This window comes from Rhinopithecus bieti, unplaced genomic scaffold (assembly GCF_001698545.2).
Source record: "Rhinopithecus bieti isolate Rb0 unplaced genomic scaffold, ASM169854v2 scaffold_1673, whole genome shotgun sequence".
NCBI lineage: Eukaryota > Metazoa > Chordata > Mammalia > Primates > Cercopithecidae > Rhinopithecus > Rhinopithecus bieti.
The window spans coordinates 6357369-6469442 of NW_016804690.1; the positions used below are offsets into that span (position 1 = coordinate 6357369).

The 112074-nt window shown below is 41.1% G+C and overlaps 1 protein-coding gene across 3 annotated transcripts; it reads right to left on the bottom strand.

Annotated features, from left to right (window-relative positions):
• Positions 1–5121: 5121 nt before the first annotated feature.
• Positions 5122–102843, bottom strand: TGFB2 (transforming growth factor beta 2). Of its 3 annotated transcripts, none has more exons than XR_001885089.1 (8): positions 100997–102843; positions 85015–85098; positions 43122–43285; positions 15887–16019; positions 15653–15763; positions 13951–14013; positions 12286–12439; positions 5122–8549 (listed from the first exon to the last, which is right to left on the bottom strand). XR_001885089.1 is itself a non-coding variant. In XM_017870017.1 (8 exons), exons 1-8 carry the CDS (start codon positions 101340–101342, stop codon positions 8391–8393), a joined length of 1329 nt encoding a protein of 442 aa, XP_017725506.1. In that variant the 5' UTR covers positions 101343–102843; the 3' UTR covers positions 5122–8390. The 3 variants fall into 3 exon arrangements, 2 of the variants coding, with proteins under 2 accessions (XP_017725506.1, XP_017725507.1); XM_017870017.1 differs by having other exon boundaries at positions 13951–14128; XM_017870018.1 differs by lacking the exon at positions 85015–85098 and having other exon boundaries at positions 13951–14128.
• Between the last annotated feature and the right edge of the window lie 9231 nt (positions 102844–112074).

Genomic DNA, 112074 nt, shown 5'->3' on the forward strand with positions numbered 1-112074 from the left:
AGATGCAGTGAAAAGATGACCATCCATGAACCGGAAAGCAGGGTCTTATCAGATACTGAACCTGCTGGTTCCTTAATCTTAGACTTCATAGTCTTCAGAACTGTGAGAAATAAGTTTATATTGTTTATAAGCCACCCAGTCTATATGATAGCAGCCTGAATGTACCAAGACATCCCTCTATTCCTACAACAGTCAATTGGATTTCCTCTTTTCTGCCTCTAGTCCCTCCAGGGCTTCCTTGATCTCTGCTAATCCCCAAGTCTGTTTTCCCTGTGTCCTATTCATTCTGTGAACTTCATGTGAAATAATCAAGTCGGTTTTTTATTTTTTCAGTTTTGGCCCACCAAAGAAAACCCCCAAAACCCCAGTTCATATGGTTTAGCCAGAGTCATTTTTTTTTGTTACTAGTAACCTCAATATTTCCAATGAACCTCACACATATGTTACAACCTAATAGTATAATTTACATGTGTCTGTCTTCCCAGAATGACTGTATTCTCAATACCTGTAAAGTCATTTGTAATTTTTGTTTCTGATTCTTTGGTTGCCCTGGTGTGTTTTTCTGTGATTGTACCAATGAACAGGAAGCAAGCATCTATTCATTAATTCAACAAATAATTATTGAACATATTCTATATGTCAGATTTTGTTTTAGATTTTAGGTTCTAGGTTTACCAAATAAACAAAACAGGACTTTACAGGTCAACCAATCCAATGCTTTTGTCTTATTGACAAAGAAAGCACTGAGAAAGTTAGGTGATTTTAATGAGTTCCACAGTATGTTAGTAGCAGAGTTGGAGCTATAGTCCCATCCATGCCCTTTTTCAATTTAGCAAACATTTGTCAAATTGCCATAAGCTCAATTGTGTACTAGAGGCTGGAAATAGGATAAATAAGGAGTTGTATTAGTTTGTTCTCACACTGCTATGAAGAAATACCTGAGACTTGGTAATTTATAAAGGAAAAAAAGTTTAATTGGCACAGTTTCATATCGCTGGGGAGGCCTCAGAAAACGTACAATCATAGTGGAAGGCACCTCTTCACAGGGCAGCAGGAGAGAAAATGAGTGCCAGTAGGGGAAATGCCAGACGCTTATAAACAACTGGATCTCGTGAGAACTCTCACTCTCATGAGAACAACATGGGGAATATCGCCCACATGATTTAGTTACCTCACATGGTGTCCTTCCAACAACACATGGGGATTATGGGATTATAATTCAAGATGAGATTTGGATGGGAACACAGAGCCAAATCGTATCAGGAATGGTCTCAAATAAGAAGCATAGGACTGGGAACACTCAGTGATTTTAGGGAGGCCCCTGGGAGTGGGGTCCGACAATTTCAGAAATCCAGCACAACAGGGCAGATACTGAGAACAAGGAGAGACTTTTTCCCGCCACATCACTTCTGCAAATAGCACTTTGGCTTTTAAAGACTCCTATTGAAAGACAACGGCACAATGAGAGTCCTTGACTGAATCTTTTGCTTGAAGTTAAGCCCAGTTGACCAATTTGTTCTGTTTTTATCTCTACATTTGTTTATTGCTGTGATGGTATACACAGGACATCAAACTTGACTAAATGTGTGGCACACATAATGTCAGTGCTCAGGGTCCCCAACTCCCTTTCTGGCTCAACTCCATTTGTCCCTCCGGCCTTTCCACTTCTATCTTGCCTTGAGTTATTCAATGGTGGTCTCACTATTCCGGGTCCCAGATGGAGATTAAATCAAAATCTATTCTAGCATGTTTCGGTTGAAATTGTTTCCTGTGCTGCCCCATTGAGGATATTCATATTTAAAACTGTATATATGAATGTATGTATATTCTTGTGGAAAAATCCTACAAGAATAATTCCTCATGGAAAACTCTCAGAGCTTGTAACAAAGGGGTAATATTCAGGGGGTTGCTGGACTTCCTTGGAACTCCTTGGTGCCTCTCCCACCAGTTTCTTCTGAAATTTCAACTTTCAGAAATTTGAGTGGAGCCAGTGATTTCTTGGAAGGCCAGGTTATGGACAAGGGGAAGATGTGCACACACGGTGATGTGAAATTTGATACTTTACTAAATGAACAACTGCCACTTGATTTAACATTCTCCCAGTTTTCTGTAGAGTTTAATTTGGTTCAAATGAAGAAATTAGTGTTACACCCATGCTTGAGGACAAGCCAAACTGCATGACTTCACATCGCTTTTAGAGCAGTATTGAATTACATAACTTCTTAGCTTGTTTGCTCCCAGCAGCCTGAGATTCAGGATTTTCAGAATTGAGATTTGGGCCTGAGGAGAGGGTTTCCAACTCCAGGGCTGGCCAGACCTTGGTGATGTCACCTGAGGAACACATCTGTGTTCTTTCAGTTGGGTTGGCATCTATAGGAGAGAAAATCCCATGTTGGAGGGAAAGCCTAAGAGATTATATTGGGCCTCTTTCCTTACCACTAATTTTTTGTGTTTCTGTTTAATTATGTCTGTTCTCTTAGGCTGAATGATTTTCCTAGTTCTGATCACACAGCACAAAGTCTCTCTCAGTACATTCTGTTCCTTTTACAAGGTCTCTGCCCAATTACAGGAACACACTCATCTCTTCTCCAAACAACCATTACTTGCTGAAATAAAGAAACTAACTACAAAGTATTTCAGGGAAATAAAGACTCAATCAGAGAAAAACCTAAAGCAACACTTTCATTTAGAAAAGCCAATTAAAAAGCATGACATTTGCAATGTTAAGTAAAATTATTTGTATATATTGATATAATTACCTAATATTTATATTATTTCTCTAATCTCATCAGATCTAGTTATTATGCTCCAAAAGAGGCATAAAAATAACATTTCCTCTACTATCTCTGACCTGACCTGGCATGTTAGTAAAATCAGGGTCCTAGTTTTCTTTGTTCAGCACAGAGGATGTGGTTGCAGAGACAAAGGAAGGACTAGAGAATAGAGTGATGATTTAGTAGATTAGCAAAAAGAGATGCAATCTAGTTTTTGCTAGAATTACAAGGTAATAGTCTTTGATAGAACAAAGGCATGTATTAGCTAAAGTTCAGAGACAGGTTTGCCATGATGTGCTTGAATTCCTAGTCTTTTGCTTTTATGGGCCCTTTCTAAGACTTTGAATCTAATTTTGTATTTGAAATTTTGCTTCATATTTTTTAAAGCAATCCCTCTCCCACACACATTATATGTGTTTCAGGGAGTTTACAAAGCATAGGTCTATCCATAGTCTAAGGCTTAAGTCTAAGCAAAAGGAGCACAGCTCAGCTTATTCCCAGATAGAAAAGTAATGTCATCTCAAGACTAGTGACTACAAGGAACAGTGAGTTTTGGCTTTTCTTTTATTCTCCCCTAAAAATGGTAGAAAATGTTGTCACAGGTACATTAATGAAGATTTCTAAGGGCTGAAATCATTTCATACAACAGCCCATCTTGCTTAGGAGTAGGTTGTGCTGTTCCACTTAGTGGTGCTTTGCTTGTACATAACCATCAGTTTCATCAAGGACTTTGCCAGTGGGGCTTAGGTAATATTTGTACTTTCATTACCACATTTTTCAGTCAGCACCACCTTTTATGTTGAATTCTATAGAATGTGAATATTCAACAAATTTTGACCTACAAAAACTGCATTTTCATAAGGTATGACCTAATATAGTTCAATCATATGTAAATTACAAAAACAAAGACTGGTAATATTATAGATAATGGGAATCATGTAGTCATTGTTTGTAAACAGAGCTGCTTTCAAATTCTTCGCCAGAGGTGTCTACTAGAAACACAAGAATACAAGACGCAAATGTGAGCCACATATGTAATTTTAAATTTCTGGTAACTGTATCAAATAAGTGAAAAAAAAAAACAGGTAAAACTAATAATATACTTTATTTAATCCCACATATTCAAAACAGTATTATTTAGACATGTAATCAATATAGAAATCAATATAAAAATACAAAAAAATTACATTCTTTTTTGTACTAAGTCTTCAAAATGTGGTGTATATTTTACACATCTGTCATATCTCAATTCACATTAGCTATGTTTCAATTGCTCGATGGCCACATGTGGCTAGTGGCTAATATAACAGACAATGAAGTTCCGGACCCTTCACTAACAAACTGAGTGGTCTTGGACAAGTAATTTAAGCATTCTGAGTCTGCTCACTTCCCTTTAAAATGGAGTCATATTTTTTTAAAAAACTACATCCTAGGATTAAATATGAGATTAAATAAATTAAAAGAGAGCAGTGTCTGGTAGATACTTAGAATACTATAGCTATCAATACTGCATTATCATGTTAGGGAGTGGGTCATCAAACTAGCCACTGTTCTCTTTTACTTTGAATTTTAGTTGGTGGACTTCAGCAAAGCTTAAAATGAACATTTTCCCTGTAAATAACTTCTGTCAGTCCTGTAACCAAAAGGTTAACATATAGAGTTATAGAATATTCTCAGGAATTACTGATGTCCTGATCAATTTATGAGATAAGGGTCTGGAGATTTTACACATTTAGTATCAAGGTGGAGAAATATGAGCCCAGGTTATAGTCTGGAGGTTAAAAGTTCATTACAAGATTGCCAAGAAACCAAAAACAGAACAGGCTTGGAAATATTGTCAGCCTGCCTGCCATTTACTCAGCCAATTACAGAAAAAACACTAAGCAAGGAAGCTTTTCGCGTGTCCATTCACTTAACAACGACAAGGGCACTAAAACACACTGACAAAATGCTATAGATCAAGTATTCTCATCTTCATTTTAAAGCTAAATAGAGGCCCAGAGTTGCTGACAAATTTGCCAAAGTTTGTAAGGCTGTTAGGTGGCTCTTTTCATCTCTCTGATTCTATGATACCCTCTATTCTTACTCATCAATTAAATATAATGTTGCAGTGATAGGTCTGGGACTAGCCAGGCTGCACAGAAGCATGAATGAATGAGTTGGGTGACAAACTTCCTCTCTCTATGAGTTTACTATGAAAGATCAAACACAGATGAGATTGCAGACAAGGGAACCATTTTCTCTTCTCCCTCAATACTCGAATTGATGGTTTGTTTCTAGATGGTGTTTAGACAACATAACAGGCACACACTAGTTCTTTCACTAGACAAAAAGCAAGACAACCAGATTGAGTCACAATTACTATTTTTATTAGTCCTGTTTATTAAGAGATTGGCAACTCATTTGAGGAGTCTGGTCTTGTAGGTAACAGCCAAAAAACTTGGAGGAAATAGGGTGGGATTTTTTGTTTGTGGTGCAGTGGTACCAGTGAAACTGACAGGCGAGTAGCTGATCCCAAACAACCAACCCCAAAGAGCACGTGGCTCTTGTTATATCTGGCTGGCTCAGCAACTATCCAAGTTATGGGGCTACAGGGGATACTGTCTAGACCAGTTCTTTTGGCCCTGGCGTTGGCAGAACATAGAACCAGAAAGCCAAAGCATGGTGCAAACATCTCTCTGCATTTTTTCTGGTCAGCAGTCAAGCTGGATGGAAACTAAATCTCAAACAATTACCAAATACCAATAAATAAAGGAATAAAAAGACTGCACAGGGATTTCTTCCATCCTTGATGAATATGGCCATCTTGTGCTTTAAAGCATGACTTCTGAAGTGACTATCCTTAAGAGAGAAAGCAGAGGGCAATGTGAAAGGTGGTATGACTTTTCCAGCTTGAGATAGTCTTACTGCATCACAGGTGTTTTCTAGACTTGATGATGGTACTGATAGGAAAAAGACATCCATGTATCATTGAAATAATTTATTTACCACTAGAGCACCACAAAAACAGACATACATCGTGTTAAAATACAGCGTAATTGGTCATCAAAATACAAAACAGCTAATCTTATATTCCATTTTTTAACCATGCCAACGATCAAATTGTACTGCTGATTAACACAAAAATAATTGCTGCCCGCTTGCATACTAGCACTTCCCCCCTTCCTTCCCACCTCCACCCCCCTCCCATGGCAATATTTACTTATGGGAAATAAAGACCTTATAGAACCCCCAAAATTAAAAAAAAAAAAAGATTCAAGAGATCTTAAAATAGAGCATTTAAAATATTATCAGTGCATTCATGAGGAAAGACAAAATAATACAAAACAAAATGTCATCCTATCTGAGAGGAAAATACCTGCAGAAATAAAAGTGATTTACACCTAATTAATAGAAAAGTGGAAGACAAAAAAAATAATCAACACACACTCAAATCCGGGATTGGGCTACATCCAACACAAGGGCTGTTTACTATTATGGCATCTCATCTCTTGCTTTTCCAGTTTTCAAACTTGCAAATCCAATTCTTTACTTTAATTAATGGTCAGGAAATTCCAAAAAAGAAGTAGACCATATCAAACAATTTCACTTTGGGGAATCCAAAGCCTCCTTATGCTGTTCTTTAGGTGAAACTGCAAATATTCCATTGCTTTACCTATTCATTTTTATTGTAAAGCTAAATAAGTGACAAGTGACAAACTGACATATTCTATAAACCCCAACATGAGGATACCTCTTCTGCAATGGTGTGGCAAATTATTTATTAAAGCGAGGTAAACTTTAGCCTCAGATATAGATAAGTCTCACTCAGAGGAAAGAAAGAATTTTTTGATCATAGGAAAAATTGGCTTGTGCCTTTTCACCTTCAAAGAACATTTATAAAAACCTTAACTTCAGTGAAATACACAAAATGACTTATGCTAACCTGGACTTTTTTCCCCGTTTGAAAAGTCGACTAAAATGTGTATCTTTCCATTTCCCCCTGAATATTAAAAGCCTGACTAAAGAAAAAGAGGTTTCCTATGAAGTGTCCACTTTGTAATAACAATAGGATTTTATGAAAATATTGATTAAACCAAGGTAGAGAAACTTTTCTTAACGAAATCAAGATTCTGAATTTCAGTTAGAACCTTAAATCCTTGCTAAAACTAAAACATTTTACCTCAATTTTCTATGTATCTGTAACATTCCTCCTTTTCCTAACATAAAAGTTTGTTAATGTCTGACTTGGTTAGTAATGATGCTTGGAAGATGAAGGAAGACCACTGAACTTGAATCCATCTTTTTTGTAAAATAAAAAAAAAGGACAAGTAGATCCAGGTAGCTTATGTCATAATAATGAACAAAACACAAAGCACAAGTAGGGCAAATGTTATAAAAAATGCATCTGTAGTGCAAGTCAAAATATAGGGGCTTTACTCAAAAGTACTGGCCAGCTAAAAGAAACATACATTTGTGAGTGATCATTAAAAAGAGCCCAAATTTAAGTCAATCTAAATCGTAGTTGACATTATTACAGAATATAAAAAATATGGTAAAAATTTACACATTACACATAAAGTAGTTAATGTTTTGATTTAATAGTTTGCAAAAGAGATCCGCAGATGTGTTTTCAATTATGCTGGCTTCTATATCCATCTATTTTAATAATATAGGTATGGTTACATATACCAAAACAAAGGAAAAAACCTATAGCATAGCTATACAGCAATATTTTAAGGTCTGAAGTTTGACCAGTACATGTCAAAACATTTCAACATTTCACTGGTTTACTAAACTGACAAAGAACCATTTACAATTAAAAAGAAAAAAAAAAATCTTACAGACTTATTCTGACTGAAAGTTTCTTTTATTAACAGGCTTTTTAGTTTTTGGACCTTACAAGAAGCTTCCTTAGGCAGCTGGTACATAACATGTGTTTTCAGGGTCTTTATCTTAATGCAGACTTTCTCGGTCATATAATAACTCACTTGGGTTTTCATCCCATTAATATGACCTCTTTTTTTCTGGCTCGTTTGAGTTCAAGTTCCTTAAGCCATCCATGAGTTTCTGGCAAAGTATTTGGTCTCCACTTTATACACCTGTTTTATTTTCCAAGGGCAATGAAACGTTCATTATATAGTAACACACAATAAATAACTCACTGTTAACTCTAAGAGTAAGAATGGGAAGGGTGCCTATTGCATAGCAATACAGAAAAATCAAGTGAGGCGTGGGATAGGAACGGTACGTACAGCAACTCCACTTAATGGGATTTTCCTGTTTTTTTTTTTTTCTTTTTGTTGTTGTTGTTGTCGTTGTTCACATAATTAACACTAATAAATTCTTCCAGTGTTTATTTTTTCTTTAAAAAAAATTTGCTTCTTGTCTCTCTCACTTACAAAGTAGGTGAAATGTAGAATAAGGCCTTCAACTTTTTTTGTGTCAGATGCCAGTTTTAACAAACAGAACACAAAATTCCTAAGTGTCTGAACTAGTACCGCCTTTTCAAAACTTTTTTTAACACTGACGAACCAAGGCTCTCTTACGTTTTCTTGTTACAAGCATCATCATTGTCGTCGTCATCATCATTATCATCATCATTGTAATTTTGGTCTTGCCACTTTTCCAAGAAGTTTAGCTGCATTTGCAAGACTTTACAATCATATTAGAAAGCTGTTCAATCTTGGGTGTTTTGCCAATGTAGTAGAGAATGGTTAGAGGTTCTAAATCTTGGGACACGCAGCAAGGAGAAGCAGATGCTTCTGGATTTATGGTATTATATAAGCTCAGGACCTGAAAGGACACAGGAGAGGAGAGATATCATAGGGAAAGATGGAAAATGAACACAATTAGTTTTTAAAAAACAATTCTGCATTGTTATCAGTCACAGCACTGAGTAGGTAATTTGAATTATTTTCTGTCGTTAATTTCCTAAATTACAGTCAAACTGGTATGTGACCTTCGCAATCATCAAAGTAATTATTTTCCCACACAGAACTCGTTTTTTACACATCTTAAGCAAATGATTCTATAAGAGTCAGATTGGAAAAAACTGCTCATTCAACAGATTTTCCCAGTTTTTCCAATAAGTCTTTCCTCTGATCAGTGCTTGGCTGCACATACTTCCTAGGTCTCCACAAAACTTGATCCTTGTAGCATTTGGTCTTTATTCTACACTACTCTGTAAATGAAGTTGTTTCTTGAGTATACGTTTCAATTCCATCTAGATTAAGAGCTCACTTCAGGTCAGGAACTCTATAGACTCTGCTTTTATCTTATAGCCCCAGTAAGTCTTCTCTGGACAAAATGAGATTCATGTACTAAGTGAAGAAATGAATACATGAATAAGTAGAAGAATAAAAAGTTTTATCAAAGCTCTCATAAGAGCTTTAATCTACCCTTGGGTAGAGAAAAAGACACCTGTAAGCAACGTGAAATCTTTCTACAGACCGGGCACAGTGGCTCACACCTGTAATCCCAACACTTTGAAGAATCACTTGAGTCTAGGAGTTCAGGACTAGCTTGGACAACACACTTAGACCTTGTTTCTTTAAATAAGTAAATAAGGAAGGAAGGAAATGAAATCTTTCTATGTTAAGTGTCTCCTCAGGCCAATTTAAGGCATCCTCAATTTTCATTAAAAAAAAAAAGTCTCTTTATTTACCATTGCTTCATAGACACAAGGATGCTAGAAATGACATAAAAGCGATCTCTAAGATCTCCTATGAGAAAGAATTATTCACTTTCTTACATTTTGCTTAAAACGATCATAATCATAATCACAATCATAATCAACCCTCCATTAACTTTCTATGTGGTAAATAGTAGTTGCTGAGTTGGAGGAGTTAACGGCAAGTCCGAAAACAGGATGAAGAGACGGTTCTATAATTAGACTTATACCTTTAACTCCATTCTGTATCAGAGGGGTGTGCGACTTTTACTAATGGAAGTATGTAGGTTCCCCACTGATGATACAGAGACATTTCCAAGGATGCCATTAATGTGTTAGTCAAACAGCAAGTGACCTTTTCCTCGAGATTCACTGCAATTTTTTCAGCCTAAGACAGAAGATCTGTTCAGCACAGCAACACTGACTACTTTATTAAGCTACCTCTGGCTTCTTGGGTAACTGTCCAAACCACATATTTGTGACCATGACAGTTATTCTTCCTCTCTCCTTGAAAAACAAGCGTGGTCTCAGCCTTCACACACTCCCTCTGTGTATCAGAGAGGAGAATTATGTTTCTACTTGGCAACAGGGCCTTGCCCACATTACAGCTACTGCTGCCGCAGCCCAGAGGAGGCAGCCTGGCCAGAGAGCTCAGACAAAGGGACAGGCATGAGCAAGCTTCCCTCACATGGCCAAGCACACGGTCGCCCCCGAGTGCCAAAGTCTACAGGGGAGTTGGGAAAACAGCTGAAGGAAGGGGAGCCATATTTGTCAATTTAAATTCCAGCATATGCAGTCATTTATAAATAAATATACTTTATGCTCCATGAACACATGATTTTCATATGAACTAAAGAGGAATTTTATAATACAGATTGTCTAAAATAATTGATAACCCCCAAACTCATGAATTCAGCTGAATGTAGTATGTGATCTTTCTGGCAACTGATCCATTTTCCTACCCTGCAGTGAAGGCAATTTTTCTAATGCCTCTTTAATAGGGAGATTTACAGAGGCATAAAGAGGAGAATAGAAACCCTAACGTTTAACCATATTTTAGGAATTAAACCCAGTAAGACAGGGCAAATGGAAGCCTGGTTATAAAACAAGGAGGCCTATGTGCCAAGCCTTGGTTTGTCACTAATTTTCTCTTTGGTCTTGGGTATCATCTAGACTACATGATCTAGACCTCAATTTCTTTTCTTTTTTCTTTTCTTTCTTTTTTTTTTTTTTTGAGATGGGGTCTCACTCTGTCACCCAAGCTGGAGTGCAGTGGCACGATCTCGGCTCACTGCAACCTCTGCCTCCCGGGTTCAAGCAATTCTCTGCCTAAATCTCCCAAGTAGCTGGGATTGCAGGCGCCTGCCACCATGCCTGGCTAATTTTTTTGTATTTTTAGGAGAGATGGGGTTTCACCATCTTGACCAGGCTGGTCTTGAACTCCTGACCTCGTGATCCACCTGTCTCGGCCTCCCAAAGTGCTGGGATTGCAGGCATGAGTCACTGTGCCTGGCCCCTAATTTCTTTAAGAAAATGAAAGAGTTGGATAAGATGTCCTTTCTATCTCTAAAATCCTGATGAGCCATCAGGAGGAAGCATGTGAACAAATATCATTATTACATAGAAAAACTCTTCTCTAATCTTGCTGGAAACCCATACCATCCAATCTGGGAATTACCTTCTGAATTAACTCTATCTTCACTGAAACAACTTGATAAAATACTCAGATTCTCATTTACTTTGTGTTACATTTTAAAAAAGTAGAGAAACTAATTTCAAGTCATTTTTACATATATTATCTTTTGTACTTCATATCAACTCTTGCATTTGGCATTATTATTTTAAAGATGACTTTTAATACAGACATTCCTTCTTACTGACAAGAAACTGAGGTTTAGAGATGTTAAACTACATTCTGACTGTCATACATTAGTAAATTGCTAGTGTATTTACTAATAATCAACACTCACTGGCATTAACTGAAATGCCCAGTGTTCTTTCTAATATAACAGTCCCTGATGACAGCAGATTTTTTTTTAGACAGAGACCTGGGTCCTGTCACACTTTATCTATAAATGATACTATGTGACATATTGATTCTAAAAAGGGTGTGCTTTTTTTTGGCTATTTATGCTTATAGCTGTTAAAAATATAAAACTCATGGAGGCAGACAGTAGAATGATGGTTACCAGAGGCTGGGAACAGGGTAAGAGTGAAGAGAAGTTGATTAATAGATACCAAAATACAGTTAGATAGAAGGAACAAATTCTAATGTTTTGTAGCACAGTAGGGTTACTATAGTTAATGGTAATTTATTGTATATTTTTAAATAACTAGAAGAGATGATCTGGAATGTTCCCCAAATGAGGAAATGATAAATTTTTGAGGTGATGGATATCCTAATTATCCCGATTTCATCATTACACATTGTATACATGTATCAAAATATCACATGTACCTCATTAATATATGCAAATATGTATGAATAAAAATTACTTTTGAAAAAAGAATATAAAATAAAGAAAAAATTAAACAAAACTTCCCTCCAGTTGTTTATAACTGGGCAGGTGAGACCTGTGGTCTGAAACTGATCAGTGTCACTTTCTGATTTCATCTGCAGCCTACATTCTTCCTCCTCATCTATTAGGGGAGTGCGAAAGTAATCGCGGTTTTTGCCATTGAAAGTAATGGCAAAAACCGCGATTACTTTTGCACCAACCTAATAAAAGAATTTCTCCAGTACCCATACATGTGTGATGGTAAAAGGGCACCAAGTTAATTACAACTCATTTGGAAATACTATCAGTAGGTGCACATGGTAACCCAAGAACAGAGACAACAAGTAAGCTGAACACTCACCCTGCTGTGCTGAGTGTCTGAACTCCATAAATACGGGCATGCTCCAGCACAGAAGTTGGCATTGTACCCTTTGGGTTCGTGTATCCATTTCCACCCTAGATCCCTCTTGAAATCAATGTAAAGTGGACGTAGGCAGCAATTATCCTGCACATTTCTGTTAAAAAAAAAAAAAAAAAAAAGCAATGGAGATTTTAAAGCTGATTCACCACCCTCACTCTACCACCACCTCACCCCAAACCAGAAAAATGACTCATTCATTTATTCAACAAACATCTAATGAGCAAATACCATGGGCCAGGTGTTTTTTGTTTGTTTGTTTGTTTGAGACAGAGTCTCGCTCTGTCGCCCAGGCTAGACTGCAATGGCATGATCGCAGCTCATTGCAACCTCCGCCTCCCGGGTTCACGCCATTCTCCTGCCTCAGCCTCCCAAGTAGCTGGGACTACAGATGCCCGCCACCACGCCCGGCTGATTTTTCATATTTTTCGTAGAGACAGGGTTTCACTGTGTTAGTCAGGATGATCTCGATCTCCTGACCTCGTGATCCGCCCACCTCAGCCTCTCAAAGTGCTGGGATTACAGACGTGAGCCACCGTGCCCGGCCCATGGGCCAGGTTTAAATGGCTTTATTGTAATCTTAAGTGACTTTCATGATACGGTGTTGTGTGTGGTGATCTGCTGGACTACTTGCCCTTATGAGTTCTATACCCTGACTTCCTTGTCTGTGACCTGGAAAATCATACCTTTACCTTCAAGTGACCAGATATAATCAGGGAGTGGCTGGGCATGATGAAGCCCTTTCCAATCAACACTGGGCAGTTCTGCCATCCAGCCTCTATTGCCCTTTCAAATACAAAATGAAAGGAGTACAACAGCAATTTTCAAAGAACCGTCTAAGGCATTTTCCTTTGAGAATCGATCCTTTATTTCACCACATGTTCCCCAATCTAGGAATGAACCAGAGATCAAGAAACATGGAGTCTTGCTGAGGGCAACCACTGGATCTGGCAACCAAAAAGTGCCACTTTACTCCTGGCATCTGACATTTTGAGCCCTTCATCAGTGAGGACCCTTCCCTGTCCTGTACCTCTCAAAATAAGGAAAGAGCCCTCCTCTTATGGAGACCACATAAGAACATTCACATTCTCCCTCCATGCACTCATGTGGGAATGGGAAATAAATTCTTCTTGCTTCTCTCATATGCTGTTGCTAAAGGTGTGACACATGGCATTCTTCAGCTGTCTCATCTCTGTTACTATGACAGAAGTGTGACTATGAGCACTCGAACTTGGTGAGGGTGAAGGCATCATACAGATGGTGGGTTTTCCTTGATTAAGAAGTTGACATCACGCACCTCCAATAAGCTTTTATTTGTTCTGAGTGGCAGAGAGCTTTTTTTCTTCTTCAGTGCCAAAGAACTTCAGAGGAATGTTGGGGAAAAAATTCAGGGGGCTAGTTTTCTCCCTTCACATTTGGTTCACTGCTAAAGACCTGATGAATATAAGCCTCTGGGAAGAATGGTGGTATGAGATACAGGAGCTGTACTGCACTCTATCTGGCCTTAGCAATGAGTTCCACTCGGGTCAATACACGGTAGAAGAAAGGGCAAAGGCAGTGTAAGAGTTAACAGATGCAATTACTTGATTTTATTTTTATTTCCTTTACCTAAAGCAATAGGCCGCATCCAAAGCACGCTTCTTCCGCCGGTTGGTCTGTTGTGACTCAAGTCTGTAGGAGGGCAATAACATTAGCAGGAGATGTGGGGTCTTCCCACTGTTTTTTTTCCTAGTGGACTTTATAGTTTTCTGATCACCACTGGTATATGTGGAGGTGCCATCAATACCTTGAAAAAATGCATTTGGGTAATAAACATTTAGCTTCACCTTCATCAAATATAATCAGCCATATTTTTTTCCTTTGTATATTGTCACAAATAGCAGTGATGACCACCAAAGCAGCATCAGCTGGCAACAGTCATTCCCCATGGAAATAGATATGGCACAACAGGACTTCGACTAACCCACGTGACAATTAACACTTCTAAATGGAGCTCTTGTCAGAAGGCAGTTCAGTGTCAAAGCCAGGGCTGTTGGTTATGAAAGTCACTACAGAAGCAGTCTTTGACCTATAGTCCAAGGGCAATCTAGGCAGTTTATTTTAGTCAATCCTCAGTTTAGGCAGTGTTCAAGTCCTCAACAACTGAACACATGGCAATAGAACATGCCTTGTCACCCGCTGGTTAACACTCTTCCTAAGACTACTAAACTCAAAAGACTTTCCTAATGAACATAAACTGAGACTTAACTGAATTGGAGTGAATTAGGTTCAAGTGAAACAGAAGTCACCCTTACCTAATGCTATTTTGGGAAGCTGTGAAGAAAGGGCTTTTTCATTTATTTTATGGCATCCTCAACACTTTCCTGATTCCATCTAAGATTTAGAAACATGAGCTCCCCAAAGCATGCTCAAGAGACTGCCAGTTTAAGCATTTAATCTCCACACTCCAGAGAATCATGACTAGGTTAGAGACTGAAATAAATCTCTAGACCTCTGGGAGTATTTTTCCATGAGCGAGCACTGCTGTAGTCTTCTAAAAGTGGATGGAGGTCCTGGGTGATGTTAGGACGGCAGGGAAATCAATTCTCTGGCCTGGCATCGTGGGCAGACGCTGCATTGGCACATGGGCACAGATTTCCTCTCACCTCTCATCATCCAACAACTCATCATCTAATACATGAAGTGACTTGAACCCTTGGTATCTCCTCACTCTCCATGACTTTTGTCCAACTTACTTAAAGGTGAGCATGGGGAAAGCCAAAACCTTTTTATGTGTTTATAAACTAATATAAAATTCTAATAAGGAACCCATTTGAAATATTGGGTATGGGCTAGAAAAGGTGGAATATTCTTATACATGGAAGGTTAGTTATGGGAGCTGTAGCATGAGGAGACTCCTTTCTTCTGTGAAATATGGTTGTCAGTTCCTGACATTTGGCTTGGGGGATTATCATTGAATTTTCTTAAATACATTCTATCTTTCTCTATAATATCAGTAGAGATGGAAAGTTGATTTGCTACAATGAAGAACAAAGGTCTTAACTTACTACCAGAGGGTTAATGAGTTAATAATCAGTTATTATTGACCAAGTCATCACTGGGCATTCAGAATTATAAGCAGGGAACCTATCCCGTTCTTCCAATCCTTTTTCCCTTCACATAGGTATATCCAACCATATCGTTGTCCAAATGAATGAAATTCCCCAGGCCTCACCAGTCTCATTTTCACATGCAAACTGATTTTATCCCCCATGAGATTATCAATATAGACCCTTCCCTCCCCCACCTCATATGACCAAGTTTCGGTTACCTGCAAATCTTGCTTCTAGTTCTTCGCTTTTATTTGGGATGATGTAATTATTAGATGGTACAAAAGTGCAGCAGGGACAATGTAAGCTTATTTTAAATCCCAGGTTCCTGTCTGGAAAACATTAAGTCAAGGAGGTCATTTTTATGTGTGTCTATACCCTTAAATCTGCAATCAATTTAAAGTAACTTAGGGATACCAAACATCTTGGGAGGAAAAGAGAGAGTGGCCTGTAACCTTTATGGTGAAGCCATTCATGAACAGCATCAGTTACATCGAAGGAAAGCCATTCGCCTTCTGCTCTTGTTTTCACAACTTTGCTGTCAATGTAGCGCTGGGTTGGAGATGTTAAGTCTTTGGACTTGAGAATCTAGAGGGAAAAAGAGCAAGAGAAAAGGCTGAGTTGGCATTCTGACAGCATGACTAAACCAAAACTATTAACAGTGTTCTAATTCATTATCTAAATTTAGCTCTACTATAGTATAGCCATGTATTGTCATCTCAATAGCATGGTCACATGCATAAAAACATAACACCAGGCTATTTGCCATGAAAAATAGAGCTTCTAAATCAGCTGCATGTTATGATAAAGGTGACAGGAACCATAAAGCCAAGTGTCTTAAAGAAAGTGACAGTAATTATTTTACTTTGCTGACATAAGCTTTGCAAGGTTTCAGCCATAAATTCTATGCTATTAAGTTAATGGTTTTCTTGTTCTGCTTCCCTACTTATTTAATTTGGGGAGTTGGGGTACAGGAAGGGACAAGAGGAGAAGTCCAGTTCAGAGGACCCAGACTCACTCTCAAAGGCCCTGAATTATAAATCTCTTTCTAATAAAGAAAGAACGGTCTTAACCTTGGTTTCCGGATCCGTTGCCATTAAAATATGTGTCATGCCTCAGCTTTTGAGGTAAGTCCCTGGCTGGGATGTTTTACTCTTAATGTGACTTGTTATGATTTATAAAGATATTCCATCTCCTGTAGACTCAGAATGAATCTAAGCAGAAGTTGTTTAGTATTCTGCATAGATGAATGTCTAAAAGCAAATCAGCCTAAACACTGAGACTTTAGAAAAATGTATTTATCTCAGGCTGGGTGAGGTGGCTCACTGTAATCCCAGCACTTTAGGAGGCTGAGTTGGATGGATCAGTCGAGGTCAGGAGTTCAAGACCAGCCTGGCTAACATGATAAAACCCTGTCTCTACTAAACACAAAAATCAGCAAGGCATGGTGGTGGGTGCCTGTAATCCCAGCTACTCGGGAGGCTTAGGCAGAAGAATCACTTGAACCCAGGAGATGGAGGTTGCAGTGAGCTGATGAGCTGAGGTGGGCACCACTGTGCTCCAGCTGGGGAAAGTGATGATTCCCTCTCAAAAAAAAAAAAAAAAAAAAAAAAAAAAAAAAAAAGCAAGAAAAAGAAAAGAAAAAGTGGTTTTTTTTTTTTTTTTTTTTTTTTTTTTTTTTTTTTTTTTTTTTGAGACAGAGTCTCGCTCTGTCGCCCAGGCTAGAGTGCAGTGGTGCGATCTTGGGTGACTGCAAGCTCCGCCTCCCGGGTTCACACCATCCTCCTGCCTCAGCCTCCAGAGTAGCTGAGACTACAGGCACCCATCACCACTCCTGGCTAATTTTTTGTATTTTTAGTAGAGATGGGGTTTCACCGTGTTAGATAGGATGGTCTCGATCTCCTGACCTTGTGATCTGCCCGCCTAGGCCTCCCAAAGTGCTGGGATTATAGGTGTGAGCCACAGCACCTGGCCAAAGAAAAGAAAAAGTTAAAATTTTGAGAAAGGTGTATTTATCTCAAATGAGTAAAGCGCAACTGCAGTATGTTCCTAGGTTTCGACAGGAAGTGAATATTTTAGGTGGTTTTTTTTAAATTCTATTTTGAAATGATAGTGTTTTAGGAACTAAATCATGATTCTAAGTCTACTAGAGCTATAGTAAATCCCTACTGAAACCCTGTATCGTGCCTTTCCTCAGTACTTAGGGGTTCAAGCTCTCTCATTTTTGTACTACTCTTTCTGATTTTTGTACTACTCTAACTGTTTTGTGGTCATTCCATACCAACGGGCTTGGTCTCTCCAGTAAGCTCATAAAACTTCTCAGGTCAGGGATCATGTCTTCAATTTGATGTCATTTCAAACCATAATACTCAATTGAATCCATGTCTATTAAATGTTTATTTCAGTATCTAGAAGATTTATTAACTCTCCTTTAATCCTTATGAAACAAAAATGCATCATTTTCCCACTGATTTGAAAATGCACTTTCCTTCCATGTGTTTACATGATTTGTTTCAGGTACTTTGGCAACAAATGCTTCCTGAAATACTTGTCATAATGGTAGACTTTTTTTCTGGATTAAGTAAGTATAGTAAAGGAAGGAGATTCATACAATTAGACCCTTGGGTGCCCTCATGAATTTTACACAAGTCCTATTCTACAGACCTGCCCCTGTGGTCCAAAAATTCCACTAAAAGAAGAGAATGTGGAGGCAATAATGACTCTATGATAGGCAAGACATGCTCTTGGTGAATTAAAGAAAGCAGATAAACATGACTTGAGGGCTGAGCACACTACTCTCTGAGCTTGGCACACATTATTTTATTTTATTTAATTCTCAAAATATTCCTGTAGGGTAGATTAAGGAAACAAATTCAAGGACGTTAACTTGCCCAATGCCTCCCAGTGAACAAGTGTGAAGAGAGGATCCAACTCAATCCTGAGTCATTTTCCCACTTCAGTGCTGGATTTTTAAAGACCAAACAAGTTATCTAGTCAGGAAAACATTCAATGATAGAGGCAAAGATTTTTAAATAAGATTAAAATGAATGTTGGTACAAGATGAAAATATAAGATGGTGGAATGTATACACAATGAATGTTGGCAAAAAGCTATAGCTTTAAAGATACAGCTTAATAGCAATCCATCCCTTGGGAATCAAACCTTGCCTTGAGAATATTCCCAGTTGGGAAAATAAAACATCACTTATCTAATTCTGAATAAGTGGTATAATTAACCTACTATGGAATAGCAATGATAAAAACAATGGTTGAGAAGAAGTTTTCAGGCATTTTGATCTGCCTCACTGACTAAAACCTGGTAACATTCACAGAACTCATCGTTCTGTCTTTAAATTCTTCCTGTAGCTAATCTGCAACAATGCATTTTTACATAATGCTTTGCATATTTCTGTACTGCTAATTAGCACAGTGTATATCTTATTCCTATAGCTCACACTTAGACATACTACCTAGAACTGAACATTGTCACCATTGCTGAATTAATTACTTATGATATACATGTCAAATGTGTATGACATTGTATATATGTGTGTGTGTGTGTATATGTATCTATATATATGTCTAGTGTCACTAAAGACACAGAATTTTTTAAAATTATGACCATATCAACCAAATAAGCAGAAAAGACACATAATGCCAAATCTATAGAAATCTTTCACCTTACAGAAAAGGAGTACATTTAGATTATCTTGCCTGGAAAGAGTCCAAAGAGCAGCAAAGAGACTCTGAAGCTTTTTCTCTTTTAAATCTCACTAGGAGACTTATGATAAGGGCTTCCTCAACCACAGAGCACTGGTAGGCTCAGACAATGGACAACTTCATCCCCTCACTTGAGTGAAAGGTCCTCTGGATCTTTTTCACTAGCTCCAGATTCAAGAACAGGCCACATATGAAGCACCCATGAAATACAGTTAGTTAGCCACATAATTCTCAAACATAGTGGCGACTTTTGTCTGGTGGATTTGTTGTCTTGAATTTCATGGCCAAAGAGTTCTTAACCCACTTGTTGCATGTTAACTCCATTCTTCTTATCCAGTCCTTAGTGGAAACAGGAAACAGCTGCTTTCCATCACTCAGAGAATATCCCTCATATTCTTGGAGACTATGATTAAGTCCCCCTCAGCGTGCTTGCTTGCTCTCTCTAAACTAAATAAACCCAGTTCCTTTAGACTATATTTAGAGGGGTAACTTCCCAAACCTTTAATCATTTGGGTTGCTAACAAGGATGAATGATGCTATATAAAAGTATTCCTCCTACAGCTTCATGATTTTGCTTCAGAACTGTCTAGAAAACCCTCTAATCACATCGTAAAGTCTTGAATCTTAACTTGAAAGGTATCTTCTTCCTAAGAATAGGCACGACCTCACTGGCCTCTGTTTATCTCCCATTTATCACCCACACTAAATTGAACTGTAAGAGAAGAAGGCATGGAAAATCAACCTGCTGCTTACATTCAAAAGTTTATACAAGAAGTGACCGGCTCAGTCAACTTCCCATTCTATTTTAGCCTTTGCTGTCTGTCTTTCTCTGGTCTCTGAACAACAAGAGTATTGAATGTTAGCAGTTGTGGATATGTAGCTGTTAATTGTTTTTCTAGATTCGTGAGTCATTTGCTTCTAAATTTCTTCATACTTTTTTTTTTTTTTTTGAGACAAGGTCTCACTCTGTCACCCAGGTTGGAGTGCAGTGGCATGATCTGGGCTCACTGCAACCTCCGCCTCCCAGGTTCAAGTGATTCTCTTGCCTCAGACTCCAGAGTAGCTGGGACTACAGGTGTGTGCCACCCACCCCTGGCTAATTTTTGGTATTTTTAGTAGAGACAGGGTTTTGCCATGTTGCCCAGGCTGGTCTCGAGCCACCCGCCTTGGCCTCCCAAAGTGCTAGGATTACAGGCTTGAGCTACCACTCCTGGCCTCTTTATATAGCTTATCATGACTAAGATAATTTAGTTGAATAGTAGAAGCTCTCTTAACTGGCGTCCCCTTAACCGGCCAGAGTAACCAGCATTCTCCATTAATTTCATGTTTTACAATATGTATTGGCTGATGCCCAAAGCACACTGCTGATCATTGGGGAAAGTTACTCTCCAAGCACTTCCATTCTTACCAGTTGAGTTGTATGCTTAACAAATATCAATTATACACATTTCTTTTTTTCCCTAGAACGCATGAAATGATACACATTTCTAAACCTGTTTATGACACTTGGACTTGTTATTGTAATTATGCAAGTTAATTAAATGGTCTAGAAACTGATGAAATGCAGGACCAAAAGTAAAGAGAGCTGTTTCTTCTCTGAAAGTCAAGTTGACTGTCTTGGAAAGTCTTCATAAAGACAAGTTCCTGTAGGAAAGAAGTTTTTTGGAAAACAGTTTGGTAGTTCCTCAAAAAGGCAAACATTGAATTATCCCATGATCCAGAAATTCCACTCTTACATATATAGCCAAAAGAACTGAAAGCTGGCACTCAAGCAGTACTTATACATCAGTGTTCACAGTAGCATTACTCACAATAGTCAAAAGGTGAGAAAAAAAAATTGAAGTATTCATCAAGAGATGAATGCATAAACGAAACATAGTACACTCATCCACTAAGATATTTTTCAGCCATAAGAAAGAATGAAATTCAGACACATGCTACACGACATGGATTAACTTTGAGGATTATGCTAAGTGAAATAAGCTGACACAGAAGAACAAACACTGTGATTCCACTTACAAGAGGTACTATGAATAGGCAAATTCACACAGATAAAAAGCAGACTAGGCCAGGCATGGTGGCCCACGCCTGCAATCCCAGTACTTTGGGACGCCAAGGTGGGCGGATTACCTGAGGTCAGGAGTTTGAGACCAGCCTGGCCAACACGTGAAACCCCATCTCTACTAAAAAAAAAAACAAAAATTAGCTGGTTGTGGTGGCACACGCCTGTAATCCCAGATACTCAGGAGGCTGAAGCAGGAGAATTGCTTGAGCCCAGGAGGCGGAGGTTGCAGTGAGCCGAGATCGTGTCACTGCACTCCAGCCTGACCGAAAGAGCAAGACTCTGTCTCAAAATAAAAAAGAAAAACAAAAAAAAGAAGCAGAATAGAGGTTAGCAGGGGTGTAGAAGGTAATTAGAAGATATTGTTTATTGGGTACAGAGTTTCTGCTGGGGATGAAAAAAAGTTCTAGAAATGGATAGTGGTGATGGCTATACAATATTGTGAATGTACTTAATGCTGCCGACTTGTATACTTAAAAAATGGTTGAACTGTGATGTTTATATTATGTATATTTTATCACAATAATTTTTTTCAAATTTTAGGTGCAAGAGAGACAGCTATAAAAGAAATAATATGACAAAATTTAGAATAATCCTGCACTCAGGTTGCTCAGCAATTGTCCTTAAATATTTCTCTCTGCTTCAGAGAAACTAAAGATAGAAATTGTAGATGATACACTATGAATGTGATTTATACAAAAAAAAAAAAAAATGACATGGATTGGCACATCCATGTCAAAGAAAAGTCCTTGGCCTTTCATAAAAAAAAACTCAGCCTCAGCATGTGAATGTGTATGTATACATCCATATGTACACATATATATATTTGTTTTAAGTTTTAAAAAGTTAAGGTTTGCATCTCTCTCTTTCTGTTTCTCTCTCTTATGTTTTTCTAATCCCTTGCTTTAACTGATTTTTTAATCTTTAAGTGACCAACAACTGTTTCTGGCTGAATTAGAAAAGAGGGCTTCTTATGTATTGAAAATGAGATTTAGCTGTATCTGGCTTAGCTGCCACCCACAGTGATGTTTGAATGCCACCTTCATTGCATTACTGATATATACTCATTAGACATAATATGTGCGAAATACCCACATATCGCCTTCAGCAAGGCTCTAAGCTCTTCATTGAATTACCAAACTCCCTACACAAAAGCATCCATTCATTTCTCTGCCATTGGAAAGCAGCCAACCAGGGAGTGGATAAAGGTGAAACTTACTGATGTTACCCAATAGTTTCAGGGGGAAAAAACAAGTAGAAGTCTAGATGCAAAATTATAGCCAGAAGAAATTTTAACCTTAAAAAAAAAAAAAGCTGTAAAACAACTCAGGATTTGGGTTAGACACTAAGGGCAACATCTCTTACACATCTATGAGACATTGCAAAGAGTTATTAAGAAAGCATTGGGAATTCAATGTTACTTTCCATATTCATACATCAACAGACCCACAGGAGACCATGGGGCAATTCAATCAGACTTCTAATGCAAAGGGAATTTAACTATAGCGCTGTAGAGAAAAATTGACACCAGGTTCATTAGTGTGGGCCTATCTTGTTTTTAAATGCATTTAATGTTTTTAACGCTTTACATATGTTTAATCATTAAATATCTTTAAGTGTATTCAATGTTTAAATGTATTTAAATGTTTGAAATGTTTGCAGTGACTTGCAAGGAGTGATGAACAAATGATGAATCAAACATTCACTCTGCTGGCTATGAGCATGAGTCTCCCAGATCTGCCTGACCTCAAGTCATTCACTTCAGCGTTATGAAATACTAGCATTGGCAAGGCACTTGGAGGCCATCTGCTTCAATCCAATACAGTTCATTCTCTAACATCTCTTTGTCTAAAGGCCTCTCATGACCGTGAACTCACTATTTAACGAGAAAGGTCATCCCCGTTTTGGACAATCCATATTGTTGAGATTCTCCATTACCTTGGACTTAAAATTTCCATCAACTAGTCTTCCTTAACAATAGCGCCATTGCCTCATATTTGTACAACCATTGTAGTTTTTCAAATATTCGAACACTTTGCCATGTTTTTGGCCCTTCACAGAAACCCTGTGGGATGAATGTCATGGCCCTTATTATCTGCATTCTTAAAGAAACAGAAGCCCAGGCCCGGCGCCGTGGCTCACACCTGTAATCCCAGCACTTTGGGAGGCCGAGGCAGGCGGATCACGAGGTCAGGAGATCAAGACCATCCTGGCTAACACAGTGAAACCCCATCTCTACTAAAAATACAAAAAATTAGCTGGGCGTGGTGGCGGGTGTCTGTGATCCCAGCTACTCGGGAGGCTGAGGCAAGAGAATGGAGTGAACCTGGGAGGCGGAGGTTGCAGTGAGCTGAGATCGGGCCACTGCACTCCAGCCTGGGCGATAGAGCGAGACTCCGTCTCAAAAAAAAAAAAATCCTCTTAAAAACTCCAGATATAGTCTAACAGAATATGGAGATACACAGAACCTGTCAAATGTGAAGAGGGGAGTAGCTATTGCTTCCCTTGTTCTGGTCACTACTTTTAATGCAAACTATTTACTTTTGGCAGCAGCCACATCACACCATACAGTCAGAGAAATTTTTTGTAAAATAAAACCTTTGTTCTTATTCACAAACTGTTGTTAAGTCAGATTTTTCCACTCCAGATCCTTTCTGGAATGAGGTGGAACAAAGAGAAAGAAATAATGGAAAGCAAGAAGGGAGGGAGGACTGGTCTTTCTAGCCTAGTGGTCTCCAATGTTAGCCTGCTTCAGAAACATCTGGAGTGCTCATTAACACAGATTGCTAAGCCGCATCCCCAGAGCTTCTGATTTAATAGGATGAGGTGGAGGCCCAAGAATTTGCATTTCTAACAAGTTCCCAGGTGATGCAGAAGCTGCTAACCAGTGATTACTCTAAGAACCACTGCTGTAGCCTGTATTTATATAATTCATTTTTCAAACGTAAATGCAAATTACACATACATATCTGTTAATGCTGAACTCTATTATCTGACCCAAGTTTTAGCTTCTTGGAATCTCTCTGAATTTTCAGTTTGCTATTCAATGCATAAGCTACTCTTCCCAGCCACAGAGCATCAGCAACAGTGCAGCCAATGTCTTCATCACATTAGCGATAACAATGTCAAAATCATAAGGCCAAAACCAGAACCTGTTGCTGGCTTCTTAGTTACCTCCTTCCTGGTAGCCATTTCTGAAATCAACACTCTGTGGTATGTTGTATACAGCAGAAAAAAGTGGAATTTCGCTTATTGACTAAGAGTCCTGACCATCTGGGCCACCTGACAATCAATCCATTCCATTTACTCAGGGGTCCCTAAGAGTTCTCTGAAGAAGCCATGAGGGCTGTGCCAAGTGCCTTTGAAAATCATTAGCATAGTGAAAAGGTCCAGAGGCTTTGGAGTCAGACAAGCTAAACTATGGCTTACTGGATCTATAATTTTCTCATCAATGAAAAGGAATAATAAAATCCACTTTGGATGCTTGTTGAGAAAGTCAAGTGTCACAGAGTAGGAAGAGCATCAGTCACATTGTCTGGTATTCAACAGTGTGAGTTATTGTTATGATTATGCTCCTTACCTGGTCAGAAACTTTCAGAGGCTTCTAATGCCTAGTGAATAAACTCCAGATTCCTTAGTTTAGTATTGATAACACAACTGGCCACCAACTTATCATCCCAGACTTGCCTTTCATCCCTAGAAGCCTAATCTAAACAATATCTCTAAAACATGGATTATGTACTCCAAACTTTGGCTTCTGACTAGTAACCCTATCAGAATGCCTTTCTCTCCTCCAGTTTTCCCCTTAAAAAACCAAAACAAAACAAGCCTTTCCACTCTTCAAATCCAAACTTGAAGTCCAGTTTTTCAATGACATGCTTACTTTCACTCTAAACTAAAGTCAGGTCCCTTTTCCTAGTTCCCCATTCAGTGCTACAGGGTTTGCTGAGCATTTGGTCCCTTGTGCATAGTGGCTTCAAGGGTAACCCTGGATGTGTGGAAATGTCCATTTCCTCCAATAGAATATTAAGCCCATAAAAGATAGAGGGAAACATAAACTTATTTAAATCCCCACAAACCCTTATATTTTGGTTTGCTGACACTGGTAACTTAAAGAATACATATTCATTGATTAATTTTGGAGGAATCTGACTCTCTAGGTCAAAACCCTGTTATTAAAAACGAAGATTTTCTCTCAGGCAGACAGGCACAGAGAACACACTCCTGTGAGCATTTCTTGGCTTAACCACAGCAGGAACAAATGATTCTCCAACACATCATTCCCACATCCATACTCTGGAAAGATTTCATTGGCTTTGGAGGAGCCTTTTACCCTCATTCAAAGTAATGATAATAATAATAACTAATAATATTCAAATATTTAATATGATCAGTTAATTTGTTTGGTCAGTCATTCATTCATTGCCGAGCATCTTGTATGCACCTGAGTCCTCATTTATTCATTTGTTTGATTTTATTTTATACCTCACTTCCCCCAGTTTAGTTCAACGAATATTAAGCACTGGCTGTAAGCAAAGCATTGCATTATACGTACACCCTGAGACAATAAGATGGACCCTGTTCTCAAAGGAGTGCATTGAATAGTAAGAGAATATAGACATCTCAACAAAAACTTAAAACAACGTGTTCATAGGTTACCAGGAAATGTTACAGGCAGGGCATCTACCCTTGCCAGGTAGATGGGGTCAGGGAAGATTTCCTGGAGAGAGGAGAGTGTAAAAGGATGACTATGAACATCCAAAAACCAGCACTAAGAGAACACAGTCCAGGTAATAGGGACGTGATGGTTCATTAGAAAGGAGAACAAGGCCAGGCGTGGTACCTCACTCCTGTAATCTCAGCACTATGGGATGCTGAGATGGGAGGATCGTTTGAGCCCAGAAGTTTGAGACCAGTCTGAGCAACATAATGAGACCTCATCTCTATGAAAACATTTTTAAAAATTAGCTGGACATGGTGGTGCACATTTCTAGTCCAAGATACTCAAGAAGCTGGGACAGGAGGATCCGTTGAGCCTGGGAGGTCGAGGCTGCAGTGAGCCAAGATTCTACCATTGCACTCCAGCTTGGGTGACAGAGTGAGACTCTGTCTCAAAAAAAAAAAAAAAAAAGAAAAGAAAAAAGAAAAAAAGAAAGAAAGGAGAACAAATAAATGCATCCTCCACTTTTATCTTTTCTAACAATATATACTAGGATTTAGGGAGAGTTGGCTTGATAGGTGTATGAGTTTCCTAGAACTGTAGTAACAAAGTACCATAAACTGGGTCGCTAAAAACGACCAAACTTATCCTCTCACAGATCTGGGGGCTAAAAGTCTGAAATCAGGGTGTTGGCTGGGCCATGTTCTCTCTGAAGCCTCAAGGGAGGATCCTTCTTTGCCTCTTCTAGCATCTGGTGGTTTGCTGGCAATTTTTGGTGTTCCTTGGCTATAGTTGCATAGCTTCAATCTGTGCCTTCATCTTCACATGGCAGGCTCCCTGTGACTGTCTTCACATGGCTGTCTTTTTATAAGGACACCAGTCTTACTGGATTAGGGACCCACCCTCCTGCAAGATGACCTCATCTCAACTAATTATATCTGCAATGACCCTATTTTCAAATCAGATCACATTCCAAAGTACTGGGGATTAGGACTTCAACATATCTTTTTTAGGTGTAGGGGAGGGGACACAATCCCACTTCCAACAGTACGGATTCATAAATCATATTGTGGGGAGTATAATGCTAAATCTACGAGCTCCTTCAAAGCAAAAAATGTTCTTTCTCTCTCTTATTACCCCCACAGAGTCTTTTTCATGGCAGCTTACACAATCCCTGCTTGGTAAATTCTTATTAACTAACAGACTTCATTAGAAAGACACATTTGATCAAGTGACAAATAAGCCCCCAAAGAGTCTTTTCTAGTGATAAAAACAAACAAACACAAAACAACAACAACAGAAAACTGCTTCTTGGATTTTATACCCACCCAGAAACCCACCACAGAGATTATATATATCAAGGACAGAAAGCATCATCAGACAGAATAAGCAACTTAATACTGTATTTTACCCTTTCTGTTTATTTCATTATGAGAATGAAATGAGGGAGAGAAAGCAAGAAAGAAAATTTCCAACTAATAGCCAGTGGAGGCTTATAGAGAATCAGAACTGGGTAAAGTGGTTTTTATTTCACAGAGGCACAAACGGAGTTCTCTCTTTCTGTCTAACTGTAGCCTCCTTGATTACGCTGGGTCACTTTGGGGGTGCCTACCACACTGACACACTGCATGATTATCCTTCAGAAGTGGCTTAACCCGCCCAGTACTTATCTTGCTTCTGCCATCACCATGTCCTGTAATTGCCATGGCTCCTTTATAATTGCATCTGTCTAAGAGGTCGTAAGTAATGCATACCTGGTAAGAGCTTCATGAGGGCCTGCAGTCAGCTCCCATGGAATACACATCAGCCTCAGAAGACTGAGAATACAAGTCTCTTTGGAACTCGGATAGCTACACTTCTATGTCACAACGTGAACTCTTTCTCTTTACAGTACAGAGTATTGCACATTGATATATACCTCTATTATACATACCCACATGCAATTATGATAAAATATGGCATACGCAGACCTTTGATGACCTTTATGGAAATGTCAGTAGATGTGCTTTCAAGTTACACACGTATATACACATGCTCACACACACGCACACACACACAGGAAAGTCTCTCCTCTGTGATGAAAACACCTTATAATTCCCTATTGTTTCTTTCATTAAAAAAAAAAAATCTTTACAGATGAACCTCTGTGCTAAGTGCACATGTGCATAGCAAGTAAATACATTTCTCCAGGTCGAAGGGATGAAGGAGTCCTTTGTGTGAATAGAAAGTCTCTTGGATGCTGCAGCTCAGTAGCATTCATGAGACCATCAGGCACAAATCACACAAAAGAGAAAAGGATTCAACTGGACTAAAGCCACATCAGTATAGACCAGGAGAGAGAGGGGTGCAGTACAATATGTAATGGCAGAATTTGAAGGAGAATTAAATCAAGACCGTACTGACTTTTTCTTAGCTGAATTCCTACAGTCTTTGAGGCTGTACCACACAGCCCAGCACTATGACAATGATCTAGCTGTTTCCTGCCATTGAGGGAAAGACTGTCCACAAGACCTCAAGCTCTCTGGAGCCATATCTTCTAATTTTTATTTGACCTCCCCCTTCCAATTCCACTCTGACTTTAACACTAACATATGTGCACTTGGGGAACAGACTTCTAACACTCGATTTCTACCTCCTGGCACCTATAACACATGTGGTCTGTACTATAATTTAAGTGAGCACTTTAATTTAGGGCATGTGACTATAAATCAACAAGCCCAGATAAGTAAGTAAAGAGTCTGTTTTTTCTAAAAACATCAAGTTTATGGGGTACCCAAGAATATCAGTTTCATTAATTTGTTACATCACTTTATTTTATTTTTCACCTACATGGTTATTATCTATTCATATTAAATACTTTATCAGAATTAGCTCTGAATAAGTCATAGAAGAAGCATACTTATGTACATTTCTTTCTTCATCAATATTTAGATATCTTTAAAACAAATGGAGCAGAATTTCCAAATCCGAAAAAAAGAGTGATGCTTCTCAATAGAATCCCTGCATAAAGTTACAGACTTATTTGAAGGATGTTCCTTGTAGTTGAGTCTTATTTTGACATTTTAGTTAAATTCATTCAAAAACACTTATGAACACCCACTGTGGACCAGACACATCTCCAGGAGTTTATGGTTAGAGGTGGAGATAAGATTATAAACAACATAAAGATGGAATAGATCAAATATGGCAGACAATGAAGATTATCAAAGAGAAAAGCACAGTAGACACTGGGGCTAGGATGTGTTGGGAAAAGTGACTCTGACATCTTAGGTAATGGTGGCCAAAGAAGGTCTCCCTGAGCAGGTGATCTCTGAGGAAAGACCTGAAGGAATAAAGGGAACCAACCATATGGGTAGTTGGGAAAAGCACTGTGGGTGGAGGGAACAGTGGCCACAAGCCACAGGAAGGAGTGAGTGCAGTGTTTGAGGAAGAGCAAAGAGGTCATTGACACACAGGGGAGCCCTAGGAATGAGGGGAAAGTTATGGCTGAGGGGCAGGTGACTAAGGAACAGGTCAGAGCCAGCCTCCTAAGTCATGGTAAGGACTTGCCTTCTACTCAGGGTGAGATACGAAGTCACTGCAGGGCTTTAAAGAGAGGATTTTGATCTGACCAACATTTTATCTGGAATCACTTTGACTGCTATGCTGTAAACAGCTGCTGAGGGGGTGTATTAGTCCATTTTTATGCTGCTGATAAAGACATACCCGAGACTGAGCAATTTACAAAAGAAAGTTTATTGGACTTATGGTTCCACATGGCTGAGGAGGCCTCACAATCATGATGAAAGGCAAGGAGAAGAAAGTCACATCTTACATGGATGGCAGCAAAGAGAGAGAGCTTATATAGGGGAATGCCTCTTTCTAAAACCATCAGATATCATGAGACTTATTCACAATCACAAGAACAGCATGGGAAATACTTGTCCCCATGACTCAATTACCTCCCACTAGGTCCCTCCCACAACACATGGAAATTCAAGATGAGATCTGGGTGGTGACACAGCCAAACCATACCATTCTGCCCTGGCCCCTCCCAAATCTCATGTCCTCACATTTCAAAACCAATTACGCCTTCTCAACAGTCCTCCAAAATCTTAACTCATTTCAGCATTAACTCAAAAGTACACAGTCCAAAGTTTCATCTGAGACAAGGCAAGTCCCTTCTGCCTATGAGCCTGTAAAATCAAAAACAAGTTAGTTACTTCTTAGATACAATGGGGGTACAGGCACTGGATAAATATAGTCATTCCAAATGGGAGAAATTGGCCAAAACAAAGGGGCTATAGGCCCCATGAAAATCTGAAATCCAGCAGGGCAGTAAAATCTTAAAGCTCCAAAATTATCTCCTTTGACTCCATGTCTCACATCCAGGTCACGCTGATGCAAGAAGTGGGCTCCCACGGCCTTGGGCAGCTCCACCCCCATGACTTTTCAAGGAATAGCACCCCTCTTGGCTGCTTTTATGGGCTAGTGTTGAGTGTCTGTGATTTTCCCAGATATGTGGTGCAAGCTGTTGGTGGATCTACCATTCTGGGGTCTGGAGGATGGTGGCTCTCTTTTCACAGCTCTATTAGGTGGTGCCCCAGTAGAAACTCTGTGTGGGGGCTCCAACCCCATATTTCCCTTCTGCACTGCCCTAGCAGAGGTTCTCCATGAGGACCCTGCCCCTACAACAAACTTCTGCCTGGGCATCCAGGCATCTCCATACATCTTCTGAAATCTAGACATAGGTTTCCAAACCCCAGTTCTTTACTTCTGTGCACTCACAGGCTCAACACCATGTGGAAGCTGCCAAGGCTTGGGGCTTGCACCCTCTGAAGCCATGGCCCGAGCTCTGTGTTGGCCCTTTTCAGCCATAGCTGGAGTGGCTGGGATGCAGGGCACCAAGTCCCTAGGCTGCACACAGCACAGGGACCCTGGGTCGGGCCCACGAAGCCACATTTTCCTTCTAGGCCTCCAGACCTGTGATGGGAAGGGCTGCCGTGAAGACCCCTGGCATACCCTGGAGACATTTTTTCCCATTGTCTTGGTTGCCATTTGGCTCCTCATTCCTTAAGCAAATTTTTACAGCCAGCTTCAATTTCACCTCAGAAAACGAGATTTTCTTTTCTATTACATTGTCAGGCTGCAAATTTTCCAAACTTTTATTCTGTTTCCCTTTTAAAACTGAATGCCTTTAAAAGCACCCAAGTCACATCTTGAATGCTTTGCTGCTTAGAAGTTTCTTTCACCAGATACCCTAAATCATCTGTCTCAAGTTCAAAGTTCCACAAATCTCTGAGGCAGGGGCAAAATGCCATCAGTCTGCTAAAACATAGCATAGAGTCATCTTTGCTCCAGTTCCCAACAAGTTCCTCATCTCCATCTGAGACCACCTCAGCCTGGACCTTATTGTTCATATCACCATCAGCAATTCAACAGGTCTCTAGGAAGTTCCAAACTCTCCCACATTTTCCTGTCTTCTTCTGAGCCCTCAAAACTGTTCTAAACTCTGCTTGTTACCCAGTTCCAAAGTCAATTCCACATTTTGGGTATCTTTTCAGCAGCAACCCACTCTACTGATACCAGTTTATTGTATTAGTCCATTTTCGCACTGCTGCAAGACTGGGCAATTTACAAAAGAAAAAGGTTTATCGGACTTACAGTTCCATGTGGCTGGGGAGGCCTCACAGTCATGGCAGAAGGTGAAAGGCACATCTCACATGGTGGCAATCAAGAGAATAGAGCTTGTGCAGGGGAACGCCTCTATTTAAAGCCATCAGATCTCATGAAACCTATTTACTGTCACAAGAGCAGCATGGGAAAGACTTGCTCCCATGATTCAACTACCTTCCACCTGGTCCCTCCCACAACACATTGGAATTCAAGATGACATTTGAGTGGAGACACAGCCAAACCATATCAAGGGGCCAGGGTGGAAACAGGGGACCAGCCAGGAGGCCACTGCCATGGCCCAGGTGACAGACAAGAACTGCTTGGACAAGCATAGTAACAGCAGAGACATGGGAGGTGGTTGGCTTTCAGAGATATAAGAACCAGTAAAATCAGTTGAATGACTTATCATTTTCCTCTTCCATAGAACTTTGGCAGTCTTCAAAAATCAACACTACCTTTCGCAAATCTGGATTTGTCCCCTTTGAGGGAATTCTCAAGTATGTATGCTAGGCTCTGCCACAGTTCTAGAACAGGGGTTCCAAAAAATATCCTGGGTACTGTTGGCATTGAGAAATAAACATACATGCTCCCTTGAAACAGCTTTTGCCCTAAAGGAGGTTACAGAAGAGTTGGCATACTGAACATTTACAACATGAAAAAAAAAAAAGGAATCTTATTAAAAATCAATTGGGAAGCATATATCAAGCCTATTTGTGTGGTGGTGGAGCAGGAGAGGTAGTAACAGGACAGGAGATGAGATAAAAAGACACCCCTATTGGAGTTAGTCATTGTAATCATTCTTCAAAAAGAGAAGCAAGACAGAGCACAGCCCCCAGCTCAGCACTGCAGCTCTTAGCATCTTGATAAAGCGAATGTACACAGTGATAAAACAATGGCTGTTCCCCAAAACCCTGCTCTGTCCCACTGTTAACAGAAAACAGATCAGACCTTATCCAAGCAGAGATGACTGACACCACTGTGGTGGAGTGGTTTTAGATCACAAGCCAACCTTAGGGGGAAATATGAACCATGTTCAAGATGACAAAAAAAATCCTGACAGTAACCTACTCCTTCTGCATCTTATGTGCCAGACACTTAACCTAGGTGTTCTCCTCATAGGAACTCATTAGGCAAGAGCTGTTATCTCTGTTTTCAGATGAAAAACTGAGGTTCAGAGAAAGGGTTGACTGGCTACCAAGGTCTTCTCCTTTCCCAGCCTGAGATGCTCATCTGCACCCTTTTCTTTTTTCTTTTCTTTTCTTTCTTTTTTTTTTTTTTTGAGACACAGTCTTGCTCTATCGCCCAGGCTGGAGGACAGTGGTGCAATTTGGGCTCACTGCACCCTCCGCCTACTGGGTTCAAGCGATTCTCCTGCCTCAGCCTCCTGAGTAGCTGGGATTACAAGCACCCGCCACCCCACCTGGCTAATTTTTATATTTATAGTAGAAATGCGGTTTCGCCATGTTGGCCAGGCTGGTCTCAAACTCTTGACCTCAAGTGTTACACCCGCCTCGGCCCCCCAAAGTGCTGGAATTACAGGCGTGAGCCACTGAGCCCGGCCTGCTCATCTGCAACTTAATGAGATGACCACAAGCTGAGTGAGTGGAAAATATTCTTGAAGGAGACCCTGACAAAAACTCCTGGGACAGCAACCAAGAACTCAGACCCTACAGCAAGAAGGGCTAGGGGAAGTGGTTCATTTTTAGCAGATTCTGAGCAGATCATAAATTTCACACTGTTTCTTACAAAAGTTCAAACTCAATGCTCGGAAACTGTAATGATAATAATAGTAACCATTGAGGATACAGATACTGTGCTAGAAGTTTCCATGCATTATCTCTATGCCTTACAAAATCTTTGCCAAGTAGGTGCATTTATCTGCATTTTACTGGTGTGGAAATAATGTTAGTGACATGACTTCCTCAGACTCCCCAAAGGACCAAAGCTATGCCTTGAACCCACCCTGATCAACTTCAAAGTCTGTGTTCTTTCTGCTAGTATGGAATCATGGTCAAGAGCATGACCCCTGGGGTCAGACTGCCTGGGTTCAAATCCTGGCTCTGTTTCTTCCTACCTGCCTGGCCTGGGCAAGCTACTTAACGTCACTGTGTCCCAGTTTCCCCAGTTGTAAAATAAGGATGAGACCAGTACCTACCTTAGCACACAATAAGCACTGCATGTATTAGCGATAATGATCAATATTGTTACTGAGTCACATTATAATAAAAGAATAAGATTATTAGATAGTATTGGATATTCATTAACATTTATTTGAATACAGTGGAGAAGGGCTGCTGTTCATTCTACTTTTTGGGGGGTCTTGTCTGCTGACAAGGTTAACACACTTGTGCTAATGTTATAACCTAGTACAAATGATAACAATCCAGTTTCCTTATGAGGCATGCACGCCATTTGATCAGTTTGAAAAAAAACCGGAGATATTAATAGCCTTGTGCAAACAAAGTGTTTATTATACCTCATGTTTTTTTTTTTTTAGGTGGGTTACTATGCTATGTATGTCTCCAATGTGGCGCCGGGGACAATCTTCTTAATTGTAGATTATATGCTGTAAAATTATGTACAACAGGAGCACAGTATGGCTTTTTGTTTGTTTGGTTGGTATTCTTTTTTCAGTAGCACTTTTGCAAGTCTAATTTAACAGACAGTTTTTTTGGCTGACCTCTTTTTATTTTATACCCCCTTGGGCAATATGAGAAATGAAAGCTGAAGTGTGTGTGTGTGTGTGTGTGTGTGCGCGCGCACACACATGCACAACCACAAGCACATGCATGTGTTTAGGGTTAGGAGAAAGGGATAATTTTCATTAATCCCATTAGTGCTGTGCTCCCTGGTATGATAAAAACCCCACCTTTCAATTTTGCAGCATTAGGATCCCTTAAACGGTAGGCCTAGGCCATCTACCCTGAACTTTCACTATGAAGCCTTAAGAATGTGCATTTTAAAATCTGTTGCAGAGATGTTACATATGTAATGTCCATTAAAGGTAGCTGATGATTCACTCCCCCCACCACAATCTTTGCTTACTTATTTTGTTCCACAAACATCAATTCACCCTATCATCCTCAAGTCTGAAAAATCATTTAATATTTACTATACAACTTGAAGCCAAAACTAAATGGATGTAAATGACTTAGGATTTCACCACTGTTTTATATATCCTTGCAACTGATAGCCTCTAGAAATGACATTTCATCACATTTGACAAGCTGGTTACTGTTTAAATGCAGATTCAATGAGGCATTAAAATCCTAAGGAAAGAGGTCAGAGCAAATAGGAGAACAGATTTTATTTTACAGATGCTCCTCGACTTACAATGGGATTGTGTCCTGATATCATACATATGAACAAAAGTAAGTTGAGTCACTTTTACACCATCATAAAGTTGCAAAAATCAAAAGTAGGGGATCATCTGTACTTTTCACTTGCCAAAGTCTTGTGAGTTTTCTGTAGAGAGGGGGGTTCCTTTGCCATCCTAGGGGTGGCTTCAACTGAAGCTGGAGTTCAGTGGCGCAATCTTGGCTCACTGCAAGCTTCACCTCCTGGGTTCACGCCATTCTCCTGCCTCAGCCTCCTGAATATCTGGGACTACAGGTGCCCGCTACCATGCCCAGCTAATTTTTTGTATTTTTAGTAGAGATGGGGTTTCACTGTGTTAGCTAGGATGGTCTTGATCTCCTGACCTCGTGATCCACCCGCCTCAGCCTCCCAAAGTGCTGGGATTACAGGCGTGAGCCACCATGCCCAGCTGAGATGGGTTTTCACCATGTTGTCTAGGTTGGTCTTGAACTCCTGGGCTCAAGTGATCCACCTGCCTCAGCCTCCAAAAGTGCTGGGATTATAGGTGTGAGCCACCGTGCCCAGCCTCTGGATCTAGTTTTTAAGAGGACTTGCAGCTTCTGCCTTGGACATTTTCACACTTGAGTCTCCATCTAAGAAGTCAGACTACTCTTCTGGGAAGACCACATGGAGACAACTGAGACTATCAGCCCCATGGGAAAAGGCAACATTTTAGTGATTTTTTCTCCTGATACTGTAAGATGTAGGAACCCAATACATCACTCTTCTTCCCCCAGGGAGTTATTTTTGCATGATTTTATTCAGTGGTCTGAAGCTAATAAATCGGTCTTAAAAACAATCTGGCAACTGACTTTCACAGGTAACTCAGGAGAGAGCTCTTCCCACTGCACGAGTCAAAGACATAGAAGTCAAAATCTAAGCAGTGACAGCAAAGGAAGGGAACTAACACATGTGGAACATGCACTCCCCACCTGGCAGTCACAGACATTATTTCATTTCACCCTCACAATAAACCCCAAGCTAATTGGGAATTACTAAGAAAGTTAGGTCACAATGCCCATATCATTGCATACTATGCCATGCTGCCTCAATAAGGTAAACGGGGAGGCCAGACGTAGTCATCAAATCCTGGGACATGAGTGTGCACACTGAAACATGAGGAAGGTCGTTCTGACAAAATACTATGCATACCAATTAACCAAACCCACTCCTATTTCAATCTAGTCTATTCTGATATCTCTGCAACAAATATTGTTGGGTTCAAAGGAATCTCTTGATTCAGGCATATGGCTCAGTTCCTTGGAATTATGTGTCTGCCCACGAAAGGAGCCCAACCAAGATGGCAAGTTGCCCACAAATTCTCACAACTCCCTTTCTGGCAGGAATGAGTTCTGAGGCATTTCTCTGGATTCTCCAGCTTTTGCTCTAAAAGTACCTTGGGTATATCTTTATTCATATACAGATACCACTTCCATGTACATTTCTTCACAAGACCCTGAGCAACCAGAAGGTGGAGGCTAATTTATCTCTAGATGGCTGGCACGAGGTATGATGCTGATGCCAGGAGGTGTACACTCACAGTCTGCTGACTATTACTTTACTTTACACAGTGGGTTAGTGTTCGAAGATTAAAGATGGCTGCAATTTCTTTGACACATTTCCCATTGATATATGGGATCTATTTCCTTTCCCTTTGAATCTGGGCTGCCCTGCAGTTGATTTGATCAATAGATTAAGGCAAAAGTGATGCTGTGTCATTTCTGGGCCTACTATTTTTTTTTTTTTTTTTTTTTTTGAGACCAAGTTTGACTTTGTCGCCCAGGCTGGAGTGCAGTGGTGCAATCTCTGCTCACTGCAACCTCCACCTCTTGGGCTCAAGAGATTCTCCTGCCTGAGCCTCCTGAGTAGCTAGGATTACAGGTGTGCCACCATGCCTGGGTAATTTTTGTATTTTTAGTAGAGATGGGGTTTCACCATGTTGCCCAGGCTTGAACTCCTGGGCTCAAGCAATTCACCTGCCTCAGCCTCCCAAAGTGCTGGGATTACAGGCGTGAGCCACCACGCCCAGTCTATGGGCTTAGTTTTTAAGAGGACTTGCAGTTTCTACCTTAGACATTTGCACACTTGAGTCCCCATGTAAGAAACCAGACTACGCTTCTGGGAAGACTACATGGAGACATCTGAGACTATCTAGGGGGAGGAGCCCAGCTGAGCCCGGCCTTCCAGTCATCCTACTAAAGTTCCAAGCATAGGCACAACGCCATCATCAATCCTCCAGACCAACACAACTGTCATCTAAATGCCGGCAAGTGACCCCAGCCAAAGCCACATGGAGCAAAAGAACATCCAGTCAAGCTCTGATCAAATTTCTGACCCATAAAAACTTGTGAAGTACAACAAAATGATTATTATTTGAGGCCACAAAATTTTGAAGCTTGTTATGCAGCACATAGATAACCCAAACAGTGGTATGAATCTTACTATTCTGGAGGTGGTAAGGTTTTAAACGAGAAATGAGTATTGAAAGGATGTGAGTTGGTGAGAAGAAACTAGAAATACTGGAGAGCTCCAAGTCCTCTGAGGTTAGCAAATTTAAATATAAGTATTCTTTGGTGGTACCAAAGGATTATTTAGGGCCACGAAGTTATGGGTACCCTTAGATAAGTCATTAAGTTCCCCAGGCATTTCTTAATGTGTAAAATGGGGATTTATCCAACTCCAAGATAACAGGTGTTCTTGCCCATACAGGAGATGTTCAACTTGAAGGGAATTCTCCTTCCTATTTTCTCTCCCTCTACCTCATAATTCTGGTCATGATTTTAATCATACATAGAGGGGAAATGGAATCAAAGAAAAGTGTGTTCAAATTTATAAATGGGCTGAGAGCTATAACAGCTATCATAGGTTTGAAGGTATTCCTAGAGCACTGGAGTTTTGTCCGAACATATCACAATAAAGGCTGCCTTTGGCATAAAGCTTTAAAAATATGGCAAGGATCATTACTATCTAATAACAGTTGTTTTTCATCTTTGTTTCCTCCTCTTTCCCTTCATCTGTCAGACACTTTATCCCTCTCATATTCCCTCCATTATTGTTATACATGGGAAGCTTGTCTTGTCTTGATCACACCAGTAGATGCTATTTAGAGTTTGTTAACTTGAAAGAGGTTAGAGAAAGCAGGAAAGAAAGCTTTTATTTTACTATCATTCATTAATGTTCTGACAGACTGTTCTGTAAAGAGAGCAGGGTAATGAAAATCTTAAGTTCACAAGCTTTTAGGTTTAAACAAGCTCAGAGTGACTTCAACAGAAGCATGGGTTTCCTAACTATCCCAGGTGGAGAGAAATAAACCTTTACGGCTCTGGACAAGACAAATCCTGAATTCATGTACAGAATTGCTATCCTAGGTCCATCCAGCCTCATATTGTGACTCTAAAACAAATACCTGGAGGTATTTTTATGAGACAGAATGACCCAAAAATTTGGGCTATATTTTAAATCTGTGAATTCCAATTGGAAGATCCAAATCTGAACAATCACATGTGAATCACCAGGAGAGTTCTTTGAAACAAACATCTGTGCCGAGGCAATTCTCATTTTCCTTTCCAGAGAAAATCAGAATCTCCGTGAAAGAAACTGTGGTTAGTCTTTGTAAAATCTCCCCCAGGTATTCCAAACCTGGTGTAGTGCCTATGCTCACATGTAAGTTCACAGGCACGTGTGCACACATGTACACACATACATACTCTCCTCCCGCTGAATATCAGTGTCCTGAAGCATCCTAATAAATCATCCAAACAACCATGTAAATGACCTGAGAAACTTTTCATGGTCACCCTGTCTTCTTCTAGGGAGTAGGATGCCAACTGTGTGTCAAGTAATACAGTAATCAAAGGGTATTCAAGAACTTCAGAGGCTTTGTTCTTCTGAAGAGCTGAGCTTTCCAAATAGCTGAAGATCTGCCCACTTAAGTACCAGATCTTTTTTTTTCCAAAATAATATTTCAGCAATTTTGGATGTTAAACTCTGTAAAATCTATTGCATGTGTTCAGTTTCCTGACTATAATTTAACCTCGTCTTCATAATTCAAGGCTATTACCATAGGCATCAATTCCTATAATGGGACTAGAGATGGGAGTTTATTACCAAAGACTACAAAGACCTCCAAATGGCAGCTGAAGACAAAAGGAAACTTGGAGAACACCATGCTAAAAATGGGACTCCAAATAAAGAGGTCAGAAGCAAAAGTCAGAAGCCAGACAGGAAGCCAAGCAGATAAAGAGTGGGTTAACTATAAACAGGGTAAGATTTAGAAAACTTGTCCACAACAGGCATTGCTTCTGTGGTCTGATTATCTGAGATAGCATTACTGTGATACACTGGTAAAAATCTTTAGTCTAAAGCAGAGGTCCCCAACCTGGATGGTACCGGTCCATGGCCCATTAGGGGCCCGGGCCGCACAGCAGGAGGTGAGCAGCAGGCAAGCAAGCAAAGATTCATTTGTGTTTACAGCCACTCCCCATTGCTTGCAGTACTGCCTGAGCTCCATCTCCTGTCAGATCAGCGGAGGCATTAGATTTTCAAAGGAGCAAGAACCCTATTGTGAACTGCACATGCTAGGGATCTAGGTTGCACGCTCCTTATGATAATCAAATGCCTGATGATCTGACACTGCCTCCCATAACTGCCAGATGGAACCGTATAGTTGCAGGAAAACAAGCTCAGGGTTCCCACTGATTCTACATTATGATGAGTTGTATAACTATTTCATTGTATATTACAATGAAATAAACTGCACAAGTAATGCTCTGTGGAAAAATTGTATTCCATGAAACTGGTCCCTGGTGCCAAAAAGGTTGGGGACTGCTGGTCTAAAGGACCTGCTGCTGATGTCACAGTGTCCTCCTCTAGCTCTCCTCTTTTAATTTAGTGCTTCTAATTTCTTGTGTCCCTACAGATAGTCAACCCAGTTGAAGCAATAAAAGGTAAGAGGCTGCCTTTCTGATCCATCAAAAGTGTGTGTGTGTAGTCTTCTCTTCGGGTGTTCAAGGATCTCTGTGACTTGCTCTCTGGACCTTGTCTGTGTTTCAGGAGGTGTATAGCTGAGCCCCAGAAAGATAAAAAATTGCCATTATTTTATGTTTTTCTGCTAGAACTTTCTCCTTCCAGATGCCCATGTATAGTGACAGTGAACGTGCCCATGCTTCTCCAAACTAAAAGCTTCCATCTTGGGCCGTTCCTCTTTCAAGCATGGGACTCTAAGCCATGCAGATCATGTCGCTTGTGTCATGGAGCAGCCAGTGCTGCAGAAATCTCTGAGACACATCTACCAAGAACTCACTAAGGTCCTCTAAGTTGCCAGCCTCAAGAGAAACACCCTTTCCTGGAGAAGGGTTGGGCCCTGGGAGGAAAAAAGTCATTGGCAAGCCTGTTGGCAGAGGCTACTCCTCAGAGGACAGGGTCAAGCGGCCACAGAAAAATAGTGACTTAGCAGCTTCCATTACAGGTAACAGGACCTAGGTGACCCTGCCTTCAATTTACTGAAGCTAACTAAAGTAGGGCCAAAGAGAGCAACCTATAATGCTATCGTCAGCACAGAAGGAAGTTTAAGAGTGATTTAATTGGTAAAAAAAGAAAAGAAAAAGGAGATACAATCATATTTATTGTTTGTTTGCTTAAATCATCTTGTAATTTATCTGGCTACCCCTAATCTGGCTTTTTTTCATAGGAACCAATTTTTGCTTTCCCTCCAAATATTACTTCATCCTCTAGCCTCGTTTGTCTTATTATTCTTCTATTCTGGCTTATCCCAAGAGTCAGAGAAAGGGAAAAGTTTGCTAGGAATAGCATAGTATGTGGTGAGGAGACAGAAGGACTTGGGAGTCAGAGGTGGATTTGTATCCCAGCCCTGCCATTTCCTACCTGTGTGACCCTGGCCAAGTTACTTAATTTCTCTGGGATTTAGCATCATTCTCTGTGAATGGAAAAAGAATAGAATAGCAGAAAGAATATTTCATTTTACGAACTCCATAGTATAGCTGTGAGTATCACTGGAAACAATACTTCCAACTCTTTGCTCAGCATAGTGTCTGGTCACACAAGCATGCTCTCTGACCTTGGGGTGACGAGCAATGGCCGGCCCATTGGTGCTACCCAGAATGCGAGTTAGGATTTAAAAGTCTCCAAAAACAGGTTCTCAAGGGCCTATTTAAATAAGTAAGAATTATTCTTCATGAACACACATGTGAACTACTACTTTAAAACTGGGGCCAGGCACAGTGGCTCATGCCTATAATTCCAGCACACTGGGAAGCTGAGGTGGGATGATCGCTTCAGCTCAGGAGTTAGAGACCAGCCTGGGCAACAAAGCAAGACCTCATCTGTACTAAAAATTAAAAAAAAAAAAAAAATTAGCTAGGCATGGGGATGCACACCTGTAGGATCGCATGAGCCCTGGAAGTTGAGGGTGCAGTGAGCTATGATTGCACCACTGCATTGTAGCCTGGGCGACAGAGCATGATGCTGTCTCAAAAAACAGAAAAAGAAAACAAAACGACTGCTTTGAGTATTTTAAACTATTCTTCAAGTCTCATATTCATTTGTATGGTAGTTCTCCATTTTCATAACGAATACAAAGAAAATTTTGATCCTAATGATCACAAATTCCAAATGATTAGACTCCAGAAAAACCAGAGGTTTCTGCACATAGATGCCAATTTCTTTTTCTCAAGTAATCTCATGTTTTAATCATATTGTCATATATATATACCCCTTATCACGGGGATCCCAAGGGGTTTGTTCTTAATCCTCTGTAGTGTCACTCTACACACTATCTCTGGAGGGCCACCTTCTCCCCAGTCTCTCCTCACCTCCAGGCACTGAGCACTATGTACCAGGTACCCTCAGCAAGCCCATTCAAGACTGTCTTTGCAGTGACTGCCCTTCCTGCCAAGAATGATGATCCCCCGTCGCGTTTTAATAGATACTTCTCAAGGCCTCACCAAAATGTCGGCTCCCTGGTGAAATTTCCCCACCTATACCCTATATGCGAGTACCACTATTCATATGGCATCAGGATGTACTTAAATTGCCTGTTTATAAGGCTGCACCAGACTCAGGATTTTTCTAGTAGCTCTTTAATGTGCACAAGAAGCACCTGCGAATCTTGTTAGAATGGGGATTCTGACTGTGTAAAGTCTAGAGTGGGGCCTGAGATTCTACATTTCTCACAGCCCCTAGGTGATGCCGATGCAAATGCCCTGTAGACTACACTCCGGTAACAAGCTTTTAAGAACATCTCTGAAAATCTCAGCAAGTTGGCATTTCATCATCATCATCATCATTATATTTTGATGCTGCTGCCCACCAACTCCAACTCTACTAGAAAGATGAGAATAGGAGACTTCAGGACTGTGTGTGTGGGGGGCGGGGGGCATTGTATTGGGTAGGTGGATTGGAGACTGTGGGTAGAATTAGAAAGGAAAAGGAAACGGGATAAGGTTAATAAAGACACAGGAGGTTGCAAAGAGAGGAGGAAAAAAGTGAAAAAGACAGGAAGAGAGAAGACAATAAGAGAACAAAGAGAAAATCATAGAAAAGGAGAAAGAAACAGCCATAGGATGAGTAAAGGAAGGTCAGATGACTGCTTCCCAGGAAGGAATCAGACCTATATTATCTGACTTTACAGTTTAAGGGGTTGAATTCTGGAACCAAACCCTCTCAAGAGTACATACTCCAGCTGTTCATGCAACCGAGGAAGTGCACTCAGAACTTCAATACTGCATTCTAAAGGGTTCTTCCCTCCTGAGTGATTAGGAACAAGTTATTACTATAACAGTAATAGCAAATGAGGGCCTATATCATGATTGTGACTACATAGAATGGCTTATATCAGCTAAGAAAATCTAAGACACTAGAATTCTTTTGTGCTAAGACCTCAAACTGATTGCCCATTACAACAACCTAAATGAGCCAGGTATGGTGGCTCATGTCTGTAATCCCTAAACTTTTTGAAGCCAAGGTGGGAAGATTGCTTGAGGCCAGGAGTTCCAGATCAGCTAGGGCAACATGGTGAGACCCCATATCTACAAAAAGTTTTTTAAAAAGATAATCGGGTGTGATGGTGCACTACTGCAGTCCCAGTGACTTGGGAGGTTGAGGCAAGAGGATTGAACCCAGGAGTTCAAGGTTGCAGTGAGCTGTGACCATGCCACTGTGCTCCAGCCTGTGACAGAGAGAGAGAGATTCTGTCTTAAAAAAAAAAAAATGAACATTACCTGATACAGCTCAATCCGTTGTTCAGGCACTCTGGCTTTTGGATTCTGCAAACGAAAGACTCTGAACTCTGCTTTCACCAAATTGGAAGCATTCTTCTCCATTGCTGAGACGTCAAACCGAACAATTCTGAAGTAGGGTCTGTAGAAAGTGGGCGGGATGGCATCTGTAAAAAGTTAGGGCAATCATTGAAAATGATAAAATCCATTGTGCTTTCAGAAAAGACTGTAGCATGAGATAATCCCAAGAAGCCATAAGGAAAATATCTACAGAATAATTTAGTTTCCGACGGCCAATTTAATATCCTTAACAACTTAACCAGAAAAAAAAAGAAATAAAATAAACATGTGCATTTAGTTATAGGAGTAGCAAATTAATAGAGATTAACAAACCACTTCCAATTCCATTTGAAAGCATGCAGTTAACCCCATCCTTTGAAGGCTGACAGAGTGGTGGAAAATCATAGATGGTTTTGAATTGGGACAAGTTTATGACAGTTGATGCCTGGAGAGAGCTGACAGGCCTGCGTACACTTTAATCAGATATGCCAAGAAAACAGTTCCTAGTGGCCAGCAGTTTGCCCATGTATTTTCTTTTCCTTGAAAGTTTGGCATCCAAATAATTTTTTTTTAACCAGGCTCATATATCGAATCTCCTTTGACTTCAATATTTTAGTTTTTCACACACATATGACTTAACACATTCTCTAGTCAAGTTATGATGAGGAAATCTGAATAAACAAAAGTATAATCCACATACTAACTTATACCAGATCCAGTATTAGAATTCTTTATGCAGGATAATCTCTGTTGGCGGGAGGTCATCCTAGCTAATGAAGAAAAAGAATTGGCACAAATTCCTTCAGTTCTAAACCATGTAAAATACAGAGTTGCTGATGGCACATGACAATTTAAAGCTCCTGGGAAGACCGGACACAGTGGGTCATGTCTGTAATCCCAGCACTTTGGGAGGCTGAGGTGGGCAGACCACTTAAGGTCAGGAGTTTGAGACCAGCCCTGGCCAACATGGTGAAACCCTGTTTCTGCTAAAAATACAAAAATTAGCCAGGCGTGGTGGCATGCACCTGTAATCCCATTTACTCCAGAGGCTGAGGCTGGAGAATTGTTTGAACCCTGGGAGTGGAGGCTGCAGTGAGCCGAAATCGCAACACTACACTCTAGCCTGGGCAACAGGGTGAGGCTCCATCTCAAAAATCAGTCAATCAATCAGTTAAGCTCCTGGGTTGCTTTAGAGTTGTGCTGGTTTTTGTTTTGTTTTGTTTTGTTTTGTTTTGTTTTGTTTTGGAATCTGCCAATGTCTTTGAATGTGCAACTGAGGCTAAACCAAGACCAGAGCAGGTCCTATTCTAACTCCATGCTTTCAAATACAATATCCATTTATTAAGCACATACACTGTGCAGACCACTTGTTACAGGTATGTTTCTACTATCTTCTTCCAAAATCTCCTATACACTTTCTTTCCCCTTTCCAGGGTGTTTCATCCAACTCTAGTGGCTCCATTTATTTCTATCCACTCTTCAATTATCTGACTTCATTACAAATAATCATTCACAGTTGTTCATGTTTCTTTAAAAATGCTTTTATTACTTCTGCATTGTGTTTGTTTATTTTGTTTCCCCTGTGAAATTTTAAGAATCTTGAGGGCAGAGACTGGATTTTCCAGGTCTTTCTTCTTTCCCACGTATCTGGGGCAGGGTTCTGTAAACATGGAGTTCACCAAATACCCTGTTGGCATACTTGGTCATCAACAGGAGTCTCTTGAAAGACTCAGGCATCTGACTGTTGGCAACACTAACTTCTTTTTAAATAAATGAGCCATCTTGCCGATCTTAAAATAGACATAAATACCTTCCATGATTTATTGGGAAATCCATGCCCTGACGATTATGCTGAAGAAAAAAAGATGCTAGGAACACACCAACATTTTCTCATCTTAAGACCTCTGAATTTTTACCTTCATAGGAACGTTCTCCCAACCCATCTCCTTCCCCTGTATATATGTGTTTCTCAGCACACAGGCTCATGGAGAAGCAGGGAATTTCTACACTAGTCTGCTCCATACTGGTTCATAAAATGACTGTGTAAATTGAGGCTTTATAACCCATGAGTCAGAAGTCTCAGAAACAAACAAACAAACAAAAAACCCCCAAAAATCCAAAGTATCCAGGTTTCAAAGAAAAAAAGTATTCATGCAGACATGGTGATGATCCACTGCATCACCACTGCGAATTAGTTGATGGGTGGCTTCCAGGCCAGGGAGCACTGGTACACGCAGAAAGGCTTTTGGAGTCCCCTAGCACAGCATTTTGACAAGGTAATTGCTGAGAACAAATACTTTTTCTCCTCTGGAATATGCCCGCTCCCATGATTGGAACAGCTGGTCCTATGCTTGACCAGCTCAGCTGAAAACAGGCCAGACACCCAGAGAAGGCTAGGCCGGTATGGGGCCAGGCTTTCTGGCTTTGCCCACCCTCTTGGCCAAAACCTTCCACAGGCTGATGGCTGCATTCATCTTCGCATAGCCTCCGCATTAGACAGCAGAAGCTTCAAACATTCTTTGAAGGAGCATCCTGGAAGAGCGAAGCTAATTCAGCGTGTTTCCTGTCATTAGGAAGAGTAAACATCTCACTGAATTTGTGGCCCCCCCGCCCTCCGCCCTTTCAGTGGAATCCCTGCAGGCCTCTTCCACTTTCACAAGCACCCATCTTTCACACCCGCCCGCCTCAATCTTATCCTTCCATCAAGTTTGTAAATAAGTGCTCTTGAGATTTATTTTTATCTCTTTTGTGTTTATTAAACTTTGGACCATTTCCCCCTCCCCCTTTCCTGGTCCTCTGCCCATCCACACTCTTTCTTTTTATGGCTGCCTCAGACCATGAGGTCAATTTTGTTTCTTCTTCTTCTAAGCAAATCATCCAATGATCCTGTCCTAGGCTTTTGAGCTTTGAAGGGGCGTTTGCAAATATTTACAGGAGTAGCTTGCTAGTTAAGTACAGTTGTTCAGCTGGGCTTCCTATACATTGGCAAACAGCCCTCCTCCCCTCTGGCTCTTACAAGCATTTAGGCTGTTTATATTTCAACTGTCTAATAACACAAATCTGCATTTTTGGTCCTTGTTTTATAAGTAGAAGTAGCTAACATACACAGTGAAAGCACTGCTGAGCAGCCTCCATCAGCCACTCTGCTTTGGTCTTGTAACCACAGCGAAGCGACCAGGCCAGGAGGAGCCGGAAGCCTTCCCTGCCTATACTCCTGCTCCAGTGTGTGGGAGTGTGGTAAAAACTGTCAACTGAAGAACCGACTACCCCTTCCAGGGGTCGATGCCAGCTGTCCTGTGCTGTCATCTGCCCTGGGTCACAAGCCCCCTGGCTGGCTGAGGAACGTGAGCAACTGGCCAAATGTTTCCTCATTTGGAAAAAACAAAATTGCTGTAAATTGCACTAGCAGTCTTTGACCCTGCCTTTACTTCATAAACACCCTATACACGGGGCAGGGAGACCCAAAAAGGCCCCTCAATGCCCAGTCGGGATGCAGCAGGCTCCCACCCTCCACTGAGGGAGCTCGGGGTAGGGGCTTAATGGCTTGTGCAGCTCTGATCCACCCACTTAGTCTTGGAGGGATGGAGCTTTTTCCTCTGCTTCTTCCAAGAACTAATTTCCCCCTTTGGAATGGGAGTTCTTGCTAAAGTCCTCTGTAATACACATCCCAGTTCCTATTCCATTGCCAGGTGGTCAGGTACTTGTGCTTGACCTTTGCCAACTTATCCACACTCACATCCTGGCCCGCTCCCTTCTCTCAATTTCTGACCTACTTTTTCAGTTCAATCAAATCGATTTTCCTTCAACCCTTTGGATTTCACACCAGGAGGCTGATTCTGGTCCTCCTCCCAGGCTTTCTCATGGGCCTTCCTCCCAGGGAAAATTTTGCACATAGAAGATTCCAGTATGTCATCAAGTGGTGTCCCCCTCACCTCAGCCTTGGCCACACATGCCAAATCATATTTTGCGGAAGGAAGAGAGAGAAAAAAAACCTGAGAAAATCTAACTAGTCACTAATTTCCAAAGTAACAGTATACAAAAAACTTAAATATAGCACTTAATCACATACTACTGTATATACATTATATGTTGACTTATATCTGCTCCAAAAAATTTACCAACTTATTGTATGTAAGCACTTTGAACTCACAAATCTTTCCTTATAGTTTTTCTCCACAGTCCAGGGTGGACTTCATGAGAGTGTGGCCAAGCACAAGTGCACAGGGTCTCCATCCTCAGAAAGGTCTCATACCTGAATTTAGTGCTCTGTGGCCTCTCTAGTCATCATCTTGAAATCCTCAATCATTTCATCTTTGAATTGATGCTTTGTAAATGAGGTCTTATGGGATAGTGGAGCATGCACAGAGGGCTGGGGACCTCAGCCCCGGGCCATCCCACCTCCTGTCACCTGTCCACTTGCCCAGGACTCTCTGCCTCTTACCCCTTGCCCTCTGGTGTCCCCAGTCTCACCCTGCCTTCCCTGCCCCACCCAGTGGCCACCGTTTTCCTCCAGCCAGTGAGAGTTGGGGTCAGGCACACAACCCATGCCATTTCAGGGCAGGGCCTGGTGGCAGCTGTCCCCACCACAAGCTGGTAGTGCCACAATATGTTCAGGGAGCAACCCAGTAGAAGCATGTCTCTCACCCACTCCTTTTTAAAAATTTTTTTCAATACTTTTGGGGTACAGGTGCTTTTTGGTGACATGAAATAGTTCTTTAGTGGGTGATTTCTGAGATTTTTGTGCACGCTCTTAATTCAGGTACCAACCACATCCCAGTGCAGAGTTTGCAACCCTATGGGTTGAAGTGGCAGTCCCATGGGAAGGGAGATACCTGGCTCAATATGTCATCAATCTTGTGGGCTTGTGGCAGGGGGACCCCAGCAGCTGCTGGGCTACACGCTCCAAGTTTTAGGGCAAGGGTCTCAAGTCCCTGTGAGAGTCTCCTGTCACTCTAGGAGCATCCCCATGCCCAAGCGAGCACAATATCAAACAGCACATGAAAAAACACCGCGACAGTTGGAGAGAGAGAGAGAGAGACAGAGAGAGGGAGACCATGGAACAAAGGAAAAAGTTTTACATTTTAACATCTTCAATAGTACTCTTTTCCCTTTTTTTGAACAAGAGACCCCATATTTTAATATTGAAGAAGGATTCTGCAAGTTTTGTAGCTAGCCCTGCCAAAGCCTCATATAGTTACAGGATTCTTATGTACTGAAGGATCTTCAGGGCTACCTGAATTCTAATCCAGTTAAGAATGAACTGGTTGAACTGAACCAACCAGTTCCCAGCTCTGTGGCAACAGGGATATTATCTGGCTTTTCTGAGCCTGTTTCTTCATCTATATAATGAAGTAAATAATTTTCTACCTCATATGTAATGGATCATATTGTCAGGATTATATAAGTAAGCAGATGGAAAGTTGGAGCGCTGGGTCTAGCACAAATTTCCACACAGTTTCCTCCCTGCCTCCCTTCCCATCCTGCAACAAAGCTGCCAAGTGGTCAGTGGGCCTTTCGTGAATGCCCCCGAGAGAGGATGCTCTGACTAACTGACAGACTTAATTAGAAGAGGAGAGAAAGAACAGGAGGAGCTAAGTGTCCTGGGGCAGTTTATAAATGACACTATATACTCTAATTCCTTTCCACTGAATAGGGAGAAATTCTAGTCACCAAAGTTCTCACAGACTCCCCACGACTATCCTTTAACATTTCACCTGATTTACTATAAGCCTGACCATCAGAAAAGGTGACAAGAGAATCCTAACTTTCCACTAAACAGCTCTGCATCAAGCAATTTCACCTCTCACTACAATGTTCATATTAGGACTATTTTTATTAAAAAGGTTAATTGACATTGGTACAATACTATTAACTAGGCTTGGATTTCTTCAGTTTTAAATGTTCTACTTTTTTAATTTTAATTTTGTGCCTAGCTAGTAAGGGTGTATATATTTATGTGGTACATGAAATACTTCAATACAGGCATGCAATGCCTAATAATCACATCATGGTAAATGGGGTATCCATCCCCTTTGAAAACGTACTATAGTTGTGATTATCATTGGGAGAAGCTGTTGAAGGGTACACAGGAACTCTCTGCACTATTTTTGCAATTTCTTGTGAGTCTAAAATTGTTTCAGACCTGGCACAGTGGCTCATGCCTATAATCCCAGCACTCTGGGAGGCCGAAGTGAGAGGACTGGTTAAGGCTAGGAGTTTGAGACCAGCCTGGGCAACAAAGCAAGACAAGACCCCATCTATATTAAAAAATAAAAAATTAGTTCTGTAATGTGGCAAGTGCCTGTACTCCTACCTACTTGGGAGGCTGAGGTGGGGGAATCACTTGAGCCTGAGAGGGTGAGACTACAGTGAGCCATGATTGAGTCACTGCACTGAAGCCTGGGAAACAGAGTGAGATCTGTCTCTAAAAAAAATTAAAATAAGCCATGCACAGTGGCTCATGCCTGTAATCCCACCACTTTGGGAGGCAGAGGCAGACAGATCATGAGGTCAAGAGATCAAGACCATCCTGGCCACATAGTGAAACCCTGTGTCTACTAAAAATACAAAAATTAGCTGGGCATGGTGGCAGGCACCTGTAGTCCCAGCTACTCGGGAGGCTGAGGTAGGAGAATCCGTTGAACCCGAGAGGCAGAGGTTGCAGTGAGCCGAGACTGTACCACTGCACTCCAACCTGGTGACGGAGAAAGACTCCGTCTTAAAAACTAAAATAAAATAATTTCAAAATAAAGTTAAAGAAAAGGTTAATAAAAAACAAAACCGAATAAAGGTCTTACAACGTTACTCATACATGATGAGTTCTGAAACAGAATGTAGATTTGAGGCTTGCAAGAAGTCCCCCAATGATGTCTAGGGTTCAGCCCTTCAGGAGGGCAATGCTTCAGCTATCTATCTATTGTTTATTCCCTCTTAGATTGGTCACACCACAAAACTGGCAGAGAGAAAGTGTGTGTCTCTAAACTTGCTTGTAGGTGCTTGGGTCAAGAACCTACAGGTATTCGCTGTATTTGCTAAAGCAGTGGTTCTTAAAGTAAGATTCCCAACCCACGGCATCAGCCTTGACTAGGAATCCGTGATAAATGTGAATTATCCAGGAAAGTCTGATGCACCATCTCATCAAAGTTTGAGAACCAATGGGTGACTACATATTGGTTGACTCCTAGCTGGTGAAACCAGTCCTAGCTAACAATTAAAAGCAGATTGGAGGCCGGGCGCGGTGGCTCAAGCCTTTAATCCCAGCACTTTGGGAGGCCAAGACGGGGGGATCACAAGGTCGGAGATCGGGACTATCCTGGCTAACACGGTTAAACCCGTCTCCTACTTAAAAGAAGAGCAAAAAAGAACTATGCCGGGCTGTGGCCGGCGCCTGTAGTCACAGCTACTCGGAGCTGAGGCAGGGAACATGGCGTGAACCCGGGAGGCGGAGCTTGCAGTGAGCTGAAGTGAGCTGAAGATCCGGCCACTGCACTCCAGCCCGGGCGGCAGACGAGACTCCATCTCAAAAAAAAAAAAAAAAAAAAAAAAAAAAAGCAACTTGTAAATCAGGGAAAAGAAGGAGGCCTTAGTGGTTAACACCAGCTTTCCTGCAGTCAGCATGACCACAGCCTCAAGAAGATGAGCACTGGTCTCAGGTGTCCTTGTGGGAGATTTCCTCCAAGATAAGCCAGAAAGTCAGTAGTTCAAAGTGAAACACAGAAGGTGTGGGTATGAACGTAATTGGAGTGGCCTGGAGGTTTTGGTTATCCTCCTGCCTGAGGTACTCACCATTACTGAACATCAAGTCACAAGCTAGTCCCCCTCCTAGGGGAAAGCTAAACGAGGCTTACAAGCAGGCACAGGTTCCGCTGATTAACGGTATTTCAGCAGGTGGTCTGCGATTTAGCAAACTCCTTGAGCAATCCTAGTGTACCGCGTCACCATTGAGAACTGCTGGAATATAGGGACAGAAGGAAAAGAATCTACAAAGAAATACAGGAAAGACAAGGAGGCACCTAAACTTTTTTTTTTTTTTTTTTTTTTCTTTTTTTTTTTTTTTTTGAGATGGAGTCTTGCTGTGTCACCCAGGCTGGAGGGCAGTGGCACGATCTCGGTTCACTGAAAGTTCCACCTCCCAGTTTGCACCATTCTCCTGCCTCAGCCTCCTGAGTAGCTGGGACTACAGGCACCCACCACCACACCTGGCTAATTTTTTTATTTTTTAGTAGAGACAGGGTTTCACTGTGTTGGCCAGGATGGTCTCAATCTCCTGACCTTGTGATTCACCGGCCTCGGCCTCCCAAAGTGCTGGGATTACAGGCGTGAACCACCGCGTCCGATTTTTTTTTTTTTTTTTTTAAGATGGAGTCTCGCTCTGTCGCCCAGGCTGCAGTGGAATGGCGCAATCTCGGCTCACTGCAACCTCCCCTTCCTGGGTTCATGCAATTCATCTGTCTCAGCCTCCTGAGTAGCTGGGACTACAGGCGCCAACCACCATGCCTGGCTAATTTTTTGTATTTTTAGTAGAGACGGAGTTTCACCATGTTGGCCAGGCTGGTCTCAAACTCCTGACCTCAGGTGACCCACCGCCTCGGCCTCCCAAAGTTCTGGGATTACAGGCTTGAGCCACTACACCAGGCTCAAGCACCTAAACTTTTGATCAGGCTTTATACCTAGAAAAAAAGAGTAAGACAGATAAAAGAAGAAGAGTTCTAAAGCTCTTAAACTGGAAAAATAGGATTCCTCTATGATTTGCAGTAGTAGTCTGCCTTGACTGCACGTTTTAATCAACTGAGTAACTCTGAAAATCCTGATGCCTGGGTTGAAGTCCCTAAGAGTCTAGTTAATTGACTGGGGTGGACTTAGTTCTAAGTTCCTCAGATGATTTTAATGTACAGACAGGATCAGCACTCCTCACTGAAGGAAACTGGTAGTACTCAAATTGAAGAAGGGAAGACTTAGGGATATCAAACCTCAAGGGATTTCAAATATTTCAGGGACTTAACTTTCTATATAGCTAAGGAGCCACAGTTTGACTCAATATAAAAATAATTTTCTAATAATTTAGAAGATTTAAAAAAAAAAAGAAAAACCAACAACTCACTCTCTTTCAAGGTTGTGAGAGATCACACCTCACTGGTCTCACTGGAAGAATCTGTGTACTCACAAGACGCATTATGTCCCAAAAGATGCAGTGGAGCTTCCTGAATGTGGTGGCAGGGTGAGCTAGATGGCCTCACAGCCCACTTCCAGCTCTGCCATTACATCACGCTCTCCACTGATGGAGCCTCCAAAAATTGTTTTTCTCCCCTAAATCCCACTATGTTAGATATTTGTTCACTCACCCCCTGCATCAGAATCACCTGATGGGCTTATAAATATGCTTGTTACTTGGTTCCATCCTAGACCTACTGGGTGAATAGTAGGCTATTCTTTTTTATACTCAAGTTTGAGAACTTCTGCCCTAGACTATGATGGTCTAACCACAATGCACTTGACCAGGCTTCCCTTCTGGTTACTCAGTGTCATGAACTAGCTAGAGAGGAATAAAAAATATCCATCCTACCTTCCCTACTCCAAAAAGAATGACCTGATCTTACTGCAGACTCAGAATTCTATTTTATGTCCCCTTCTCATTTTATAATAGCTTTACTAACTTCATCACTGCAAAGGCCTTTTTTAACACCCATTTCACAGATAAAGAAATCAAGAGTGAGGAAAGTGAAACTTTGGGCCAAAGTCAAAGTGAGGCTGGCCTTTGAATCAAAAGCTTTTCAGCACAATATCCTGCCTTCTGTGCAAAGGAGCCCTGAGTTGAAGGCATGACTACCACGCCAGGCAGAAACACCAACACATGCAGTGGAGTGTGGTGGCAACAAAAATACAAATAAAATAACAAGGCAGCAGTTCCTCCTCCGCTAGAGATAAGTTTGACCTTGCAATACAGCTTGAAAAACTTTATTGCAAGCCCACAGTATTTTCATGGATACTCCCTAAGAGAATGAACCTGATGTGGAGACCTGGGGGCTCACCCAGCATGAAAGTTTCCCAGTGAGAGGCACCTTATTAATACCAGCATTGCCCAGGGTCTTTCAGATCCCCATACATTGGTGCCTAGTGCTGCTGTTCTCAGTGGTATCCCCTGGCTCTTATTCTCAAGCCCCTAGAATGAACAGAACAAACCCCCCATTTCCCTTTCCAGAAATGACTGTACTTTTCCTGCAGCTCAGCAGTGACTGGTGTGGACTTCTGACATACTTAATGAGTGTGTAGTGGCCCCTCATTCCTGACATCCCTAGCTTTGAAGGAAGTTGTTTGGGGTTCATTAGCCATTCCCCAGAATGTGACAAGACAAGCAACCCACCGAGTGGTTGGAGGGCAATAAACTAGCTACTATTTGTGTGTGCACAGACACAGCCAGCAAGAAACCAAGACAATTGTGTTTTGGGGTTTTCTGAAATTTGTCTTGGCATACTGGATATGGATTTTATTTCACTACCACATCCCAAACACTGCTGACATTCAAGTCACAGCAATTTAACATAAAATGACTGAGAAATAAACAGCACATCAGCGGTGGTTTCTGATTTTCTCTCCGGCCATCCCACCTATTAAATGTAACACAGCACCAGAGCATCTGCTTTGTAAAGACAGAGTCTCTGAGAGGGGGATGGTATCAGACTTGACGAGCTGTTGGCAATGGTGAGTCTTAATTGTGTCAGCATCAGCTTATGTGACTTGGCCTTCATCTAACTGCTATTTGAGACTGTGCGTACTGTCAGCATGAGTGTTTGGGCTCCTTCTTACACTGCAAAAAAAGTAAAATAACAGTGGTGCTGGCCCATGGTGTTTAGTTTTCTTGAACTGTGTCAGACATGGGGTTTCCAGTTTCTGTTCCAAAGTTTCCATCATCCTCATAAAACCCCACCTACACAGAGACACCTATTTCACTTCAGTTCCTCTACATTTCTCATCAGGCTCAGGGCTGTGCAGGCAGTTTGTGTAGGGTGTACTGGGTGTTAGCAGTAAAAGCATTGAGTGCTGAAAGGGCAGGCTGACTATTGCTATTAAGAGGCCAATGCCTAACCTAGGGGAGTCTCAGAGCCCATGAGCATGAAGAGTATGGCTGGATCCACGTTTTTGGGCAGGTAAAACGTGAATGTCATGTGTCCCTTCCCAATGGCCTGAATGGGGAAGGCAGTTCTCACACTTGGAACAGGCCACTGAAGCAGCTCTTCTCTGCCATAATCTCATCCCTTAAAGCACATAAATTTATCTTTTTCTTTTTCTTTCTCTCTTCCTGTCTTTTCTCCTTCCTTTGCTCCATTTTCTTTCTCTCCTCTTTTTCTCACTTCCCTTCAATCTGTGCTTTCATTTGCTGTGATATCCAGGGAGCAAAATGATCATCTTTTTGGTCCTTTCATGGCTTTTAATGAGGCCAATGACCCCATGACACAGATAACAATATACTATTCTAGAATGCAGCAAAGGCTTCAAACAAGATCAGTAGAAGGAAGCCAGCCTGTATTGATTCCTTTAATGAACAAAACTTGGAAATTTAGGATCTCATCCTTAACCTTTTAATACATTAGAAGCACATGTTATTTTGATCCCTTTTACAGATTAAGAAACTGAAGGTGAAATCTTTGCAGGATGACACCAAGCATTTGCAAAATAGGACTTAAACTCTACAGCTCTGGACATTCTTGCTCAACATTAGACATTCTTGCTAATCCCTGCAAAGAAAGCATTCTTATCCCACAACAAATAAACACCAACATTCCCCTTTCCAGAAACAAATGCACTTTCCCCTGCAGCTCTGCAATAACTAGTATGGACTTTTGACATGCTTAATGGTGTAGCGAGCGGGTCCTTATTAGCCCAAAAATCTTTCTCTAATCTTTTCAAAATTATAGCAGTGATGCATGTAATGGCCAATGCATGTCTTGTACTGTGAGATTTTCTTTGTGTTTTCTGTAAGCTTCTTGCTTGTGGCCTAATTTTTCTGTAAGGCAATTGCCTAATTACTTTGAGGCACTGTGCTGATTTGTTGCTCTGCCCTAAAGCTTAAGCTAATAAGTGGCAGGGCACACCCTGCTAGGATTACAAGCTGTTTACCAACTTAACCAAGTGGCATGGGCTGTTATTACTAGCATATTAAATTAATGGCTTGAGAGTGAATAAATATGAAGAGGAATACATGGTCTGGATTATCCAGTTTTAGAGAAGTGGAAAGCAAATACAGCTGATGTTCAGTCTCTCTGCAAGTCTTTATTGAAATTAGAAATGATAGCACACAAAGGGATTGCCTGGCACCTATTAGGTGCTCTCTTTTATAGGCATCTAACATTTCTTACTGCAATTTTCTTTATAAGACAAGACAAGACAGTTTCTCTTAGAACCCTTCAGTGACAGAGATCTTAGAACCCAGAGAGGTAGTCCACTTCAGCCTCTGACCATTGTTCCAATGGTACAAGAGTTCTTCCCTATCTTGGGCTGACAGCTGCTTTCTATAAGGGCTGCACCACAGTGGGTCTAATTCTACCACATAAGATGATCTATTCCCTTTCCACTCGGTCCTACTTATACCAAGCCAGTTTTTTGTTTGTTTGTTTGTTTGAGACAGAGTCTGTCATCCAGGCTGGAGTGCAGTGGCATGATCTCAGCTCATTGCAAGCTCTGCCTCCCAGGTTCACTCCATTCTCTTGCCTCAGCCTCCTGAGTAGCTTGGACGACAGGTGCCCACCATCATACCTGGCTAATTTTTTTTTTTTTTAATTTTTCTAGTAGAGACGGGGTTTCACTGTGTTAGCCAGGATGTTCTCGATCTGATCTTGTGATCCGCCTGCCTTGGCCTCCCAAAATGCTGGGATTACAGGTGTGAGCCACCGCACCTGGCCGGTCAAGCCAGCTTTTGAAGCCAGTTTTTGCATCTTCTCTTCTTCATCTCCTTTCTTCTGAAAGCAAACATCCCCTCTTTCCTTTCACGTTTTGTCATGAAAGCCATTCACTTATTCTAGTTGTTCTCTACTTCGCCCCAATCTTAAACCCGAACCATTACATCTGAACATAATTCTCAAGGCAGAATGAAGTAGAACTATCTATCACCTTCTTTAGTGTGGAACTTATGCTTTTCTGAATGCATCCCAACACTGAATGACTCTTTCTCTTTATTTTTTGACCTTTGCACTCACATCACATATTCTCTGTATTCTGAATGTCTAATAAATTACAAGTCTTTGGTCTTTTCCACACAAACAATTTTGCAGATGTCATCATCTTATGCTTACACCCTGTGCAATATTTACAATATACTCCTGTTCAGTGTATACTTATTTGATGTGAGTCCTCATTTTAAATATGCTGAGAAGGATTTGAAGTCTGATTTGGTGAACCTGTGAATTCACGTGTTAAATGACACTGCAGGGCACAGTGTTGTATAATAAAATGAAGGATCCTTGATGCTATTTCATTCGATCCCCAGAACTCACAGATAAGGAACAAAGGTCCTCAAGTCAAGTTTGTTTAGGTGGAAAAGGACCTGAATTCACACTAGAACTTATTCCTTCTGAGGTGCTTCCTCTGCACCAGGCACTTTCCACTGTGCTGCTCAACACCAGGGACACAGCCAAGTCTACGGGCAGGAGGCTCTGGACCTGAACAGGCACCCACCACCACCACAGTGAGTCTTCCAGTCTGCCCAGTGGCATATCTTCTTCAGGCGGGACCAGTAGGCCAGTTGTGTCCTACTGCAAATCATCAAGGAAAACAGCTAGTGGGACAGAACTCAGGAAGGTTCTGGAACCCATCTTGGCCCAGAATGCCCATCCTCTATTAATGAGCACTCTGAGGGATTTGTTTCAAAATATACTTCCTTGAAAAGCTGAATGGAAAGTCTGAATTTTTCTTTATGCCAAATGGTAGCCCTCTATGTAGAATATAAAGATAGTAGGGAGTAAGCATTGCTTGGAAGAAACGTTAAGTTACCAGATATCCCTATTAGCACTTCAGTAGATGGCCATTTAGTGCCAGAAAGAATATTAAGAGTTTCAAATGATGGTGCTTTCTTAGGGTTGGTAGATGTATTCATTAAGGGTGTGCACTCTTCCCTCATCCTGTTTGTACTGGCAACACAGCTATGGGCAATTAAGATATGGGAACATACAGGAATTATAGGAATCCAGATGAACTGTGGCATGAACGAGTTCTGGAATGGAGCCAGGGGTGTTATACTTGTTTTAAGGAATCATGTTCATTTGGGTGCTAAGCAGCTTTCTGTTCTTCAAGGTTGGGCCACTGTTTGTGAGAGGAAGAAAAACAGCCTTTAAGAATCTCCACTGCAGAAGTAGACCCTGGCTAAGTGCTTTAAAATGTTTAAGTGTGTGTTATTTCAATTCAATTGAACTAGCTGAGAGTAAGCCCCTATAGTTTACCTTCAATCTCATTATTTTTGTGCACAGAGGCTATGAAATGTCCGAATTTTAACCTGCTCTAGGGACACTGGGAGACAAAACTGATGGAAGAATGGCAGCTAGGGTCTCCAAAGAGTTAATCCAACCAGTCCCACTTTATTGGAAAGCACAGTAGTTTTGAGAATGGAAGGAGAATTCTTAAGATAAAAGTACTTTTTTTTTTTTTTTCTTTGGGGAAGCTTAAGATCTGTCATATAGCTCATTCTGTTTTCTTTAGGAACCTTCGAGAAGCCATTGCAATGGAGGTGCAAGAAAACTCAGATGGTTTTCAAAGCTTTCCTGCTTTCTTTTCTCACTGGTGGTTGTGTAGACCAGGGGGCAGGACAAATGCTTTTAGTTAGTCCCAAGTCAATGGCTGTCCTGTGCTTACTAAAAAGCATTTACTAAGTCCTCTTTAAAGAAGTGTTTCTTGATTAAAGTCAGTGGTTTATAAATATGTGAGGATGAAAGCAAATAGAACACCATAGTGGAGTGGTACATATATAACAAGAATTAAACAAATAGCAAATGAAGGTGTAGAGATGGGAATTTTACATAAAATCTGCATGAGGCTTACCTATGTGTACTCAAGTATATCCTAAAGTCAGTGGAATCACTTTTCGTATGTCAGGGTACCTCAGTGATGTCACTTAAGATATTTATTTCTCACATACTACATTGGTTTCACTAGACAACATATCTGAAAAATTAAAGGTTAGACAACATATCTGAAAAATTTCCTTGTGTCAGAAAAGTGAAAAAATAGTGAGTTCCACAATCGCATCTGAATAAACTAATTCAGCTTCTGTATGTAGTGCCTGAAAGGTTACCAAGAAAGAACGTATGTTCCTTGAATAGTTGATTAGCACCCATATGCACTGTACCACAGAGCACCTATGAGATACTATCTGAGTACATTCATTGGCCAGAGGGGTTTTGATCAGGGAAAATTGATAACTCCTCTCAATTCTTTTCAGTGCTCTTAAACACTCAAGAATGCTCTTTAGCCAGAAGCAAGCTGTGCTGCTGCCTGACTGTAGCACTGGATTAGAGATCACCGAAGGCCAGGAAGAGGTCTGCTTTACTTGTAAGCAGGTGCAAATGGGACTGGTACAGGAAGAACAGTCTCTGTGTTGGGCAAGGGTGCCTTTGTAAGTTTCAAGAGCACAGACACTGAATCTGTCATCTTCCCACTCCTGTGTCCTAGCTCCAGGCCCAGGACAAGGTCTCTTAGTACACAATAGGTGTTCAACACGTATCACAAAGCAAAAGGAAATTAATTGCTTTCAAACAGCTAAGTCACATAACAATGATGAATGTTAATCCCAATCCTTTAGGTCTTCATAGTGTTTCACCAAGCACCTCCACATACTATTTCTTGCTAGTATGATAACCCTGTAAGCCAGGTAGGATTATCCCCATTTTGCTGTTGAGAAAACCACAATTCAGAGGCCAAATGATTCGATGTAAGTGACTTCCCCAGACTTCTCAGTGCTAATTCAACGCTCATCTTCTGACATCAGGCTCAAGAATAGGCTCCCGTGTAGGATATCAAGTAGCCAGTAGAACAACCAACCCCATATAAAGTGCCTTCTAAAAGGGAAGCACAGTCAGCTGAGAAGGCCAATTCGGAGACTGCCACCATATTCCAATTTGAAGAGATACAGCAACATTAAAACAGCACCATAGTGGAGTGGTACATATATAACAAGCTGCCTTTTCAACTGGCACTGATACTCTGACAAGAGCGGTTTTTCTCTTCATTATGATTGTGAATAGTTATTACTAGTGCTGAGAGCAGAAGTATCTTCCTCTAAATGCACAGCAGCCTTAGAGGATACAATGTCTGGAAGGGACCAGGATGGAGAAAGTTATTAGTGTTCCGGCAGCCAACTCAGGGGTCAGCTATTCAGCGGCTCCCAACATACAGTGACCTTCTTTAGAAACGGTACTTTGGGAATGACCTAGGGATAAGATCCAGAGAGGGACAAACAGGGAGAGGACCAGGTCTCCCATATTTCAGCAGGAATAAAGACGTCTTCAGAACAGCCTGCTTTTTCTTTCATGGTGGGCGAGGGGGCCACTTATCCATCTCAGTGGGCACAGCAGAGACTCAGAGATGCTGTTTGATCATCAACCTCAAAGACCAAAACACTTTTTGGTGTTCCAAGCAATCCATAATTGCCCAGTAGTTTACTGAACTTTTAAAATTTCCCTCTGGATGTGGGGGCACCAACTGTGACCTCTCTTCCCTCAGGATGGCCTGACGCAGATCAGTCTGCCTTGGACAGGCAATAGGTGAAGTCTAAACGCAGACAGACTTTTAAGAACTCCAGCTGATCCCTTTGCTTCCTTTTATTGAAAGCAACTGACTGCACATTACCCCTTTTTATTGTCAGAAGGAAGCTGGGGAGCTCTAGGATCCAAAATGTGCCTTCTCCATAGCTCTACTCTAATTATATACTATGCCTAATTCCACGTCCATTCCTCTGTGGGTGCACAGGTCCTTTAACTATAGCTTCTATTCTTGCAGAGGATACAGATGTGTTCTTGCTGTCTATGGGCCTTCCAGATCACAGTCATTTCCATGTAGAATAATGCCAGTGGGGGTGGGGAGACATAGAAAAAGACATGATCTTCATGGTATGGTGAACCTTTAAAATATCTCAGAGAAGGATCCCAGAATCCTAAAATGATTTTGTAAGTCTAACAGCCAGGCAACATAGAGTCATCAATCCTAATTTCCCAGCCTTCAATCAGACCACCTTTTCTCACAAGTCTGGCTTGGGCAGAAGAAACAAAAAGGTCAGGTGGGAACAGGCCTTGTACAGTAACCACTTGAGCTGTGAAGGGATTTAAGATGGGCACCATGGGAGGGGTTTTTCAGAAGTGAGCATTAAGAGAAGGTAGTAGGAGTACAACTGATTTCTCTGTAGATCTCAAACAGGGTATTATCAACTTCCCAGGCCTCGGTTCCCTCGTGTCCAAAAGAATAATGGGCTTGGATGGGACTCTTCCATCCAAGGGTAGGAGAGACACTACCCGCCCTTGAGGTTACTGGGGTTCAAGGTAAGAAAGCACTACCCTCTGTGGCTGGACATGCCTTCTCCGGGAATATAGACAGCATGGTACCAAGGAAGCCTACTTCCATTCTTAACCATCCGTTCCTCTCTCTTAACCTCTACCAAGCGCACAGTCTTGATAAATTTCAAATATCCCAAAGAGACAACTTCATGGCATGTCAATTTTTGTATCTTCTGACCCCAAACTCCCTTTCCAGCTTAATGGGCACCCTGCTGTCTCCCCTCCACTCCCCTCCCACCCCTGCCATACTGGACTCTGCCCCAGACCCTAAGTGCACCACATCACTTCCAATCTCCAAATATGCCAAGCACCACCACACCCATACCGTGTCAGTCTTTCACCTAGAAACCTTCACATTTGGCAAATTCTATTCATCCTTGAAGGTCCAGCCTAGTGTCACCTCTTTTTAGAAGTGTCTCTGGGTCTTCCAGAGCACAATGAATTCTCTCTTCTTTGCATCCTGACACTTATCATACTGTGTATTATAGTGGCCTCTTTAGGTGTTTATCTTGATAGATGGGAACAGCAAAAGAGCAGGGACTCACTTTATTTCTGTATCTTTAAAATATGATAATACTAGCACTTGCCTGTAAGAATTGCCATAAGGATTAAATAAGGCAATAAATATGAACACAGTAAGTACTCAATAAACATAAGCTTATATTATTATTTATTTATTTATTTATTTATTTATTTATTTATTTATTTATTTTGAGACAGAGTCTCGCTCTGTCACCCAGGCTGGAGTACAGTGACCGGATCTTGGCTCACTGCAAGCTCCACCTCCCGGGTTTACGCCATTCTCCTGCCTCAGCCTCCTGAGTAGCTGGGACTACAGGCGCCCGCCACCTCGCCCGGATAGTTTTCTGTATTTTTTAGTAGAAACGGGGTTTCACCGGGATAGCCAGGATGGTCTCGATCTCCTGACCTCGTGATCCGCCCGTCTCGGCCTCCCAAAGTGTTGGGATTACAGGCTTGAGCCACCGCGCCCGGCCAGCTTATATTATTAACAGAACACTGGAAGCCAAAGAGGAAAGGGTGCATCTACTTTCAGAATCTGATGTCTATAAGACTTTTCTAGGCAGGAATATAGAAAAGGTCACAAATCTGAAGAGAGAAGCAGTATCAAAAAGCTTGTGGATGGAAGCCCTCCCTTTCTCTGCCATCCAGAATCCAACAAACGAGAGTGGCCCTGTGGTCTGCCTCTACTCCTCAGTTTGTAACTATTAGCATCAGGAACCTGTGGGCAGGCTTGAGCCTGATTCAGTAGGACACATCTTAGAAAGTCATTCTTGGAGTCATTAGTTTTGTTGTCCCATTAGATTACTTGATAAATCAGCTATACAAAGAGACTTCCAGTGATTTTCTAGGAGCAGTGCCTACATTTGAAAACAACTTACAAAGGGCTTTCTTGGACATAATATCATTTTTAATGATACCTGGCAATCTCATATAAATGCTATCTTATTGACAGTGCCTACTAGGTTGGCTAGATAATTTCCAATTCCCACCACTCTCACTGTATAAATGAAGAGACTGAGGTTTCCAGCAGACAAGTCACTTGTGTAACAGCATACAGCTGACACAGAAAGGTAGCTGCAAATTGCAAACCAAGTCTGTCTGATCCCAAGTCCACACTCTTTCCACTGTCCTATGTCCCCACCTCTCCTGATAAAGATTTGTTCTGTAGTACCTAAAGGATGAGGTGGGCAGTGATAAATCTCAGAACAGCCCAAGCTCAGTACAATGAAGAGCCTTCAGACAGAGTTACCTGCAAAAGGATCAAGCAACATCCCTGCGAGTAGCCAGGATCTTCTGACAAGATTCAAGGAGTAGTGACAGAACTAGATGACCTTTAAAATGCTACCATTAGAGTCTCTCTGAACTTATTCTGGTTTGGGGGAAAAGGTTGGGGGAGAGGCTGCCCAATTAAAAAAAATAAAAATAAAACAAAATAAAATGCAACCACTGTGACAACCTGTGACACTGAGGCTTATTAGAGAAGTCTAGTTCTAACAGTTTAAATCTTCAATTTTCCTCCAAGGGGAAAGATGGGGAAAGAGCCAGACGGAACTGAGTTCAGAGGCTGAGCTTCTGAAAAGCCTAATTTAGGTTTTGAAGGAGACACTAGGAGTCCCCTGCTACGCTCCTTCTCATGAGCCTCTCACCAGCCAAAGACACTCTCTGTGTGTGATCTTCTGTAGCTATGTGAGAAGACCTTGCTCTTAGTCTTGACATGGGGTCATGTTAAAACTCTTCAGCAAAAATATCCCGAATATCATGGTTAAAAGGATAAAGGGGATTATACACCAAGGATGGCCACTTCTTAGCAGGAATTCCCATTTTCCTCTGAAGTCGTGTTACTTTGGGGAAGGCCCAAAACCTTTGTGCTCTGGGAACTGGTGATCACAGGGCTCTCATCAAGCTCAAATACGATAATGCATGTCCACGTCCTTTTATTAAATACGAAATGATAAGTGCAAGGTGGCATCACTGTACTTCAACTTATTCTTAATTATCATTGAATAACAATATGCTGTCCACATATTCCCAGAGATCATTCAGAAATAACAAGAATTTGCTTACATTATCTTATCTAATTCTACTCTACCCTTCTACCCAACTTTTGAGGTACATCTCCCCTTTGCAGATAAGGAAACTGAGGCTCACAGCTACCAACCAGAGAGTACTAGTAAGAGAGGGGGAAAAAATAGAATCAATCCCAGATCCTACCTCCTAACAGGTGTTCCTCCCACTCACCACATCCATCCCAAACATGGGAAGGGTTCACTCTGGTTTCAATGCATATAATAATACGAGCCATCCTCTGGGTGGTTATGTGACATCACTGCGGCATCAGCCTTATGAATAATAACTGCACAGGCTGCAATGTGTCCTGGGGCAGCCTCTGAAGCATCTGCAGCCACTTTGTCCTCAACTGTCAGAGACATTCGGGCTTCACTGAACCTCCTCCCGCCATGAGTCATCCCCCACGTTTCATATTAACCATCCATTCTCAGCAGATTTGAGTTCTGCCTTCTGTCCTTTTCTGGTAAGACTCTAGGGGTGTGAATGGACTGTCCATAGCCCCTGAGTTTAAGGAAAAATGAGATGAAGCAAACGTATGTTAAATCCACTGCCTGGAAAGCCAGCCTCTCTCAATATGTACAGGGCCAAGAATAACAGCAGCTGGGTCGGACCTGGATTATCTCGTGTAAGCCTCACAAGAACTCTGTGAGGTAGATACTATTTTCATTTCCATTTTGCAGATGAGGAGACTAAGGCTTATGAGGATTAAATAATTTATCTAAGGTCACACAGCTAATAGGTGGTAGAGCCAGAGTGGAAGTGACTTGTAATGAACCACTTTTAGTACTTTATTTTAAAAGGTAAGATAGACTTTTATTATACATAATCTTTCTTATGACACCTAATAGTATAGGAAGCATTTAACATACTTGTTTTTCTAAGGCTTTCAAATATCCCACATACCTGCTAACGCTTTTTCCACCACAATATTCCAAATTATTCTAACTCCATTCCAACATACATAGCTACTTTAATTATCTATCTGAAAATGATTATAACTTTTAACCCAATAAAATAATGAGTGACAAGATATAGTTATTAAAAAGAAAACACACAACCAATGCATTCAAAATACTTATGCTATTTAATTCCTTTTTTCTTTTAATGAATCAAGATGTTCTAGAAACAGGGGGGAGGGGAATCTGTGACTTTTACTATTTAAATAAACCTTAAAAATACTTTCTCTGTATCTCATTTTCACAGAACTGTTACAACAACCACAAAATCGTCATAAATGACAAACTCGGTGACGTGGAAAGGAAGGAAAGGGAGGAGGAAAAGCATTCTTGTGTTGTTTCACAATTATTTTCGGGATCCCAAATGTGGTGCTTTTTTGTCAGTACATGTTTACTCTCTACCTTTCTAGATGGGGAAATCCAAAGCCAATATTTCTTAGTCTAAAACGTCTTTCATGAAAAGTTTTTCCAAAGCCTGTGGTTGATTTTGTTGCAATGTGTAACCCCTTGAAACTTGACTCATGGGATATATAATCAAATCTTGCAAGTCCTTCAACACATAGCTGTGTTAAAATCCTTTAGTAAAAAAACTCACAAACATTATGGAAGGGACAAAGGGCTTCTGCAAGGACCGCCACTTCTTGCTAATACTTTCTATCTGCCTGTGAAGCCACTTGAGGGCTGTGTGACACTGAAGGCCTGAGGAAACTCTCCCTCTCACCCACATCCCCCAGATACACACACTTCTCACGTACCTACTTTCCCAACAAAGAAAATGAAAAATGACTTCTGAAGGGCAAATTAGCAGCCCTGTTATTGCATTTTAAAATGGTCTTGTGTTTTTCTTAAGGCAGATTCATATTTGCAATAGAACTATACATTAAAAAGGACACATGCTTTCCAGACTTGAATTCTGAACCCTCCTAAAGGTCACTTGCAAATTCCTGTAGAATTATGCATTGACAAAACAGAGGTTTCAGATTCTGTCTAAATGTGGCTCCATTCGTGCTCACAGTCTTCTAATTAAACCCCTGGTTGCATCATCAATCCAGTCCTAGGGCCTTGCTGTAATATCCAAGGGCAGAATACAAAAGCTTAAGACTCCATCACATAGGTTTCTTTCCTCTTGGTTGGGAATTGCCTTTCTTTTTAACTTTATCCTCCCTTGAAACCTTTCCTTATCACCTAGTGTTTAATTTAAAACTCAAATATTTTCAAGAAGATTCCAAAAAGAATTTACAGTAGGCTTATGTCATAAAACAATCTTCTTACCCCCATGAACATTTATTTTCAAAATTTCAGATGAGTAGCCAAAAGAGAAACACCACCTCATACCTTCATAGACACTACCAGTGCTTAAAATTGAACACTCATGAAAGACTGGAACTCCTATGGAAAGTAGAGGTTGCATTTGAAGAAGATCTTAGTGATTGTGTTGGGAGCAGAAGTTGGTGACTTTAGTCCTTGTTTTCCTAGTCCTGACTTTTTTACCCAAAGACTGGCTGATTCATCACAAGCAAATTACTCCACCTGTCTTCTACTTTAAGATTTCCAAGTGATAGAAAATCATCCCTTGGATTCAATTCCTGTGCCCAAATGTCCAATGGGACATGGTGGTGCCGTGAAGTAAGCAGAGAAAAAGATCTCACTATCCACAAAACAAATTTATTATTTCTGAATAAACTATGAATACTTTAATTCAGAAGTATGATCAACTGCTTAAAACTAGTCACTTTATCAGTATCACATCAGCAAGCGCCTGGATGAATCGGTGGTCCTGCTCAAGCGTGTGTATGTGTCTTGGGGCACCAATTACTCCAACGGGGTGACTGTTCTTCCACTGACAACACTAACCAAAGAGCTTCACTTCACACCTTTGCTTTTATAATTTTCTGCCTTCAACTAAAACATTGATTTTGGGTGAGACTCAACCAAAGCATAGTCCCCAAGAGCAAAGGTACCAGTAGCTGAATAAGGGCTCTTGCCAGGGGCCTCTGGGCAAGACATCTTTTCTATTTATATTTCCAGCTTCCTTGGAAGACAGCTTTGAGCACTCCAGGAGGTGGGGAGGGGGACATAAAGGGTGGTTTCCAATGCTATAGCTTAATTTTCACAAAAATACTTCATAACTTTTTTTTTTCAGTTGAGTTGAGGGTTTTAATGGCAGCCTCCATCTGGTAAGGTCAGAAAAGAACTAGAGCTAGATTTCACCCTCTCTTTTTGCTGACCCGCAGGAATCCCCTTAAAATTTATTCGTCAGATGAGGTGACGATGAAAGTAAAACATAGGACATTGCACATGTGCTTCTCTGGCAACTGCTAATTTCTTCAATTTAAAAATAAACCTTCCCTGCTCCAGCCTGCAACTGCCCCACTGTGTGCATATGCGTGTGCGCACACACACACACACACACACACACACACACACACACCCCTGGTAGCACTATCTCATTTACTAGCTCTGTTTATTCACACACAGGATTCAGTACAAGCTATCTAGAGCTCTGCCTCAATTCCCTTCCCTTTTACGACCATCACAGAAAATTGAGCTTGTCCAGAGTTAGAGTTTTGTTTTGTTTGTGATCTTGTCACTGGTGCCTAATGAAGATGTCATGTTTGAACACAAAGATATTTAAGATGTGGGATTCAGCAGACCCATATTCTACTCCTGGATTTACCACTTAAAAATGTGGCCTTTCAGCTGGGCACAGTGGCTCACACCTGTAATCCCAGCACTTTGGGAAGCCACAGCAGGTGGATCATGAGGTTAGGAGATCAAGACCATCCTGGCTAACATGGTGAAACCCCACCTCTACTAAAAATACAAAAATTAGCCAGGTGTGGTGGTGCATGCCTGTAGTCCCAGCTACTTGAGAGGCTGAGGCAGGAGAATGGCGTGAACCTAGGAGGCAGAGCTTGCAGTGAGCCGAGATTGCGCCACTGCACTCCAGCCTGGGCGACAGAGCGAGACTCCGTCTCAAAAAAAAAAAAAAAGAATGTGGCCTTTGGCAAATGTCTTAAGCTCTAAGGCCTCAGTTTCCTCGTCTATAGAATGTTAACAACACCTAATCTTCAGGGCAGTTGTGAAGGTTAGAGAAAGTAAGAACCAAGGATACAGTAAGTGCCTTGACTTGTTGGGGTTTAGCTTGATGCACTGTCATTCCTTGCTCTGTACTAGTTTTAGTAAAGTAACAGAGACATTGGAACAGAATAGAATTGATCTTGGGTAATTAACTCTCTAAGCTGCATTTTTCCCATCTACAAAGTAGGGATAATAATAGCATCTGTCTCATAGAATTGTAAGGATGAGACAGGATGGTGAAAGCAGAACATTTGGCACTGTGCCTGGCACATGGTAAGCACCCCAGCATGTTAGCCTCTGTTATTTTTTCCTAGATTCCAAGTTGCCAGCAAAAGGGCTTTTTCTGGCAAATCTCTGCTGCCTTCCCAGCTACCTACTCATTCAGGGATTCCTCTCAACACTGAGCTCCCTTCCCAGCAGCCTGACCCACCCCCACTCTATTCATCTCTGCTCTTCATCTCCAGATGAAGCAAAAATCTGGTAAATATTACACTTACAAGGTAACAGGTCTGGAATGCTTGGCATCCCAGGCGGAGTGCAGTTTGCTTCTTGGCACCCGGACACATATACTCTGCAGCCTAGGGCCAAACTACATTTGGCTGCTTTGTGCAATTCAAATAAAGATATTAAAAATCTTCCAACTCTATAAACATTTGTACTATTTGCTAATCAAAGGAGTTAGCTGGGAAAAAAAAAAAAAAAGCCATCTAAAGAGAACTTTGCATGCTGATTACTCTTGCCAGTTTCAGACCGTAAGGAGCATAGCATGTGTGTGCACCATGTAAGTTTCTAACTTGGTGTGATAACACAATTATTTATATATTTCAGGCCAGGTGGAATCTACTTCTAGAGTGGAATGTCCTTCCCCAAACATACAAACCTAGGCCATTTTCATTCCAGAGTTTGTGCCCTTAATCATTACACTATACTGCTGCTTTAGGGACACGTGATTGGTAACTGACTTGAGCTTCCAATGAATGCGAGTGATGATGATGGTGGCAACTTTGATGGGTATAAATCTACCACTTCACGGCTTGGACAAGTTATTTAATCAATTTCTGCCTTGGTTTCCCCACATGCAAAATGAAGAGAGTAATAATACCTATTATTGCCAGGATCAAATGAATATCAATGTCTCTAAAAGTGTTTAGAAGAATGCCTGCAGTATATGAAGCACTACATCAGTATTATTATTGCTGTTATTGTTATTATTGACTAAATACCAACTGTGGATAAAAAGAACTAGACATAGGTACTTATCAAAGGGTAACTGGTTCCTTAAGTAAGTAAAAGAAGTTAAATGCAACTGGTTAAGACCCAGCTTCCTCCATTAACTAGAAGCATGTGAAAGAAAATGGTAAAATGAGATTGTATCACAGCCAGCTGACTTAAATTTTGGTCTTCCCCAAATCAAAAATAAGGACTGACTGAACTTCTCTCAGGCATGAGAACAGAAAAAGAACACTGTTTTCAACTGGCTTCATCTTATCTTCCAGGTATTTAACCTCAGAACTTTTAAATAAAACCTCCTGCCAAATTGGCAACCTTGAGAAAAAATACGAAAGCTAGATTTGAGCATTACAGAGGAACAAAGGTGCAACATTTTCATCATGTTAAAGAAAAGATGCTCCAGGCTCGCAGAAGAGAAGTAAATAAATAAATAAATAAATAAATAAATAATAAATAAATAAATAAAATTAAAAATAAAAGGTACTGGCCGGGCCATGGTGGCTCACGTCCTATAATCCCAGCACTTTGTGAGGCCGAAGTGGGGCGGATCATGAGGGTCAGGGGTCCAGGCCATCCTGGGCTAAACAGTGAAACCCCGTCTCTACTAAAATACAAAAAATTAGCCAGCCATGGTGGCAGGCGCTTAGTCCCAGACTGCTACTGCTTGGGAGGCTGAGGCAGGAGAATGGCGTGAACCCAGGAGGCAGGAGCTTGCCAGTGAGCCGAGATCACACCACTGCACTCCAGCCTGGGATTACAGAAGATCTCAAAAGAAAAAAAAAAAAAAAAAAAAAAAAATTAAAAAAATGGAACCATGTTTTCTTTTGGTCTGTTTTATAAGTAAAGGTACTAATGAGACCAGATTTCCCTTGCTGGTGGACAGAAGGTCCACGTTTTAAAAAGGACTGGCTGGATGACAACTAGGAAATCTTGCTGGCAAGACAGCTTTCCATAGGCCGGAGCTGGCCCTGAGAAAGGTGCTAGTAAGGAGGGTAAACAGCCACAGGAATCAGAGCCAAAGGAAAAAAAAGCAAAATGTTGTAAAAGCCCTGCTGCCCTGCCCACACTCTTCTTTCCATTACCCTCCCTTTCCTTGTCCTGCCCCTTTCTCCTCCCCTCTGGTGTGCACCCACCAATGCATACCTTGTTGCCTCAAGGTCCCTTCCTGTATAAGAGAAAAAAACAGGGCCAGGGTGTGGTGTAGCACCCCCTGTGATCCCAGCGCTCTGGGAGGCTGAGGCAGGAAGGATCCTTTGCTGCCATGAAGTTCCCAGGCTTCAGTGAGCTATGATCAACTGCCACTCCAGCCTGGGTGGCAAGAGTGGAGACTCTGTCTTCAAAAACAGCCAAAAAAAGGAACAGAGGCCTGGCAACCGTTGGCCCACAACCATAAATCACAGCACTTTGGTGAGGCCGAGGGGGAGGAGCACTTGGAGGTCAGGAGTTTGAGACCAGCCTGGCCAAACATGCTGAAACCTCCGTCTCTACTAAAAATACAAAAATTAGCTGGGCGTGGTGGCGCATGCCTATAATCCCAGCTACTCGGGAGGCTGAGGCAGGAGAATTGCTTGAACCCAGGAGGCGGAGGTTGAATGAGCCAAGATAATGCCACCACATACCAGCCTGGCCAACATGGCGAAACCCCGTCTCTACTAAAAATACAAAAATTACCTGGGCGCAGTGGTGGGCGCCTGTAATCCCAGCCACCATTGCACTCCGGCCCGGGCTACAGAGTGAGACTCCATCTCAAAATAATAATAATAATAATAATAATAATAATAATAATACAAAATTAGCCAGGCATGGTGGCGGGTGCCTATAATCCCAGCTACTCGAGAGACTGAGGCAGGAGAATTGCTTGAACCCAGGAGGCGGCGGTTGCAGAGAGTCAAGATGGCACCACCGCACTCCAGCCTGGGAAACAGAGCAAGACTCTGTCTCAAAAACAAACAAACAAACAAAAACACTATAACATATATAATGAATTAAAACGAAGGAGGTGGTGGCAAATGGGAAGCCTTATCTCAGGATTCATTTTAAGGAAAATACAGGAAGATGCCGGGGTTATATTAGTAAGAGAGAAGAAAAGACTTTTTTCTCGGTAAGGCATTCTGGGACCTCAGACTGCATCCTTTGGAAGCATCTGTCCTGCTTCCCCGTGAAACTGGGCTGAGTTTCCCCCCAGCCACAGCTACCCAGAGTATAGGCCATGACGGGGCTTCCTAGGGGTCGGGGATGCGACAAGGCGGCACAACAGAGGGGCAGGCGACCAGCAGAAGAGTAGGATTTCTGTTTTTTGTGCTTGAGGAAGCATAAGTATCTCCCAAAGTAAAGTATATTAGGGAGAGAAGGACTAAACTGAATGAATCATAGTGCTGATTTGGGGGTAGAGCTGGTGGGGAGGGATGCCCTTGTGGTTAACCACATTTTACTGGGGTTTTTATTGATTGCAGTTGTATTGAAAGAGACATGACTCACACATACCATATTCAAAGCCACGTAAAGCACTGGGTTCTAATGGAATTTCAGTGTCTGAGAATGTCATGTACTATACTACAAAATGTGAAAAGTTAGGCTATCAACATAGATATCTATGTTTTGCTTCTGTCCTGTACCAGCTGAAGAGGAGGCTAATTTTTCTCTTTCCCTTTCATGTTAAGGCTGTGGCTAAGCACTTAAGAAATACACATTGTTCTAGGCATGCTAGGGACTGCTTCTCCTAAAAATTGGTTTCAACTGGGCACAGTGGCTCACGCCTGCAATCCCAGCACTTTAGGAGGATCCCTTGAGCCCAGGAGTTTGAGACCAGCCCAGGCAACAAAGCAAGACCTCATCTCTATAAAAAATTTTTTTTTAAATTAGCCAGGTGTGGTGGCATCATCTGTAGTCCCAGCTAACCTCCTAGGCTGAGGTGGGAGAGTCACTTGAACCCAGGAGGTCAAGGCTACAGTGAGCTATAATTATACTACTGCACTCCAGCCTGGGCAACAGAGCAAGACCGTGTCTCAAAATAAACAAAGCTGGTTTCATTAAGCAACCATCTTCCTATGTGTTCAGATTGAACTTTGCTTGTAAATGCCATTCCGCAGTTTTTAAATTTTTTGCTTTGTGCAGGGTAGTGTATACAAATGGCTCTCCACAAATAGGCTATAAGCTACTTGAGGGCAGGGATAATATAGTAATAACAATAAAAAGAATAAGCATAACAGCAGAAACAATGTTGCTAGCTATTGGGAACACACCAGCTATCAGGTACACACCTGGATTTATCCCACTTAGGTGGGGGATAAGAAACTGAGGCTTAAAGAGGGAACTTGCCCGGTGCTATGGAACTAGAAACAGTAACGCCTCCACTTAAACCTAGGTTGTATGGTCCTAGTACTCTCTGAGCTGTTGGTGATGCCTCTTCCAAGAGGGACTTATCCCTACCTATCTCATTTTTTATTCATCTCCATGATTCAGGCAAATTCTTAAGGCAGTATATGCCTGGTGAACTATAACTGAATTAAATAGAATAAAACAAAATTTTGTAGGTCATTGTTTCAGGAACCATCCAGGCAGAGCTTAGTGAGATGACAAGGAAGTGAGGTGGCTGACGTTCCGCCTGGTTGTAGAAATAGTTACTAACACACATTGTCCTTTCATGCAAGGTCTGATGCTCCAGCCCTCCTAACAAGATAAAGAATGTCATTCTGCCTTATTCACTTCTAACAATATTTTTAATTCTATTGTGTAAGAACACTTAATGGCAGATATACGCACTTAACACATTTTTAAGTGTACAATCTATTATTGTTGACTGTGGGTACAACGTTGTGCAACAGCTCTCTAGATCTTATTCATCTTGCTCAACTGAAAGTTTACCCCATTTATTAGTAACTCCTCATTTCCCCCTTGCCGCAGCCCCTGGCAACCACCATTCCTCCCTTTGATTCTATACATTCAACTTACGAATATAAATTATTGATATCCCATATTTTTTCTTCAACTTCTTACGTTCAGGGGTACATGTGCAGGATGTGCAGATTTGTTACATAGGTAAACGTGTGCCATGGTGGTTTGTTGCACAGATCATCCCATCACCTAGGTATTAAGGCCAGTATCCATTAGCTATTCTTCCTGATGCTCTCCCTCCTCTCCTGATATCCCATATTTTAAAATACTATCTCTAATATTGTCTTCCTCTCACAGAAATTGGTACCACTTTTCTTCTTTTCTAGACTTTGAAAAAAAAGCACTGGCTGTTCTCAATGTATGCTGACATGAAATTTAAAATATGGGCTAGAATTTCTATTTTTTCTATGGTTTTCAGAATAAGAAAGCAAAAATGTTAAAAGCTTCAATGATCACCTTAAAATGACTGACTGAATGAATGAAAGAATGATCATTTACTCAGCCTCTACCATGTGAAAACATTTTATACGTTAGATAATTTCTTCTTTTGAAGAATCATTAAGAAGTAATGTTGAGTTTTTTGTCTTTTTTTTTAATTAACTCTCATTTTAGGAAAAAAAAAAAAAAAAAAAAAAAAAAAAAAATAAAGTTCAAAAAGGGTAACTGACTTTCCCGATGTTACAGTCAGGATTTTACCCAGGTCCCCTGTATGCAAAGCATATGTTTTATTTCTACTCGATTGTAAGACTAACTGTCACACTCAAGAGTCACTGTTGGCTCATGTGTGAGTCACTTTCTTGCCTTATCAACAGCAGGTTGGGATAAAAAGAACCAAAGGTTGACATCTTCACAAAGTTTAAAGGAAGGGACCACCGTCTGTTATACAAAGCGAAAGAAACAGAGAGGCCCATTATATGAACTCGTCTGTCTAGACAGATGACTAAACAGGGGTCCCTCCAGGGTTAGACTTGAATTTCCTCCGTTCAGCCTGTTGGATATTTAGCAATAAAAAAAAATTTTTTTTGAACTGTTTAAAGGCTGTAGTACTAATCCAACCCCTCCTACACTACCCAGAGAGTAGTTTAAAAGTATTTCAGTGAAGTCTGCGTGTGTTAAAGTTTCAAGCAGAAATCAAATTGAGACAAAAAGAGCCCTAAAAATACTTGTGCTGTCTGGCTACAGACCCAAGAACACAAGCCTAAATGTCCCTTTATAACTCCAGTGACAGCAGTTTGAACTCACAGAGGGAGCAGGGTCTCATCCAGGTGTCCCTGTAGCAGGGGACATGAATGCATCCAAGTTGGGCTTCTCATCTTTCACATGGGCTGGCAAGCAACTTCTCTCCTGTTCCTTATGTGCCCTGGGGACAACAGAACTTTTTCTAACTTGTAATATGAAGAATGCTACTTCGAGTAAAGCAAAAGTCAGCTTCCTTTCATCAAGGCTGAGAGATATAAACAGAAGCTTGTGATGATAAGATTTTTAAAAAGCCTACTAATATTGCTATGTTTAGTGTACAGAAAGCTGCTTCTGGTAGGCAATTAGGAGTTGGTTAGCAGAACACAGGGGCCCTGTGGAGAAACTGGGAGCATAGCAATTGACTAAAATCACTCTCATTTCCCAAGAAGTCCTTAGCTATACGCAGGATGCTATTTCTGTTATGGTACACATATGCAAAAATTCATTCACTCTCTCAGTTAATAAATATTTATTGGATGCCTCAACTGTAACATTCCTTCATAAGTATGGGACCTATCAGGAATTGGCTATGGAATTTCCAGGATCCTGCCTATTGATAGGTGCTGGTACTATTCTAATCTTTTAACAGGCATTAGAGAATTAACACAGTCATTTAAGTAAGATGTATGTACTCTGCCAACAACAAAAGCAACAGCAAAACAGTTGTCCTATTCAGGGAACAAAATGAAAACACTGGAGTTTATGTTGCCCACTCTAATTATCACCCAGCCTAGACAAGAAAATAAGTGTAAGGATACACTCATCCTTCATATAAATTCATATAAGCTATTTTCATTCTTCTAATGGGAAACATGAAGGGCATGCATGAACTAAGTTCAGAGACCACTGCTTAATTCCAATACCAGTATGCAAGCCCTTGGGTTCCACTGCCTGCCTTGAACTTTCACAGGTTCTTAGGAAAAAAATACTGTATTTAAGAGAAAAAAAGAAACACACCCAGACATATCTTTTTTTCCTTTCATCAGAAGAGAATGATTCCCTGACACATACAGATGCATATGGTTCTCACTCAGAGGATTCTCCTTTTTAGACTTCTCATTCTTTAATCCACATTTTCCATATTTAAATCTAAATTTATCATCTTGGAGGAGTAATGAATAAGATGAGCTTTGGAGTCAGACAGCTGTGTGATCATAAGGAAATTAAACATGGTGTGACTAAACCTCAGTTTCCTTATTTATAAAACTTAGAATAATAATAGTGTTTATATATAGTGCTAATATGGAGATTAGCCCGGAGCCTAATATAACTATTCCATAACTGAAAGGTATTATTATTACTAATCATATTGTTATAAAAGATAGGATCCACTGCCCCCATCCATCAACATCACCACCCAAATAGATGTCTTTTCTTCATGCAGAAATTCATTCAAAACATAACATGTATATCTAGACAGAGCCACACAGTTTTATTAAAAGCTTTGTAAGCTCCCAAAATACAGGTTCTCAACTCCAGTTGCACATTAGAATCTCCTTGGAAACTTTTTTTTGAGACAGTTTTGCTATTATGGCCCAGGGTGGAGGGCAGTGGCGCGATCTCGGCTCACTGCAACCTCCGCCTCCCACATTCAAGCGATTCTCCTACCTCAGCCTCCCAAGTAGCTGGGACTACAGGGATGTGCCATGAGGCCTAACTAATTTTTTGTATTTTTAGTAGAGACGGGGTTTCTCCATGGTGGTCAGGCTGGTCTTGAACTCCCGACCTCAGGTGATCCGCCCGCTTCATTCTCTCAAAGTGCTGGGATTATAGGCATGAGCCACTGTGCCCAGCCGGGAAACTTTTTAAAACTAAAGACACCAAGTCCCACTCCAGACCAACGGAATCAGAATTTCTAGAGGTGGACTCTGGCCTGAGTAATGTAAGTAATATGTTAAGTGCTCCCCAGGTGATTCTGATACATAGTGAAGTTGAGAATGTCTGCACTACAGCTACCAAACAGAAACATCAGCCTTGACTGTCGAAGGTCCCAACAAACAACCTAAGTGCTTGGATATCCCAAGTCCAAGTCTTTGCCATGGTACCAGTGCACCATGTAGTAGGTTAGCTATTCTTGGTGCTTCACCTGTTTCATTTCTGAAAAACAATCTGCTCTCTTCCTAACAATAACACTAGAGTTAATGATCCTTGAAGTCCTAGTGACCACAGTTCCACAGGGAGTTACCTTCCTGGTCTCCTGAGTATAGACAATGGACAAGGTATGCAGCAGTCTTGGGAAAACAAGCAACACAGACCAGGAAAACAGAGAAGCAACCCCTGCTGCCACTGTGAACACATAAGAAGTCAGCTCCACTTCAGAGCAAAGATACAATCCAGCTGAATATTAGAAAAATATGGTCTGACCATTTAGATTTCAGAGGGATCCAAAACCAATTTAGACTCCAGTCGGTCGACAAAGTTCACATTCAGCAAAACAGCTCCAGCAGTTGCATCATACACACAACAGGGCAATTCAGAAATACAGATGTCCAGCCATGTGCAAAACAATGCTTTCATTTTTTTTTTTTCTCTTTCCCACCACTGACCCCGAGAACAGGCTGGAAAAGCTCAGCATCTGTTGCTACTAATAATAGGCTGTGGGGATAATTATTTATGAACTTGCAAGCACTGAGCTACCTAGCATGCTCAGGGGCGGTCAGAGCAGATCACTGTCACTGTGCTGAGGGTTCCACAGCAGATGCCCCATGCCAGGCAGGGTTACTTTCCAGTTTGCTCACTGGAAACAACAGGTAGGAGCATGACTCTAAACAATCAACCTGGTGGGTCATTCTCAAGAGACTAAGGTTCAAGTTATAGATGGGGTTCTAGGGAACTACACGGTATACAATGTTTAAGATGGCATGGAACTCTCACAAGAGAGATAAGAAACAGGAAAGCCACGCTCCTTCTGGCAAACAGCTAAACATCTACAGACCCTCATGGAAACTCACCCTGAAATCTTATTGTGGACAACATCTACTAGACACTGTTAGACATACCAGGACCAGAGTGACAATCTAGGACCTAAGGCTAAAAGATATCCCTGCATGCTTTGGAGGTAAGCCTGAGTTTCCGAGTTTGTCGGACATACATAAACTCCATATAATGTATCAGGACTTGCTTTAGAAACCTGGTACTGCCAACAGGGCCTTTTAAAACAGATAAACTTATCCTGCTTGGAGGAGAATGGCATTAATGAAAATTGAGGGAAATAACATGCATGTCTTATAAAACCAACCAAGTATGCAGTACATATTCATATTTCAATAAAGTGCTCCATATTCCCACAGATACAGCAATAGTGTGGATCCAATCATGTCATATCCACAAAATAGAAAGTTTTTCTTTTCTGTTTTTAAATTAATTAATTAATTTATTTATCTATTTTTATTTTATTTTATTTTATTGAGACAGGGTCTCCCCTCTGTCACCCAGGCTGGAATGCAGTGGTGTGATCTTGGCTCACTGCAACTTCCACCTCCCGGGATCAAGTGACCCTCCCAACTCAGTCTCCTGAATAGCTGGGACCACAGGCACGTGCCACAGTAGGCCCGGCTATTTTTTATGATTTTGGTAAAGATGGGGTTTCATCATGTTGCCCAGGCTGGTTTCAAACTCCTGGGCTCAAGTATTCCTCCCACAGGGCCTCCCAAAGAGCTGGGATTACAGGCGTGAGCCACCACACCCAGTCAGAAAGTTTTTTAAAGTGGGTGAAACATCTCTCTGTTCCCCAACTCCTCCACCTCTACAGATACTGTGGTAGACTGTATCATTTGTTCAAAATGCTGGCTGTCCCTCTCCCCCAGGCCCATCCCCACAGCCTCTCTCCCTTGTACCCAATTCCTACTCTACTGAAATCATGTGTGGCCATGTGACCTGCTTTGGCCAATGGAATGTGGGTAAAGACAACTGCCACATCTCCTGGTTCTGCCATAAGGTCAGCATGCCCGGGTTAGGGGCTGCTCCCTAAGCCCTGGTCCTGGAATAAAGAGTTCATGGAACAGAGCCACAGCCATCCCACAAGGCCATCTATATGAACATGGGAGAAACCTGTGCTGTTTATCACTCACTGAGATTGAGAGAAAAGCTCTAGACAGTGACCCTGAGCTTATAAAACAATGCCAAATTCCAGAGTCCCAGTATACCACATCATCACATGGTTATTTACATACAATAGGTCCATTATGTCTTCTTAATATATCAACTTTGAATAACAAATACTTGATGTAACCATATTGTCCTATTCTCTAGTCTCAGTATTTCAAAGTTGTTTCCTTGTAAGAATACATCAATTTTTTCAAAGACCACACTAAGCATTTCTTGGTTTTCATGACTCATTAAGACAGTAGCCATGCAAACTCACAGAGAAAGAAATTACATGAAGGGGCAAATCTCCTTCCAGAAAACATAAACAGTTTTCTATTGCTGCTTGATTACTACCAAGCTACAATCTCAAAGGTCATCTTTCAAGAGGTAAATACCATCTCCCCCAATAAGGCTTCCTTCACCACTTGGCCAAGTTGCACAATTCTTTTTCTGGCCTCTAAGATGCTTTCCTTGTAATTAACCACAGGGTTGGCTTTTTGTTTCTGTTTGGTTGGTTTGGTCCGCCTGACTTCCTCACTAAATGCAGGCTCCCTGAGGACAGGATCTATGCAGTTTTCTTACATCTATCACCTGGCACACAGTAGGCTTAATTGATGCTTCTTGTACAGATGGATGAAGAAATAAAATCAGCAACCCAGTGTGAAGTCTTCCTGTTCAAAACTTAAGAATTAGAAAGCAAACTTTAGTCCAACAGAAATTCTTTTTGACTGATAAGAGACATAGTTTTACAAATTCTCTGGCTTATGACCTCAGTTCAAAGTTTAGGTAAAAGCCCTTCTATTACATGCACAGAGCACAGCTGGACAGATCCAAAGAAGGATCCTTCCAAGCTTGACTTTCTATTTCACACCGGAAAAGGTAGTTTGACATTCTCCTAGGCCAAAGTATGGTCAGCTATGGGTACAGTGTCACATGTCCCTGGCCATGATGTCAAAGAAGGCCATGACTAGGCCTCACTGCAAGTATGAACTCCAGTAGCTGCCATTCCACATGGGTGAGCACAAGTTGGGAGACCCAAGGGATTATTTTCACACACAGAAGGCTGCAGAACTGATTTCTCCTCAGAAAGGAAGGGGGTGAGTTGCCAATAACTAAGGACTATTAACTAAAAACCATCAAACAGAAACATATTTCCTAAATACAAAATCCACTATAGCCTGCCTATCAAACTATTTGGTAAAGAAAAAACTCAGCATAAGGCACGTCTGTTTGAGATTCTTGCTATAGAAGTACAGTTGCAAAGTGCCATCCTGATGTATCACAAAGACCTCCTCACTGAATTTCCTACTTCCACCTTGGCCATTCTACATACCATTCTTTTTCTTTCTTTTTTTTTCTGAGACGGAGTCTTGCTCTGTTGCCCAGGCTGGAGTGAAGTGGCATGATCTTGGCTTACTGCAACCTCCACCTCCGGAGTTCAAGTGATTCTCCTGTCTCAGCCTCCTGAGTAGCTGGGAATATAGACGCCCGCCACCACACCCAGCTAATTTTTGTATTTTTAGTAGAGACGGTTTCACCATGTTGGCCAGGATGGTCTCGATCTCTTGATCTCATGATCCTCCTGCCTCAGCCTCCCGAAGTGCTGGGATTGCAGGTGTGAGCCACCGCAACTGGCCTGACATAACATTCTTAACAGCCACATGGCCCTTTGGCTAAAACCATTCTTCTCTCCCTTTTAGTCAGAGGAAAAGCCACATACTTGATGATGGCCTACAAGGCCCCACATCACTTACCCCTCGTTATCTCTCTAATCTCTCCCTAGGATCCTTTTCACAATCCTTGAACATGCCACAACAGAACCAGCTATTCCGTCTGTCAGAATAGATCAGAATAGAAGGCCCTTCCCTAGCTAGTCCCAGATTACTCTTTAACCTCCTTCAAGTGTCTGCTTACACACACTGCCTTCCTAACAAATGCATCCATGCCCAGCTTATATAAAATTGCACCTCATCTCCTCATCCCCATGACCAACCTCTACTTCCCCTGCAAAACATTTATCCAATTCTAAATTCTTATTTCATCTTTATTATTAATTATCTATCTTATGCCACCAGAATGTAAGCTCCCCAAGGACAAGGATTTTTGCTATTCAGTTCACTAGCAGCTAGACTGCTGTCTGACACAAGTAAATACTCAATAAATACAGCTGAATAGGCTGGGCACGGTTGCTCATGACTGTAATCCCAGCATTTTGGGAGGCCAAAGAGGGTGGATCACCTGAGTTAGGAGTTTGAGACCAGTGGGGCCACAATGGTGAAACCCCCTCTCTACTAAAAATAGAAAAATTAGCCGGGTGTGGTGGTGTGTGCCTGTAATCCCAGCTACTCAGGAGGTTGAGGCAGGAGAATTGCTTGAACCCGGGTGGTGGAGGTCGCAGTGAGCCGAGATCACGCCACTGTACTCCAGCCTGGGCAACTAGAGTGAAACTCCATCTCAAAATAAAATAAAGTACAATAAATACAGTTGAATGAACTAATACATCATAAGAATGTCCTCTCTTCGGCCAGGCACGGTGGCTCATGCCTGTGATTCCAGCACTTTGGGAGGCAGAGGCAGGCGGATCACAAAGTCAAGAGATTGAGACCATCCTGGCCAAGATGATGAAACTCTGTCGCTACTAAAAATACAAAAATTAGCTGGGCGTGGTGGCATGCACCTGTAGTCCCAGCTACTCAGGAGGCTGAGGCAAGAGAATTGCTTGAACCCAGGAGGCGGAGGTTGCAGAAAGCTGACATGGGCCACTGACTTCTAGCCTGGTGACAGAGTAAGGAGCGAGACTCCATCTCAAAAAGAAGAAGAAAAAAATGAATGTCCTCTCTTCACTTTTCTCTTCCAATGGTCTCTATGCATTTGACATTTATCTTAAAATTATATCTATATTTGTAGTTAATGTACAGCTCTTTTAACTGAAGACTTATGCGGGAAGTAAAATGAATACTATCAAGTCATTCTTCTCACACTTCAATAGCGATGTGGGCTATTTAGTGATGCAGACCACATACGAGAACTGGATATTTCTGTAAATAGTTCAGTAGCCAAAAAATCTACAGTAGTTATAGAATATCCATACTGTACAGTTGGCTTCAAAGTATTAGGTGGTTCAAAAACATCAGAATACCAGGAGGTACAGGGTTGCACAAAGAAAATACCAGGTGATTTATCATTAACTTTGCTTCTTAATAGGTTGGTAAGATTCTTGCCTGCTGTAATGCCTCTGGTTGAACAAAACCATTTGGAAAGAGAACCCTGCAGTTACCCAAAGCTGAGTTTGGCTGAGATAGTAAAGTTTACATTCTATTGTTTGCTAGGTCCTTACCCCATGGAATGTCTCAGAACAGGATTCAGGCCATCAAGAGGTCAGCAGTGCTCTGGCCAAACGCTACCTCAGGGAATTACACATTACCTTATACATGATATGTGCCACTTATGCATTAAACACTAGCTTTGAAAGTCCCTTCCCCACTCCACAGTTGCCCAGTTGAAGGCATCTGAGTGCAGAAATTCACTCCCATACATAACTTCCAAACTAGGCATCCAACACCCACCCACATGATTAATTTACTTCTTTGCATACTTGTTCCTCTATGAAGAACAGTGAGCAGAGGGTATGTGTGATACTATTAATAACTACCTCAATATTTGCATTCATTTGGGAAAATGGAAAGCACATGGCAAAAACTCCACAGGGGCTGTAGGTTCAGGGTCACACTTGAAGGACCAGCTGATCAAACAGAGAGTCCACTGGATCTGAATCCGTCCATGTGGTAGGACTGAGTAAACAGATGTGCATAATCAGAGCATCCTTTGACTTGAGCAGCTGCAAACTTTAGTGAGGTCAGAAGCACCTGCAGTGCCTGTTTAAAATGTGCAGAGTCCTCAGCTCCACCCACCCCAGTGATTCTGACTCGGCAGCTCTGAAATGGGGCCAAGGAATCTAATGGATGTCCCAGGAGACAGAAATGCAGATCACACTTTAAGAAACACCACCTCGGGTCAGGCACAGTGGCTCCTATCTTATAATCCCTGCACTTCAGAAGGCTGAGGCAGGAGGATTGTGTGAGGTCAGAAGTTTGAGCCCAGCCTAGGTAATATAGTAAAACCCCGTCTCTGAAAAAAAAAAAAAAAAAAAATTTTTTTAAATTAGCCAGTGCGGTGGTGCACACTTGTAGTCCTAGCTACTCAGGAGACTGGGGTGGGAGGATTGCTTGAGCTCAGGAGTTAGAGGTTACAGTGAGCTATAATCATGCTATCACACTCCAGCCTGGACTACAGAGAGAAAGACCTTGTCTCTGTCTCTAAAAAAGAGAGAGAGAGAGAAACACTTTAAATCTTAATCAAGTTACTTAAAAGCCTCTTAGTAAATACGTTTTTTAAAAAAATTATATTTGCCTTCATGACTATTAATCCATTCCTTCATAGAGAAACTTATCTCTACTGTTATGTCTTAATAGGAAAAAACCTTTAGGCAAGCTAACCGTATCTTAACCAATATTATTGGGGATAATAAGCTTGAAAAGAGAAAACTGATTTCGCAGTCACATGGGCTGTGAGGAGCATAGACTATTTTCTCCTTCAGGATATTTAATTTAAAGCTGATGCAGCACCAGAACTGCCAGTCCAATTGTCAGTGTCAGAACACGTCGTTATCAACAACACCCAGGTTAGAGAGTGAGAAAAGCAAGAGGCGCCACAGGCCTCACGCTCCCTTCAGCCGCTCCCAACATCTCCTTGGAATGGAGAGGCGGTTCACTCAAGGTGACAGGGATGGCCCTGGAGCTGCTTGGCACCGGCCAACTTCACTTAACGAGTGTTCAGAATCACACTCAGCATGGAGAAATTCACCCTGACCCTGGATGCCTGCCCCCTGGCATACGCTCACTTACATTTTTACTCAATTACTATTTCTAAGAACAGAGACAAAAAAAAATGCAGAGCCCCACAGCTCAGCAGCCTTGCATGAAGGTCTGAAAGGGGTCTGCAGGGTTTTTCCAGAGCCTGCGAGCTGCGCAAGGTGGAAAAGCCTCCCACTGTATGGGAATCTATGTGGAGCTTGCGCCCCGTCTCCCCTTCCACACCCTCAGACACTCCTGATTTTCCCTGACTCGCTGAGGAGCAGGGTGGGTTTCCAATGTTTTTTTCACCAAAGGAAGAGAGAAGCTCGCAGAAATTAAGTGACCGAAAATAACCCCAAGTGAGGAGTGTCTGAGAAGAAAAACTGCCCAAAAAACCAGGGTAGGCCTCTCACTTTGTTTACTATGGGAGGAAAAGATGAAAAGGAAATTAATCCCAAGTAGTAGGCAAGAAAGTTACAAAATTAACAGGACAGGATTCCAAAGGAAAAGCCAAAGAAATGGGGAAAAGTTTGGGGTCTCTGTGTATGGTGGCATCCAGGCCAGACCTGAATTCAGATTTTGGCTCTGTCACTAGCCAGCTCTGCGACCAAAGACAAGCTGTTTACCTCTCCAAACCACAATTTCCTAAAAAATGGGGATCGTCATTCTGGCCCTCCCTGACCAACCAATGTGGGGAAAATTAGGATGATGTGCTTTAAGTACCAGGGACATAGTGGGTATTCAACAAATGTTTTCCTTCTCTCATTCCCTCCCGTTTTCCTTTCCAAATCCAAATAGCCAGTTAGCCTGGGGCTGGGGGTGGGGGGAGGGGGAGCGGGGGAAGTCCAGATGTTTAACTCCTTGGTTTAGCTAGTGAAATAAAATTAGAATTCTAGAGTATAAAACAAAACATAATGACTCACAAAAGGGAGCTTTAAAGGCATGATTAAACTTTTCACTCTTTTTATTCACATTGCAGCTTCTAGCCACTTTGAGGCTTTCTGTACTAAAATCAATGTATATTCTCAACAGAATAAGTTCTTTTTTAGGAAACCCCAGCTTAGGCCACTGTAAATAAACTATACTGATTTCTAAGCAACAATGTGTAGGCATGATACATTGCAGAATAGGGTATCCAGTGACCTAGGCTTTTCCTAGGATAATAAAAACATTTCTTTTGTCTCTAGCCGGGACCTCCACCCACATTTAGAATCAACATAATCCAAACCTTCTCAGGGCCTCAAAAATATGCAGTGAACCAGTGCGACGATTGCAAGTCTGTTTCCTTTTTTCTTGAGCATGGTTCAGGGATAACTTTAGCCACTGAATTCCTTGAGTGTCGGGATCGCCCAAGCTCTATTCTTTGCTGTGGACTCATTGTCCAGTATATAGTAAGCATTCAATAAATGGCTGAATTAATCAGTGTTCCCAATGGGAAAGGAGTGAAGACCTCTGGCTTTTGTACCCCTCAGCCTAACACCTGGTGCTGGCTCTGGGGAGCCTGCACCTGCTCTGAGGGTCAGGGTTAAGCAGTTTGAGCAAGTGGCAAGCTCACAGGTCCCGTTAACTGAGGGCCTTACCCATGACAATCCATTTCCTCATGCAACCCAGTCATGTCAGTACAAAGGCCACAGATAATCAGCAGCGTAACTCCCCCACAGGTCTCCCTGTAGAGCAGGGGCGTCCAATCTTTCGGCTTCCCTGGGTCACACTGGAGAAAGAAGAATTGTCTTGGGCCACACATAAAATAGACCAACACTAACGATAGCTGAGAAGCTTTAAAACAATTGCAAAAAAAAAAAAAACCGCATAATTTCTTAAGAAAGTTTACAAATTTGTGTTGGGCCGCATTCAAGGCCATCCTGGGCTGCATGCAGGCCGAGAGTTGGACAAGCTTGCTCTAGAACCTTAAAGGAGAGAAAATCTCCTTTCAACTTTGGTTCAGGACAAGAAACATTAATTGAGCAACTACTACGTGTCAAGAACAAGAACACGGATACAAATAAGATATTAAAAAAGAACATCCTCTTGACATTCAGGCTATGCTGTCCAACCCTCCAGAAAGTGGCCTCCATGGGGATCAGAAAAGGTGTATGACAAATCACTCTGTGACCCCTGGAACACATATCTCATCCCCACAAGTCATTCTTTTACATGCTGAAATATAGTCATTGTACTACTTCAAAGTTATTCATCAGTTTTTCTCATGTAAACTCTTACTAAAAAAAATTCTAGGCACCTTAGTGATCGCTTAACTACAAGGCTGCATTTCAGAATCTCATCTTGCCCCTGGCAAGTTCCCCACAGAAGACAAACACTAAAGATGGATTTGATATAACTATGTCAAACGAGGAATAAAGCAGACAAGTGTACTCACCAAGGTACCCACAGAGCACCTGGGACTGTCTGGAGCACAAGCTGCCCACTGAGCCAGAGGGTGTTGTAACAACTGGGCAGACAGCTAGGAGTTTTAAAAAGCACAGTCATTAGCTATTTTACTGAAGAGATGCCTGGCACAGAACTATACAAAGATTCAAGTAGAAGAGGGACTCATTGAATGTTCTTATCATTTCCCCAGATATAAGGTCCCTGCTACCTGGGGCCAGGGGATTAGACACTGAGGATCTAAGGAGGGTTCCAGATTCTAGTCCCAGATCTTCTGACATCCCTTAACCAGCAGTCAGACTCCTGAATTCAGTTTTCCCTTTAGCATGTTCTAATGTTAAAATAACAGCATACAATTTATAACTGAAACAGTAAAATAAATACCTTGATTTATATTAAAGATGAATAAGAAAGGCTTTGACCTCCTTTGACAAAAGACAGCCTACCTATTAAGAATAAAACTTTGGTTTTCATTTGGCTGGCCTAGATTCAGTGTTCTTAAAACCACCTGTCATCATTTCTAACCTGCATGTGAAAACTCCTTCTTGAATCAGTCAAAACTACAAGTGAATATTGGTTTGGGGCTACTTACCTACAGTTTAAAAAGCTAGAGCTCTCTGAAATGGACTAAACACATCTTCCACGACAGTTATTACATCTGGAAAATTTGAACTTCGCTTTCTTTAAAGTAAGAGCAACCCAATTTGTATTTTGCCCACCATATTCTTAGAAAAGAAAGTACATCCTCTCTCCCCCTAAAATACCTCAAATTGAAGAGAAAATATTGCTGAGTGTTCAAAACTTTTCTATTGGTGGTAGGGTCAATAAAAATATAGAATTTTTGCAGAAGAAGATGTGAATTCAAACCCCTGTTCTGTCACTGATTTCCTGTGAATCCATGGGGAAGTCTGTAAGATGAGGCAGACATAACCCTACCCCTGAGGGTTTTTATAAACTTGAAATGAGATGGTATATTTAAAACAGACTGACAAATAAACAGTGGTCAAGGAATATGAGCAGTTGTCAAACTTGTGTGACAAAAGAAGCCCTGACTGCCTTTTAGGGCCTGGTATGAATGTCATTCTTTCCTGGCTCCTTACATGCATTGAGTCCCTGCACCTTTCATTTTTATAGGGCATGTCTTCTAGAAGTAACACTGCCACTATTCAGACCTGACTTGAAAACTTCTTTCAACACAAGACAAAGGCTTTGTGGACTCTTCTCTTGATTTTATTTTATTTTATTTTCTATATGTGTGCCTCTTATCACTCAATTTTAAATGGATAACAGAGACTTTTTCCATACTCTGGAACTTACCATGTCCAATATTCAGCCCACTATCAAGATCCCAGTGGCATATTTTTCACAAATGTGTGGATTACACCTTCTAGGTGGAACACTCTTGAACTGAGATATGGGGCTCTGACTGGCCAGTGTGGCATGGAAGACGGAGACCCAACAGTGGGGATTCTATAAGCACATACTGCTATCATGTTGCCACCATATGCTGCTTCCAGCTGACATCTGCTCACATATGTTCCCACCAATAAGAAACCATGCTGTTTATTTTTAGAGGCTTCTCCACAGTCTTACAGGAAGAAAATTCCCTCAAATAACCAGTCAGCAAAGACAGGAAGCTACACTGCATATAAACTGTTTGTCACAAGATTAACAAGTCAAACAAAGTTTTCTCATTCATATCTGACCTTTAAAAAGATATGCTGAAAGTTATCTTAAATAAAAATCTCAAAGAATACAACCAGAAAAGGCAGAATATGTAGAGTAAGTCACTTGGTTAGCAATACTTTTTCTTCGAAACTATGGCCCTATGCATTTCTTGGGGGGATTTAAGTGCTTTTCCTGGGAAACAGCACCTTCTTCAGGCCAGTGGATGCCGTGGTGCAGAAGAGGGACAATTCTATTAAACAGAATTCAGATCCCAAGGTCATCGAGGTCATAGGAAGTCTGTGTGGGAATAACGTGAGGTAATTATTGTCACTTGCAGTTTCCAGCCTGCAGTTCTCAAGCACGCACCTTTGGTTTACTTTCACTCGCTATAAAGCAGTACTAAAATCCCTTCTTTTCTTTCCTTTCTTTTTCATTTTTAAGCAAGGCGGGAGGACAGGGAGCTGATCCAATGCCTTAGAGGTTAAGACCATGAATGAGATAGAGATGTAAGGATGCTAATGATTGTTCAGTCCACAGAAAGCAAACCTTAGTTTTAAAATAATCAGTTTTCAGGCCGGGCACGGTGGCTCACACCTGTAATCCCTGCAATTTGGGAGGCTGAGGCAGGCAGATCACGAGGTCAGGAGTTCGAGACCAGCCTGGCCAATATGGTGAAACTCCCTCTCTACTAAAAATACAAAAATGAACTGGGTGTGATGCCATGTGCCTGTAGTCCCAGTTACTCAGGAGACTGAGACAGAAGAATTGCTTGAACCCGGGAGGCAGAGGTTGCAGTAAGCCGAGATCACACCACTGCACTCCAGCCTGGGCGACAGAGTAAGATTCCATCTCAAAAAAAGAAAAAAAAAAAAAATCAGTTTTCAATAATCTACATCATTGAAGCAGCACTGAGGTATGGATACACTCTGTTTAGAACAGTGAGGCTTTGGATATATGCAAAAAGGCTTTGTAACAAAGAAATGTAAACAATTATCAAAATCTGAGGCATGTATAGTCTTACAAACATAACTTTTTTATTTCAAATTTTATTTTATTTTATTTTAAGTTCTGGGATCCATGTGCAGGACGTGCAGGTTTGCAACATAAGTAAATGTGTGCCATGGTGGTTTGCTACACCTATCAACCCCATCACCTAGGTATTAAGCCCTGCATGCATTAGCAATTAATCCTGATGCTCTCCCTCCCCGCTCCTCACCGACAGATCCCAGTGTGTGTTGTTCCCCTCACTGTGTCCATGTGAGAAACATAATATTTTAGAAAAACACAGGCACTCACTAATGTATGATGGAGGACTATGGGTAACAAAAGTCATAAAATAGAAACAGTCCTAGAATTAAAACTTTGCATGGGTAATTTACAATGTAATTAAATGACTATGAAGTTAATTAACTATAAAAATGTTGGGGTTTATTTTTGCCTGCGATGACACAGCTAAGAAACAAAGCAACAAAACAAAAATACACAGTGTTTCCAGAGTATGTTTCTGAACTAACTGCACAAGAATTACCTAGCCTTCTTATCAAGATGCAGGTTTCTGGAGCCCACCTTAAAATGACTGAATTATAATCTGAATTGGGGTGGGTGACAAAGGTTTGGGAATCTTCCCTTACAAAGGTACATCAGTAATTATTTTGCATGGTAAAATTTGAGAACCCTGGTACAGGTTATTGTGCCTTACAGGTTAGCAAGGCCTTTCAAAAAACCACATTTGACCTCAAAACAATCCAATCAGGTGAATCAAGGAAAAATTATTCCCTCATAAGGGCTATTTGTTCTGAGTAGGTAGTGGTTTTGTGTAGTGTGACTGTCTATAGGATAGAGATAAACCATTCTTACTGCAATGGTATCTTAAGCAAAATTAGATGTCTTACAAATGTACAACTAAACTCCCTATCAAATAAACTCCTGCCCTAATCCCTCCAGCCTCTCCACACAAACAAACAATGCATCTCTCTTGTGATATAGCAACTCTGTAAGCAGGTACAATTATTCCTCCCAACACTGAACTACAATGAGTTTCTACTCTTCTTGGAGAATTCTCAGCAAATGTTACTGAGAAAGGGAAAACTGATCCAAATGTATAACACTTCAGGGTCAGCTTGGATCAAGACCCTCTTTCTATAATCTGAGTACTTGTGACAAACAGTTAATAAATTAGACATGACTTTACACATAGTTTCATTATTGATGGTGATATTTTCTGACAGTGGAATTCTTCTGAAATACCTCTCTCTCCAGGACAAACTAGCACCAGTCACCTCATTCTACGTGGAAGAAAAGTGTAAGTTTAGTAGGTGGAACCGTGGCAGTTCAGGACTTAGAGATCTGATCAGTGACTGTAGTTAACACACATAATAACCTAAGGCTTAATACTATGAAGAGATACAAATGAGTGACTAAATTACTATTCAAGACAACTTAATGTTTTAAAAATGCCTCAAGATATCTCAGATAGAAAACAGTGAAGACAGGTACAAGCAACCCAGGGTGGTGAAGTTTAACAGACACATCTGAAGGTGGAACTTGCTGCTTCAGAGCCTGAGGTCATGGCTATCATTCATCTTTGCTTCTGCTTGGCTACTTCCAGGTAGGAGTCAGGAGGTTTGGAGCACTCCTTTTTCTGTCTCCCTCTCTTTAACCTGCAGAGCCCAAAATGCCAAGGATGTACTTGAATGTAGAAACGTTTTCCCACAGAAAGCCCTGACTGACCTCCGGGGGGACTGTTCCTTGACCAAACCACCCATCCTTTGCACAGAAAAGTCCTCGGTCTGCGATTGTTTCTTTCTCCTTCTAAAGTAGAATCAGAATAAGTCATTCACACTTTTTTGGAGTTTCTAAGCCAGTAGTTTTATTAAAAGAGGTCACTGCTGGGCGTGGTGGCTCACGCCTGTAATCCCAGCATTTTGGGAGGCCGAGGTGGGCAGATCACAAGGTCAGGAGACTGAGACCATCCTGGCTAACACGTTGAAACCCCGTCTCTACTAAAAAAAAATTAGCTGGGCATGGTGGCGGGCGCCTGTAATCCCAGCTACTCGGGAGGCGGAGGCAGGAAAATGGCATGAACCCAGGAGACAGAGCTTGCAGTGAGCTGAGATCGCACCACTGCACTCCAGCCTGAGTGACAGAGCGAGACTCTGTCTCAAAAAAAAATAATAAAAAAAGAGTTCACTATAAAAGAAGTAGAAACAACTTCAGTCATATCGCCATAAGATGTCAAAGCAAAAGTGAAAATAAGTGAAAATGAGATTAAGTCAATAGATAGGGAAATAAATGATCATATTTTTTAAAAACTGAAATAGAAGAAACGACAAAGTTACTGCTACATCTGGTGTAAACAGAAAAATCCCTGATAAACTTGGTCTAAGAAGCTTTGACATTACCAACACTGAAATGAATCCAAAACTTTAAAATTAAATTATATTTCCCAGAAACTTCCCATTTATGTTTTGGCAACAATAAATATTTTAGTGCTCTGAAAACCCACTAAAAGTACACAGTCATCTTTTCAGATAGAGAGATTTGCAAAGACCAGTGGACTTGCGGTCATTTCAGTATCTTTCTGAAAACCAAATTTTGCATTCTTGCTCACAAGATGAAGTAACAAACAAGGATTCTTACAACAGCCTAAAATTATGAATGAATAGTTATTTGCAAACTAGTTTGTCAAGACAGATGTGGTATTTGTCAGTGTGGTGTGGGTTAGATAAGAAAAGGAAAATGAACCAAGCCAAAGTCACAGTCACATTTCTTTTTCTTTCAGAGACCAAAAAGATGCTACAGTACTTCCTGAAACAACATCTCTGAAAGACCAGCATTATTCTTAAATAGCTCCTCTGTGACTTTTTCTTCAGAAACGCAGCGTCTCTTCTTCAGAAATAACCTGTTTCATAATTATTGACATATAGGTAGCTTGAAAGGCCTGAGGGACAGTGACACGTTAGTGGAACACGCTAGTGTGAGAGAAAAACAGCTGCCTGTGGAGGGATGGAAATGCATTCAAACTATTTCCAGAAGGTTTGGACTTCACAATATCCAGGAAGCATTTTCCATTTGCCTTAAGTTCCTCAAGTCATTGTGGTTAAGAGAACATCTAAGCCAAACATTTCTGACTTATCAGGCAGTAACAAATCCAAGCCTTCATTTGAGAGAATGAAGGGATGGTCCCGGCCCAGGGAGGATCGCTTTCTCAGCACCATGAGGCTTTCCCTCCTAACAGACACTAAAGCCAGTGAATTCAGTTCCTCTTGGACAGCAATGTTTTTCCACACCAGTGAAGTGGTGTTACTGGGTTGCCCCAGGAAGGCCAGGATGCTAACTCACTGAGTGAACATGTTGCACTGTGAACAACTATCCAAGGCCTTAGTGTGGCTTCCCCTCTCTGATATCATTTCTACTCCTCAAACCCTCTGCAGTGACTGTTGGCCAGCCCCTCCCCTTCTTCTCATCCAGCCTCCTCTTTGAGATTTGTTTTTTGTTTTTTTTTTTTTTCAAATGAAGTCTGGCTCTTGTCTCTCAGGCTGGAGTGTAGTGGCACAATCTCGGCTCACTGCAACCTCTGCCTCCCAGGTTCAAGCAATTCTCCTGCCTCAGCCTCCCGAGTAGCTGGAATAACAGGTGCCTGCCACCATGCCCGGCTAATTTTTGTATTTTAAGTAGAGATAGGGTTTCACCATATTGGCCAGACTGGTCTCAAACTCCTGACCCCAGGTGATCCACCCGTCTCAGACTTCCAAAGTGCTGGGATTACAGGTGTGAGCCACTGCACCAGGCTTCCTTTTTTAGATTTCTACACTGTAATGTCATACTATTGCTAAAGCCTCCTTTAAAATGAATTGCCTGACAGCTAAGAGGCGGCTGTGGCCAGTTCTTGGTCGTAGAGGTGAAATGAGGTCTACGTGAGTGTAACCACAGGGGCCTGAGCTGCCTCAGCCTTGACTTCAAATGTCCTGGCTTCTTTTCAACTGGTGGAGGTGATGAGAGGCAAGGCACCTGTGGGAAGAAGCGAAATCAGCCCCAGAAGTGCATTACACAGAAGTCCCGTCTGCATGTCAGCCTTTTATAGGCAACATCCCCTCTGTTCTTTGATTTTGGACTTTGGGATCCAGAAAAACAAACAGGCAAGTACTATGTGACTCATAGGCACCTTCAGAGATCAGTTCAAATAGTTTAAACAATTTTTCCCGGTTGGGTGTGGTGGCTTACATCTGTGATCCCAGCACTTTAGGAGGCAGAGGCAGGAGGATTGCTTCAGGCCAAGAGTTCAAGACCAGCCTGAGTAACATGAGGAGACTCTGACTCTACAAAAAATTGAAAAAATTAGCCAGGCATGGTGGTGCATGCCTGTGGTCCCAGCTATTCTAGAGGCTGAGACAGGAGGATCACTAGAGCCCAGGAGATGGCGGCTTCAGTGAGCCATGTCTGTGCCACTTACTCCAGCCTGGGCAACAGAGTGAGACTGCCTCAAAAAAAAAAAAAAAAAAAAAAAAAAAAAAAAAAAAAATCCCCTAAAATTTTATATACCCTGTGAAACAAATGGCAAATCTTGAGATGTCAAAATGAAATAAAATTTAAAAAAATTTGATTTCCAAGACTCTGGCTGGGAGGAGTATATACTATGTGCATCTCCTGTTCTTGATTCCACAGATGGGCTCCTAACATTCATTAACCAGAAAACGTTTCTGAGGGCAGATGTCATGCCTCCACTTAATTTCATTTTCCATGTACTTCTGCTACAACACGCTATGCCATGTGCACACAGACTGCTATTCTTTCATTTCACAAGCATTTATGCGATTTCACTGATTCTATATATTTTTCATATTCTATTATCTCTAAAATCCAGATTCTCTCTTGTAATCAATGGCCAAGTTAATTGGCAGTGATATTTAGTTAATGTCATAACTAATAGTTAAATGGGCAGTGATATTTCTTTGTTAGTGGCACATGAAATAGTGGTGCATTTTAAAGTCAATGAGATTCGATGAATACTAGCTGCTGTGCAAAGAAGGCCAGAAGCAGCTGCACCAGGTGCTTTTTCACACACATCATCCTTTACAACCCCTAGAAAGTCAATGTTCTTCTTTACAAATGAAGAAACTGAGCTGGGCTAAGTGAAGGGGTTGCAAATCCAGCTGCAAAGCCAACAACTGCAGACCCAGGATCTGAATTCAGTAGGAAGCAACTTAAATATCAATGAGGCAATTTTAATAACTTGCACTGAGAGAGCCAAGTTGCTAACCAAAACAGGACCACTCTTCAACAATTGCCACAGGCCTGGAGTAGGATTTCTTGTCTTTGATGTTACCGCTTCCCTTTCAGCCTCTGAGATTCCTTTGGTACAATTCCCTTTTATTTATTCTCCTTTCTTTATTTAATGGGTCTGTCTAGCTCCAAAGTCCACATTCATTGTACATCATCTTGCCTTCCCAAATAAATTAATTCTCTGAAATAGGAATGCCCTATCAATAAAATTTATCAAAATTTTTGTGAGGACAATGATTGCAGTTCAAAAACAAAACCAAGGCTGGGCGTGGTGGCTCAGGCCTATAATCCCAGCACTTTGGGAAACCGAGGCGGGTGGATCACTTGAGATCAGGAGTTCGAGACCAGCCTGGCCAACATGGTGAAACCCCATCTTGACTAAAAATACAAAAGTTAGCTGGGCATGGTAGCACATGCCTGTAATCCCAGCTACTCAGGAGGCTGAGGCAGGAGAATCGCTTGGACCCGGGAGTCAGAGGTTGCAGTAAGCCGAGATCGTGTCACTGCACTCCAGCCTGGGTGACGGAGCAAGGCTCTGTCTCACAAACAAACAAACAGAAACAACCAAAGGCTTAATAAATCACACTTTTTGTATCAATTAAGTGCAGAAATAAAAGTTGAATGTGTTAGAGGCAAGAAAAAGAAAAGCCTAGGTTGTGTGCTTCACAGGTATATTTTCTCAGAGCTTGTGAATGTAATTCTTGTTAACAGAGGAGAGTCACCATTCTCTCATGGATGTATTACATCATTTATCAAGACAGCAAGAAAGGTCATATTCTCTATCTCCCGGGCTCTGTATTAGGGCTTCTATTACCTGTGGTGGCTGAAAGTCTAATTTCCATTACACGTCATTAATAGAAATAGCTATTTCCATTTCCTCAGCTGTCAAAGGGACAATATGAGTATTAACGTCATAGGATTGCTTGTGAGTATTAAAGAGTACATGCATGTAAAATATTTAAAACTATGCTTGGCCTATAAGTCTTTAATAAAGGTTAGCTATGCTTCGCCTATAAGAAGTCCTCAATAAAGGTTAGCTTTCATCATCATTATTACCACCTTCATTATTATCTGAGCGTTGGAAACAGAAAAGATATGGTTATGAGAAGCCCTGTGCTCTTTAGCATAGTGACATGACCCATCAGACACATTTTCCCTGATAATGAAGGTCAGAACATTTCATCTCTCCACATCTCCTGGCCCTGACACCTCTTTGAACTCACAGATTCTTCTTCTTCCTGTAGTTCAATCTTATTCTCTAAAGGAAATGCTCATTCATTGGTCAAACATTCCTTGATCAAACACAATATGCTAAGTTCTATAAGAATACAGGTAAGTTAGACTTGAAGGCCTTCTCATAGGAGAATTAGATAGTGCCAGACATGGTGAATTACCAACCCTATGTTCTGTGTTTCCAGCCCCACCCCATCCCTGCCCTGAAGTGGCAGAGGCCACCTAAGGAACAATCTGAGTGAGCAAAGGAAAGAGATCCACTGAGTGAAACTATCGCAAAGGAAAGAATGAGCTGGAGGTTCGAAGACATCCCAGGTTAATGGAAGCGGTGTCCGGGGCATTGCTTATAATCACATTTTCATCTCTCTAAAATCCAGACCCTCTCTTAAAATCAATGGCATGTTCACTGGAGTGATATTTTTTTCTTAGCGGCACATAAAATAACAGTACACCCTAAAGTCAAAGGCAATGGAGACTCAGAGAATTGCTGTCAGGCAAAGAAGGCCTACTCCATGCCAGAAGCAGCTGCACTAGGTGTTTCTTCACATATGTCATCATCAATCCTTTACAATCCTAGAAGGTGAGTGTTACTTTCTTCATCTTTACAAGGGAAGAAACTGAGGCCTGGTTAAGTAAAGGGGGTGCTATCTCCCACAAACTCAGGGGATGTGATGTGTGAGCACTCGACCACCCATCCATGCAGACATTCCATCACAGTGAAGGAAAAGAAGGCAATTTAGAAATGGTGGGGAAAAGGCCAAGGTGCAGTTTTATTCTGAGTCAAGACCACCAAGCCAATTCAGGAAGTAAGGTAGTGGTGAGAGTGTGGTACAGTTAAACACTCAGTTCTGGATATCAGTGCTTAGCCGGGCGCGGTGGCTGAAGCCTGTAATCCCAGCACTTTGGGAGGCCGAGACGGGCGGATCACGAGGTCAGGAGATCGAGACCATCCTGGCTAACACGGTGAAACCCCGTCTCTACTAAAATACAAAAAAAAACCCAAAAAAAAACAAAACAAAAAAAAAAACTAGCCGGGCGAGGTGGCGGGCGCCTGTAGTCCCAGCTACTCGGGAGGCTGAGGCAGGAGAATGGCAGGAACCCGAGAGGCGGAGCTTGCAGTGAGCTGAGATCCGGCCACTGCACTCCAGCCCGGGCGACAGAGCGAGACTCCATCTCAAAAAAAAAAAAAAAAAAAAAAAAAAAAAAAAAAAAAAAAAAAAGAAAAGAAACAAAACAACCAACCATCAAAAGCAGCTTGTGGTTGTAGCATGATGCAAATTTATTCTTAACAAATGACAGAAGCAAACTTTTCAGTCTAAACAAACCCATCAAAGAATCCCCTAAAATATTATTAAATCTAAAATAAAATACCTGGAGAACGTTGAATTCCCAGGTTAAAAACTATCCTTGTTTAAAGGATATTTTTTAAAATGAAAGCACACATACGCCTTCAAAATGACAATGGACATTTGTTTATCTTGCAGAGCCACACTTCATCAAGCTGTGCAGAATCTGCAAAATGGAATACACCCTTGAGCAGAAGCGCTGCCTAAATAGAGCAAGCATATAGGGCAAATCCAAATCCTCTCTCCGGGATCCCATCAGTACCAGAAATGCTACATCAAGATAGCGGAAAGGGCTATTTCCAGAGCTCTTCCATGCAGTCTCTTGCTCGCTGCTCACCTTACTCCTGAACCTATAACAGGGCAGGGTGCAGTGGGTGAGGGGCAGGGGGAGGCGGGCTGGAGTGGCAGTGGGCCAGAGTCCCACTCCAGTGGTGACCCTGCACACTTCTCCCAGGTCCAGGAGCCTCCACTCTAATTTCTCGAACCTTCTAAATATGCAGCCTAAAGTGTGTTGTAATCTCTGGGCAAAGGCCTACAAGTCAGTGACCTCCTTGGTTCTAACCCAGATTTGATGTGGGTTCAACAGTGAGTCATTAGCCCTTTTTTCACATCTCAGTTTCCTCTAGGAAAAATGATCTGTCATTCTTTCATATCTTTATATGAAAGATGCTGTGACTAGGTTACATCACCATCTTTTCTCCAGGGAGAATTCCTCATTCAAAAAGTGCAACTCCTCGAGTAGACCACAGGGGTTGCTGTGGAGACACAGTGGCCTCCCCCAACCCCTTCCTTCTGTGAGGTGGAGAGGTCCCCGCTTGCCCCTCAACCTCTGCAAAGCCCCTCTTTCATCAGGTGGGGTCTTCTCAGGAGAGGCATAAAGCTGGCTGGCCTCACTTGGCAACACAGACAACCCAACTGCTTTCATTATAAATAGTATACTTCTTTGAGAGGCTTTTCTAGTCATCGAAAAGTAAAAAAAGAGGAAATCCTGAAGGAGGAGCATGTGGCCTAACTTAAATGTGACCACAATTAGGCACTAGAGTTAGTACAAGCAACGATGCAATAAAAAAGGGAGAATTAAAGTTTGGTCTGTTGTGTATTAATAACTCAATCATTCTGGAAGTCAAGGAGTTCAAGTCTGTCTTTGATATGCTCTCTTTTTCTTTCTGTTTCTCTTACACCCACATACAAACACACACACAGGGAATCCTAAAAAATAAAACAGTAAAAATACTTACTACATAAAGAAAAATATTACTATGTTCCAGCAATGGCTAACTAACATTTCCCTTCATTGGGCAACTGGCCAACAGACCAGCAACTTGTATATAGAAAGACATATTCATGAATTGAATGCTAAGTCACATTCCCCAAAACCCTGGTGTCATTGGTATTCATTCTACATTCCACAATTTAACTTGGAAAATTACAGAGGAAATAGAAAAGGAGATTGCTTCATGTTAAATGTTTAACATTCATGTGAAACGACTACAAAGGAAATCTCATTGTGATTTTTCAGGCTGTATATTTTTAGTGTATCTACTTCAAAATGGTAGAATAAATCGAGATGATTATTTACTTTCTTCTGTTGCCTAGCTTGGAGATTCCACTCTTTATTAACACAAACTGCTTATTTCCCTTGCAAGGAGAATCCATGATAATTCCTCACTTCTTTTTTCTCTGTTCTAACATCACACTGCTGCTGACTGAAGCTAGTAATGGATAGCTCAACACCATCATTTAAGCTAAATAAATGGGAAGTTTTGATGTCTCTAATTTAAGACCACAAAGTAAAGTACATACCATATACAATGGTCTAATCCACACTCCATTTAATTAAGATAAGTGTCTGACTATCCTCCTATTCAGTATTCTCATTTGAATATCCTTTGATCATAAAGATATTTTATTTTTGTTATTATTTTCTAAATGGTACTGTTAACAGAATTCAGTAACCCCAAACAAATACCAGGGCTCCTCAACAGGGGCATTACTGACATTGTGGCCAGGATAATTCTTTGATGTTGGGAAGGGGTGTTGCCCTGTGCATTATAGGATGGTTAGAAACATCCCTGGCTGACCCACTAAATACCAGTAGCACCCCTCCACCTCCAGTCATGACAACCCAGAGCGTCTTTGGACATTGCCAAATGTTCCAGTGGGAGTAGAGGTGGGGGGATTGGGGGCAGTACAAAATTACCAGGGTTAGAACCACAACATGTGCTGACTGGTTACAATGAAAAGGGGAGAGAAAAGCAAGACAATGAAACTTTGTGTCTCTTCCTCTTTGTGATTGTCCAACTGTCTACAGATTTTTACATGTCAATTATTTGAATTCTTCCTGTGTATAACTGAATCACCCTAAGTTTCTAAAACCTTGTGCAGCATCTTTCGAATAGATGTGCCTCGAACTTCAAATGGATTGTTAAACTACTAGAGGTCCACTAATTCCCAGTGGGCAAACTATCGGTAAACCTTAGCATAACTCCACTTTGAGTCTTAAACTAACAGCACGTGAAAAGATCAATACGAATAAATTCAAAACTAATCAGACCCCTTCTTTAAATGTTGACACAGTATTATTTATAGCCCATAAATACATTCTTGACTAAAATTCATCCTAGGAGATTGGCACCTGGCCAGTTCTATTCATATTTACTGTATTTATATAGTACACTTGGCCAAGGATAATATTTAAGACAAAATATGTCTGAGGGCATATACAATATCTCTTATATTTTTACTTTTAAATCTCCACATTGCTAAAAATATGTAGTCTGAACTTTATAAAATGTCCCACAAAGGGCTATCAGCAATCTGTAATGATATATAGCTCATTGAGTATAATTAGAGCATATTTGTAATACTTGAGCTGAAGTCACTCCCTGAACACTAATAAGTTGGTGGTAAAAAATGAACCAGTGATCTTTCCCATGCCTTCATCTCTGGGGCTTATGACCCTCGCCAGATTCACTGCAAGGAATGGCAGGCACACTCCCTCCCCACAGCCACTTCAGTGACAGCTGAGTTAAAAGTTGGGCAGAAAAGTCCTAAAGAGGGAAAGCTAGTATATAAGCCAATACTATACTTTCAATTTGCTTTTTAAAAATACGTTTTTTTCTTTTTTGGAAAGGTTTGCTATATTCCAGTATAACTAGAAAGTGCTGGAAAATCAGTTAACCTATGTTCTATAAAATTATCCAGTCCTTGCACAGTAGTATCGAACCTGCTATTAATATGGCTTTCTGCTCCTAAACTTCCACACAGAAGATAGACTTTTTAAAGCCTGTTTTCTTTGTATGAAAACTGGCAGCGTATTTTATTTATCCTGGATGTATTGGAGGTTTTCATTTATTTGGTGGCTGGGGTGAAATGGAGAGGAGAATCCACACATTGATGTTAACTGTCATACTCTGAAATCCTCCTAATAATCTAGAAATTTTTCTGGTTTGTTGATGACCATGACCCCGGGTTGGACCATCTCAGCTCTCCTCAGACTGAAGTGTGCTTGAGAGAACAAAGAACTAATGCCCTCTTGGATTACTTGCTCTCTCCACACCTATTCAGTAATGAGATCAGAGCTCCTTTCTGTGTTATAAAAGCACTGGGAGTTTATTAGACCTCTTGCATATAAACATTGAAAGATGAGCTATTCAGGTTCTACATAACATACTCTCCGCTCTGCCCAAATACCAGTAGAACCAATGCACGTGCTAGAGAAAGCAAACTGACTCAACTCCTTGTTTGTCTCAATGGTTTTGGACTAATTAATGAACTTTCTTTCCTAATATCTCCTTGGCTCCACCCCAGATAGAAAGCTTTACTTCTCAAAGGGTATAACCAGGGGTGGAGTGTATTTATCACCACTGTTATGGATAGCGCCATAATTACAATAATAAAATCATTCTGCTTGCCAGAATTCTCTGCATCTGTTCTGCTATTGAACAAGAACAGGAGAAGTTGCAGCAAAATAAAGGTCACTAGGAAGACTGGGTTTAGATACATGGGCTGACTTCCGAGACCATCAAGTACAAGACATGGCAGGTCACATAGCTAGGACTTGCCAAATTAAAAATAAATATTAAAAAAGAAAAGCACCACCCTGCAATTAGAACCTTTAATATAAAATTACCAAGATGGCTGTATTATCTATTTAGGCAAGACACAGAGACTTTGCAAAGGCAGCCAGCAAGTATATAGAGCATGGAAAGGGGAGGAGAGAAATGAGCAACCAATGAAAAGTTTATGACTTGCGATTTGGAATACACAAATGTTGAAGAGGTTCCCCCCACCCCCCACCGCCCCCACTTTTCTTTTTCTTCTTCCTGGGATTTAACCCTCTCAGGTATCAGTGAATGATGCTGCCTCTTTTCTTTTCTTTTCTTTTCTTTCTTTTCTCTCTCTCTCTCGCTCTCTCTATTTCACTCTGAAATAATTCTACACTGTCTCTTCCTTTCCCCTACAATAAATCATTTCACTCCTATTGCTACCGTATGCCAGCTGGTTTTGAGGACACTGTTCTCAGAGAAGCCAGTTTGAAAAAAAAAAAAAAAAAAACGGCTATCATCTACTCTAAGTTTTAGGAATGCATTGAAGTAACTGCAGGAAGCCTACTAAAAGGCAGGAGCAGGATAACAGACCCGTAAGAAAAATGATCTGCTACACTGGAGATATGAAGAAGGCAGGTTTGAGTGTATTCTGAAAAATAACGTGAACTAAAACCTTTTAAAACAGTCAGAAACGGAGTTGTTCTTTCTACACTCCAGGTGAAGTGAAAAGGGAACGTGGTTATAGAATTTTGCCTTTGGGTAATGAAACACCTAGTGATAGCAAACGACACATCAAGGACTGAGGGTTTCCAGGTAGGTTTCTCGAGGAGTCTCCAAACCGGGTTTTGTCTCGGCGATGCTGACATTTTTAGGGGAGTTAGAGACAATAGAGAAGACTTGGGGACCAGTTGATAGGTCAGCACGGAAAGGGGCGCCTTCCGGAGAGGCTAGCTTTGAGACACTTTTTTTTTTTAACCCTTCGTGCACCCGTTCGGCGCGCTCCACGCCAATCGGAGCAAAGAAAACAAACCTACCAAGATTCCCCAGTTAAACTCTGCCCCTGGGAGCACCTCAGTTTGACAGAGTGGGGCTGACTCCTAGCTGGTGGCCGACTAAAGAACTTCAGTGAAGAGAAAAAGAGAATAACGCCTTTTAAAGCGCTGAATTGTTAGGGGGGAGGGAAAGATGGAGAAAATAAAGTAGAAAGTAAACGTTTTAAAGCCTAATGGCCTCAGGCATACAACTGGAAAGGAGGTGGATGGGGCAAAGGACAGGAGAACAGGAAAAGAGCGAACGGGAACCGTGAGAGGGAAGGGCGATCCCGGGAGCTGCTGTGTTTTTGAGAGTTCCGGGCAGCGCTAAGCCTCGGGGGATGGAAGTCAAAATGAGTACTTACTTTCGGAGGGGAAGAAGGGCGGCATGTCTATTTTGTAAACCTCCTTGGCGTAGTACTCCTCGTCGCTCCTCTCGCGCTCGCAGGCGGCCGCCCTCCGGCTCGCCTTCTCCTGGAGCAAGTCCCTGGTGCTGTTGTAGATGGAAATCACCTCCGGGGGGACTTCCTCGGGCTCAGGATAGTCTTCTGGGGGACTGGTGAGCTTCAGCTTGCTCAGGATCTGCCCGCGGATCGCCTCGATCCTCTTGCGCATGAACTGGTCCATATCGAGTGTGCTGCAGGTAGACAGGCTGAGCGCGACCGTGACCAGATGCAGGATCAGAAAAGCGCTCAGCACACAGTAGTGCATTTTTTAAAAAGGTGGAAAAAAAAGTTGTTTTTAAAAGTCAGAAGAAAAAAAATCAACAATTCTCAAACTATAGATCAAGGAGAGTTGTTTTTTGTTTTGTTTTGTTTTGTTTTGTTTTTGATGCGACACTTTTGCAAACAATCTAGTCAATGCCCAATAGAAAAACGTATCTTGCTTGAATTCCTTTAAAAAAAAAATGCTAGTAGTTCCAAAAGTGGAAATACTAATACGGGACGGGCAGAGGGAACCCTGACTTTGGAGAGTAAGAAAAAAAAAAAATTCTTGGAGCAACGAGATGGGGTAAAAAAAGAGACGAGTGGCTATTAAGTAGAAATAAATTTAAGAGGAGGAAATGGAGTTCAGTGTGTCAGTCTCGGGTGCGGAGTGGCGGATCTGAACTCGGCTCCTCCGGCCAAAAGGAAAGAGATGAAAAAAGGTCCCGGGGCTGGCAGCTGGCGAACTGACGGGAGGGGCGCCGGGAGCGCAGTGAGGGGGGCCGCCGAGGCTGACCTGGGATGAAATTTATATATTTAAAGAAGGAGCGGTTCGGCCCTGCCTTCCACTGCGGCGCTGAGAGCAGGAGCGGCAGCAGCTCCGGAGCAGAGAAGCGCACACGTGTGTGCGTGTGTGTGTGTGTGCGCGTGTGCGCGCGCTGGGGGCGAGCCCGGCGCGCCGCGGGGAGGAGGGTGCGCTTCGCACGGAGCTCGGGACTCGGTCGGGTGCCGCAGGGGCCGCAGAGGCTGCAGAGGCGGCGCGGATCCTGCTCCGGGAGCTGCGCGCCGTGGCCTACACCCGGGCGGGCGCGCGCTGACCCGCTTGGTTACTCCACGTTGCTGCCGCCGCCGCTTGCAAACGCTTCCAGCCTCCAGCTCCCTCCTTCTCCTGCTCCTCCTTCTCTTGCTCCAAACGCCAACCCAGCCACAGACGATCAGCCGTCGCGGTTCTGTTCACCCCCTGCGGATCACAACGGCAGCCCTTGCGACACCCTGGCTGGGGAGTTTTATTCCTGAGGGGGTTGCGCAGGGGCTCCCTTGGACTTCCACCCTTTCCCAACCTCTCCTGGCTTCTCCCCAAAGTGGAATTGCTCGCTTAGGGTAGGTAGGCACTTGCCACCCTAAAATAGACCCTCTCTGTCTCTTCCTGTCTGCAGCCGAGCAGCCCCCTCAGTTTGTTCCTGGATGACTCCCTAGACCGTTAGGCTAATATTCTCCATCCCCCTCCCCTGCCTCTTTCACTTGCGCTCTCGCTCTGCTGTCTCTTTCTCTTTCTGTCTCTATCTCTATCTGTCTCTCTCTTGTCAGGAGCTTCTGGAGCTCCGCTCAGAGCGAACCTTCTGCTGCCAGCAGATAACATCACGATCTTGCCGGGGAGGAGAGATTTATAAGTTCTCTGTGAACCACGTGTCTGCCTTCAACAAAGTGACGTGCTAGGATTACAGTCAGAAGTCCTCTCGTTACTTAGACCACGAGCTCTCCCCTAACCGTTGAGGGGGTGTGGAAATGAGGACTGCTGTGGGGAAGGGAGGAAGGAGGTGGAATGTGCGCCCTGACAATAGTGATTTACGGTATTTACTTTCTAGTCATTTTGGACAGGTCTGTTGAAGGACAATCAAGTTTCCCGTTTTTACTTAGTGTAACTCAGTCACAGCCTCCCAAAGTGAATCACTTGCCCTAGAATGGAAGGCTTTCCTCCTGTATTATGTGTGCACACACACCCCTGTGGGAGGGAGCACCAGTCTACTCAGGGCCGGGCCAGTCCTGAAGACATACTTTCCAATCTTTTAAATTCATGTCCTACCTCTAATTTTCTGGGATACCTTAACAGGTTGCTATCCTAGAGTTTATTTTGTTAGTTTGTTGTTTACAATATAGCCCTCTGTTTATGAACTGCTGGAAAACAGAGATCCATCAATTTTATCTAAAGAATAAGGTATATTTGTCTGTTTCACTGATTTGAATGAATGGTCACCTTTATAATTTGCTGCCTAAGCCACTTCTTGTATGGCTTTCTCTTCACCTTCTTGCTAGGCTAAACATTATCAACCAACTTCATTCTTTCCACAGCATTAATCCAGGAAGCTGGAATTTTAGTGTTTGATGTCTACTGTTCTACACTACTCATAACTTGACATTTTCAATTTCAACCAAGTCTAAATTAGATGAATACAAGAATAACTCTTACCACTGTTCCACTTTTCCTTTTTCTTTTATTTTACCTTTAGTTACTCAAAGTCAACATTTTCATTTCAGCATGACTCTGCAGCCATACTGACTAGACAGATGATTTAAATTGGAAACTCTGTTGAATTTACCCCCAAACCCAAGATCTCTATACTATTCCCTAGTTCAGATGTTCCCTAGTTCAGAAAAGTCACAAAGAACTTTCTATCACCTTTGAAATTTATACTTCAGATGTGTATGGGGCCTAGATTATTAGTAGAGCACTGAATAAATAAAATAATAATAGCTATCATATACTATGCTTAGTAATTTGATGTGTGTTGTGTATGGTCATTTAATCTTCACAATAAACCTATAAAGTAGGTCTTATTATCCATATTTGGCAGATGAGGAGACAGGTACAAAGAAGTTAAGTTCTTTGTTCGAGACCACAGTAAGTGGTAGAGCTGGATTTTTGCAGTCAGGATCCACTATGTTCTTAACTATGTACTTGTGAGAAACAGTGGTCCCAGAATATGTTCTGACAAACAGGAATTCTGGGGTCAAACAAGTTTGGGAGATACTGGGTACTCTCCTGTCCTCTTAGATTCCTCATTCTGGAACATTTTCATGTTAAAGGCTCTGGAACTCCTGTAGAAGAGAAGACCTTTTCACTCTTTTAACCCAGCATTTTCCGAACTCCCTTGAATACAGAATTTTTTCCATTATCACACATTGAAAAACTCTGGAATAAAATAATTGGTCCAACTTACCATTTCTGAATAATTCTAAAAATTATGTATAAATCAGCACCAGCAGGTTCCTTTCCTTGGCACCAGTTTTGAACTGAAGCAACTTGAAAGGAGTTAGAAACCAGCTACCATCCCAGTAGCCCAAGGAAAAGATAATCAGGAGGTGCTACTGTCAGCCTAGTAGTTTCATCCAGTTAAGTCCTCCCTCTGAGATCAGTTTGAGAACTGCAGTAGGCTAGCTCTACAGATTGTACAAAAAGTGAATATTCCTACACCTGTGGCCATTATAGACACAGAGCAGGAGCTCCAAACCAGAGCTACTGAGTGAAGATGCTGCTGTGGAATATGGCTGATTACCTGAGTTAGCTATCACCATATTTTGCTGAGGATATAGGTTCAGCTTCCCCACAAGCCAGTGAGCATCTTTCATGTTTACAGACAACCTTCTTGGTACAGATACTGATGCACCTTAAGTAGATTCAGATTAGAGTGCAGATAGAGTAGCAAGAGTCCGTTTACATCACTTCTAGGAAAACGGCATCTAAGCTATAAATTCTGATGGCCACCCCTCTTCCTTACATAGACATATACACTTTTGTTCATAATACTTAGTCTATTGAGTACCTATTGCTCACTTAACAGCTCCTTAGACCTGAGACCCCTGACTTACTCATAAAAGGCTACTTTAATTTCTCCAAAGCCCAGGAGGGTAAGACGGTAGGTATTGGTAAAAGCTTCTGGAATGGGTAAGTGCAGTAAGTGAGTATAGCAGGAGAGGAGGAGCCCCTTTCCACCTCTCAAATGATCAGTTCTTTGAAGACCTAACAGGCAAGATTGCTAGAGCTGTATCCCTGGTAACTGTAAATGAATCCTTTCTTCTATTAAATAACTCATAATGTTTTTTCATCTCTATATTTAAGAGGCAAAACATTCACTAAATTTATGGAGGTCTTATGTGCCAGGGTCTCTACAGTCTTCATGGTAAAATGGTATTTAAATGATATACACCATCTTGATTACTTCAAGGAGGCAGGAGAGCACAGTGGTTTAAAGAGCAGGCTCCAGTCATGGTTTCTTGGGTTCAGATTTCTGTCACTTTCTGGCTTTGTGATCCCGAACAAGTTACTGACTCTGTGAGTTTCTTATCCTATCATGTCTTTATTTCTGTCACGGAATTTATAATAAAAATATCTGGCCTTCTCGCTCTCTCTCTGAAAAGCCAGGGAAGAACCCAAGAAGAATTTGCTTCTAGTTCTGCCTCCTAGTAGTTTCTGTAAGCACATTTTAAATATTACGGTATTTTGCCCCCAGTAATTATAGGAGGAAAGGACAAGAAAATTCACTTTTGGTGAATAAAATGCTAAATGACTATCAAAGTTCAGTTAAGCATTCACGATTAAAGTCTCTTATTAACGCCCTCAAATGGAATTTTTTGTTTCGAAATTACAGAGGTAGAGAGTGGAGCTGTTTCCACTCTTAGCCATTCTCCACTCATCAATGGGTCTATTCAGTTAAGTAATGTGGAATTTCTACAAGAGGCTGAAGAAAACAAAACTACTCATCCCTGTCCTGGAGTTTTACGCCTATGGATCATAGGTCCTTACTAACACTGACCAAAGCATAACTTCATTTGTAACAATTCTGGAAGCTTTCCAGGATGGTTTCAAGCATGAAAAATCAGGAGGCGAAAAAAAGAAATATATGGAATGACTGTAATTGATGACATTTTCCCCCAAACAGTGATACTTGATAAATGCAAAATAACCCTTTAATATGAAAAATACACCAAAAGTCCTTTAAGATTTTATTCATAATTTTATATTTGATACCACTATTCAAGAACAATGTTTGGTCTATATCATTTTTGTCTGATCTTCTATATGCATTTCTGTAAACAGCTTTATTTCATTATTCTATTTGTGAATAATGAAATGGAAAGGTGGTTTCCTCATGAAAAATAATCCAATTATTATTTCCATTTGTATTTAACGATTAATCTAAGGAAGAAGTGTTAAGGAAAAAGGAGGAAACAATGGGAAGGGAGGAAAATGGAAACAGAGTGGGTTTAAAGAGATCAGAAGTGATAAAAAATAAAGAGCTAGGACCAAGAAAAACCACAGTATATCAGCAGGTTGTGAGGCCTCAAAGAGATAAACTCATCACACTAATGATACACTATGGGAACATTATCTCATCCTTTAGAATTATGATTAGTTGATTGATTACTGCTTGTGGCTTTTGGGCCACTCATATCTCTACAATTTTAGCTCTCCAGGAAAGTCTTTCTTGGGGAGGCGGTCTCAAAGTGGCCTGCGCTATGTCATCCCTGTAGCTGCAGCCTCTGGTTTCCTGCCCCTGGTGAAATTCATCCAGTAAGATAGCATTTAGTGACTGATATAAATAAAAGAACATATGGTAATAGTTGGCACACAGCATAACACTATGGATCAGGGCTTAACAAAATCCTAATGTTGACAAAAAGAAACCAGCGGCAGAATTTTCCGTATTTTTTAGGGCAGTACTTGACACTCACCTTTACAGAATCTCTACTCCTACTTCATTTACTCTATCACCACAGAAGTTCACAGATACACTTCATAAAGCAAGAAGCCAGAATGAGGTTGCTGGGGAGAAATGGAGAGAGTGTTTTAGTCAACTAAAATAAAACAAAAGATGAGAAAGAAAAGAGAAGGTGAGTGATAAAGAAAATATGCCTGTGTTCTCATAATTAAAATGAGTATGATATAACAAAAGTTTTTTGTTTTTTGTGTTTTTTTTAAAGATACATGGTCTTTAAATGAATTTATGTGTCTGTCGTCATCTCAGTGGGCTTCATAGATTGGGTAAAATTCCAAATGTCTAAATTTCCACTACCAAAATTACCAACCTACATTTCAAACAACTTTGCCCTTCTGCTGCCTTGATTAGCCTGCAATTAAAAAAATAAATGAATACATAAATAAAAACCAAGGGTCAATAGTAATTGCATAAAAAAGGAAAACCTCAGTGTAGTTTATGATAGTGGAAAAAATTAGTAAATATGTATTTTTAAAAGCCTAAGTATATAAGTATTTTTAAAAGCACAGCTATATAGATGGTTATAATTTATAAAACTGGAGACTACAGACCACAAACTCTCACTGATGATTATTTTAAATCTTAGTAGAAAATAAAGTTATCATAACTAGGGAAACTACATTATTTATCACACAAATCCAAACATTTTTTGGGCTAAAGAGGATGCCACTCATTGAGCACATTTTAAATATTATGGTATTTTGCCCCCAGTAATTATAGGAGGAAATGACAAGAAAATACACTTTTGGTGAATAAAATGCTAAATGACTATCGAAGTTCAGTTAAGCATTCATGATTAAAGTCTCTTATTAACACTCTACATTAAGACAATAGGGGTAAACAAGGACTGTTCCAGATAATTACCTTATTTAAAATGAAGCCGCTTTAAATCTGTAAGAATACATCTGTTAGTCTTTCACCTTTTTTCGGTTACAGTGGTGATACTGTATTTTGCATACTTCCAAGACTTTTTTTTCCCCTTTCGCTATGCAGCATATTCTAAAAATCACCATCAGAGATACATTTTGAAAATGCTACTTGCACAATTTTAGCATTGATACAAACCTGCACTGCCACAAAAATGAACCCCCAGGAGGTGCTTGGTCAAGCTCTTTTGAGCTCCATGAAAGCAGTCTCCCACAAAGAAAGGAAGAAGATAAATACAACAAAAATGGGATTAACAAGCATGTTATGTATTGTGTGTATAGCCAGAGAAATTAATTTTACATTTTGAAAATCAACAACAGAAAATAATCTCAAAGGTAAAATGAGTTTGGCCCCTTTCCCATTTTAGTGCCAGTAAAGAAAAAAAAAGAACAGTGTTTCTGTTTGTTCTTTGGTGTTTGCAGGTCACATATTAATGACTTTTCACATGTTGATCCTTCTTGTTTAGCACACAGTAACTGCTTCATAAAACCAGGACACCAGGAAAGTTACCTTCACATAATTGAAGGGACTGTTTCCTGTTAACGTGAAAATTTTTGTAATCAAGAATCCTATAATTTGTGGTTTCTCTTTAGATTTGTTATATCTATATGAGTCCTTTTAAGTAAAAAGGCAGTATCTTTACTGTTCCAAGCATATAACAAGCTATCTACCATAAGAAATAAATATCTGCCAAAGAAATAAATCCAGAAATGGGTGTGTCATTGTGACCTGAAGAGACAAATAATTTTGGCTGCTAGGTTATTGGAGATAACAAGTTTTTTATATTTGTTTAAGAGGACTTTGTCTTATAATTTTAAGTTACTTAAGATCATTAAACAGTAGACTATTATAAGGTCAATCTGGTTATTTAACCAGTTGTAACAATGAAATCTAATCAATGTCACACTTATACTAATTGTTCAGAAACTACATACATGTGGTTATAGGGAAAAAACATTTTTATCAGTTGACAATGATAGCTGAAATCATGCCACCTAGAGGAAAGCTGTGGTATGTCTTACAACTTTGTACTGTTACATTCATTAATTTATAATTTTGCATTGATTTGTTGTTACTGCACATCAAATAAAAATTAGTTTCACATAAATATTGTAAAACATGCATTTTTAGAAAAGATGTTAGAACAACAGCAATGGAATATCCTTAATTATAAAGTTTTAGTTACCTGCTATCTCCTAGGAAAAACATGCTAAAATTCTAATCCTCATTTATAAAGCATAATTTGAATATTTAAATTCTTAATAGCAAAAATGTCAACCACTACACCTTTATGAGTCACCTGTCATTAAGTGACAGAGAGCAGCAAATAGTCAATATATTGTATCTTAGGAATAAAGAACCAATAGCTGTATATAGTAAATTATTGGATACCATGTTAGTAAAGTAGTTCCATCTCTGCAGCATCCAGATAATTCAAATGTAAAGTTTTAATTATCAGACACGCTCAGGCAAGACCTATAATGAATTATCCAGTAGCAAGTTACAGAATAAACTGACAGCAACAGCCTGGGGTGATATGTTAACTCTAAATTGACACAGCCAGGAAAATTTTCACCTTCTGATTAATGGCATCTATTAATTTTTTGTAAGTACTATTTCCATTTTACTTTCCTCCAGAGGATAGTTTTCTTCAGTCCTTAAAGACTCAGCTCCTTACATGAGGTTTAGTGGCAGCATCTGCTGGTCTAAATAGGAGAGGGGCTGTCCAGTTCTTACAGGCTTCCTGCTGTGAATGGCACAACTCACACAATAATGTAGCCTCACGTACAGCTTGGGAAGCACATAGGCATTGAAGACACTTGCTGCAGCCTCTACTGTATTTTGAATAAAGAACTTCTTAATAGCCCTGTCCTTGGGCACACATGTGGCCACCACCCTTTTTGGCATGATCATTGTTCGTTTTGTCACCTTGGAAGTGAGGCCCCAAAAGAGCATGGCATCTACTACTACCTTCCATTGGCCATAGATTAATGTCATGGTTAAATGAGAGCAAAATACTGAATGCCCATTTATCTTTCCAGGGAAGAGTTCAATTTCTAGAATCTCATTTTCTATAAGACATTAACATCATCTAAAATGTGAGGAATCACTATTGTGTACAGCAGCTCTGTGACTCGAGCCTGGATTGAACTATACTATCTGTGTGGCCCTGGTCAGGTTACCAAAACTTATTGCTTGTTTCCTCATCTGTATAATGGGGACAATAACAGCATCTACTTAACAGCGTTATAAGGAAGATGGTATGAATTAAGGTTCATTATGAAACCTTTAAATATTGTCTGGCATAAAATCAATATTGTTTAAATGTTTGCTGTTATTATCACATGTTCTGTTCCAACTTTTACTTGAATAAGTGATAGAACTATGCAAAATAGGAAGGTTAAAAACAAAATAGCAATGATTTTTTTTTTAATCAAGAAAACAGCGGTTCTCACTTAAAAATAAAGTTTTATTAATCAAGAGGCACAAGGAAACAGTGGACACATGGAGAGGGAGTCAAATTTTTTATGTTCAACATTCATTGCAGGGTAATTAGCAAAACTTAAAAGATAAAGTAGGATTCTAGCACATAGGACTCTATACATTCATCAAATATAGCTAGTATCAATAGTACTCTATTAAACAGTATTTAGAGTTTGGATTCTAGAACAGAATAAGTAAGGAAAAAATAAAAAATGTTTTAGTGTCTCACTAAATGTCAGGATCATTTTCTCAATATAAGGCCTGTCTTTTCAGACTGTCAAAATTACATTCTTTAAAAAAAGTATTATTCTATTCACCTCATGCATTGTTGGCATTTAAGAAACTTATACTATCCATAAAGTTTTCAATCTTACTTTTTCAGTTAACATATCATTGACACTGTGTTTTCATCAGTCTTCATGATAGTTTATGTAAATGTCCTCAAATCACTGAACTTGTAAGTTTTAAAAAATTTCTTGCTATTAAAAACAATTCTATATAATACTGTTCACACAGCATTTTCTGTCATCAGGATCTTTTCCTGAGGAAGGTTTCCAGAAGTAGAATTGCTGGGCCTCAATAAGCATCTACCACCTGTTAGACTTTAAACTTTTGTCGGGGGGAATTCTATCTAGAAAAGGAACACTCACAATTACATAGATGAGAAATGAATGGAAATCTATAGGCACAGCACCGCACCTAATCCTCCAAATGCATAAGAGAGAACATCTCTTGACACTCTACTACATATCAGGCACTGTGCTAGACACTGTATACATTAATCTAATCTTTACACTATGAACTATATATTATTATATCTGATTTACATGCTAGCCTTACAAAGGTTAAGAAACCTACGCAAGGAAACAAAGCTAGTAAGACTTAAAACAGAACTCTGAACTCAGTTGTGATTCCAAACTTATGCTGTCTCTCATCCAACAACAAACACTGGTATTTCTTAAAATGTTCAGTGTAAATATAATCTTACTGGTTATTAAGGAGTATATTTGGGAATCCTAGTAAGGACCAAGATACGGCAGTCATGTCTCATGCAATCTATCCTAGTGTTCCCGTCATTTGGAGACAAGGATATCATCACATTGAACCTTTTGGACTTTGAGCTTTTATATTTATAATATACTTAAGAGAACCCAGTGTTGCTGTACAAAGACAAATATTATTGTGTAGAAACAGTCTTGATGTTGTTTGGTACTTCTCAGTATTTCAGGGCAACTGCTGAGTCTGGCTGCTACACTGATGTTTTCAAAGCTGATGTCAATCTATTGTTTATGTCCTGTCCATGGGAGGGATACATTTTTACCTAAGATTGAAGTCTGGTTCTGCAAGTGCAAAGAGGCAACTGTCTGGTAGCCTGAGGGTGAATCAACAGCTGCAAGGCCACCCACACATAAGGACACAGCTCTCAGCTGTCTCTCCATTTAGAGCCCCAGTTGGTCCTGACCTCTTACAAATTTGGTGTTTTCACTTTGATGTTTATGAACCTATTGCATTAAAAATGCAGGATAATGATTCAGGGTTAGAGAAACTATTATTTATACAAATGTGGTTAACACCTCATCATTTTAAATTGGCTGTGCTAATGCTCATTGTGCTCTTCAGGATTTTGTGTGTGTACGTGTGTGTGTGTGTATGTGTGTGTGTGTGTATGTGTGTGTGTTTGCCTGAATCTACAACCTACATTTGCTCTGGCAGTATGTTGAGTATGTGCTAGAATAGAATGGACCTAGGCAACTCTAGGGTCCTACAACTAAATACACTTACTTAGGAAACCTCCTAAATAAGTAGGCCCCTCGATGATGTAAGTGAAAAACA

Excerpts from the sequence above, each read along its gene's own strand:
- TGFB2 (XM_017870017.1), bottom strand. The coding sequence starts at position 101,342 with ATGCACTACTGTGTGCTGAGCGCTTTTCTGATCCTGCATCTGGTCACG. Across the intron at positions 43,286-85,014 it reads GGTGCTCTGTGGGTACCTTG|ATGCCATCCCGCCCACTTTC; the intron begins GTGAGTACACTT and ends AACTTTTTACAG. Across the intron at positions 16,020-43,121 it reads AACGGATTGAGCTGTATCAG|ATTCTCAAGTCCAAAGACTT; the intron begins GTAATGTTCATT and ends TTTTCCCTCTAG.